We start from the raw sequence: 144,179 nt of genomic DNA, 5'->3' as shown, positions 1-144,179 counted from the left end.
AAAGTTAAACAATGCTCAGCAGTCATTGTACACACACCCCTGAAAGAGCATGCTCAGCACAGTGGTGTGTATCACAAACATGCTGAAACACACTCTGTGAAGACAAACAAAGCTTAGCAGCTAGTATACACCTGCCCTGTTGAGCACAATGGCGTGCCATGCAAACAAGCGCAGCTCTGCTCCAATGAGCTTACAAGTCTACAGATGCACCCCCCCCCTTTGATGTCAGCTACCTCTTTTGTGGACACTGACTTGGTTCTCTGCCTACATGGAAGGGATATGTGGACACGGATACCCATTTGTGCTTTTTGGTAACCCCAACTCATTTCTATAGGGGTCTGTACACATAATCTGGGAACCACACAGTTCCAGCCCCTACCTTGTTAGCAACAGCACCATTCCACCATTGTAGATATTCCATGCAGGGTCCTATACTACATTTCTGTTACATCCTATGAAATTAGTTTTTTCCACTATTTTTATTTTTTAATTTTTTCATAACTGTATGTTTGCACACTGCAGTGCAATGAGTAAACATAACCAGATCATTAAAAAATATAAAATTATTTTAACTTATTTCCCTTACATTTTTGGACAAATGTCTGTGTCTGCTATGCTATTTCTGTCCCGCTAACTATACTTTTACAGCCCCTGTTGACCGTTTAATATTCTGTACACGGAATTTTTCCATGTACATTACAGGCACCAACACGGGGTCTGCAGGACTGCCTCTCTGCTTGCTGGATCACTCTACCTCCCTCATTTGCATGAAATTCACCTACTTATAAGGTGATTTGCATGCCATGGATACTTCTCCGCTCGTGCATGCGTGCGTGCCACCCAGCTCTGTTTACTGAATCCCAAACCTGCTTACTTTTGTGGAAGCAGCATTCCACAATGCTAACACAGTAAATAAGACCATGTAGGCTTTATTAAATTCCCTATGAGTTCCATTTTCTAGTAAATGCTTTTTATGGCAACCAATAGTATTAAACTTAGTAATGTGTTACTGTGTTTAGGCAATTCAGATCCTATATCCCAGCTCAAAATAATAATTTATTTAGTCACAACCATTTGCTACTCCAACATTTCTGACAATGTCCTGTGTAGGAAGTTTTTGGAGTCTAACAACTTGTTGCATTCCCAAACAACATGTTCTCAATTACCTCTCTCTGCACCATTATACCTCCAGCACTTGCTCTCCATCTGAGAAAAAAGACTCTTAAGTATGCTTGCGGTATAAAATAGCTATATGTACACTTCCAAGGAAAAATCTTAAACCTTCTGGATTTTTGCTGCATGCTTATAAGCCATACAGATGCCTGCCATTGCTCCTTTTATATTGTTTTTCTGTGATCTATTCACAGTCTTTTCTAATCTCTTCAAATTCTTATAGCTATGTTCTTAATACCCCTATTTTAACTACAACATCTGTTCTAGACTCTATAGACTCAGTTTAAAAACTCTGCCAAAGCCAGACTTTCAGTTAGCTCTATACCTTTGTCTTTGGCCCTATTCTTTTTGCTTTGCCTATACTCTGCTGTCAGTCTCTTAGGGAAGGCAGTCTCTAACCTGCTGTCCAAACGTTCACTTGGTAATCTTATCTATTACTTTTCCCTTCTTTATGATTTTCTCCCAATATCTTGATTTATTTGCGCATTTTATTTAATAAATTCCATCTCCCCTTTTAATACTCTACTTGCAGTTATCCCCATTGGCAAAGTGCCTTTTCTACAGTTCTAAATGTTTTTCAAACTCTGCTAAAGCTCCATTTCTGAATAACATAGACTGTCTATAAAACTATTTATTCTTAAGTTACTTTTCCCCATCTAATGCAAAATTTGGTTGCATGCAAAAAAATCAACCAAGTTTAATGATAGAAAATAATTCCAGGTTAATTCTAGATTTAAATCCAGTACTACAATGTACTGTAATTATAGTGTACTACAATGTGGACTAGCCCTGCCTTCTTTCTTTTGTAACCATCCATTCATCTGAGATATTGTTATAATAATTAGTTCCCAGCACATTGCCTTGGAATGCCACTTCCTCAGCAGCATTTGGCAATTTTGAAGAACTGTTAAGAAAAGTCTTCACTGGAGTGGAAGATATTAGCATGATATCTGTACATGTGATCAACTTTGTTTTATGTTAATATTTAGCATCCTACTGCTTGAAATATAAATACATTTTAATTAGCTGTTTAACCACATACTGTATGTTACTTTGAAATTCAGGTCCAAATTGTATGCTAAATATGATGTTTTACACAGTGCCTAAATTCCTTTATACTGAACAGGTCATGACATGAAAATTAATCTAACCTATTTTATGGAAATTTATGAATGTCAATACCACTAAGTCATTTGGGTTGAGTCTGAGGAACTGCAATCTTCTTTTTTCTGCAAAACGCTGGATAGAAATCACTGCACAGGGACCTACTTGTATTATTTTTCCATCTTTTGTCTTTTCATAGTGGCATTTTTGAGTTTCATATTTTAAGAAATCATCTAATGTTGATAAAACCAGTGTATGCAGTTACCTATGCAAATAATTAGCTAGGTGATATTTAGTTAATTCAGTACCAAAATGTTGAATAATAGCATAGATGAGAATACTACACTAAATTAAACAATCAAACAGTTTTTAAAACAAGTAGTTTTGTATCATCATGATACAGCATGGCAATGTTTAGGATATAGGGTATTTATACACCTCACATTAAGTTACACAACTGCACCTTGATAAAAATTCTTGAAACATAACTCAAAGACCACCACATGTGACATGTGGTTGTATTTGCTTTTTAGATTACCAGTCTGATGGTGGAGGCAATGACAGCTTAAAGTAAGGCAAGCATCCCACGTTCTGCCTTAAAATTGATAGACAACATGCCACACTGCTTCTCCAGGGATGGCCTGCATATGTCCCTCTAGGGTTTTGATTATTGGAAAAATATGTTGTCAAACCTGTGATGAAAGGAGATACTGCCACCACAGCAAGCTGGAATTTTGTAAATAATTATATGTCATTGGTGAATATCAAAATGATTTGTGCAAGATGCTTGTATTACAAATATATTAGAACTGTATGTCATGTGTATATCAAACTGCTTGTACAGACGTGTGTGTTGAAAAAGTATTTGCAAAGGGCTGTTTGAAATGTAACCACAGTGTGTCCTACTGTAAGAGAACAGAAATGTGCATGCACTATTGTAACTGTTTAAATGTATACAGTTTAATAGTGGAAACTGGAATACAGGAGGTTAACTTCAGTCCAGCAAACTTTAGAAAAATAGCTGAAATAAAATTACTTTATAGGGACACAATAAAGAGGCTCGCTCTCAATTTTTCAATGCAGCTAGAGACACAAGGTCTATACTATGAAGCTTTCGCTAGTGCCCTTGTAGTGAACTAATTGCTACTTTTGATGCCTGAAGGAATGCAATTGTTTTATAACTTCCAGCATCTGACAAAGATCTGAGTAAAAGCCCTTGTCTGTATATTTTTACAGGTAGATGCTAAATGCTACCAGCTTCTAGCAATGGGGGTTTTGGCCTGGGAACTAGAAGTCAGATGACTGGAAATTATTTCATTCTGCAAGCTACCCCAGTAATAATATTTTATATATTAATTTGAGAAGTCTCTTAGTGAGAAAGAGCATTCTGTATTCGGCCTTGGACCTCACAAGAAACATTCACCACAACATCTGCCTTGCTCTAATGAAGTAAGTTTCTAGGGAACAGTATAATTGTTGCAGATACAGTCAACAATACAGTGAAGCTTAGTTTAGACATTTTTCTTTATTTATTTGAGACTGTCTTGCAATGGTGTTTTAAATATTTCCTGTGGTTCTGAATTCTGATGTCACTGTGAATATAGATTTAGAATTGCCTTTTTCCTTTATTATTTATTATTAAATATATTTAAACATTTTGTTGTGGCTGATCTGTGTAAAGGTATTTAAGTTTTGAGAGTACTTGCATATTTATTTGGTGACACTGTGTGAACCACTCCTAATAGCCCTGCTCTTGGACAAACTTCCATTTGTCTTAATATTAATATTAATATTACACAGTAAAATTGGACACCCTTTGTTAAGGGCCTTAAAGTGGCTGATAAGGGGTTCTGTTGGCAGTAGTAACTATCTTTTAGTCTGGGCAGAAGAGGGCAGAGCTAGTAAACCTGTGCCAGCCTAAGAGTGTGTATGTCAACTGCTTGGGCAGGGACACAAAGCACTGGATGGACAGAGGAAGTGTTGGAGAGGACTTGGCTTGGAATCCTGGCTATGGACTCAACTCTATAGTTGTGCCAGTGGAGAGTCTTATTGGGGATTTGGAGAAAGATGGAGAAACCAGCCCTGGACTTACTGTGGTCTCTGTGTACTCTTAAGGGAAACTGCACTTCATGCAGAGAGTTGCATCTGGAAATACTATGTGTGTACCTGTTATCCTCCCAGTCAACATTCCCCACTGTTGCCAGTGGTAAGGATTGAGACTTCCTAATTACTGGTACAGTGGAGAGTCATCACAAACCCTATAATGCCTTTTTTAGGCAATGCAGGTGGTGCAGCGGTAGCATTGCTGCCTCACAGCAAGAGGTTCTCCCGTTTGATTCTCGGATGGAGTGCGGGGAGTGCCTTCTGTGTGGAGTCTGCATGTTTCCCCCACGGTTGAGTGGCATTCCGAAAGACATGAGTGAATGGGCATGCCTTCGTTGAAGGTTGGGTGTCGAGCTGGCAACTCAGCACTGTAAAAATCTACTGCCAATCATTAGCGGACCGAAGTTCCGCTGTGGTGACCCTTAACTGGGAAAAGCCGAAAGACAAACAACAACATTGCTGATAAACTTAACAAAATAATGAAACAAGGAAAGGAAAATATGAAGCTGTTACTGATCAATGCTAGGAGTCTAAACAAGAAAGTCTGCTCCTTACAAGCCCTTCTCACCCTGGAGGACATTGATGTCAGTTTATTGATGGTTTAAAATAGTGGAGAACACTCCTGCTGTGCAGGGCTATAATGCCTTCCACACATTTAGACTGCTTATGTGCAGGAGAGGAAAAAAGGTGGATGTGTTTCAATCTACATCCAATGGAGACTCACATCAAAGCTGGTAAAACAGCATAAGGCACTAGAAATTCTTCATGCACAAATAATCATCAGAAAGATCTCATAACATATATTAGCTATCTATAGAAATCTCTCTATAACACAACAAAGCCTGAACACTTATCTAGAGGAACTAGAATCACTCAGTATTAAATCCAATGCCATTTCCAAGGTGATCTAAACTATCCAACTCCAGATTGGGGAAACCTACACCACCACAACTAGTGCACAAGCACAGAGATTTCTGGACATTGTCAATACAAATTCTCTGGAACAATTAGTCAGATACCAACTAGGGAGAATAATATCTTGGATCTTGTTCTTACTAATATGGGAGCATCTTGCACCATCCCTTGTGTATCTTCATCCCTTGTTAGGTCTGACCATAAAGTAGTCTCTTTCACAATAAAACAGAAAACAAAGATCCCTTCCACCCAAGGTACCCCTAGAAATGTCTTCAAGACAAACTACCTACTCTTACGTGATACATTGTCAAGGTTCAAATCCCTAACAACCCCAGTAAACTCCACTGAATATGGAAAAACATACACCAGCACACTATACCAGCATGTAAACAGCAGCATAGATGCAGCTGTACCCCTGCACTTGTTTCTATGGAGTACAGTTGCATAGATGTTTCTATGGAGTAAAATTGCATAGATGCAGCTATTCCCCTAAGAACAAGAACAGAAAACCCCCCCAGAAACAAACCCACATGGTGGAACTATAACATCAAAAAGCTGTATAATAAAAGAAAAGCAAAATTTACCAAAAATAAGAAGAGTAATTCCTAGAATGTTAGAGCCCTTGTCACTGAAATAAACAAACTACTCAAGAGCTTAATACAATGCACCAAAGCCAAGTTTTGAGTCTAAAATAACTACCCAATCCAAAGACAATCACAAGGCATTTTTAGTTATGTTTGTAATCTCAAAAGCACAATACAGCAATGTGCTGAGCTTACTGTGAATACCTACATTGAGGTTAAAAATATAATGAACCTACTGGCTTATATTAACTCTAACTTAAGCTGTCTTTCCCCTCCATCTATCCCTCATGATATACTTGAAACTGGCTCACCTCCAACTAATACACGAGGAAAAGTCCTACAAATGCTATCAAAAGCTAAACATACTGCATCAATGGGTATTGACAATATCCCTGGATGCAACTTAAATAGCAATGAAGTATTATTTATCTGCAACCCTAATAATATTGTTCAATCTCAGCCTCCATACAGATTTTGTAGGAAGCAAATAGAAAAACAGTCATTCCCCTGATATGGTAGTACCGTCCATATACAGATGTAGCTACAGACCTATAAGTCTGACCAACGTCATATGCAAAACCATGGAAAAACTTATGGAAATAAAAAGAACTGAGTAAAATCACTGTAGAGTTGTATTCTTTAAACCTGCCTAAAATCACTGTAAAGTTGTATTCTTTAAACCTGCATACTCACAGACCCTGGAAATCCTTGTAGCTTGGTATAGCCAATCGAAAGCTTGATCTCCAACCCCATGATGCAAGATTACTTCTAGGACTGCTTCAGCCACCATTTTCAACCTCCTAATGCCTAAGGACACAGTCAGCTGTTTTTCTACACAAACGGTATGCTAGAGCTGGGGGGTTTTTTGTGCTTTTCACTGATTATGTGGTAAAGAAACAACTAAAAAAGCTAAGTGGTGTGCATAGCAATGATTTTTCTAATTCGCCAAATCAGTAGAATGTTTAGAAAAACAAGTGAAATTACCTGTAAAGTTTGCTAGCCAGGAGTGATTTTCTAAGCATATTTATTGACTGCATGTGGTAATTTTAACATTATAAGCTTGGCAACATAGTTTGCTGTGATATACTATTATGCTGTTTCAAGAGTCATGAACAGAAGTGTTTCCTAGCATTTAGCAAGTGGATTTAGCTTAATGCTGTAACTATGGATAGCATAAAACCACATAGGAAAAGCTATGTAAAACTCACTGAACTTGCCTGTGCTGTAAACTACTGCTCTGACAGATAGTTGCAATTGAGTATAGAGAAATGCAGAAGCTGTGGTACTACTAATATTAATAAATGCCCTGCCTGAATGTATAATACTGTTTGCATGCTGTTATGTTAGCTGTGTTCCATATAGAAATCAATGCACTGACTCTATGTACCTTACCAGGTCTTTCCACCCCACTTGTCCTTACGTCAAATGGCTCAATCTGTGCTGAAAAGAAACTATCATCCTGAAAACTAAAAGAAAAGCATTCCTGCACTGTCCCTTGCTAAGGAAAAGGACTGCAAGGTCTATATCTTAAGTGTAACTGTTGTGCTAATAGATTGCTTGGCTGAACTGGGTCTACAGATAGCCTAGGGTCCATAGTAAAAGATAGCTTAACAGTCTTAGACTCCCTAGTCAGGCTGCTGTAATAAGTAATAAAATAAGCATTTTACAGTACAAACAGCCTGTATAACATGTTCCCCATGCTTACTTCATCTCACAGTTGCTAAAGAAATAACAAATAGCTGTACAAAATTCAGGTTAAAAGCTTGCTTACTCCCAGTAGTCAGTAAAATTGTCTGGCTAAACTACAAACTTTGTTTAATACAATATTGAATAAAACACAGCTCACTTTTAAAAGAATTGAGTAAAATTGGATAAATTGCAGATCACTTTTAAAAGAAATGAGTAAAATCACTGTAAAGTTGTATTCTTTAAGCCTGCATACTCACAGACCCTGGAAATTCTTGTAGCTTGGTATAGGGGCACGGAGCGAGCCTAAGCGAAGCTCACTTTAAAAAGAACTGAGTAAAATAACTGTAAAGTTATATTCTTTAAGCTTGCATACTCACAGACCTTGGAAATCCTTGTACCTTGGTATAGCCTTGCTCCGCTTGCCCTCGCTTCACTCTGTGCCCCACCCTGCCCCCAAATCACAATGCCCCCACTAGTGCTAAATTTAAGCCCAATAAACCACTCCCCCTCCTACAACCTATCACAGATAACCCACACATCCATACACCACCCCCATACACCACCCCTTCCTGCCAACAACCCTCTTAATTCTCCACCCACATTCCTTACCAAGTACCACTACTATCAAAATGAGAGCAATTATGTTCCTCTCAGTTATATTGCCTGGGCTTTATCTCCTCACCATCTATGAAAACCAGACCTATCTTGGCTTTCACCACCCCATATCTCATACCATCTCTGCTCCCACCTTGAGTGAATCAGACCAACCACTAGCTCAATACAAACCTATCCTCTTCACTTTTAACAACCACCAACTAACTAGACCATGGTCCATCACCCCCAAAACTAGATATTATCATAAAATAATAAGTAAAGATCTGAAACTCATAATCACTGTACAATTTACTCTGATGAGGGATGGGGAAATCCACTCTAACCCTGGACCCACCCTTCCCACAAGCTCCCAACCCACCACCACCTTCAACATATGGTCAAATTCAAGGTCCCCTAACTCTCTCCTGACCTGTGACCTAAACATCAGGAGTATTAACAACAAGGTCCATAATCTTCATGCCATTCTAGCTACCATCTCACCTGATGTGCTATGTCTCACAGAAACCTGGCTAAAACCAGGAACTAAAAATTATGAGGTTATCCCATCAGGGTACAACATACTTAGACTAGAACGTAGCACCAGGAAAGGTAGATGAGTAGCAGTTATGTTTAAAAACACAATAGATGTCACACTAGCTCCACAACAACCCCCCTTGTTCAATAATGCAGAAGCCCTAGTTAGCAAACTACAGCTTAACAAAAGGTAATTTATATTCATTGCCTGCATTTATATCCCCCAGGCAACAATGCAAATACCCTAGGAGACTTCCTCCAATGGCTCTCCAACACATACCCCTATGAAACTATGGTGTTAGGAGATGTTAATATTGACTGGAACAATTGTTCCTCTGAATCTCCCACCACCATATAAACCTTCGTGGTTATACACAACTTATATCCTCAGCCACCAGAATAAATACATCCAACTACAAAGGCAGTATCCTTGACTGGATTCTTATCAACGATCACCCAGACCTGTATAACACAGGTACCCTCCCAGATGATATAAGTGACTACCTACTCACTTACATCATTAAGCATAAAGCAGATAACCACCACCATGTTCTATATAAATCTATTAGAAACAACAAGAACTTTTAACTCCACTGACTTTCAGAATGAACTCAGAGCATGCAATTGGGCCATACTTAAAGAACTTCCACTAGATGATGCTGTAGCCTACTTTAATTCTGAATTCCTCTCCATTCTAGCTTCCCACACTCCTATTGGCACCCTCAGAGCCACAACTAAGACTGCCCCTGGCTCTCTAAAGTAAACAAAACCAAACTCATAGCAAGAAATAAAGCATGGGACAAATGGCGCACCTCCAAAGACCCACTTGACCATATTAAATTCCGACAACTAAGAAATGATACCAAGAAAGCCACACTGTTAGACAAAAAAACTTCTATCAACACCTTCAGCAAAAACACCAGAACAAACCTCAAAAATTTTGGGCAGACATAAACAAACTGCTCCACCCTGGCCAAACCTCCACCCCCACTAACATCATTAGCAATTTTTTTTACCAAAACCATCCAATCACTAGCTAGCCAATTACTCCCCACCAGCTCCTTTCAAAACTCCTCCACAACCACCCTTTCACCTTCCAACCTGTATCTACATCCACCATCCGATCTCTAATTAACAAACTGAAGCCCACTACCCTGGCAGCTGATCTCCTCCCACCAGAATATTTACAAAAAGGGGCAGATGCAATTGCATACCCAGTCTCGATCATAATAAACCACACCTTGACTGAAGCCACTATCCCCTCTACCTGGAAGGTTTCTCATGTCATTCCCCTTCATAAAGGAGGGAATTCTTTAGACCTCTCAAACTTCCGACCAATAGCCAGACTATCACCATTGGTCAAGATTGGAAAAGTGCATCCACAACCAATTAATGCACTATCTCTCCCAAAATAAACTACTGACCAACTCACAGCATGGTTTTAGACCACAACACAGCACCACATCAGCCCTCCTATCCTTCTCTAACTCTATCAACATCAAACGAAACAACAACAAACTTACCACTGCTCTCTTCTTAGATCTCTCTAAGGCCTTTGATATGGTCAATCACCAACTGTTTCTCCATACCCTGAAGGAACTGTCACTGAATAGTAGCTCTATTAATTGTAATAATGGTAATAATCTTACCTGTCCGATAGACAACAAGCAGTTTTATGGCAGAATACCCTATCCACACGTCTACCCATTACTCTAGGAGTCTCCCAAGGCTCCCATTCTAAGACCACTACTCTTCTCAGTCTTTATCAATGACCTACCCATCATCACTCCCAAGGCCACCTGCATCCAATACATGGATGACTCTACTTTAATATGTACCGCCACCTTCTCCTCAACTGAGCTTATGGCCCTAACCCAGAATACTTTCAATGATGTAGAAAAATGGTTCACAAACTGTCAGCTTCTATTAAACCCCAACAAAACTAAACTGCTCATCTTTTCCCCCACCTGCAAATCCTCCTCACCATACTTTACTATAAGTTCCAACAATGGCACAATTATATCCCCAGATACTCACACAAAACTCCTGGGCATCACAGTCAATAATGCCCTAAAATATGATATCCATGTCAATCAAACCATCAAATCTGTCAACAAAAAACTGGGCTCCCTATACAGGATCAAACCCTTCCTCACTCCTTTTGCAAGAACCACTATCGCTTGGTCCCATCTACTTTCTACCCTCCTCTATGCCTCCCCCTCTTCACTAACCTCAACCAAGCTACCCTTACCAAACTTGCTAGTTGTTACAACCATATTGCTAGATTTGCTACAGGTGCTACCTCTAGGACCCACCATTGTATCAAGCAAACTCAGCTAGAATGGGTGGAGTGCTCCAGTCTTCTTCGATACAACCAACTTGTAATAACCCACAAAATACTATATCAACCCGAAAAAACACCAGCACTAAATAAGATCATCAAACCATACAGCAACTTAAGGTCACTACGCTCTGCTGACAAACTGCTGGTACAAATAACTAAGAGCATAAATGTGGCTGGGGACTCTCTATTCACCAGCTCAGTAGGCAAAACCTAGAATATGCTACCTTCTGAACTTACTCACCAATCCTCCTTTACCCAGTTAAACAAAAAGCCTCAAACTACACTTCCAACAGCATTGGCAATGTCCCTGCTTAAACCCCGACTAAGCACCACCCGCTGTTCCTGCAAACTCTCCCTAAGCATTTCAGTCATATACTCTAATAAGTGTATGCATTCTTGATGGGACTTAGCCCATAACTGCGTGTATTATAGTCTGAAGCTGAAGCCGCATGATTTTGATGTTGTCTACTATGTTTTATCTAAGTTTGTAACCCTACTAAAAACTGCATATTATACTTATCTCTAAATGTTTCTATTGTTCCTAATGCATTTGTACTCTGCTTTCTGGAGCTTTTCTCCCCGGGCCTCCTCTGAAAATGGACATATATCCAGTCAGACTTTCCCGGTAAACACATTTAAAATAAATAAATAATCAATCAGGACATAGGAAACCTCCAAACACTGGACCTGTCTTAGTTTGGATTTGTCAAGGGTGGGTCATGCTACTCAACCTGGTGGATTTTAAGTTCTGCAAAGCAATGGATGAAGGCAAAATGGTATGCAGTACATACCTCTACCTGACCAAATATTTTGATGCAATTCCCCACTCAGGCATAGTAGAAGAGCTAAATGAACTGGGAATAAACTCTTATGTCATCCACTGGATTGTCAACTGGCACACAGATAGGACACAAGAAATTAAAATAGGGGAAGTTACCTCCAAGAAAAGGCCAGTCACCAGTAGAGTACCCCAGGGTTTTGTGCTGGGATCTCCCCTGTTTGACATCTACTTTCCTGAAGTAAAAGCCAGTACCAAAGGGCTCTGACTAACTATGTTTGCAGATGACTTAGCCATCCTGCAGAAAGGTTTGTCCCAGATAAATAACTGATTCTAAAATCATTGACTAAAACTAAATGCCAAAAAGGCATTATTCTATCCTTTGGGAAGTCATCTACCCTAGGGAACTACCACATTTAAAATATGCCCCTATGATTTGGGGGTTGGTGTAATGGTTAAGCGGTTTGACTCATAGTCACGAGATACTGTGTTAGACTCTCACCTTTGGGAGGGAAATTGGCTAGCCTTAAAATGGCCTGTTAAGAAAGCAAACCTGGTAATTTGCTATGAGGTTATGAAACCATGAATCTAATTGAAAATGACAATTTTGTCTGGCAGAGGGTTAAGGCTATGAGCTATTCTTCCTGTGGTATAGAGTTTGATTCCCTCAGCCCTCATTTGTCTAATTTGTGACCTTGAGCAAGTTACCTAACCAAACACTGCTTCTGGGTCACCTGTGAAAAGAGAATGTATCTAGTTGGCCTATCTGAATAACAAATGGGTGTTGCTGTTGTCATTATCCCTAACTCTGGAGGTAAAAAAATCAGAGCTATGCATACACACATGATATGAATGCTACTTCTCCCTCTAGGGTTACAGATCAGTGAATGAAAAGATTAACGCTATAGTCCCAGGCATATAAACTAAGTTCTACCTGGTCAGCAAACCACAATAACAGATTGTTGTCTTTGTCGAGGCAGGAATAGAATGAAAAGGAAAAAGAAGGAAACTATCCACAGTCTTATTAGACAAAGGGAAATGTCATCCATGTCATAGCTTGCTGTGTCTCCCCTTTGATTTCAAAAGATACCTCTAAAGCATATCACAATTTTGAGCTCTAGCCAAAGCAAGCCATTGTATTAAAAAATCTTTCTGCAATTAAAATGATTTTTCAGATACTACATTACCAAGACTACGAAAGGGCAATATGATAGTGGGTATAATAAAGATAAACTTCTCAACATGTGCTAAGTGTTCCCACTTCCTTGCTGTGTCATGATTTGCCAGATATGTGTTTGGAAGTTCTTCTAGTTCTCATTATAAGATGGACCCACACACACACACACATACACTTACATTGCCACTCTCATGTAGGCCACTAGATAAAAAAATTCACATTCTTACATTACAAAAATACATAAAGAAAAGATATCCAACCATTAAACTTTTTTCCCAAGTGTAACATAAGTTAAATTAAATAAGAAATAATCCTGTAAATGAGCACTGCTAACAGCAGCTTTCAGTAATGAGGTTTATAAAATGTTCTCTGCATGCCATGATTAAAGCCTTGAATTAAGTTTTCAACTTGTGTTAAGTGATATATATTTCTACGTTAAGAGATCACTTTAACTTATCGTTTCTAATACTGCATTTTTATTCAAAGCCATCAGTGACAAGCACATGATCAGGCAGTCAGGTGTGGTTGGGGGGGTTACTGTCTGAGGTTGTGTAATCTAGGTATGGATTTTATAGTAAACTACAAAACAGTCTTGGAAACAACTACTTAATCATTGCTACCTTCTCTGTCCTGCTTGCCTAGAGTCTCCCTTATTTCTGTGGCAGGAACATTGCTCTCTCTCTCTTCCTCTCTCTCTCTCTCTTATGTGTTTTATAATTGAGAAGGAATGGGATGCTGTGAATCTGATAGAGAAAGGTGTGACATTTACCCTGTACAACAAAAAGATACAAAAGAAACAAAAAAAAAATTCTTGAATTTAAGTACAACCCAGAAAATTACAAGTTTACTGCAACTAAACCCAGTATTTTATATATAAATAATATAGTTACCAAGCTCTGCCCTTCACTAAATTTAACCTAAGACAGCCTTTCCCATTTTTGTCAGTGCAGAGCTCAGTGACTGAGGCAATACAGTCTAAGCCTTCTTTCTATTCTTATTTGCCACTGATGCCATCTTTCTAAGCAGCAGATCAAAAGGAGAAAATTAATGATACCAAATAACTACATACTCAGACAGAGCTCATTGCTTATATTATATATGAAGTCACTATCGAATTATTTGAAAATCCTGTAAGAAATCATGGTAAGTGAACTTTTATATTCATTTTTTATCCAATAGAACAATGAATAATGAAAGGCTATTACACTTCATAAAAACACTGAGAGTTTATTTGTATTTCAATATATTTTCTGAGTTACTCTGCATGAATCAAGTGAAAAAATAGAGTTCACTCACAGTACAATACTACTTGTGTTTAAAACACATTCATTATTTAATCTACTAATTCTCAACTCCTGCACTCAACAATAGTAGCTCGTGTGGTTCCTCCTGATGGTTAATAGTGTTAATGCAATGATACCAATTAATTATACTCACAAAAACAGATTTTTTGCAGATTATTTAATTTACTTAGGTCAAGAATGACTTAAAGGCTGACAATAGTGCTATTGTACAAGCCTGCATAGGTCTTAATTTCAGGGCTGTTAACAGCTAAATGGAAACAAAAAATAGTACCTTTTCCTGAATGTGTTTCTGCCTGCATACACCTTCTCATCCAAAAAATAAATGTTTAATGAGTGTAAGCCATAATCGGTGGTATTTCCCAGCTTGCAACAATACGTCTCATACTGTACTGATGTACTGTCAAATTATAGCAACATTATTCAACGATACTGAGCATACTAACATAGAATTTGAACATTCGCTATCACAAATAGTTTATATAAATTGTCTTGTCTTTTGTGAATAAGCAAAGCAATTCCTCACAGACAGAATACACCAAAATGAATGGAAGTCACCGAGTACAATTCATAAATGTAGGGCATACTGAAGGAGACTAATGCTCTGTCTAAATGTCGTATGAAAAAGCTACAGAGTTCACAAATAGTCAATGATGCATGGGTGTGACAGCATTTGCAACATGTATGCAAAAGAACTGCATGTAGCTAGCATTACACCCTGAATGTAAACGATAAATAACATGATATCTAGACATCAAGGACTACAGCTATGTATGAATATATAACACAAAGCAAAATGCACTCTGACTAGAGTCATGGGGGTTGATCTACCCATTATTGTTAACTTGTTAGCAGACTGCCCATAGTACATTCAGCTATGTATTTTATATAACACCCTCAGCAGGATGGGGCAAGAGGAATGTAACTAGACAGATGGACACACCCTCATGCTAACTTGTGTCAAGGTATAAAGTTGCAGGGTGCTAAAGAACATATGCTTCACCTGCGAAAGGGGGTCATAGCAATTCAGACACTAGCACTGCTCAGAAGTATACTAGAAATTTAGGTACTGTATCCTTGGTTACAACAAGGTAGGGGGCTGCACCCACAACCTCCCCAACTATCAATACCAGCTCTGAGATTGCACTACAGTGGGGAAAAGGGCAAATTTATAAAAGGTTTTGTTTAGTTTATGTTATGCAGCGGGGTATCTCCTTGTTGTTGGCCAACTATTACAGTTCAATTATTTTCCTTACAATGATTTGACTGTTGGATAAAACAGACATTCGATGCTTAGTGTTTGTTGAGGAGCCGTTCGATGAACTTTATGTTTGATGGGTAAACATAGACTCATTAAACTCAGCCTGTTCCCTGCAGTTATTAAATAACTCCTCGAACCAACCTTGTTTGTTTTTCTTCCTGGCTTTCCAACATTCATCTAATATTCAACTGCAAAAAAAAAAAAAAAAAAAAGATTTTTTGTACACAGACAAAAAAGCTACCCTTAGTCCTATGATATCTCTGCATTGCTTTCAACAACAATGAAATAAATAAATCAATAGGACTCTTTTAGAAAATCGGTATATGGCTTGATCAGAGACTAAATTTCTTGTTATATTAAAGAAATAAAAGTAAATATAAAAAGTTTACTTTCCTGGTCCTATAAATCATCATACTTTTTCAAAAGAAGGGACAGCAGCTGTAGGTAAAGGGAATTCTTTTACCTGAGGTAGAATAGGGCTTTTCCCCTATAGCTGCTGCATATTAAAAATCATCAACATTTCAAATAATGAATAATCTTATTTCTCTTTTTACGGCTCTTGCCTAATTGAGGCTCTTGAGCTAATAAAGAGATGATTTTTTCCTAGGCTTCCTAATCTACAAATTTCTCAAATTATAATCATTTCCCTTCCTCTTCAACAAACATACCCTTAGACAGTCCTACTATAACCTAAGGCCCTTTTTTTCCAAAGCATTATCTCTTCACCACCACCACCCTCCAGTATACACCTACAATAAGTGGTTATCGCTTTTGAAAGCTAGCTTATTAACTTATGTGAAGGACTACTTACCAATATTTGACCTTCGTGATATGCAGTGGATATAAAAAGTGTACACACCCCTGTTAAAATGTCAGGTTTTTGTGATATAAAAAATGAGACCACAATAAATAATTTCAAAACTTTTCCCACCTTTAATGTGACCTATATCCTGTACAATTCAATTGAAAAACAAACAAATCTGTTAGGGAAAAAATATAACAAATAAAAATGTACAATAAGCTGGTTACATAAGTGTGCACACCCTTAAACTAATACTTTGTTGAAACACCTTTTGATTTAACTACAACATTCAGTCTTCTTGGGTAGGAGTCTATCAGCATGGTGCATCTTGACTTGACAATATTAACCTACTCTTCCTTGCAAAAGCGCTCCAAATCTGTCAGATTGTGGGGGTATCTCTTGTCCACAGCCCTCTTTAGGTCATCCCACAGATTTTCTATTGCATTTAAGTCTGGGGTCTGTCTGGGCCATTCCAAAACTTTAATTTTCTTCTGGTGAAGCCATTCCTTTCTTGATTTGGATGTATGCTTAGTGTCTTTTTCACGTTGAAAGGTGAAATTCCTCTTCATCTTCAGCTATTCTAGCAGACTCCTGAAGGTTTTGGGCCAAAACTGACTGGTATTTGGAACTGTTTGTAATTCCCTCCAGCTTGACTAAAGCCCCAGTTCCTGCTGAAGAAAAGCAATCCCAAAGCATGATATTGCCACCACCATGCTTCACCATGGGAATTTTTTTTTGGTGATGCAAAGTTTTGTTTTTTTGTGCAAAACGTACCTTTTGGAATTGTGGCCAAAAAGTTCAACCTTGGTCCCCTCAGACCATAACACGTTTTCCCACATGCTTTTTGGAGACTTGATGTGTTGTTTTGCAAATTTTAGCTGGGCCTGGATGTTTTTATGTATAAGAAAAGGATTCCATCTTGCAAACCTACCCCATAGTTCAGACATATGGAGAATACGGAAGATTTTTTTCACATGTAGTACACAACCAGCACTTGCCAGAAATTCCTGCAGCTCCTTCAGTGTTGCTTTAGGTCTCATGGCAGCCTCCCTGACCAGTTTTCATCTTGTCTTTTCATTAATTTTGGAGGGATGTCCAGTTCTTTGCAACGTCACTGTTGTCCCATATTTTCTCCACTTTTTGATGATTGTCTTCACTGTGTTCCATGGTATATCCAATGCTGTGGAAATTTTTTTGTACCCTTCCCCTGACGAATACCTTTCAACAACGACATCCCTTTGATGCTTTGTAAGCTCTCTGTGAACCATGGCTTCTGCTGTAGCAGGAGACTAAGTAAATGTCAGGAAAATCCTACTAGGACAGCTGAACTTTATTTGGGGTTAATCACAGTCTCTTTAATTGATGGCAGGTGTGTAAAAAAAGGAAGAATGGGAAAAAACTAATTTAGCAAATTTAACATTTCTTTCTATTTGGTCTGAGTTTACCTAACCTTATCATTAGTGCATTTAGGAATCATGGTGCTGGGTGAAATCTCTGCATCATAAAACTTTGTGGCTGTATATATATATATATATATATATATATATATATATATATATATATATATATATATATATATATATATATATATATATACATATATATATATATATATATATATATATATATATATATATATATGTGTGTGTGTGTGTGTATATTTATTTATTTATTTATTTATTTTTGATGTTATTCTATTGCATGGTTGGAGCTTTCTGTATTTTATTTACTTTTCACAAGGTAAGAAGTAAACATGACCCACAGAATGATTAAAGAACTGTAAATTAAATAAACAATCAAACAGATGAGCAAACAAGGAATTAAGTAAACAAATATAGTATCTAAGTATGTCATAATATATTAAGTCTGTACATCATCAAATCACAAATAATAGACATTTAAGCAAAACTCTCTTTCAAGACCTACTATGTGTCCTATAGGGGAGAAAATCCTACTTTCCAAGAGTTGCAGACAGACTATAACATACATAGAGTAGAGTTCTGTAAGTATTTATAGGTATGACATTTATTTATCTCAGAACATTGGGACTGGCACTCTGATTCTGGCCTTAACTTATTTGTCAAGGTAATACAGGGAAAAGTATCTGCCAAGAAGTGGATCTTCAGTTTTGTGAATGTTCCATGTGAAGCCTTCACAGCAAAACACACTATGCTTGGATCCAGTGGGATGATGCATAGGGCAAATCACTAAGGAGAGTAGAGAAAACAAAGTTGTTACAGATTTTCTAACTTAAATTTGATTTTCAGTACCAGTAGGTACATAATTGGAAAGTCTTTCAAACATTTCTCTGACTCCATAGCAGTAGGTTCACATTCATCATGGTACTCTACGAAACCACAAACTTTAACTTAAAGATAATCCGCTTAGGCCACCGCTTTTCCACTCCCTTTATTAAAATGAAAGTTAAAAGTTAACAAATTTAAATAACGCTTTTCCTCCAACTCTGTGGTTGGACTTCTTCAGACAAACTGACAAACATCCAAACAGTAGTAGAGCCTTATTTAAATAGCTCCATTTCCTTGATTTTTGCGCCATGATTGCAAACCATGACGTAATTTCTTAAAGTGAGACTGCTACTATTGCTACTACAATTTAAAATACTAACAATAGTCCTACGATTTATTGTCACTATTAAACAACTCCATTTATTTATTAAAAAATTAAAAAACTACTTATGTTATATTGTAATGTTATAACCACATTATTAAAAAATAAGTAAAACATTCATAACCTTGAAAAATTCTCATTAAATTGATTTTAATAAATTAATTAGTTTATTTATACCTAGAGAGCGTTCCATGTTAAATAAATTAATAGTGATGTGCAGAAATCTAAAATATAAAACCTATTATAATAAAATTATATAATAGAATGTTAAAATTTAAAATGATTCTTTCAATAGACTTTTATTAATTTTCTATTATTACTAACATTGTTGTTCTATGATTTATTGTCACTATTACACAACTCCACCTACGATTTATTGTCACTATTAAACAACTCCACCTACGATTTATTGTCTCTATTAAACAACTCCACCTACAACAGAGGCAAGGAGAGCAGAGACAATTTACGTCTCATGCTGTTGAACAAACAGAACAAGTCAATATCACACCAGGTCAACGGACAGCTCAAATAAGTGCAGCTCAACATACTGGTGTGGCTATTTCACCGGAATAAGGACAAGTTATAAATAGAACTGAAACAGCTTCTAATAACAACAATCCGGATGAACACCTGATTGTGGAAGATAGAAATGAGTCCATAATTCTTAATAGACGTTCAAGTGGGATCCAACATAATGAGATGCCCATTTCAAATAGATCAGCAATAAATTTACAAGACTGGCTGTTGGCATCTATAGGTTTGTAGGAAGATAGCAGCATGAATAACAATATGGTTCAAGAGAACAATTTGGAGAAAACACTTGCTGAATTATTATCTCTTTTAGATTCCAAAATGCTAAAACATAAAAAATTCAATTTGGAAATTGAATATTTTCAGGAGTGTCTTAAACAAGAAATTGTTCCAAGGGGCCTTAGGACCTGGAGATACCCTACAGGATTGATACCTGGATCCGTGTATCATCAGGATTTGATCAAATTGTTTAATCAGCATGGGTTGCAACTGTTACAATTAATGATTAAACATTATGCAACAATGATGCGAGATTTGCAATCTGATATTGAAATGATAGATAAACAAATCAATGATCACACTGATTTTATAAGATATAAGTATGATTATCAACGCTGTTTTCAGAGTATCGAACAGCATCTGCATAAAATAAAAATAACAAAAATTAAGAAATTACAGCATGATCAAGCGCAATATAAAGCTGGGACAGCATACCCCATGCCATCAAAAATCCAGTCCAATATCCAGGCTTCTAACCACAGAGAAATTTTGCAAGCAACTGAAATAACTGATGTAGCTGCAACATCAGTTAATTCACAACAATCTGCATCATATAGCAACAATAATGAAAATGATATACAAGAAGACAATTTAAGGAGGAGTGATAGAATAAAAGAATGAAATAATAATAATAATAGTAATAATGGAAATAATTATGAACGAGGAAGTAACCAACAGGCATCGACTTCTTATGGGGGACAGGGTTTTCAATGACGGAATCAGAGAAAACATGGAACAAGAGAAAGAATCACAACCACAAGGGATAACATATTATAGTGAATCAAACTCATTGACACTAGTCAAAAATACAGAACAACATTTTTTAATTTACAACATTTCTTCCTTTATTGTTACAGAAGAAATGGCTAACATTTTAGCAAAAGGTTTAACTTTTGTACCAACTTACAAGATGAATTTAGCACAAACAATCTGTGACAAAGTTCTTTGTAAGAAAATTAAATCTTAGACAACTACTGGGAGAATCCAATTCGATGGATAACTCTTTGAGAGTGACCAGTTGCTATAATCCTCCCTTGCATTTCACACTTCACACATTTGAAAAAATGTGTGAAATTGATTTACGACAACTGGACCAACAAAGGAAGAATTATATATATATATATATATATATATATAATTTATCTAGAGATGAAAGGGATAATATTCAGCTTTTAACATCAGCTAATGTTAGAATCATGAACCCGGACAAGGGAGGCGGTTTAGTAATCATGGATAGATTTGATTATAATAATAAAATTATAGACATTTTAAATACGGATTCGTATGAACAATCATCACTCAATGAATACAATAGCTCTAATCAATTTATTAAGAGCTATTTGAATGAATTACTCATCGAGGCAAGGATTGACTCACAAGAGTTTAATTATCTTTTGATGGAAGCCCCTAAAGTACCAACAATTTTCGGAGTCCCTAAAATCCATAAAGACATCAATAATCCACCGTTCAGACCAATAGTGGATGGGAGAAGATCCCCCACATATGCTTCTGCTAAATATGTGGATGGGATCCTAAAGAAATATGTTTCACTAGACGAGTGGATATTAAAAGATTCATGGGACTTCTTGGAAAAAATAAATAATATCACTTATCAGCAAAATAATAATTTCATGACAGGGGATGTGAAAGATCTCTATTCCAGTATACCTCATTAACAAGGTATAGATTGGGTATTGGAAAACATGCACCAAAAAATGCAGAACCAAATGAAATAGCTTTGGTAGGAGAATTATTGGACATAATTTTGTCTTATAACATCCTCCTCTTTGAAAATCAATTTTACAAACAAAAGAAGGGGGTGGCGATGGGCTCCCTGTGTGGATCTAGCTATGCGAACTTTGTAATGTCTTATTGGGAGAAAAATTATGTATTTAACAATGATTTCTTTAAAGGCATAATAAAATTTTATGCTAGATTCATAGATGACATCATAATTATATTTCTAGGGGTGAGAAACAGGCAGCTGAAATTGTAGAAATGTTTAACAACAGCACCAAATTTTTACGATTCACTTATACATTCAATAAAGAATTTATATCATATTTGGATGTAAAGTTGACCAAGAATAGATCACAAGAGGTTTATGAAGCAGATATATTCAGAAAATTGACCTATTCTAATAAATTTTTGCATTTTCATAGTGCACATCCTTTACACCAGAAAAAATCTGTGGTCAAAGGACAGCTCGTTCGAGCTGCACGAATGATTACTAAAGACGAGAATTTTGACTTGGAATATTTGAAGCTTAAACAAATGTTTCTCAATAGACAATACCCCATCCAATTTTTAGACCCCATAATGGAAGAAGTTAATATAAAAAGATCAAATGGTTACTTCAAACCTATATTAAGGAAAGAATATCATAATTGTTTTTCATCAGAGGGGACTCATCTCCAATTTACAACAATGGAACGATCACATACTGTAAATTATAATTTGGTCTGTATAATATGATTCTCTCTGGACTTTGCTAGCATTAAAGAAATTATTCTGAAGAACTGGAATATACTTAATGAAGATCAATCATTAATCTAAGCTAGGTGCAGAACCTAAAATTATATGGAAGAAAGGTTTTAATTTTAAAGACATTTTTCAAAGAAACAATCAAGCCAATTTGACGACCTTCTTGAGAGGAATGGGAGAATGTGGCAATTGTTCATACTGCCATTATATGATTGCAGGAACAACAGTATGCATAAATGGAACTAAAATTTAAACTAAGGGGAAACATAATTGCAACTCAAAAAGGTTTTTTTATGTAGCAATCTGTCAGGCCTGCCCATCCTTTTATATAGGTAAGACGGAGCGAAGGCTGAGAGATAGAGTTTATGAACATCTAAGAAGCATCAATTTGCATAAGGAGGATAACGCCATAGCAAGACATATTATGGATCATCCTGAACATAACTTTTATTTCAAAGTAATCCATCAAATTAAGCAAGACATTCGAGGGGGACCTTTTAATCTCTTGCTGGAAAAAAGCTAATTATTATGGCAGATTCGGCTTAATGCCTTTATGCACCCTGGCTTAAACAAGAAATGTTCATTAATGTGTCTTTTAAAATTAAGAAGTTTAGAGAGATAATCTACATTAAAATCAAAATAAAATAAAATAAAAATAGAAATAAAAACAAATATAATACAAATGATGCATATAGAGTATAGAATAATTAACTAGTATCATTTTTATTTCACTATTATTAGTTGACTAATTCTTATCACCAACTTTATAACAACAACGTTAGTAATAATAGAAAATTAATAAAAGTCTATTGAAAGAATCATTTTAAATTTTAACATTCTATTATATAATTTTATTATAATAGGTTTTATATTTTAGATTTCTGCACATCACTATTCATTTATTTAACATGGAACGCTCTCTAGGTATAAATAAACTAATTAATTTATTAAAATCAATTTAATGAGAATTTTTCAAGGTTATTAATGTTTTACTTATTTTTTAATAATGTGGTTATGACATTACAATATAACATAAGTATTTTTTTAATGTTTTAATAAATAAATGGAGTTGTTTAATAGTGACAATAAATCGTAGGAATAGATTTTTAATGAACATCTACGACACTATTGTTAGTATTTTAAATTGTAGTAGCAATAGTAGCAGTCTCACTTTAAGAAATTACATCATGGTTTGCAATCATGGCAGGAAAATCAAGGAAATGGAGCTATTTAAATAAGACTACCACTGTTCGGATGTTTGTCAGTTTGTCTGAAGAAGTCCAACCATTGAGTTGGACGAAAAGCGTTATTTAAATTTGTTAACATCATGGTACTCTGCCAAGGTGCTGGAGATGAGAAGAAGAGATCTGTGGATCTTGTGAGCTTCACTTTTTATGCCAATCCCAAACTTGAATTCTTGTAAGGTTAGTTAAGCTGATGACTTAGTTATGGGTATCCACATTTCATCTGAAAGGAAGTTTGTGATGTGTAGGATCAATTGTCCTGAAAAGGGATACACTGAGGTTACATTTTATGACTATTGATGGTCAGAAATATATTTTATTTATAGAGAAGTCAACAGAATCTCCCAGAATGTGAAATGGATTATCAGAATGAAGAACAAATTAACTGATAACCTAGTGTTTTGCTAAAGTAAGGGGTGCTTTTTCAGCTTTAAAGTTGTGAAATGGTCAAGTAAGAGTTTGCAACCATTGAAAAGATCAATATATGATGTGTTATATTTCTTCTCATCTTTAATGTTTTCATATTGTGGATATTTCATATATTCTTCACACATTTATTGAATATTAAGTTAGTTAACTGTATAAGCTAAAGGATGGAAAAGCACCCAGGAGGTGGTAAACTATTTATCTGCAGTTACCTAATACCCTGGCAGGGGAAGAGAGGATTTGTGGGAGATATTTCCTGACATAATTACAAAATTGTTTCCTTTCACAGCATTGAGGTAATAGCATCTACATGCATACATGATGATGTTATAATTTTTCAGAACTATATCAATATATATTTTGTTTATGCTGATATTGATATAAATTATGTTATATTTGACACTTTATATTCCATGGTCTTACCTAACTATTTATAATTACATTCATTGATGACTGAAACTGAAATAGTATGTTTAAGAATGTGTAAAATATATGCCATTGTTTGTAGATTGCCCTATCATCATGTATGTGAAATATGATTTAAAAAAAAACATGTTGAAAAAATAGAAGTGGAAGTGAACTGTTCTACTCAGATAATAATATAATCCCCGGGATTCAATAAAGCTTAGTGCAGCTGCACCTGCACAGAATATGGCCACCGAGTGATCAGGTAAACAAGTTTCAGAACAAAAAATCCCTGGCACTCACGGTTGTAGGCAACAAAAGCATAAATCCAGTAAATCCAATGATAGTCTGAAGAAGCGGTGCTTGAACAGCGAAAGCGCTTACTATTAAACTTTTTCTCTATAACTGTGTTACTTGACTTATCATTGGATTTACTGGATTTATGCTTTTGCTGCCTACAACCGTGACTGCCTGGGATTTTTTTGTTCTGAAACTTCATTTTATTTTTCCTGGTCACTTTTTTCCTTGTGTTTGGAGTTTTGACTGTGATCCAGTAAACAAACTTGGGGATGTGCACAAGCCTGGCAGCACTATTCCCACATGGACACAACTGAATAATGCTAATTACCTCATTTGCTGGTGCAAACCATGCAAATGAGGTGAATTAGTGATTCAGTAAGCAGGCAGGCATCTTTGTGGGAATAGTGTGAGGTGCAGAAATGTATTCGACTACTAGCCAAATACATTTCTGCAAAAATCAAAACGGAGGCATGACAGCTCAAACTAAAGCATGTATTATACTCCTTAGGCATGACAATGGCCAAATATATGGCCATTGGCATGTAAAACTGTTGCAAAATTATAAAAATAAATGTTTATTTGTTTTTGGCCGATTTTGGCCATTTAAGCATTGGGCAGCAGCGTGCAAACGGGATTGTGCCGAAAATAAAAAAAATGTGAAAAGGCAATTTTAAATGAAATCTGCATTTTGCCATTATAGTCTATGGCATAAAGAATCAAAACAATAACAGATAACACTGGTTGCTAAGGAGGAAGGCTGTGGTTTAATGGTATAACCAGGGAGTAAGGCAGTGAGGTATGCAAATGAGCAAATTTTACTGAACCACTAAATGGGAGACCATTCTTTAGCTGCACCTAATTGTGTAGGCACTATAAGGCAATGATGTAAATAGGAGAAGCAGCTGACATGAAAAGGGGGTGTGTCATGCTTGGTAAGCAGATTGGTGCTCCACGCATCCTATTTGAGGTTAGCTAAACACAGCTAAGCAAGGGTGTTTGTCTGAGGCTGTATTGACTTATTCCATGAAATGATGAGCATGTTTGTGTCCAAGGGAGGGCCATTTCTCATTGCTTACCTTAGCTAAATGGGTTTGTGTGGAGTGCATCGGGTCTCAAACAAACAAAAAAAAATGGAAATAGCAGGACTGTTTACATTTGGGCACTGGGTTTGCGTGGTGCATCTCGGGGCTTAAAGGGGGGAGATGGGAAAGGAAAAAAGAAAAAAAGGCAAATAGCAGACTAAAAGCAATCAAGTACTAATAAGATGGCAAGCAGGTGGAATGTATCATAGCCAGCCAATCATACAGGTAGCATCTGTAGCACAACAATATAAACTATGAAAACACCTTTCAGTCTGGTTTTCCCACAAACCTTGCACCATTGGTGTACACATGCAGGGGAATTTTAAACAAAAAAAAATGTTAGGGGCTGCTGTTGCTTTGATCTATCAGTATGTGCTAGAGTCTGAGGGCAGTGAGGAGGAAATGCTGACAACTGCCCCTGACTGAGGTGGAGGAGAAGAGTGTTCAAACCCAGGGTAACCTACCAGGGGCTAAATGATCTGGAGATAGTAGAGTGCTACAGGGTGGACAGAGACATACTTCAGCAAATCATCGAGCTGTGCCGGCCTCAACTCAGACCCAGAGCTAACAGAAGGGAACCTATCCTAGTGGATACCAAGGTATGTGTAGCCTTAAGAATACTAGCTACAGGTACTTTCCAAAGACCTACTGGGGACATGATGGGGATCTCACAGGCATCTGCATCCTGGGTACTCCACCAGTTCCTGGATGCCATGTTACCACATGCCAGTGAGCACATTTACTTCCCCAACACCCATGAGGAGAGGACCAGCAATATGCGTCTCTTCCACCATGTAGCAGAATACCCGGAGGTACTGGGTGCGATAGACTGCACGCACATCCACATCAAAGCACTACCTGGTAAACAGGGTAGTGTCTACATAAACCGCAAGGCCTTCCCCTCCATCAGCTGCCAGGTTATGTGCAATGCCCAGGGGATTATCATGAATGCGAGTGCTGGCAGCCCTGGAAGCTAACACAACTCCCACATCTGGCATTTGTCACAGCTGTATCAGGCATTTGCCAGTGGAAGCATCGTGTATGGCCATCTGGTGGATGATGCTGGCTATGCTCTGGAGCCATGGATGAAGACACCTATCAGAAATGCACGCATACCCAATCAAGAACGCCTTAATGAGACACACGCACAAACCAGGATCATTACAGAGCATGTGTTTGGGATGCTCAAGTCACGGTTCTGCTGCCTTGACATATCTAGTGGAGCCTTGCAGTACTTTCCAGCCACATGTGCACACATGTTCATAGTATGTGCCATGCTACACAATATGATCCTTTGAACAGCTGCAGCAAGAACAGCACAGGGAAGGGCCACACAGCCGCCCACCATTGCCATGGTCCCCACAGGCACAAAGGGACTCGGAGGAGGAAGCCCCTGAGCCTGCTCCTGTAGGCAGCCAGAGGCATGCCCAGTATGCCCAGGCCTTGGCAAAGAGGCAATGCATAGCACACACACTGACACTGTAGTGACCCAGGGACTGACACCTCTCTCTAACTCACACACACAGTAAAATGGATGCCACACACACATCACACTACCTGTAGCTTACCCTGTATAGGCAGTGTACTACGTGTATCCAGAAGAGTAAACCCTCACCCACTGTCCTCACAAATGCCACAGGCACAAGGTAAGTCAGTATTCTAAACAATAAATGAATGGAGTAGTATGTTCTGGTAGCATATCTATGATATCACTGCATGCATGCAAGGGAATGGGGTGGCCTACTGGGGTAGCAGCAGACAATTGCCAGCCATGTGGGATACCAGGAAATGTCAGCCCAGCACTGGCTTCCCCACACTATGCAGTATTATCCAAGGAGAAAACTCCCACTGCAGCATACACGGGGGGCCAACTAAGGGGGGGGGGTCATAGGTCACATGCATGGATGTTAATGTGGGATCCCATACTTACCCCTCAGATTCACTCAGCTAGTCAGCTGTAGAAAACCATAAAGGAATGTCTGGCAAAGGCCCACAAATGGCGACAAGGCCGGAATACTCCATACAGACTTACACAGTGATATCACAGCAGGCCTTCCAGTTGCAGTAAGGCTCTGAAGGGTAAGAAGTCTGAAACTCAATTGTATGCCATTACAATCTAACCTGTGGCCTCTAGTAATATGCCTCTATTCTCCAAGATAGGGAGCAATCCTATGCTAAATGGAACCAAAATGTAAAGCCAATATCAGCACAGTATGTGCAAAGGTGTACCATTGACAGGTGTGCTCCCCACACCTATATTCCCATAGAAATGCAGTAACATGTAGGGTTGTAGGGCAATAGCAGCAGAACACACATTGCTAGTGCTGTCCCAAGCAACATGATAACTTGTTGCATGTCCACAATATGTAGGGGTCAATGATCTATGTATATGGGTGGGAAATACTGTCAGGATGTGGCCAGCACTTACTCCTGGCTGTTGTGTCTTAGTAATCTAGGTGCAGTACTATGGTAGACAGGGCCATGTTCCAAGAATGACAGTGCCAACTATTTTGCATGTCAGCTACACCTACGGTGGGAGTTGCACACACTGTCTAGATGTCAACATCCATTACTACCAGTAAGCTGGACAGGTCATGGACAGGGCACCACACATATGAACAGTACACAGGTCAGAGTAACCTACACAGTGCCTACCATACCTCCCAACTGTACAGACCTTTTGCAGAATGTACAGAGGTTTGCATCATATTTGTGGTGTCTCTGAAATAGTGGTTGTGTGGCAAATCATTGGCAAACCATGAAAGTCTAAAGTCAGAAAATAATGACAGATTATAGTGTCTCAGACCTCACACCCTATAGAAAATGCATGCTAATGCAAAATCTGTTATTGTACCACTCTTCTAGGTTTGTAAGGCCAGTAGTTAAAATGGTCCCTATATTTAGGCCTTTGTCACCCAATTACTTATGGCTTTGTCTAGATGTCTGGCTCTCATACATAGAGAGGTATGGTACCTAGTAGCACAGCAGGTACCTGAAGGTCAGTGTACTGGCAGGTCATAAAAGGCTGTCACCTACTGTGTCAGCACTGACAACATATCACTGGCCAACAGCCATATCCCTGGAATGGCAGGTTGCCACAGAAGGAGCACAAGTATGCCTTGTATATCTGTTCTGCATGTCCTAACATTGCATTTGCCTGCAACATAATTGCAAAACAAGAAAAAGTCATGTCAAAACATCAGTGGCAGACAGTGGAGAAGCAGATGTTGCACCCATAACAGAAAGCAAGCAAGTATCAAACTGGTCCCCCAACTGTCTATGTATGGCAGAACAGTATCAGCACCTTGTCCCCATGTGTGGGCCTTTGTCTGACTGTCATATGTGGGCCTGTCCAGATGTCAGACTTGTTAACAGTTTGACAGCTAGGCCAACATGTAGCCACATAATAGCATAGTAATACAAACTGTCTGAGGATCCCAGCAGATGTAGGGGTGCAATGATGGTCAACCTGCCAAATAATTATCTTCAAGAGGTGTGTAGTCCATGACCTTGTGTGTGATGTTATGGCATTTACCATGCTCACACCAGAATTACAAATACATACCATCAGCCACTATGGGCAAAGCCTGTCACTGGACTACAGAAGGATAGAGACACACAGAGGGGGGAGGGAACCACTGGCCAGACAAATGGAGAATGTGCACACCAGAGGACATTTTGCAGTAACACAGGTGTCCTGCTGTATATGGAATCAGTAAGCATCACCTGTAAATACACAACACACTCCCACATAAGTGGAGGTCCACAACAAATCAAACCCCAAGTAAAGGACAGGTCTGTATTATAATCTCAAAGGTTTAAAACTTCGAATCACTTAAGATCTAACTTTAGTGATCAAAGTCCATCGAAACCAAAAAAAAAAAAAATTCTAAATTAAAAAAAAAAAAACGAAATAGTGTATAGGCAAAGGTCATGCCCCCCTGCACCCACCACATGGGGGGCTGCCGCCCCCACACCCCCCTACTTAAATATGCCAACTCCGAAAATGCACTATATTGAAGTAAATGGAAATCTCCCCTACAGAGATTTTCCATTTAAATGTCCGATGTAGTACACTTTCGGTATTCTCTTGTCGACAATATCGTATTCAATATTGTCAGACTTCGAGATTTTAATATAGACCCATAAAGGACACCTCAGAGGCAAAAACACTTAAGAACTTCCCAAAACTACACACCACACAGACGATGCCTACACCACACACCAGGCTCCTGCAAACACTAAGGCCTTACCATAGACACAACATATTACTCATAGAACACTCCACTGAGACACACAGATGTGCCACAGACCAGGCAGGATAAGGAGAAAGTCACAATTACTTGTCTGGCAGGTGCCATAAACTGCCATATCACACATGCACTCAAGTCACCCCACAACAGGTACAGGTATCACACTAGCCTGGTCCATGGCAGTGTGAATGATGTTAGAAGTACCTCAAGGACTATAGAAAGACAGACATGATGCAGCATGCTGAATATGTGTCCCATGCAGGTATGTCCCTAGCCATAAGCAGCATCCTGCTGTCACCCAGAGTGATGGATCAATATGAACAGAAAGTGATTGTCAGTAACACCTGACTCGCTTACCATTGTCACTCCAGGAGGATCCACTGCCTGGCAGCCTGGGAACATATAAGTGACTAAACTCACTGCCTTGCTACAGATGGCCTGCATCAGTCTCACATAGCCTACATGCCTTTGGCAAAGGCCCATGCCTCACCCATAGTGCCATTGTAGGGAATGTCATGGGGTCAATACTACCAACATAACACAATCAACAAAATGCAAATGAAAGGCCATGCTGCTAAATGCTAGTAGCATACCTCTCAACTTCATAGAGCAAGACATCTGGGCAAAGCCATACATAATGGTGGGATAAAGGCCCAGATATAGGGACACTTTTGAAATAATGCTCTCATAATGTTAAAAAGGTGATAGAATAACAGTGGGGGTGTGTAGTAGCATGGATGTCATGAAGGGTGTGAAGTCTGAAACTCTAATGTTCAGTCATTATTCCCTGGCTGCAACCCTGAGTGATTTGCAACAAACTTGCTATAAAACCACAATGCTAAGGGAAAATGACCAGATATATGAGGCATAAATCTGGATAATCTATGAGAATCTGTACAGTTGAGCTGTATGGCCACACCAGAATATGACCTTTCAGGTAAGACGAATTCTGCACAACCAGGAGATCCCCAGCCAGTATATCACCAAGGTGCTAGACCTTTTACACAGCTTCATCAGTCAATCAGCTGTAGCCACACCTCCCAACTGACTGGATTGTGCAAGAATGTCTAGCCTTTGCCTCATAATATTGGTCTGTGCATCATCCATCTTGTTTTCTCTGGTAAATAACTGTGATGATCCGATGATATTTGTCAGTAGGTAATGACACAATACATTACAGTGTCAAAAATGACATAAGTCAGAAAATGTCTGCTAGAACAAACCCTGCAACTCAAGCAACTCATACATTAATAACAGCAATAGTTACTGTATCCCCCTATGTTTGGGCCATTGTTTCCCCATATTGGCAGCCTATCTCCAGATATTCTGCACAAACAGGTTGCAAGTTATGGCTGTAGCATACAACACCCCGGACTGGAGTTACAACTATTCCTGGAATGGATTCCCACACTTACTTTAGAAGGTCATACTGGGCATGCTCCTACACTTAAGGCCCATGTCTGAAACCACAACAGATTATATGTATATATCTGTATTGTGCAGATGTCTTTGCATATACACAGCTATGTACACCTGTCTCCATACACACCCATCAGACAGGATTACCCACAGCCAGCTGTAGGTGGCCTATATGTGATATATCTGCATCTGCTGCATGTGATACACATGTGCACATATATATATATATATATATATATATATATATATATATATATATATATATATATATATATATATATATATATATATAGGCAACATATTACAATATGTCAAGCATACACACCCACAGACATGGTGAAGAGACAGACAGACAGTGAAAGAGTGAGACACACAGGGTGACACACATACACAGAGTCAGTCTTACACAGGGATACCCTGAATGGCAGAGAGTGATGTCCTGGTGCAGACAGTTGCATACCAGTTGTAACCAGTGGTATGTGCCAGCATGAAATGAGACTCATAGTCTGATGGTACTGAGGTGGGGGGTTGTAATATCACATCACCTATCTTTGTGTGTGTGTGTGTGTGTGTGTGTGTGTGTGTGTGTGTGTGTGTGTGTGTGTGTGTGTGTGTGTGTGTGTGTGTGTGTGTGTCTAAAGGTCTCACAATTATGATGCCTTACCCACCTAGTACACTTCCCATTGCCCTACTTTACAAGATCTGCTGATGTCATTCACCTTAGAAGTACCTTTGGAGTGGCTTCAGTCTTGTAAGCTCTATAGCGTGTGTGATAACTGTGTAACACTGTAATACAAATAACTAGATAGTTAGTGGTTCTAATCACAGTCCCTGCATATGATAGCATGGTTGTGTGGAATGTGTGTGTGAGTAGGAATAAGTGTTTTAGTCCTTTCATACTGAGTACACTTCCCTTTGCCCTACTTCACAAGATCTGCTGATGTCATTCACTGTAGAAGTACCTTTGGAGTGGCCTTAGCCCTATAAGCTCTGTGGTGTGTGCGATAACTGCATAACACTACAGTATAAATAACTAGTTAGGTAGAGGTTTTAATCTCAGTCTTAGTAAATGTAAAAGTGTGTGTTTGTAGGTTAAAGTTTTTGAGTCCATTCACACCCAGTACACTTCTCATTGCCCTACTTTAGCAGTCCTGCTGATGTCGGTCACTGTAGACGTACCTGCAGGCAGTCTTTAGCCCTGTAAGCTCTGTGGTGCATGTGATAACTGCATAACACTGTAGTGCAAATATCTAGTTAGGTAGGGGTTCTAAACTCACTCCTGGCAAATGTGAGTATTTTTGTAAGGGCGTATATCTGTAGGTTAAAGTATTTTGTGGCCTTTCTCACCTAATACATTTCCCATTGCCATACTTTACAAGTGCTGGTGATGTTCCTCACCCTAGCAGTACCTTGGGACACCCTACACCCTGTAAGCTCTATGGCAAGTGTGATAAATGCGTAACAATGTAGTAGCAATAACTAGGTAGGTAGGGGTTCTAAACTCAGTCCTGGCAAGTGTGTGTGTGTGTGTGTGTGTGTGTGTGTGTGTGTGTGTGTGTGTGTGTGTGTGTGTGTGTGTGTGTGTGTGTGTGTGTGTGTGTGTGTGTGTGTGCGTGTGTGTGCGTGTGTGTGTGTGAACCATATCCATTGGGGGTAGGTTTTGCAATTTTTTGTTGTGGTCCATCCAGTACAAGTCCCAATGTCCACTTTACAAGTCCCACTGTTGTTATCCACTGTAGAGGTAGCTGTAGACACTCTACAGCCCTATAAGCTCTGTGCCATGTGAAATAACTATGTAACAGTATGGAATAAATAACAAGATAGATGGGCCTTCTAATCTTTTGATACAATTCCCCACTCAGGAATCATAGACAAACACACTCAACTAGGCATAAACTCTTATATCACTAGGTGGGTTGCAAACTGGCTCACAGATAGAACCCACAGTGTGAAAGAAGCAGACTCCATGTCAGACTGCCGACCAGTCATGAGTGGAGTACCACAGGCTCTGGTCCTGGGTCCCCTCATGTTCGGTATCTATGCCACTGAAGTCCACTCCAGCATGAAGGGACTTTGGCTGACAATGTTTGCAGATGACTGCAAGTTGGGTGATATTATTACCTCCCCAAATGATGTTGACATCCTGCAGAAAGGCCTCTATGATTATTACCTCCCCAAGTGATGTTAACATCCTGCAGAAAGGCCTCTACGACTGTTGTCAGATCCCTGGACTTGAGCTCAATGCCAGCAAATGTGTTGCCATCTCCTTTGGGAACAACTTGTTTCCCATGAATCACCACATCGATGATAGTCTACTGAACACAGAAGTCATTATAAGAGAACTGGGAACACAGGTTGACAGCAACCTCTCTGTTGACCACCACAGTGCCACTGTGGTTAGAAAGTCTTCTATGTGGCACATCTCATTACTAAGGGTGTTGCATCCAGGAAGAAAGAGGCCATTGTCTCCCTCTACTATTCCCTCATTAAGCCAATCATTGAGTACAGTGGCCCATTCAGCATGCACCTCACTAGACACCTGCAACACCCAGAGAGGCTGCAAAAGTACCTCACAAAGAGGATCCTAGGCCTTAAACACATGTCCTATGTGGACAGACTCAAATAACTCCAACTATTCTCTGCCTCATATAGGTTACTTAGAGGCAATCTCTGCTTGACTTACAAAGCCATGTCTGACCCAGCTCTGTTACACGTTACATCTAAAGAAACCCAATCCATCCACACAACGTGCCCCAGAGATCTCAACCTCATTTCCACAATCAACAGAACATGCTGGAGGGACAGGTTCATAACCCAGAGATTGGCCATGCTGTGGAATAGACTTCACATGCATGTCAAGCAGAGCACCTCACTGGCCCTCTGCAAGAGAAATCTGGATGGGTGGATGGGGAATTTAAATATCACCTTGGAGATTACTCCAGTGGCTATACTCGATAGATACATTGGAGAGTAATGTCAGGTGGCATGATGCCAGGGTAATCCTATGGTCTAGGCTTGTAAAGGCTCCATGGCCATTCGCCTAGTACACACCTATGAACCTATGGATCTCAGTACTGGCATGTGTGTGTGTGTGTGTGTGTGTGTGTGTGTGTGTGTGTGTGTGTGTGTGCATAAGTGCATATAAAAGTGTTTGTGATTGTGTAAACATGTAGCTGAAAGTAGTTTGAAGCCCTTCTTACCCACAGCACCTCCCATTACCATACATTACAAGGGCTGGTGATGTTATTCACTTTACAGGTACCTTGGGACACTCTTGACCCTACAAGCCCTGTGGTGTGTGCAGTACATGCATAACACTCTAGTACCAATAATTATAGAGATAGGGGGCTTTAATCTGAGTCATGGCAAATGTGAGTATGTGCCTGTGTGTAATTGTTTGTAAATGTGTATATTTGTAGGATACAGCATAACACTGTAGTAGCAATAACTAGATAAGTAGGGGTACTAACCTCAGTTCTGGCGAATGTATGTATGTGTGTGTCTGTGAGAACTATATCCTGTGTATGTGTTTGAGTGAGAACTATATCCATTGGAGGGGGTGGGTTTTATATTTTTAGGCCATGGTACTCCCAGTACATGCCCCGAGGTCCACTTTACAAGACCTGCTGTCTTCATCAACTGTAGAGATATCTGTTGACACTCTTCAGCCCAATAAACCCTGTGCCGCATGCAGGAACTATGTAGCAGTATGGACTGACTAACAAGATATGCGGGGCTCCTAATCTCGGTCCTGGCAAATGTGTGCATGAGTGTATTTGTGTTTTTAAGTGTGTAACTGTAGCTTTAAGTATTTTGAGTCCATTCTCACCCAGTAGACTTCCCATTGTCATACTTTACAAGGCCTGGTGATGTTATACACCTTAGAATTACCTTGTGACACTCTTCATCCTTTAAGCTTCATGGCGTGTGCAATAAATGCATAAGATTGTAGTAGCAATAACTAGATAGGTAGGTGTTCTAATCTCAGTCCTGGAAAGTGTGTGTGTGTGTGTGTGTGTATGTGTGTGTGTGTGTGTGTGTGTGTGTGTGTGTGTGTGTGTGTGTGTGTGTGTGTGTGTGTGTGTGTGTGTGTGTGTGTTTGTGTGTGAGAACAATATCCTGTGTGTGTTTGAGTAAGAACTATATCCATTATGTGGCTGTGGTGTACAAATTTAGGCCATAGTACTCCCAGTGCATGTTCCAAGGTCCACTTTATGAAGCTTGCTGTTCACATGTACCATAGATGTATCTTTAAACACTCTTCAGCCCAGTAAGCCCTGTGCTGCATGCAGCAGCTATGTAACAGTATGGAATGAGTAACATGATAGGCAGGGCTGCTAATGTCAGTACTGGCAAATGTGTACAGCAGTGTTTGTGAGTGTGTAGACTCATAGGTGACAGTATTATGAGTTCTTTCCCACCTGGTACACCTACCATTGCCATACCTCAAAGGGCATGTGATGTTATTCACTTTACAGGTACCTTGGAACACTCATCACACTATTAGTTCTGTGCCACCCGTGATAACCACATAACACTGTACTACCACTAACTAGATGGGTAGGGGTTCCAAACCCAACACTGGCAACTGTAATCCTGGGCATGTGTGTGCATATGTGTGTGTGTGTGTGTGTGTGTGTGTGTGTGTGTGTGTGTGTGTGTGTGTGTGTGTGTGTGTGTGTGTGTGTGTGTGCGTGAGACTCTGTGTGTGGAAACAATATTCTCTGTGTGTTTGGTTGATACAATATCCTCTGGGGGGTGTGGGTTTTACCAATCTAAGGTGTGTTCCAACCACTACACTTACCACTGACCACTGTACAAGAGCTGCTGATGTCAACCACCATAGACCTAACTGTATACACCTCTTAGCCCTATAAGCTTTACTGCACATGCAAAAAATGTTACACAGACCTGGTAAATGTGTACATATACAGCTGTACCTCAGCTATGACACAGTCAATGTGTTACCACTCTGCCATACTATCACCGGCAATGTCTGCAGGGCCACATCCTGCTGACACATAGACACCTAGAACACAAACAGAATGCAGCATGTGAAACTACATTCAGTCAGCATTACTAACACCAATTATGCATCATGGCTGAAAAGGTACACACACTCTGCAGTATACCCATTACAAATGCCATCTGCCAGCACCTTACACAGCATTACATAGCTAAACTGTACTTAATTCACCCTGTGCATCAGAACCACATTAGCATGTCCCTGCATTGGTGGTATGGATGACAGGGATGTGGCACAGGTATCATCATATGCACAGGGTGTTGTGTGAGTTTGCCAGAGGCCTAGGCTGGGCTATACAGTTGACATCATGTGTGTGTATTTGGATGGGTGTTCTATGAATGGGCCACACAGGGGTAGTGTGTGTGTGTCTGTAGGTAACCTGGCAGTGATGGTGATGTGTACGTGTTTTTATGCACACAGTCATGCCATGTGGCTGCCCTACACAAGGATATGTTGGACAACTGTGGACCATACATGGCAGGGTGTACAATTCATCATCTCCAACCATGGACACGTGAACTGGTCCTGCCAAGGGTCTGACTGGCACCACCAGGCCCAAAGCCAGATGCAGAACTACTCCCTGATGGTGACTGCTGTCTGCTGGATCCATGTCCCTGACGGGACTAGCCAGGCCATATGCCCATGGCCTGCTGTGTTGTGGTGTGGACAGCAACCCCCCCTTCGGTAATGCTGGTGGTACTGCCACTACAGGAGTGTGAAGGTGCATGGCCACGCAGACCCTCAGCTGATCATGCTGCTGACCTATGTCCACATGGCTGCTACCTATCTCCAACCACACGCTCCAGCACAGACATTGCATGGTTGAGGAGTGCCACGGTCTTTACCCACTGTATAATCATGACCTCAGTACTCTCATGTGTGGCCTCACCAAGGTCATGTAGGTCTCCACAGACACCAGGAAGATGTACATCCAAGACCCTGAGTATTTGTCTGGTGTTGTGGTCAGTACGTGCCTGTGCCTCCGTGATGGCCCATGACACCTGCTGTGGCACTTGCGACAGAGGCTGGAAAAGCAGCAGTTCTCCTGTGAGCACCCCTGTCCATCTGCCTGTGTGGGACCTCATCTACACTCTGGCTAAGGCAAGTGTCTACACTCACACTTGCCATAGTCACCACACTAAACTGTTCCATGCCACCACCCACCAACTGTCCATTATCCGTGGCCACTGGGGACGGGATATGTGTGGGAATTGTGACTGTGTGTGGGAATGTTGTTGACAGCAGTGGGATGTCAACTGATGGCACAAATTCAGCCCCTTATAACCCCATCTGTGCCTCACTATGACTATCATCATTGTCAGAGTCCGTAGAGACACTGACGTCAGGTTCCATGTTGGAGGGAACACGACCCCCATCACCACCTGTGAGGGGAAGACAACATATGTAAATTAATACCTGCACTATAAGGTTGACTAGTACACACACACACACACACACACACACACACACACACACACACACACACACACACACAGGTAAGGTGGCACAAAGGCATTACATATACCTCACGATACCTAAATGGTGACATGCATGACACACAGACCACAACATACACACTTTGGACAGGTCCTCAACATCATGCAGTGCAGCCATTTTCACTCCATATCACAAACAATATACACTTCTGGGACATGTGAGTAGTGTCAGTAGGTGACGGCCCTTCACCTAGCACACACTGTACCCATGTACACATTATTGCTGTTCACCTGTATAGCACAGTGTCAACACCTACTGAACATACCTCACAACCATATGAATCTTCACAGAATGTGCAGATGTCTGGCTCATATGTTTGCTCTGTTCCTCATAACCCCTGCGTTTGTCTGACACATTACTGGGATGATCTGAGGATTGAGGTTACTAATTAATGACATACATTTGAGTGTCAGACCCCAAAACCTGCATTAAATGTATGTTAAAACCAATCCTGTTACACCTGCAACTTTCTAAACTTACAGTGGATATGATAAGTGTACACCCCCCTGTTAACATACCAGGTTCTTGTAATATATAAAATGAGACTGCAATAATTAATTTCAAAACATTGGCCACCTTTAATGTGACATATCACCTGTGCAATCTAATTGGTAAAAAAACAAATGTGTTAGGTGTAAAATATAATAAATGGAATACATACAATAGGGTGATTGCATAAGTGTGCACACCCTTAAACTGATACTTTGTTGAAGCACCTTTTGATTTAATTACAGCATGCAGTCTTCTTGGGAAGGAGTCTATCAGCATGGCACATCTTGACTTGGCATTATGTGTCCACTCTTCCTTGCTAAAGCCCTCCAAATCTGTCAGATTGTAAGGGCATCTCATGTGCACAGCCCTCATCAGGTCACACCTCAGATTTTCTATCGAAGGTTGGGATGGGCTCTGGCAGGGACAATCCATAACCTTGATTGTGTTCTGGTGGAGCCATTCCTAGGTTGATTTGGATGTATGCTTCGGGTCATTGTCATATGGAAAGGTGAAACCCCTCTTTATCTTCAGTTTTCTGGCAGACACCCGGTGGTTTTGGGCCAAATGTGAGTGCTATTTGTTAATGTTCATAATTCCCTCCACCTTGACTAAAGCCCCAGTTCCAGCTTACGAACAGCACCCCCAAAGCAGGACACCATTGCCATCATGCCTGACTGTAGGGATGGTGGTCATTGGGTGATGTGAAGTGTTGTTTGTGCACCAGATGTACCTTTTGTAATTGTGGCTGAAAAGTTGAACCTTGGTGTCATTACACCTAACACATTTTCACACATGCTCTTGGGAGACTTGATGTAATGTTTTGCAAGTTGTAGCCCGGCCTGTATGTTTCTCGGTGTGGGAAAATGCTTCCATCTTCCAACTCTACCCCATAGATCAGTCTTATGGAGAATACAAAAGGTTTTGTCACATGTTGTACACAACCAGTAATTGCCAGATATTCCTGCAACTCCTTCGGTGTTGCTGTATGTTTCCTGGCAGCCTCCCTGACCAGTTTTTGCCATGTCTTTTCATCAGTTTTCGGTGATTCATTGCAACGTCACTGTTGTCCCATAGCTACTCCATATTTGGATGACTGTCTTCACTGTGTTCCATGGTATATGCAATGCTGTGGTAATGTTTTTCTACCCTAATCCTGACTGATAACTTTCAACGCTGAGATCCCTTTGATGCTTTGTAAGCTCTTTGAGAACCAAGGCTTTTGCTGTAGCAGGCACCTGAATAAATGTCAGTAATATGCTACTAGGACAGCAGACCATTATTTGGTGTTACTCAGAGTCTCTTTACTTGATGGCAGGTGTGTACCCAAGCAGTCGGAATGCTGCAATTAAATCACAAGCTGCTCCAACAAAGTATTAGTTGACGGGTGTGCACACGTATGCATCCAGCTTATTGTAGGTTTTGTAGCCTTCATATTTGGTCCACTGACAGATTTGTTTGTTTTTTGAGTGAATTGTTTAGGTTAGAAGGTCACATTAAAGGTGTGAAAAGGTGTGGAATGAAATATTGTGGTCTCATTTTTATATATCACAAACACCTGGCATCTCAATAGGGGGTGTATATACATTTTATATCCACTGTATATGAGTAATATTACAAATATGTCCCTATTTTAGGGCCTTTATCCCCCCATTCTGTCAGTCTCTGTCCAGATGTCATGCACTGACAGGTTGTGAAGTATGCTATGGAAATGTTACAACTTTTGCATATAGGTCCCTGTGGTGACCACTGTGATACAATGCAGTTAACCCCACCACAAGTGAACATCCACATTACACAATATGGCTAGGAGTGACAGTTGTGTGCATGGTAAAATGCATGCCTTTAACATGCCTTGGATATTGGCGAACCACAACAGGGCAATTCCATACTCACCAGCTTCAGGGTGCTGTCCCACATCCAGAACAGAGGGACCTATGTAGTTGTGGGAGGGAGGTATTGTCAGCAGACTCAAATGTGGCATCGGTACAAGACAAATGCAGCTTTTCTGCACATTTATGGTACAAACTCCTATACTACACAATTTGCTGTCCTTCACCATAGATGTGCACATCTGTGCATTACAAAACCCAACCACAGCTGCATTCTGACCTGACATATGCATCTATCTACTCTACAGATGTCAGTATGGCTGCTACACTAGTCTGTTGATCCTCACTGGGGCCTTACCTGCACGGTCCTCACCTGTTATCTGGGTGCCACCCACCTCCACATTGTGGGTGTTTGGATTCTGGTGATGGGGTGGGATGGGTGCCCCAAGGTTGGCAAAGAACATGGCAGGACCCCCCACCTGTGGCTGTGCGGTCCCTGGCCATGGCAGCAGCCCTTCGCCAGGCATGATATATCAGGTCAGTCGCACAATGCCGGACTAACCTGCATGTTCGTGCGTGCAGGCCGACATCGTTTACACTGTGAAGCAGGCTATCCCACAGGGCGGTCCACTCCCACAGATGCTGTTGGCTTCAGCTGAACATTACACTGCACTGCACTGCTGGATGATGTGGTTGGTTATTACTGCCATTTCAGCCTCTGTGTAAGCAGTATTTCAGGCATGATGCATTGCACCTGGAAGACATAAACAGGGACACACATCACAGGACCTCATACATTTGTCAACGATATTTACAGAACCTGCACATCAGCATTGACTAGCAGTAGCCACCACTCACAACCACATCACACCCCTGTCAGCTATCAGCACAGTATCAGCTTGCATTGCACTCCTGGTCCTTATGTGCCATGTTCCCCCAGTAAGGGCCAGTAAATTTCATAATCTTATTCACTTCTGTGTGGAGGCATGACAGTGGCCATCTTTCATTTGGATGGGGTGTGGATGGTGCTTAGGCTTTGTTTGACTACAGTGTGTAATGGAGCTGGGAGCACATGCCTGAGTTCATGTAGGATGCAGACATGGATGTTATGAGGTCCCATGGAGACTTAATTTTGTTGTCTTTCAGTAGGCATTATGAACCTGCTGCCTGATGATGAGGGGAGGGGGTGCGTGTGCCATGCATATACACCTATACTGATGGGGGGACAGGGGGGGTGATGATTCCACTTAACCTGTCTGCAGCAGGTTGGCATTAGTTATGGCATGTGTGTATGTGGTATGATTGACCTTAAGTATAGGGTGGGTTGGGTTGTTCCTCTGAGACTGAAGACATATGTGAGGACGGCCTTGTGATTGTCTTTGGTGGAGTGGATATATCCAATTTGTACTCATAGTTAGCCTTACCATGATTCACCTGTGACCTTATATGCTTGTTCAGACAAAGGTGGACATGCTTCCAATTTGGTGCCTGCACCTATTTGACCCTGTACAGCCAATATAACAACCAATTACATGGTTTGTGTATTGCTGCTGTCCAACAAAGGGGATTGCCCTATCTTGGTGGAGGCGGGTTTTACGAATCAAGTATTGCTGAGACCATACAGCTATGTAGGTGCTCCTATAGCTGTCTGTAGTAGGCATGGACATGAGGTCCTAACACAGTTGGACATTTTTCCAATTTCAGCCTGATAATCATGCTTATTGTAGTACCCATTTCTGTGTCAGGGCAATGCGACAACCAGTAGCTGTAGACATATATGTCTGTTGGACGAGATAACACTCATATTATACATGTGTACAACATGTACAGATTATTTACCTGACTGCTCACAACTCATGTGTCAAAGAAAATACTTGAAAAGACCAAAAGCATAAGGTTCAGTTCAGGTATCTTTATTCTTGCGCAAGGAGACAAAAAATGCAGTTACAGAGTTTATCTGACTAAAATCAGGAAGTGTTACAATTATTATACCTTTCTTTCAAGGCATTGCCCACTACGGCTGATGTAGCAGACCACCAGTTCACAATTCTGTTACTTTACAAATGTTTCTCACATTTCTAGCTGACTCTTCAAAGTTTAAAAAAGATTTTTCAGTAACAGGATGGCCTTGACGACCACCGGTCAATTATAACTTTCTTGCTATGTGATGTTACAAGTCTCGGTACTATGGCTAATTCGAGCACAATGCAAGTACAGATTTCTGAAGCAGTTCATTGTTTATAGTATCTAACTTTCTTGCAGCTTGTGCACATTTTCATTAGCACGAACAGAGCTTATTGTTCATAAATCTACAGAAATTATTATTATTCTCCATTTAATTTCCTGACCTAGCAGAAAATCACCTGCTTTCCAGTACATTTCCAAAGCATAAACATGTATTTTACTGTGCTAGCAAACTAGGTCAGAGTGCATCTTGCAGTGTCAGAAAGCACAATTTCAGAAAAGCATGTTTTCAGTTTCAAATAGAACTAATGCATATAGAATTAAAACGTGTTAATCTTCCCTTATTTAAAATAAGCACTACACACATATGTTATTACATATTTTTCTAACATTTCCCCCTGTTAATACTTTTTATTCTATTTCAAAAGCATAAACAGTTTATTTCTTCTCCTAACCTCTTCCTTTGAGGATTTGCAGCTAAGAGAGTCATTCAGTTTAAACTTATGAAAGTGTTTCCTTTTTCAACAATTCTTCAATTTCAGTACTTTGATACAAAGTCTCAGAAACTGACATGTCTATAAAATCTTTGATTAATTTTTTCATGCAGGGAATACCACAGCAAATACATGCTCCTAACAAAAGTAATCCCACACAAATGGCAATCAGGATGTTCATTAGGATGGAACCCCACCCCCGAAACAAATTCTGGAAAAAGTCCGTCAGTGGGTTCGGGCCTGGCCTGGTCATGTCTGACACTTGCTGAATCACTTCCAAATGATTGTTGATCTCGTGTTTATTGTCGGGAATGAACAAACAACACTCGTCTTTGATTAAGGCGCACGTACCACCTCTCACCGCTTGGGTGAAGTCAAGAGCCATGCGGTTTTGAAGCACCACAGTTCTCATTGCATTCAGTTCATCAGTCATTAATTCAAGAGCGAAAAAAGTTGCGTTGCTCATAACCTCGAGAAGTTTGGATAGCTTTCTCAGTTCCCAAATTGATTTAACTGCACCATATACCGGGGCTATACCAGCCCAGGATATGATAGTGTCACTCAAGTCCATGTGTGCTAGTTTACTCTTGTCTTTCACGGAGTTATGGTTTCTCCAGCCTGCTACGATCTGTCCCATCATATTTTCAGGTTTATTGATTGGATTTTCAGGTTTCCTTGCAATGGCTCTGACGTTTCAAATTCTCCCATGAGGCAAAGCTGTAGTGTGTCATATGGCCGGGACCAGGTAACCCAAAAAACAACTGCCGGACCAATTCTCAGGCAACCATTTGTATGCCTTTTTTCCACATATGAAATAACAGTTTTCTACCTTAGTATTGATATACACCTTCCCTGCATGAAACATTTTCTTATCTATAATAGATAGTTGCTTTAAAAGAACAGGATTATGTTGTATATCACTGACAGTTTTATGCAAGGACTCAAAGTATGAATCATAATCTGCATCACAAATTGTTTCTGTATTTTTAGCATTTTTAGGTTTAATATAACATTTATAAGAAACAGTTACATTACATTTGCTCCAACCTACTTGAATTGTGTCATTCTTAAAAAAGCATACATTTCCTGTTTGTGTAACAGGTAGGAATAATGCAATTTTTTCTCTAGATTTTACAGGTGCAGTCTCAAAAATCAAGTTTTCCCAGGTCTCATTGATGGGGGACAGCAGCCATCAATAATCCCCCATATGCTGATGGTATAGCTGTGCAAATCCAACAATTCGAAATATTAAAAGTCTCAGCATACACATATTTGATTGCTTGGTAAGTGTTAAAGTTCGGATGCCAGTCTATGAGTGTTGAATCATGTTTGTTCAGTCTAGCTGGTGTGGCTGAAGAAAAGAAAGGCCACAGCAAAAATAACATTGTCACTAATGCAGTTATTAAGATGATTATGCAACACTGCTGAAGTCGTTCAGCATTTCTATTATCTCTAGGTCTTGTCATTCTACTGCTGCTGTGTGTTAGCAAGAGTTTTATCAAGTTCAAAGTTTTTGACTAGTTTACAGTGTGTCAAATGAATCCAAGATGAACGTTCTGCAATTTTGACTGCTGTGGGCATGCTCAGCAGTACTTGATATGGACCTTCCCACTTTGGTGTCATCCAATTCTTCTTTTTGATTGCCTTCACCCAGACCCAAGTGCCTGCGGCTACTGCCACTTCGGATGGTTTGGTTTGGTCTTTATCTGAAACAGAATTAAACTGTAAAATATGTTTGTTATTCAGCATACTCCTCATATACTCTGCAAGTGTCCAATCTGCTTCCTGGTCGGCAGGCATGAGAAGTTTCCACTGAGGTATATAATAAGCTCTTCCAAAAATCTTTTTGAAAGGTGTCAATCCTTTTGCATTCAGAACAGTTCTCATGCTCAACAGTGCCAGGGGCAAACAGTACACCCAGTTCTTCTGTGTATCTACCATGAATTTTTTAAGCTTATTCTTTAAAACTCCATTGTGCCTCTCTACTAACCCTGCAGATTGAGGGTGATATGCACAGTGATGTTTTAAAGAAATCCCAAAATACCGGCTCAACTGCTGTATAGTTTGGTTAACGAAATGTGTACCATTGTCACTGTAGATCCTTTCCGGTATGCCAAATCTAGGAATAATTTCTTTAACTACAGTCTTTGCAACAGTGGCTGCATCTGGTTTACTAGTCAGAAAGGCCTCCACCCATTTGGAGAACATATCCACAATGACAAGGCAGTACTTTTTATTTTCACATTTGCTCAATTCTATGAAATCCATACAGATAGTATGAAATGGATACAGTGGTGTAGGGAAACTCCCTTGCTTGGGCTTTAATGCCCCTTGTGCATGATGTTTATTACAAGTGTGACATGACAGGCAAATTTTTTTAGTGTAGTTTATAAACCCATACGTAGCGAATACCCGATTCACTAACTGTACCATCTCCCCTGTTGAGACATGGCTCTGCCCATGGCTCAACAAAGCTGCATATCTAAATAAATTAGATGGTAGTATCGGTTTTCCCTCTTTGGAGATGTACAGCCCTTGGTTTATTATGGCTTATATTTACTATTTAAGCACACTGTGAATTATAGGATTTTGTCTTCTGAGGAAGTTTGCTGCAATTTTAGCGACGAAAAGTGTATGTGTTGTTTCACACTTCAGGACTATTGTAAATAAAGTGGCTTGTTCATCGGAGCATACTTCTGCTGTTTGGCTCATTTTTCACTGGTTCGTGTATCCTGGTTTTTGCTGACAGTTTTTTTGATGGAACCGAACACAGGGAGTGCTTCAACATCCACTTTAGAAAGGAATGAGGGTGACGGGAATCTTACAGCCCTCATAGAACTGCTTACACAGAAAGTCCACCGACTTTCTCAACGTATGGATGATGTCAACCGGCTTCCTCAATCGGGAGCACCAATAGGTAGCCGGTTGAATGAAGGAAGTATTGGTCGGATTTGTTCAACGAATAATTCTGGAACTAACGGCAATACGAATGGAAGTGGAACACAAGGAGAACTATTACATGGCCGTGAAGGGGTAATGGCAGGTAACCAACGTGAAGGGGTAATGGCAGGCAACAAAAGGATTACGGAACGTGAACCATTTGCCACATGGGCGCACAGGACTTTTACTTTTGCTAGCTCACAGCCGAATGGTACCACTCGGACAGAACCAGAGGTAAATAATGATATTAATGAGAAATTAAATTTATTTGACAATAAACTGTTTAAAACCCGTAAACTGCAATTAGAAATTGCGTATTTTCGTGAGTGCATAAGACTAAAGATAGTACCTAAAGGTCTGAGGCACTGGCAATTTCCTTCGGGTTTAATTGAAGGTACTCACTTTCATAATGCACTTATATCATTATTTGATAGACATGGTCTGGAACTACTAGAACTGTTTTGTATTCACTACCAGGAAATGGTGGACATTTTATTGAATGAATTAGAATTACTTGACAACTCGATTAAAGCTGACATGAATTTTACCAGGTATCAATTTGAATATGACCGATGTTTTTTAAGTATTGATGACCATTTGACAAAGATGAATAGTACTAAAACAAAGAAAATTAATAGGGACTTAAAAGACTATGGAGAAGGGAAAGCTTACCCTCACCCTCCCCGTCCTGCTAATATGATGTTAAATGAACAAGATATTGTGCTAGATACTGAGACTCATTCTGGGCAAGGAGTAAGTCCTGATGTACAACAACCTCAAACTGACTTACCGCCTCGACATGAATCAACTCCTAACACAGACAGTGACGTTAGGAGGAGCGAAAGGCTGGCCCAACAAAGAAATACCACAAATGGAAATAATTTTAGAGACTGTGGTAATTCGGACAGACCAAATCAATACAATAACAACCAAACAAGGCCGGGGAACCAAAATTTTCGGAGTCCAGCCTCGAGTTCCAATTTTCAGAACAAGAGGAACCTGAGGAACAAGAGGAGGAAATGGTAGTAAATGATGTTACTACCACGACACTTGGCTATCACCAACAAAAGTGTACAGTTATAACAAATGTAGAAGCGGACTTTAAAATATATAATTATACTAGTTTGACTATATGTAATGAAATTGTGGACTTACTGAGTAAGGGTTATACTTTTGTACCCAGTACTACATTTAATATTGCGCACACTTTAATAGACCTGAAACTTTTTACAAGGAAATTGAATCTATTATTCTTGATGGGTGAGAATTTTAGTGAAAGATCTGACTTCTTTGTTTCAAGTGTGTACAACCCTCCCCTCCACCCTTCATTATTACTATTTGAAAAAATCATGGAAGCAGACCTATTGAACTTGAAGGAAACTAAAAATAGGTACAAGTATAATTTGACGAAAGAAGAAAGAGATTTATTAAATCTATTAAAGCAGGCACCTATCCGCATCATGAAACCTGACAAGGGAGGGGGGTTAGTTATAATGTTTAGTAGTGATTACGAGAATAGAATGACAGTGATACTTGAAAGTAACACCTACTCGAAATCGTCTTTGAATGAAATGAATTTAGCGGCTAACAGAATTAAATCACTGTACGAAGAATTATTAATTGAAAGGAGGATAGACAATGACTTATATAATTATTTACAACAAGCACAGATTAGACACCTGTACTATTTGGGATCCCCAAGGTACATAAAAATCTGGAAGACCCACCCATGAGGCCATTGGTGGATGGGAGAGGTAGTATGACTTACACCTGGGCGAAAGTGATTGATAAAATTCTTCATAAGTATATAAAGTTAGAAAAACAGATTTCAAAAGATTCATGGTCGTTCCTTAAATCTATTAATGACTTGCAATTTTCAAATACAGGATTGTTTGTCACAGTCGATGTCAAAGACCTTTATTCATATATCCCCCATGACAAGGCAATAGAATGGGTCAGTGATATGTTGAGGCTACTGGGGTCACCTACTGATGAAATTCAGCTTATAGGAGAATTAATTGATACAGTCCTCTCTTATAATTTCATTTTGTTTAATAAAGACATTTATCACCAAAAGATCGGTGTCGCTATGGGGTCCCCATGTGGTGCCAGTATTGCAAATCTGGTAATGGCACGTTGGGAAAGGTCCACCGTACTCGAGAATGAAATGTTTAAAGATAAAATCACCTTCTACACAAGATTTCTTGACGATATCTTTATGATATATGATGACCAAACAGAGGGTATAGATGAACTTATATCTATCTTTAATGATAGTACTGACTTCCTAGAATTTACATCCAAATATAGTAAGGACAATATCAATTATTTGGATGTCAACCTAAGGAAAGATTATGTGAATGGAAGGTTCAGAGCTACTATTTATAGGAAGGAGACTTATTCTAATACATTTCTCCATTTCTCGAGTAGCCACCCACTTTCCCAGAAGAAAGCGGTCGTCAAAGGCCAATTAGTCAGGGCGGCAAGGATGACAACAAATGACACTGCCTTTATAGACGAATGTCAACTCCTTGAGAAATTTTTCCTCCAGAGAGGATACCCTAGTGAATTTATTGACAACATAGTCACTGAAGTCAAGAATAAGAGATGGGAAGGGATATATTCACCAATATTAGGTACATTGCCATTAGAAAATAATGTGTCAGCTCAAATGGTAGGAAAAGAAGTAAGGTCAACATTCACTTGTAGTCTTATTACTTGTTTTAATTTGAATGCATTCAACATCAAGAACATTCTTAATAAGAATTGGCACCTTTTAGTATCGGATAGTAGTTTCAGGGACTTATTACCTGAGAAACCAAAAATAGTATATAGGAGAAGCCAGAATTTCAAAGAAATCTTACAGTCTAAGAGTTTTAACACTAGACTCAATGGAGGTATGTTCAAATGCAATATGTGCAACTATTGCAAATATATTGAAGAAGGCCACACTTTTAAAATAAAAAATCACACTTACAGAATAAGAGAAAAATTTAATTGTAGTAGTCGTCAGGTGGTTTATATGGCAAAGTGTGTAAAGTGTGCAGCCTTCTATATAGGGAAAACCGACAGAAAATTACAGGAGAGAATATATGAACATATATATAGTATTAATAGAATGAAATTAGACAATGTCTTAGCTAGGCATTGCCACTTAAATGAAGGGCATTCTTTTAAATTTAAAATTATTGACCAAGTGACAGTAGACCCAAGGTGTTCTTATGAACCATTGAAATTAGAACGGAAGGAATTAATTTGGCAACTTACAACAAATGCCAATCAATTCCCTGGTATCAATGAGATGTCATCCATCAAATGCATTCTAAGATTAAAAAATTTAGAAAGGTAACATTAATAATATACATACAATCCTCTAATTGAATATTTGGCTAGTTCATAAAATTTGGAACTTGTTGATAGACTATTCAAAATATTTTTATTTTTTACATACTTCAAATGGTTTAGGTTAAAACATTTTATAAACATTTTATAAATGTCCCATTTTTAAATGTCCTAATTCAACCCACCATGTATTGGTGATGAGTTGAGAGATAGTGATACTTTAACCATTACCTTCACGACCATTATACTTTATTTATTTATTTATTTATTTATTTATTTATATTAATCTTTAAAATTGAGCATTTATATATATATACACATTTATTCTTTGAAACCGGTGCCGGATTTCAGTAAGATAACTGAACACATATACCCAAATGGACGGATGTTTCCCGCCGTCCGAAAACACAAGCATCTTAAATGCGAGTGTTTCAAATATCAGTGTTGTAAATTTAAGGCATCTTAGTATAACTGGTTATTGATATAGTGATGGCAACAACTGCGGCCAGTTTTCCTTGCGTGTTTGAAATGCAATACGGAGGGAATGTGCTTTTTCTTTTTTAATGTGTAATTAGTAACAATTTGATTAGTTTCCCTTGTGGGTCTGCAGTGAAATAAAGAGGACAATGTGTGCTGCTGTTCTTTGAGGTCCTCTTCTAATGTATTTGTCCTTTTAATTATTTTAAATATTTTATGTTTTTCTACGTATTACACAAACTTGTTTTTATTAAGGACCGGTCTGCACTTTTAATTTCAATTTTGCTAAGCAGTGACGAGAATTGGTTTACCTAGCCTTTTCTTAATTAACCAAATTAAGGAGTTAATTGGTTTATTATGGCTTATATTTACTATTTAAGCACACTGTGAATTATAGGATTTTGTCTTCTGAGGAAGTTTGCTGCAATTTTAGCGACGAAAAGTGTATGTGTTGTTTCACACTTCAGGACTATTGTAAATAAAGTGGCTTGTTCATCGGAGCATACTTCTGCTGTTTGGCTCATTTTTCGATGTACAGCCCTTCCTTGAAAATTGCTCGTCGTTTTTTCCATTTTTGTTTTTCAGCTTGTGTAGTAAGTGTCTGCATTATTTTCAACATTTCTAAGTCTAAAATCTCAGAAGGTTGTAATTCCTCATTCAAAAGAAATGCTTCTGAGGCTGCTTGCTTTGCAGCTGTGTCAGCTCTTGCATTGCCTTTTGAAATCCTATCTTGTTGTTTTGTATGAGCTATGCATTTACAAATAGCTACTTTCTGAGGCAACTGAATAGAATCTAACAAATCTAAAATAAACTGTGCATGGTTAATCAGTTTGCCAGTAGATGTCACCATTCCTCGATTCTTCCACTGTTGTGCAAAAACATATACAGTAGAAAAAGCATACTGGCTGTCTCTAAAAATGTTTACGCTTTTACCCTTTGCTAAGGTACATGCCCGTGTCAAGGTGATCAACTCTGCTGCTTGTGCAGATAAGCTATGTGGTAGAGGTTTCGCTTCTACAATCTCAGTATCAGAAACTACTGCATAACCTGTTAGGTTCTGTCCTGTAGGACTCCTTTTGCATGAGCCATCCACGTAATATGTCACCTCGGCATCATCCAAGGGAACATCCGTGAGGTCTTTTCTAGGCAGTGTCTTTTGCTCAATTACCTGCAGGCAGTTATGGGGTGTGCCATCCACAGGAGTTGGGAGCAAGGTAGATGGATTCAAAGTAGTACATCGTTCAATTGTCATGTGAGGTTGGCTCAGCAATATAGTCATACAAGAAAGATGCCTAGCAGGGGAAATATATGCTACTTTTTCTTGCAGTAAAATGATTGCAACTGCATGAGGCACTCTCAATGTGAGAGGGTGGAATAACACTACTGAGGCAGAAGCCTGCACTGCCATTGCAGCTGCAACTACTGCTTGTACACAGTGGGGTAGAGACCACACCACTGGTCCAGTTGTGATGAATAATAAGCAATGGGGCGTTGTTTGTCCCCATGCTGTTGAGTCATACTGATGTCATATAAACTTGCTTGCAATCTACAGTTTGAAAAAAAATTTGTGATAATTTGGTAATCCTAAAACTAATGATGATGCTATCAATTGTTTCAGTTTGCAGAAAGTTAATTCTGCTTCTGGTGTCCACTGTATTAAATCTTGTGCTGCCATAGGCTTCTTAAAAATCAAGTCGGTTCAAGGTGCAGATTCCAAAGCATAGTTTGGGATCCAGCTTCGACAAAAATTAGTCGTACCCAGGAAGGACATCATTTCCTTCTTGGTTGTGGGTTTTGGTGCTTGTAAGATTGCTACTTTTCTGTCCTCATCTAATGTTTTGCCATCTTTGGATATTACACATCCAAGGTATTTCATTTGTTTTCTCCAAAGCTGCAATTTATTTTTGCTTACTTTGTGTCCTTCAACTGCTAGGAATTTTAATAATGCTATAGTATCTTCCTTACAATCTCGCTGGGTAGGGACAGCCAGCAGGATGTCATCAACATAAAGTAAAATTTGACTACCTCTCGGTGGGATAAATCCCGCTAAATTTCTTGCCATCTCTTGTGAGAATATCATTGGGCTTTCACTATAACCCTGTGGTAGTCGCGTATATGTATACCGCTTCCCCTGAAATGTAAATGCAAACCAATACTGGCTGTCAGGGTGTATCGGTATCGAAAAGAAAGCATTGCTGATATCTACCACAGAAAAATACTTCTGTTGAGGTTTTAAATCATTCAACAAGGTATGTGGATCTGGCACCGTAGGTGGTAGTCGCGTATTATGTATACCGCTTCCCCTGAAATGTAAATGCAAACCAATACTGGCTGTCAGGGTGTATCAGTATTGAAAAGAAAGTGTTGCTGATATCTACCACAGAAAAATACTTCTGTTGAGGTTTTAAATCATTCAACAAGGTATGTGGATCTGGCACCGTAGGTGCTCTTGGTATTACTGCGTCATTTACAGCTTGTAAATCTTGGACCATACGCCATTCTCCGTTTGCTTTTTTAACTGGGAATAAGGGTGTGTTACATGGTGAATCAGGAGATTCCACCAGTATTTCCTTCTTAAGTAAAGCTGCTATGATTGGTTTAATACCTGCCTCTGCATCTTTTCTCAAGGGGTACTGTCTCTTTTGTGGTCTAAATGCTGATTTTGGCATGATAGTAACTGGTCCTGCTGTGCGAATAAGTCCTACGTCTGACTTTTCTGTTGACCAGAGATTTTCTGGTATGTCTAACAAAGCTTTCTCTTCCTCTTCTAATAAGAGGGCTTCTCAGCTGTCTTTGCTGGACTGCAAGTGTACAGCTGGATGTGTTTGTGTTATCCAGTTCTGTTTCTGTCTTTGTATTCCCTGTTCTGACAGTTCTGATTCTGTCTGTTTTTCCCATTTTGTGATTTTTTTCTCCTAGGTTTACCCATTTTAAATCTTCCTCTTTAGTTAAACTAACATGTGGTATTAGATTCGATTTGTAAAGTGAAAAGAACTCCTGGGGTAATGAACAGTTAACTACACTGTTCCCTTTCATGTCCCAGTACAAATTACACAGTACTAATCTGTTTGCATGATTTCTAAACAATTCTTGTTCATATTCTTTGTCAGGTCCTGGTGTATTACAATAATACAGAGTACAGTGCAACAGGTGTTGTATGTCAATACAAAGGGAGGGGAACTTACTGATAGCTACATTCATTAACTCTTCAGTTACTGCTCCAGGGCCAGTCATAACTAAGTCCTGGCTGTACCAGTAAAATGTCTCACCTTCCGTTTGCACTGCAAAAGTATTAGTTTGTTGCTGTGCTTCCATACCCTGCATGGTTGGAACTACTGCTATGCCTAATAGTTGCATAAGATCTCTGCCCAAAAGGTTCACTGGGCATTTTGCAGAAACAACAATTTTGCTTTTCTGGGTTAATCCTGAAATTGGATCTGTTATTGTAATGTTATGGGAGAGAGGCTCCCGATACAACTGTCCATTAGCTGCTTTTACTGGTATAAAGTCATGTGATTCTGAATTTTCTGGTAGTTTGGAGGGGTGTACCAGGGTTCGTGATGCCCCTGAATCGCACAAAAATTTGACTTCCCTCCCTTCTACCAGCAGTGTCACTTCTGGTTTTGTGTCAGCTAGATAGAGCTCTAAGCTCAGTAAGGCTAGGTCTAATATTTTGTTTTCTTCACTATCGGTAGCTTCCTGCACTTCTTTTATTATCACATTCTCTGCTCCTTCTATCACATTCTCATTTGTCCTTTCTCTATTATTCCTATCTAGTGATTCCTAACTTTCATATAGTCAGTCCTCACCTTCATCGTTTTTGTCTTCCACTGCTGCCTTCTTATTTTTCTTGCAATCGCTTGCCAAGTGTCCCTTTTTCCCACATTTGAAGCACTTACCTCTTTTCTTTCTCCCTTCAAAGTCCTCTGATCGCTGATCAGATTGTTTGTTTCCCTGGGCATTCTTTTTGCCCTTTTGTCCGGACTGTACTAAATAAACTTCTCCATCTTCCACAGCAAATACTTGGGCTTTCTTTTTCTTTTTGTTATTAAAATGCCTTTCGGCATGTCTAGCATATTCAAGCAGTGATTGTAATCTGCTTGTACGATGGTCTACCATATGTTTAGTAATGAAACTACTTATGTGTGCAATACAGCCTTTCAAAAATGCATTCTTTAACTGCTGCTTATATGGGGAATCTTGTGTCTGGTCTTCAGGTACCTGCATTCCACAGTGATTGTTAAAACATTCTAATAATCTGGCAAAATATCTATCAACAGTTTCACTTTCTTGTTAGATGCATTGATTAATGCAAGTCCAGTCTGCCCAAGGCTTCCATTTCTCAGAAATTCGGTCTGTCAGACCTTTCACTCTGTTATCTAGTTCTGCGCTGCTATGTGGGAGGGGCCTAAGTGCAGCGTCACGGGGATTCCAGTTGCCACTGATCATGTGCCAATCTGGACCTACTATTTGTCTGACTATGTTTTCTACTTCCTCTCTGTTTAAGTGATAACTTAATCTCATGCCCTGTAAGTCTTCTAAGAACTTTCTAAAATTAACTTTTGGATGGGGAATTCCCTCTGTGGCTTTCCGGATGTCTTTTGGTGTCCACGGTCTGTATACTAAGAGAGTTGGGTCCTGCCCTTCTTGTCCTGCCTGAGGATTTGGTACTTCTATGAGTGGGCATATCTCTTCTTCACTCATAGCCCGTGAATTTCCATTCATTTGATATAATTCAATATCCCCTTTTAAATTACGTGTTCGTGACCTAGTCTCGATAGGATCTCTAACAAACGGTAGTGGTTTTATAGGAATAACTGGATATTGTGGAGGTGGGCCAGTTTGTTGTTTTGCTTCATATTCTGGTAAGGGAGCTGGTAAGGGACCCGGAACCAGAGGGGGCAGAGGGGCCGATGCTATAACTAAGTTATTATCCTCTTTGTCTAGAAACATTGCTTTTGAATTTTTATTCTTTTGTTCTCTTCGGTTTACTTCCTCAATCCACCTGTGTGCCTGAGGAACTCCTAATTTACACTGTTTTTTAACCCGACCTTTAGAATCGTTTTTTAACTGTCTAATAAGTTTGATAAGCGAGGATCTTTCTAGTTTCCCATCAAATTCATGTTTATTAGCCCATTTAGTATAATATCTAATGTTGTCTGCGCGTTGTGATTGCATATATTTTGCGTCTTCGGTTAACGGTGGGCTTTGGGGTCTTTTCGTTTTTGTGCACGTATTACCCACTTTGTTCTAACCTTTTAAATGTTAAATAACCCTTTTATTTTTAATGTGGTACCACCAAGTTTTTACAGTCCCTTCAGACTACCTGCCTACTTATTCTGTTTCCCTGATCTATGACAAGATAGCAATATTTCTGTCCCTGAATTTTAACAAAATTCTCACAGAACAAATACAATCAAGTCCCTGATCTAAAACAGAAAAAAGTAGATTCACCCTACCTGAGCCTCAACGATTGGTCACTCACTATTCAAATGGAACCCGCCTTCAGTCGTAGATCAGAAAAGTGGCTGGCCTCTTTTGCACGACAATACAGTCGGAGGTCTTTCAATGAAGAAGATCCGATGTGGTATCTTCCCTGCACAGTTTCATGTCACCTGGCCCATCGGATCCCAGGCTAAACGAGGGTTTCCGGCTCCAAAGGACCAAAATAAATGTCAAAGAAAATACTTCAAAAGACCAAAAGCATAAGGTGCAGTTCAGGTATCTTCATTCTTGCACAAGAAGACAAAAAATGCAGTTACAGAGTTTGTCTGACTAAAATCAGGAAGTGTCACAGTTATTATATCTTTCTTTCAAAGCATTGCCCACTACGGCTGACGTAGCAGACCACCATTTCACAATTCTGTTACTTTACAGATGTTTCTCACATTTCTAGCTGACTCTTCAAAGTTTAAAAAAGATTTTTCAGTAAACAGGATGGCCTTGACGACCACCGGTCAATTATAACTTTCTTGCTATGTGATGTTACAAGTCTAGATACTACGGCTAATTCAAGCACAATCAAGTACAGATTTCTGAAGCAGTTCATTGTTTATAGTATCTAACTTTCTTGCAGCTTGTGCACTTTTTCATTAAAATGAACAGAACTTATTGTTCATAATGAATGGATCTACAGAAATTATTATTATTCTCCATTTAATTTCCTGACCTAGCAGAAAATCACCTGCTTTCCAGTACATTTCCAAAGCATAAACATGTATTTTGCTGTGCTAGCAAATTAGGTCAGAGTGCATCTTGCAGTGTCAGAAAGCACAATTTCAGGAAAGCATGTTTTCAGTTACAAATAGACCTAATGCTGCATATAGAATAAAAACATGTTAATCTTCCCTTATTTAAAATAAGCATTACACACATATGTTATTACATATTTTTCTAACATCATGTCTGTTGTTTTCTGGCTTCCAGCTAAACCTACTCATACATACATGTGCACATGTAATACCTGATATACATTTCTGTTCTATGTCAGTATGTCACACTGTATTTACACTCTTGCTGCTCAGTCATACTTCTCAACCTGTTAGAGCAGGACATCTGGATGACGGCACACATAAATGGGGGGCAAAGGCGAAATATTGGCACTCTATTACTATTGCTGTGACATGCATAAGTCAGTTGGTAGCACAGTAGGCTTTGCACTCTCAGAAATACCCTGGAGTATGTCTGACATTCATAAGTATGCTATTATGTTTTGATGTCAGTGTTCACAGATTTGTCAGTGGTTTGCCAGACACAACACACTTCTATATGTAAATGACTATAGATATTAGGTACAGTTGAATTGTATGAACTCAGTATATCACATGCAGTTCAACACACACTTCTGCGACAGTAGTTTCCTATGCACATACCCTGTATAGGTCTCTTAGATATGCAACACCAACATGTATCATATTCATATTCACAAGTAACATATGGATATGTACAACATCCCAGTAGCTGGCCTAGCAGTGTCACAGTCAGTATTGTTTGACAGATACTCCAGTAGTAGTCATATGTGAGCTGTCCTTTCCTGGGGTGACTCAAAGGCCTGAGCTGTGATCTATGTCACTACAGACAGAGCTGGATGCTATGGCCATAGGTGCTGTTTAGCAATGCATCAGTACAGCAAGTTTTGTTGACACATATTTGTTTAACTTCATTTCCCATTATTACATACCCCCTACTGCATTCCATTACATTCTGACTTGTTTCACATATCTGCTTTTTTCCCAAGTAGTCCTAAATACTCATTTTTTTGTTTTGTTCAGTTTATTTTGTGGTCTTTCTTTCTTTTTTTCTTTCTTACTTTCTTTCTTTCCCTCTCTCTCTCTGTCTACTTATGTAGAGCTTTGCACGTGTTTTGCATAGGCAACAGCTTGCCTTTTGTAAGTAATGGTCATAAGCAGGTGATGGCCTGTGCAACAACTGGTGTTCCCCACTTGTTAATTGCATGCAGAGCAGCTGTGTTGTTATTCCAATAGCCAATGGCATGGCAACACATTCCTATAATTGAGTACTTCATGTGTGTGTTTCCCATTTTCTTTGCCTGCAAGGAGAACATCCTGGAGGTGTGTGAGCTACAGCATCACAGAGGGTAGGAGGGAATACTTCTTACAACAAGACTTGTGGAGACAGCCCAACTAATTGGGGGAGAAGGTTCCAGACTTAGGGACAGAATAGTAAGTATTGTTGTTATACAGTTGGAATAATGCTAGTTTAACAGGGTTTGTCTGGACATGCTTTTTCAGCATGACTTCAAGTCTGACAGTGTTATGTGGATGCCATAATGCTCAACTGCAGGGCTATGTGCAAAATGGCCAGTGGTTTGCCTGTTAAGTTTGATCTGTTCCCCAGACAGCTTTTGTCCTTGGAAAATCAGTAGGATACTCTGGGGATTGCAGTCAATAAATGCTAACATCCATTTGTATTTCTGACTTCATATCTCTCATAAAAGATATGTTACAACAAACCCTGTAACACCAGCAAGTTTCTCAGTTTATGACAGCAATACTTCCAATATGCCTTTGTGTTTGGGCCTCTGTCCCCAATTATGTCAGGCTTTGTCGAGATGTCATGCACTAAAATGTTCAGAGGTATGGGACATCATTATTTAGTGCCTTCACTCCTGCTATCACCCCAGTGATGTAGCAGACTCCCAGACATGTTACGAGGAAGAGGCCATAGATATGAGGCCAACGCCTGGACATTATGTGGGAATCTGAGATGTCTGTGCATATTTGGCCATTGTTAACAGACTGTCAAAATTGTGAGCAGTGTAGTGTGTAAATGTTAGTAGGGCTGTGTAGGGAGGGGGGTATATGTGTGTGTCATGGGCCCTTTCTATCTGACTGTGCATGCTGCTCCAGTTTCTGGTGGTCTATCAGCTGTATATGTTTGTATGGGCAGATTGTGATGGTTCCCTATTTTATGATCGAGGACGCATTATTTCAAATGTGTCTTGATCGAACTTGAAAGCACAAAATGGCAAAATACTGAAATGGGATATAAGTGAATTCTTTCCCCGGGAAATTGCTTGGCCATCTTCATTATTTTGCCATTTTAGTAGTGCAATCTCAGAGTTGGTATATTTAAATAGGGGGGTGTGGGGGTGCACAGTCCCCTATGTCGGGGGTGTTGGGGGCAAAGCCCCCCACTTTATGTAATGTCTTAAAGTTTTTTTCTTTTCTTTTTTGGAACAGCGATTTTTTTCCCTGGGAAAAATATTGCTGTTCTAAGTTTTCGGGATTGTAAGCTTTTGCTTACATGGGGTCGATAAATCCATGTTCGCTTTCTTAAGCGTTTGCTGATTTAATATAGACCTGACTGTGACATGTCACATAACACCTCAGGATTCTCACTATGCTGTGACTTGGGGCAGTGCATGTATGGGTAGTGTGTGAGTGGCAAACAGGATATTTTTGTTCACACAGTCATTATACTGTAGTGTTGTTTTACCGGTAAGTCACTGTGACTGTGGTGCAATTGTTTGTGGGTATGCACTGTCACACCAGTGCCTGTTTTTCACTACTGTTACATCCCTGTAGTGCCTCTTATATTTGCTAATGGATGTGTAAGTCCACAGAGCTGGGAGCGATGTTGTGTTGGTCTGACCTAGTTTGGACGGTGCTTGGTGACATGTTTGGCAGCTTAATGTAGTTTCCCTAATGTTATGTTATGTCCAGATATTCGTAGGATGTCCTGTTGTGTGGCTCATATCTTTTGCCTAGTCCCCAAAACTGTTGTGCATTTCTGACAAATCAGTGGGATGATGTGAAGATTGAGGGCACTAACTTATGAGAAGCAATTGAGTGCCGGTCTTGTGATATTTCAGGCAATATACCTTAGAAATGACAGTGTTACTGCAGCAACTTTCTCAGATTATCTACTAACATATTTCACAAGTGTCCCTATTATCATGCCTTTGTCCCCCCACTTTGTCAGGCTTGGTCCGGATCCATTGCACTAAGGGGTTCTGAGCATACCTGCCAACTGACAGGCATTCCACCGGATGTCCAGATGTTTGGCTCATATTTTTGGTCTGTTCCACTAATTATTTGTATATGTCTGATAAATCACTGTGATGATCTGAGGTGTTATGTCAGTAAATAATGACATATACATTTCTGTTTCAGACCTCATATCCTTCAGAAGATGTATGCTGAAACAAGCCCTGTTACTGTAGCATTGTTATAAGTTTATAAGGGTGATATTTAAAATATGTCCCTATTTGTGGCCCATTGTCACCCCATTTTGACAGACTTTGTCCAGATTTCCTGTACTAAGAGGTTGGGAGTTATGATATCTATATATTTATATATATATATATATATATATATATATATATATATATATATATATATATATATATATATATATATATATATATATATATACACATATACACACACATATATATGGGTCTAATTCATTTAATCGAAAACCAGTATTCAAGGCAAAAAACTGGGATTTGTCCCCCTCCCCAATGTCGTGCAATGCTGGAGTTGGTATATATAGTTAGGGGGGTGTGGGGGGCGCACCTAGTTTCCTTTAAAAGAAGAAAATAAAACAAAAAGTACACATTTTAAACTAAAATAGGTGGGAGGGGCTTCGCCCCCCACACCCCCTAAATATATATACCAACTCCAGGTTCGCACGACATTGGGGAGGGGGACAAATCCCAGTTTTATGCCTTGAATACTGGTTTTCGACCAAATGAAATTTTGATCAAATGTGTTTTGATCAAATGGTCTGTCAATCAAATGAAGTAGACCCATATATATATATATATATATATATATATATATATATATATATATATATATGTGTGTGTGTGTGTGTGTGTGTGTGTGTGTGTGTGTATATATATGTATTTATATATACACAACATGACTGATTCCACAGAACTTTTTCCCTAATCTTGAATGCCTTTATTGCATGATATGTTTGAAAAACCAACATAAATTCCTGCATCTCAAATGGTGTGGTGGTACATTGGTCTGACTATAGTGTACAGAGTCCTGGGTTTTAGACTTGCCACAGCCATCTATTTTGTTGCTGGACAGAACAGAGGCTGATGGAGAGACAGAGATTAAAGCAGCTTTAAGTGGGTTTTGCATGATATTAAGCGATGCCAAACACGCACGCTCTGTTTTGGCTTCAATTAGCAGTGATTATTCCCACTTACATTCTGCTAATTTCTTTAAAAGAAAAGAAAAAGGGGTGATAGGAAAGTCGCGAGAAAGGGGCATGCAGAGGGAAAAACAATATGAAAGGTAGTTAGGGATGTGCAGGACGGGTTTAGGGAAGGTGCATAGTTGTCCATTTCTTATACAGCAACAGCTGTGCATTATTACAGAATTTGGACACTCAAACCCCAAAAAGAGGGAAGAGGACAGCAGAAATGTGTTGTCAAGCCAATTGGACTGGATTACATGTGTCCAGTGGACATGTGTGTGAAATGGACAGCTATGTATTGGGTGATATTTTTTTGGGACAGATGCCCTTTTTTTTAAAGGTGAGAGTGGGATGTTGGGGAATGATTGTAGGTATGTCTGGGGAGGTAGGTTGGGTATGGAGACAGACAAAACAGACAAGACAGCAGACAAGGGTGGTATATGACACATGTGGGGGGTAAACACCTTTGATGGGGAGGGTGGTTGTGAATCTGAAGCCCATGAGCCCCCAAATGGGTACAGTGGGACTGAGGTCCCCACCCATTGGCAGTCACCACTGCACCTTCATGGCCCTGAAGGTGGCTGTGCTGGGGGCTGGATAGGAGGCACAGCCTGACCCTTGAGTTGCAGCCCTCCATCTGGCACAGCTGCCCACCCAACTCAGAGCAGATGACTCTGTGCACCATACCCCAGAACATTTTGTGGGTGACAGGTTCCTCTCTGCACTCTTGCCTGGGGGGATGGGCCCCATCCCCTGAGGTGGTTCCACCCAAAGGTGGTGCAGGACCAGCGGAGGATGATGTTCTGGTTTGGATCCCAGATGTGCTGAGGCCTGGTGCCACACCCAGATGAGGCAGGACAAGTGGATCCACCGGGTTTTGCCTACCCAAATGTGTTATGGTGTTGAGGCTTTACAAAATATATTGGTTAGTCATGAACAAGAGATTTCAAAGTTAGTTATAACAGCATGCATGGGTGTTCCAATTAACCCCATAAAAAAGATTTGAAACAGTTGCATAGCGAACAGACCACATGCATAAATGGAACAACAGTATGCATCATAACAGCATGCCTGTAACATTGACGGCAACAGGCCACCAACAATGGTATTTAAACAAGGTATGTTAACATGCAACCAAATATATAAACAATAATAGAACACAAGTCCCAACATTAGGTTTGGAGAACAACATACCCATATATATGAGTAATAATTATCGATGCAGATGTCTGGTGGGGGAGAGACAAAAAGTCCATTAACAACTGTTTATGCTTCTACTTTCCACAATAGTACTGCTCAATACTCAGTGTGTCTGCCCTCACTTTATATTTACTTATGGCCCATAGCTTCTGTAGCACAAACATACCTATTAAACTGTCAGCCTGGAATGGTATGGAGCAAACTGTGAGTACTCTGCGTACATGACCAGAGGGGACTCTTGCATGTCAGGGTTACATATCTGGCACAGAAGGGCTACCCTGAACTGCTGTTATGTCAGTGTGCTACTGGCATACTTCAAACTGGTTTCTTATCTGTGTCATAGAGTCATAGGGTCATAGATTATTACTAGGCTAACTGCCCTCATGGACCATTTTAAGCCTAGCCAATTATCCCCTGTGAGAATCAAACCCTGCACCTTGTGTATTGAAGGTAAACACCTTAACCATTATGCCACCCTCCCACCCTGTCCAGGGTTATTGGCAGCAATGACCACTAGCTGTGACAGCGTGACACTTGAGAGACATGTATCGGGAAGTGTGCATGTTGTACATACCTATCCGCGTCTATATCACACTGTCAAACTTTTAAAAGTTCGAACATCATATGGTTGACACCATATGATCGAACTTTTAAAAGTTCAAACATTTCAACAGAGATCTCTGTACAATGCGGAATGGGAAGGTTTCCCTTTCTGTACTGTAGTACAGTCTCGTAGTTGGTATATTTAAAGAGTGGAGAGTGTGAGGGACGCAGCCCCCTATGTGGGGTGCAGGGGGGCTTGCCCCCCTGCTTAAACCATTCAGGTAGGTTTTTTGTTTGGTTTATTTTTTTTATTAAATTTTTGAACTTTTAAAAGTTCAGTCATATGTTGTCGACCATATGACATTCAAACTTTTAAAAGTTTGATTATGTAATATAGACGCACCTATCCTACTGTCATTTGCAGGCATGTGATGAACAGATGTACACAATTTATTAGTATACCCTTCATACAGCTACTACCAACATTTCCTTACCTGTAAAACCTGTGGAGAAAATATCTGTTAACACTACCTGACTATTTTTACATATATTGCTGATTTCTTGTGTGTAGATATGCACACATCTTACTACCACTCCCTGGATTTAAACCGTATCTGGGTGTGCAAAATAGTAACTAAGCTATTTCTTATCACACTTAGCTACTAGGAAACTGCTGTTTCCTTTTCACTGGTTTCTGCCTATTACTCTCTTGGTTAGACAGTCTGAACTTGTAATCCTGTGATGCATGCATGACAGATAGTTAGTGTACTGTGCATTAATCCTTTGAATTACTACAATCTGGAAAGCAAAGATTTACACAGGACATTCATATCTTGTTTTACAGCTCCATTCTAAGATGACAACATACCAGAGTAAACACAACAGTTCATGTTATAGATGTTTATTTGAAATCAATATTAGTCAGGCAAACTTTATTTATTCAGTTAACACAGTAACAGTATACCTACTAACAGTACACAATGTACACCTTCTTAGTTATTTGCACAATATACTGAAAAATAGATTTTTACTCACCAGGCTGTCGGTGCAGCCTCAGCAGTCTGTCAGCATGGGCTTTAATGTTACTAGCCCTCTCTGCTGCAGCTGTAGGGGAGAGAAGCAAACATTGTGCATACCTGTCTATCACATCCTCAGGCTAGAATTTGGTACACCTATATCTGTGATACTCACAAAATGCTGAAGTACGGCTGTCCCTGGCATCTTGGCTCCACTGGTCCAAGAGCACTCCCTTCCTCTGCTTTAGGTCAGCATAGTGGTGCTGGACCTGCTCACCAGTTCGGAGGATGCAAATAGCACTGGTGAGATCATGGACGAGACGGTTCCAAGACTCCACTATATATTGTGATCCCTGGTACTGGCCCTGCAGAAGTTTCTCATCATGGTCACTAACAAGGAGTCCAAGCATGACCCCAGACTCCATGATGCACCAGCACTGTGCCCTAAAGCATGAACCCTCACCTACACCAGTCGTGGTGCCTGCACAGGTTGAACTATAAGAGGCGCTGGCTGTGTTCCCACCTGTGCAGTTTAAACAAGACCATACTCCCACCCTTTGCCATCACTGGTCAATTTTGCAAATGTTGAGCACAGCTTAGTGGTGTACAAACCCGGTAAGCCAATTTTAGCAATGCTTAAAGAGGACATTGTTGAGCATTGCTTAACAGTGTGCATATCTGCTTAGCTGAGCTGACTGTTGCTTAGCATTCATGTCTAAGCATAGCTTACACCAGCTAAGCATAGCTGTGAACTGCTAATCATTGCTCACTTTAAATTTTTAAATATATTAGAATAATTACTTCCATTTAGTAAGTGTATATGATTTAATTTACATGACATCCCTCTATGTGCTTTCATTACATTACCATGGGGTGTGACTATAGTGTATGGGACACTTGTGTATACATGGGTGGTTTCACATGTTATATGCACTCACACTTCCATTTTAGACCAGCTACACTACCCTGGTTGACAAATATCACTTACTACATTTGCAAAAAAAAAAAAAAAGATTTAAAAGATTTTAACACTGCTTTCCTATGTAAAAATTAAGTGCCTGTCTTGGTGCTTGAACTGTAAACACTTGCACACAAAACCAGGACTCTAACCACTATGCTATCCTTCCATGAGAATTTCAGCTGTTTATTTTTATTTATCTTCTCTGGGGTGTTTCAGCGATGCTGGGCAGAGGGCCATAACGCACGCACCCACTCAGCTATGCTTAAACATACCTTAGTATGGAAAAAAATTATTTTTTTATTTATTTATTGCCTTGTACAGCTTTGTTACTCTAGGAGGTTGACGTCTTTGTTAGGCAGGCATCTGGACAGTCTGCAGACACCTGTACAGTTGAGGGCTTTGCCCATACAGCACTTTCAGATGGCAGACATTTGTGTTTCTGTCTTCATACCCTTCACGAGGTCCGTGCTACTGCAAACATTTTGTTCAGTCAGCTTTCGGGTTTATCAGTGCAATATTTAAAATGTGTCCCTAGTTTTGTGGCTTTGTCCCCCCATTATTTATGGCTTTGTCCTGCTTTTTTGCTCTAGGAGTGTAAGAAGTATGTGTGGCAGGCATCTGGGCATTATGCAGAAACCTGTACAGTTAATGGTTATGGCCATATGGCACTTTCACATGGCAGACATTTCTGTTTCAGTCTTCATACCCTGCAGGAAGTCCATGCTACTGCAAACCTTTTATTCTATCAGCTTTCAGGTTTGTCAGTGCAATATTTAAAATGTGTCCCTATTTTTTTGGCTTTGCCCCACATTATTTATGGCTTTGTACTGCTTTATTACTTTGGGAGGGTGAGATGTATGCAAGGCAGGCATCTGGGCATTCTGTAGAAACCTGTAAAGTTGACGGCTATGGCTGTACAGCACTTTTACAATGCACACCACACACCCCCTGCATTGTTTCTTGCTCTCCTAGCTATTTCAGTGTCCACGGACACTGAAATGCTCATTGTTTTTTCATTTCAGTGTCTGCGGACACTGAAATACTTTTAAATATGCTGTACTGCACTTTCTGAGTGCACGCCCCCTGCACTCAGAAAGTGCTGTACTGCACTTTCTGAATGCACGGGGCATGTTGGATGTGCATGCCCTGCTTAGACACACCACTTGCACTCATTCACTGTTCATGTCTGTTTAGCCTTAACAGCAGTGCACTTTCATGAATATGCAAGGCGCGCTGCTGTTAAAGCTAAGGCTACATGGACATGAACCACTCAGTGCAGGAATAGTACTATTCCTGCAAGGTGTTTACTGAATCCAGGGGATAGTGATACTGTGATCTTAATTTTTGATTTTTTTATCCTACTGTTATTTTTTCCTAAAGCTGTCACATGCCTCTTTATAGTGGTCACATAGCTGTTGTGTTACAGTTTGTACATAAGGTGCTTTACCTGGATATCAGTAGTAGTGTAGTGCCATTAACACAAAATAATTTTATAGTAAGGATTTTTAAATGTTGCGTTGCTCAGTGAGACAGGTTAGTATTACCACACAGTAATGTCATACTTTGAATAAAAATATTTAAAACCCATGCATTGGTCCCCTCAAATTATCTATGGCACAATCCAAGTTGTTATCATTATGGGGTAGTATGCAATTATTGTACATGGGATAGGTAAGGTCAATCTCTAAACAAATGGGATAAGTTAATTAGAGCATAAAAAGGGAAACTGGCTAGGCTTAAAGTGATCTGCAAGGGCAGCTGGCCTAGTAATTAACCCGTGAACCCATGAACCATGGTATGCCATTTTTCAGATGGCTAATTTTGACATTATTTGCTTTAATTTTAGTTGGCTTTTTGTCTGCTCATTTATCCAAACTTTCCATAATAATGTTATATATCCTACTTTCAAAGTTATGCGAATATTCAGTTGTGAGTAATTATGAGATACACAAATCAAATTATTTTCAGAACTTTTACATTGTCTTTCATAAGCAAATTAAACTAGTAGTCTCATAAAAGTACCTTGAAATGCACCACTGGTAAGCATCCAGTATTCTGAGGATTCTGAGCAGAACTAATTTGCATTGACTGGTTAGTTCTATTGCCAGCCTTTATTTTATCTGGGGAAGTTTCATAGTCAGTTACTGGATATGTTGTCAAGGAGACCATTGAGAAACATAGCCCAATTTCCCATTGTCCCACTGCACTGTCTGCTTAAGCAACTTGTGTATGTATGTGTGTGTGCGTATACTGTATTTGTGAGGGAGGGAATTTTACCACAGAGCCATACTGCATCAATGTCATGGAATACATCTGTTTGTCTTATTTAGGTGGTGCCTTGTGAAATTTCTTTTAAACATCTATATATCATGTGTAGCACTTGTCTAGAATTGGAATACATTGCAGTTTTGGTCTTATAAGTTATTTACATAAAGTTAATATGATTTTCTTGATGTAGAACCAATCTGAATTCACTTGTATATATGGTTATTTTAAGATAATATAAAATACAGTCAGAGGCTTTAAAAAGATATAAGAAATATGCATTTCTAATATATGCACTTTTAAGGAAAAAGCTGAAAGAAGCAAGATAAAAATGTTAAAAAGATTATGTCAGCCAACAAGGAGCTATCCTTTAGGAGAAACATAGAAGAGAGCAAGTGGTCACAATTTCAAAAGCGAAAATGCGTGCTTCTGGTAAGCATGAAAAAACAGAATTTTTTCATATAATTGTCTGTAGTTGTATTAAAATGTAGATATAGTGACTATTTTTTTTCTCAGAAAGGTATAAGGTCAGGATAAATTATGCAGTATAAGAAAGCACCTATATCTATAAGTGTATGGAAGAATTAAACAGTCAGATAATAATGTCTTCAGATGAAAGCACAAAATATAGAATGATAAAGAGTAACATAGATTTTCTATGGCAGAACGTTCTCTGGTTCTATGAACTACTTGATTTGTTTAGTAGCATCATTTCTTTATCCCAAGTCTTGTTTTAAGAACTTTCTTTACCACTGTATCATTTATTAAATAGCTAGCAGGCATGTAAGTATCCTTTATAATGACATAAATTTGACATAGGTAAGCCATACTTTTAATACTACCTGACTTACAAAAAGTGTATTGCAGAATGTATTCATGAAACATATGGCCTGTGGTAGCTTAGCACAGTCTAAATTCATATAATGTTCTCATTGCTTAGTGTAATCTGGAGTTATTAACATTACTTCTTTCATAAATACCCTTCTAGGTTTATTCTGTAGTGTGAAAAACAGTGGCAGACTTGATTTTCAAGGATATTACAATATTTATATTCAGAGTCCATTAAAGCGTCTGCTCTAGCATTGACCATATTTTATAGCAAAACTTCATTATGCAGTAAAATTAAATTAAAACAAAATAAAGAAGCCATAAACTACAGACTTTTTCCAGTGTATAGTATTCTTTAGATTGCAGGAGAACTACTCAATGTTGATATAGATTGATGGTCAGAAATCCTAATTTCCTCATTCATTAGTTATATCACAAAAACCTGTGGGCCAATTACTTTACATGGCAATGTTATTAAGTCCATCCACTCATGAAATGGAATCTGTTGAAATGCTGGCCATATATAGAACTGTCACTGTCAAGGACAACACTGAAAATATATGTAAGACAGAACAGTACCTGTGAGAGTTGGATGCTAAGAAGCATAGCCTTGTTCTTTTATGAATGGCAAGGTTGAAAATTTTAGACTCATGTTTTTCCAGCTGGAATTTTGCCTTATTTGTGATCACATAAGTATTAAATATAACAGATAATAGTTAAATGATGGTATTCTGGGGTCTATATTATATGCACAAAAGCTCAGAAGAGCGAATACGTGTTCCCCAACACATACAGAGCAAGCAAACAAAATAGCGAAATGCAAATATGTCGAGAATCAGAAGATCGAAAAGTCATGGTTGGCCACCACCGCATTCCTGGTGTGCTGAAACTAAAGTCAAAACGGCTCAGTCCTGAGCCTAAATTCACTATCATATGTGTGCTGCAACTAAAGTCAAAATGGCTCAGTCCTGAGCCTAAAGTCACTACCATAGGTTCATACTAAGCTAACTGCCCTAGCGAGCCATTTTAAGCCTAGCCAATTATCCCTTGTGAGACTCAAACCATGCACCTTGTGTTTGTAAGGCAAACACTTTAACCATTAGGCCACCCTCCCAACCCAGATGTGCTTGAAAATGGAAACTAGTGTTCCATTAGCACAGACAAATGTAACGGCCCTCAAATGGAATTATGCCATCACTTTCCAATGGACAAATATAAGATGAATCAAGTATTCCTTACACTTTCTACAGAAACATAAACCTGCACACCCATAAGATGAATCTAGTATTCCTTACACTTTCTACAAAAACATAAACCTGTACACCTGATGGTGTCACAATCAGAGGGAACTTAACATCATATACCATATATTATTAAATGGACTGACAATTAAGAAATGGAAATGTGCTTTTGATGCATTTACCAACTTTTCTCAAGTATATTTTGTAAACAATGTTGTCACTCAACAGCCTTTCTTTTCTTAGGTGATGGGGGACACACTGACATAAGTTGCAACTGCAACTCATCAACCCAATTTTGTTCCCTAGCCAATACTGCAATGACGGCAGGAATGTCAGAGATCCGTCTGCCAAGTAGACACCTAACCTGCCTATGCCAGCCCTCAACATAGTTCTGAGTATGAGGCAAACCCTTGTCATTGAGTGCTGAAATATTCCAGAAGGTCACAGGATACATAGATGGAAAGCGTGGAGTTGTTATATTCCCGGTGACTTGTCTACGGGCACAGCCAAAGACATACACATCTGCAAAATAGTTTAACAGCTCACTGCCTTCAGCAGGAAAACACTTAGACAACTCACGAAATGCCAGAACCACTTCACTTTCTGACACAAATGATAAAGCTATCAATTGCTTTACAGAGTGTTGAAATTCAACTGATGTGCCATACTGCTGGGATAAATGTAATGTTTGCACCTTCCGCCACACATTCTGAGCAAAATGAAAGAAACATCCTTTGCTGCATACATCTAAGAAGTTGGCTGCAATACTTCATATAGCAGCCAGCTCATAGTCACACAATAGGTATTCAACTGTTGGTGTTAACTCTAATTTACCTAATAAAGTGAACACACATTCCCACATATAGTTATACGATTTGAATAACTTTTTAGTCATCAAACAGTATAACAAAGGCACATATTTCTGTTTACTGCTATAAGACATTATTCCATGCACACTATAAAGTTGTCTGCAGAATCTTCCTTTCGTCAGGAAGACACCATCCATAAACCAGATATGTGACTTGCAAAGATGTACTAGATTTTCCTCAGTACTGAATACCAACACATGTAGGTTTGAATGGATGTCCACTTTCCGTTCTTGTAGAAATGTGGACTGCTTCAGTTTATAGTCAGTTAAGCATACTGTACTAAGCACTATGGATGGTGGAGCACTTGTGAGCAACCGCATACGCCTCACTCTATTCACCTGCTGTAACAGTGATCTCCTTGTGGGTAGAATCACAGTAGTTTCCATTGAAGTAGTTGCTAGTACATCATCAACAACTAATGCCGGAGTGTTCCTACAACAGCTAGCCAACTCTTTTAATCTATGACAGACTTGGTATTTTTCCACTTCAGTCAGGTCAGAAGCATGCCCATGAGATGTGGATTTGAGGAGGATTTCCTCACCACCATCTGCTGTAGACCCTACCTCTACATCCCTGACTGTTCTTTAGCCTACAGCACAGGTACTTCTTACTTTTTAACACCTTCTCAAGATTATACAGATAACCTTCTACTACTAACATCTCTTTATTTTTCTGCGACTTCACTGTAATATAATGGTTACCTATCACACCAGGACCCAACGGCGTATCTGCAGCCATTAGTGCACACATACGATTACATACGCATAACCTACTTCTGATTACCAGCCCTTTAAAATACACTTACTTCCGATTATCAGCCCTTTACAATATGTGCTACATGCACAATCTTTTAATGATGCACAGGATTATTTCTTATTTGATTAAACTATTCAGCAAATATCTGTGTGCTTAATTAATGGAACTTTGTCTGGGTAGTACAATTGCATTCTGTGATGTTGTTTAAGCTTTGCATACTGTTAGTTTAAGGTGTATATGCAAGTTTTTGACGTAACTATGGCACACTTTACTGGAATTCTGTTTGAGCCAACTATGACATTTAGACCTGCTTTCTTTCGCTGAATATGCATTTCGCTATTTGCGAGTTCACTCTGTATGTATCGGGGAACCTGTATTCACTCTTCTGAGCTTTCATGCATATAATATAGACCCATTATTCTGTTATCTGTAAATGAAGTTGTTTTACTGAGCTTGTATAAAGATACTACAACTAGCATCTGGCCTTTGTCACAAACAATGCTGTTCTACCCAATATGGCAAAATAAGAATTTCCAAAAAATACCACTAAGTATGTGAAGAATATTTATGCAGGCAATCTTGAATATGTACAAATACCTCAGCAAGAACACACACTGAGTGTAATAAAGACAATTTGTATGACAGGCAATATGACAGATTTGAAATGCTGTAAAAACTGTTTACCTACTGTATGGCAATTCCTATGCACAGTCAAGTTTTTAAAAATGTCTCATTCTGAACAAAGTTACATGATTGGATTTGGAGCATTCAGGATTTGCAGACTAAAACTGACATTTTGCTGAAGGAGGTTGTGAAATTAATCTTGAGGCAATAGTAATCTTTGGAACAATCACTAGTTCGTTCTGACTCCCCCTCCCTCCTTTTCTCTGTCTGTGTCTTCTCTCACTTTCTATTCAGTTTAGTTGCAAGATCCTTCTCTTTCAAAAATCATACACTGCATATTAGATTCATACATGCTGTTGCAAAAGAATGCATTATACATCCTGCCTTTTTTACAACTAACTAGGCTGTAAATTTGCATGAACTATAACTGTGTGAACAAGAGTGTCCAAAGAAAACTACTCTCAGTAACACTCATTACAGCATTGTTCTTAAATAAAATAGTGCATATACATGTATGTATATGCATCTGTCTATCTATCTATCTATCTATCTATCTATCTATTTACTGGAATACTTACATCGACAAACCCGAATGTTGACAGTCATAACATAAACCACAAAAGGTAAAAAAATAATAATAAATAAAAAATGAATGTCAATACACTGCCACACATGTGCCGAGAAATAACCGTATGGCATGCAACTGTTCACAAAAAAAAAATAATAATAATAATAATAATTGCTTTTTTGTAGGACAAACTATCTCTATACCCTGCTAACCCCTGCTTTTTACATATACTAACTATGAGATCACACAAACACCAGAGAAAGGGAAAATTCCCATACCCGGGGATTGTTCATCTCATACACCTGCCGACCACCTGTATATGTTGAAGAAATGGGCCCAATTAAACAAATATCAAGCATCAAGCATTTTGATGAAATACCCAAGTCACACTCACACACACACACACACACACCCCCACACACACACACACACACATATATATATATATATATATATATGTGTGTGTGTGTGTGTGTGTATATATATATATATATATATATATATATATATATATATATATGTGTGTGTGTATACATATATATATATATAGAGAGAGAGAGAGAGACAGAGAGAAAACATTTTTTGACAGTAAGACAGTTAAACAGAAATGTCTCTATTATATATGAGTTAACTCTTATTGAAAAGTGACAAGTCTACATGAAATTCTGGAATATATAAATCGGGAGTTAGGGGGTACCTAAGGCATTTTCTTACATACTTAGTAAGAACTACTATTTAGACATAGGTAAGCAGTATGTGTGAAGTAGGATACTGAACAAGTAAAATGAATGCAGAACTTGAGAAAAATGTAATTACTAGCTAGCAAGCTAGAGAGACATGATGCATACTTATTCACAGTCAAATATGTATTAAGGCTAAAGCAGATATTTTCAAATGACAGAATGTAAGTTACTACAGATATTGCTGAACTGTTTACCTGTGTGATTGTCTGTCTTGTTTCTTAGGGTGAGCTGAGCTCAGCACTGTTATTAGTGATAAGTGACTGCTCATGTACAAATACTTATTTTCATTATCATGCCTTCTCCAGGGAATGGTTGATTGGAACAGGCTTGGGCATCTTCTCATACCTGGTCAGGCATAGCACAAGCAGAAAACTATAATTCAAAGTGGAAAGGGATGATATTGAAACAGGAGGGAAGCTCAAGAAACAAGGAGAGACTTGGATTTTGGATTCAGGCCTTTCAGGAGAATAACAATAATCATCCAGAATATTATATACATAAAGTAGCAGAAAATATTCTAAAAACTAAGCCAACACAGGAAAGGAGAAAGGATATTCTGCTGATAGGGAAGACTGCATTTAGGGATCTAGACAAAAGGCAAGAGGGGCTTTGGAATTTATTGGAGAAAACTGGCGAAGGAACCGAGGTATTTGGGAGAAAATAACTTGAGACGGAAAGATGATAGAATGGGGAGATGCCAAGAATTTATTTGGGCTGCAGGTTAGAGTTTGCCTTCCCTATCAAAGATTGATATCAGAGTATAGGCAAAAAGAAAAAAAAATAGGGGGTTCCGAAATGAATGACCAGCGCTGGTAGAGTTTTTAGCAGAATCTAGAACAGAATCTGCCATTAAAAAAAGGATAATTAGTAGATCATATTAAATATTGCATGATAACTATAAGAATCACTCAGAGGAGGTTAGAAAGGCTTGAAAAGAGAGACTGGATAAGCAATTCACAAAGAAATAATGGGAGGATATATGTATGTCCCCCAAATATGCAACAAAATCTAGAAGATTTAGGATTTTTGCTTGGGAATGTTTAAATAGATATTTTTATACCCCAAGTAGACTCCAGAGAAGTTTTCCTCAGGTAGATAGCAAATCCCGGAGTAGTGATAGGGAAGAAGGAGATAATTGGGATCATATTTTCTGGGAATGCAGTGAATTGGTGGACTTTAAGGATTCCCTGCAGGATGTCAGAGATGCTGGATGGGCAGATTGGTGTAATGAGTGAGATGATTCTTCTGCGCTATGATATAGAATCAGAATTGCCTAGACATGCTAAGGCCAAAAAAGCAATTACTAGAAAATGGAAATCAAAATCTAAAGCAGCTATATTAGAAGTAGTGAATATAGTAACAGAGATAAAACAACTGGAATTGATATCTTTAGAAAAAGGTTAGAGCAAACTACATGGGAACAATAGGAATTGTAGGAACAATACATAATGAGGTTTAAAAGAAGCAAGGCTTAAATGAGCTATGTAATGCTTGACTGAATATGACTGGGTAGATTATAAGTGATGTATAATGTTTGCAACTAGGATTGTGTCAGTGTGGTTTGTTTTCATTTATATAAATGAGTGATTACTTATGTCGTAAGTGATGGTTTAATAAAGATGTTTCTTGTTTAAAAACGGGGGAAGGAGTTGAATAATTCATGTAATATTGCTTAGGTTATATGATAAATAGTAATATTTATTACTGTATTTATTTATTTAACATTTATTTAACATTTGTTATCCAGAATAGTCTGACTGGACAGCAAGTGTCCGTTTTCAGCAGAGTCCTAGGGAGAAAAGCTTCAAAACAAAGTAGAAAAAGAAGCATACAAATTACATTAACATAGGATACAAAGTTACAAATTGCATATAGATGAGTGAAAATAATAAGACAGAGCACAGATAAAAAAATTACAGGTGGATGTCACAGTATAATGATATTTCAGTAACAGCAATTTGTATTCCATTATTGGATAGAAGATGACATTTTTATATAGAGTGAACATAACAGTTTGCAGCATTCACATTGGTGGCTGGATGAGCAGATGACTTTTTTCTACAAATATTTACAATATTTACAGTATATATAGTGAGCGCTAAGAGGCAGTCAAATGGGTATTATACAGCCTGAACAGCATATAATAAATTTACATAGCAACCCTGACAGAGCATGTGCAGTACCTGTGTTGTTAAAGGGTATCCCTGTATATAATAATATATGTGAAGTATAATGTTTGTTTATTTTAACTTGTTAATAAAGTTTGATTACTTTTATATAAATATAAATGTGCCTATGTCACAAGTGATAATTCAATAAAGGTGTTAAAAAAAGAAAATAAACAAAAACAAGAAAGACTGACCCTTGGAGTATAGGGTAGAAGTGGTCATGAGATGGATATGCCAAAGGGAACTGTAAGCAGGACTGTGTAAAGCAGAAATATGTTAGTCAATGACCCATTCCTAATTATCTTTCAAATAATAAACAGTATGTGAGTTGCAATGGAAAAATAAAATTTGAATCCTATAAAAGCAATGAAAGGCATATCCATTTTGCCAGATAATTTAGGACACTGGGAATATAAAGACAGGGAAGGAGATAATGTGAAAATGTAGGATGTCATTAAAGAAAAATGTTCACTGAAAAATACAGAGTGCAGTAGAGATTCATTAATGGGTACAGTAAGTGTACACTAACCCCAGGATTCACAAAGCTTGCGCCAGGCGCAGGAGTAGCGTCGGTGTTCCAACACCATATATGGCCACCGAGCGATGCAGGTACGGGCTGTTTTCATGTGCACTACCTGCGTACGCTATGCTGGCATAGCTCTCAGCTCCTGTATGCTAATCACCCCATTTGCAGCAGTGTAGCATGCAAATGAGGGTAGTTAGCGATCCAGGAAGTGGTGCAGGCATAGTGTAAGCATGCAGAAATGTAAACCGTAAAAAACGGTTTACATTACCGCAAACATAAAATCGGAGACATGTCAGCTGGCCAAACGCATGTATTATATTGTTAATATATGCCAATGGCTAAATATATAGCCATTGGCATAAAAAAATGTACAAAATGTAAAATTAACATTATTATTTGTTCCCGCGCTATCGCGAAGTTTAAAGCGTAGGGCAACGGCTCGCAAACGGGATCATAAGAAAAACAGAAAAAAAGAAAATAAAACTGCAATGTAACACATAGCATGATTTCCCTATAACAGTCATTGGCAGGCATGTTACACCACACCATGGCACAAGGGTTGCTAAGGGGCTGTTAGTGTTATGAGCAGTTTCTAGGAATTAGTAAGCAATCTAATGCAAATGAGAGGAGTTATACTGAATCACAAATTCCCCCCTGGTGTAAGGATGCAGCTCATGGTGTAGTGTTATAACACTGAGGTGTGAACATGAGATGAAGATGACAACAAGAGAGGGGTGTGTCACCTTTGCTGTAAGCACATTGGAGCAATGCCAATCCGGTTTGCCCATAGCTAAGCAAAGCTAAAGGAGATGGGGGTGTTTAACTGGCTGTAGCTTTGGCTAGCCGAGAGCACACAAGGTAACTGAGTATGCATGTGAACGGAGATTAAAATGTGCTTAAACCCAGTAAATGAGTATGCGTGGCACGGACCAGAGCTGGAACAGGAAGGATATATGAAAAAAATAAGTAAATGCTGCAGCAGGGACATTGGAGTACAAATGAGCAAGTAACACCTAGGAACCTACAGAGGGCCATTGATAACAGCTAACAATGCTGCTAGCAGCTACCCACAGAACAGGAAAGGGGAGGGGCTGTACTGCAAAGAAAACAGTAAAGTGTCACAGCAGAACAAAGTAGAATTGCATTATATCAGGTACATAACACACTTTGCAACACACGACTGGGTAGGGAAAGTACAAGACAATAAAGCTGGCAGGTGGATGCATGCCTGACAATGGGAGGGGATCTAGGTTTAAAAGGGAATTAAAGGGCAACAGATGAATCAAGCCAGGCAAGCATAACTCCACACTGCAGCCCCCACACTTGCAGTAAGCAATGTAAAACCCAGGGAAGTAAACAGTGTGGGAAGAAATAGCCTGGAAATTGTTATGGCTAGGCTTGTATAGGCCCTAGTGCCGATAGCCTAGTACCAACCTATGAACCTAAATGTAAGCTACCTTGCAGCTGGAACTGCTCACACACAGCCAATTACATCAACAGCATCTATAGCACAATATTATAAAGTGTAAGCACCTCACACACATTTGTGTTTCCCATACACACTGCTCCATTGGTGTATACAAATGGGGAAGTTTTAACATGTACATGTTAGAGGTTGCCATTGCTTTGATCCACCAGCATGTGATGGAGACTGAAGGTGGTGAGGAGGATGATGCTGACAACCATTGCAGGCACCAGAGGAGGAGAAGGGTGTTCAGACCCAGGGTAACCTACCAGGGGCTACATGATCTGGAGATAGTAGAGCATTACAGGGTGGACAGGGACACCCTACAGCAACTTGTGGAGCTGTGCCGGCCACAGCTCAGAGCCAGAATAAACAGAGGGGGAACCCATCTCAGTGGCTACCAAGGTATGTGTAAGCCTGAGAATACTAGCCACATGTACCTTTCAAAGGCCAACTGGGGATATCATGGGGATCTCACAGGAATCAGCATCCAGCTTACTCCACCAGTTCCTGGATGCCATGTTACCACATGCTAGTGAGCACATATACTTCCCCCAAATGCAGGAGGAGTTGGCCAGCAATATGTGTGCCCAGTATGCCCATGCCTTGGCAAAGAGGGAACGTATAGCACACACACTGACAGTGTAGGCACCTAGAGACTGACATCTTCCTCCACCTGCACACACAGTAAAAATGGATGCCACACACACAAGACTACCTGTAAATTGTCATGTATAGGCAGTCTACTGTGTGCATCCAACATAGGCAGCCCACAACTATTGCACACACAACTGATACTGGCACAAGGTAAGTCAACACCTGAAGAATAAATTAAGCTATCAGCATGTACTGCTACTGTATGTATAGGTTCATAGGTAGGTACCAGGCTAACTGCCCGAGGACATTCATATGCCTAGCCAGAATGTGTCAGCTTTTGCCACCCCATTGATTAATTAACTATCCCTCTGTCAAGCAGAGCCAATGGTGGGATCCCTGGGGTGTATCTACCATTCCCCATTCACTCTTCAAGGTTTCTCTTGAAGAGTGTCAGTGAGTGGTATACCTAATGTAGTTAGGAATTTTACTTTATATTCTCCCCTTTCATTTCTTATGTTATTATTACAAGAGTATGTGAAGCTCAGTGGGTTTGCATGCCACTGCCCTTTGCTTAGCCTAGCTTACACATAGAAATCATCTAAATTAAAAAAAAATAGGCAGAAGCCCTGCTAATGTCAATAGTGTAATGGTTAGAGCATTTGCATAGTATCTATGCATTTGTGGTTCAAATCCCAATAACGTCAGAGATGTTTTTATGCTAAAAAGTATCCCTTAATCACAGTTTGCATATTTAGGTAGTAATCTCTAGTTTAATAAACATTTGAAACACCCATATAAACTCATGTGTGCCCAAGAGTAAAGTCAACAGAGATTGTAATGTTATGTAAGCAAATAGTGAGATGCTACCACACTTATGTGACATGTTTGTGCACACAGGTTATATGCTTTTAAATTTTGTTTAACCGTGTTTAACTGCCGCCTTATAGGTTCATAGGTTCATAGGTTGATACAAGGCTATCTGCCCTAGGGCATTTATAAGCCTAGCCAGAGTATGTTTGGCTTTCGCCACCCTTTTAGATTAGTTGACTGTGCCTCTGTATTGTAGGTCACAGAAGGTAGCCTTTTTAAGGTTTGTTTACTGTACCTCTGTCAAGCAGTGACACAGAAGAGATCCCAGGGGTAAACTTACAATCTCCCATCCATTCGTCAAGATTTTTCTTGAAGAGGGTCAGTGAGGGGCTCTGCCTGACATGGATTGGGATTTTGTTCCAGAGTGAGGGGAGCCTCTGGGATATGAATCTGTCCCTCCAGCATGTCCTATTTATTTCTGTGCTGAGGTTCAGGTCCCTGAAGCGTGTAGCTCTAAGGGATTTAGATTTCCTGAGGTGAAGCATGTCCATTAATTCTGGGTTGGACATGGCTTTATACGTCAGACACAGATCGCCTCTGAGTAGGCGGTATGCAACTGAGTAGAGCTGGAGTTTCTTTAGCCGAACTGCATAGGGCATCTGTTTGAACCCCTTGATCCTCTTGGTGAGATACTTTTGGGGTCTTTCCAGTTGCTGAAGGTGTCGGGTAAGGTACATCCCAAACAGGGCATTGTACTCAATTATGGGCCTGATAAGTGATGAGTAGAGGGGCACAATGACCTCTCTTGATCTAGATGTGAACCCTTTCATGATAAGGTGGGCTATATAGAAGGTCTTTCTAACCACTTTGGCAACATGATTGTCAAAGGAGAGATTGCTATCTACTTGGGTCCCCAAGTCCCTAATTACTTCTTCTGTTCTTAATGGATTACCACCTATGTGGTAATTTGTGGGCACTTTGTTTTTTCCAAAGGGGATGACTATGCACTTTTTGGCATTTAGCTTTAGGCCATGGCTCTGGCACCAGTTATCCATCTCTGTGAGACCCTTTTGGAGGATGCTTGTGTCAGTCGGAGAGTCGATTATAGCACCCAGTTGGCAGTCATCTGCGAACTTGGTCAACCATAGTCCACCCGTGTTAGCCTGTACCTCGGAGAAATATATACCGAACAAGAGAGGTCCCAGGACTGAGCCTTGTGGGACACCACTTGTAACTGGTTTAGAGTCTGACATGGCACCTGCTATTCTGACCATGTGGGTTCTATCCCTGAGCCAGTTTGCAACCCATCTTGTGACATAGGGGTTGATATTTAAGCTGGTGAGCTTATTTATGATGCCTGAGTGGGGTATTGTGTCAAAGGCCTTTGTGAGGTCCAGGTAGGCTGTGTGGACTACCTTCCCTTCATCTATGGCTTTGTTTCAAAGAAGTCAACCAGGTTCAAGAGGCAAGATCTGCCCTTAACAAAGCCGAATTGGGTAGGTTCCAGTGTCTGGAGGTTCCCAATGTCTTTGTTTATGATTTCCATGATGATGATATGTTCAATAGCTTTGCAGACCAGGCTAGTCAGGCTTATAGGCGATAGTTTCTGGTGTCTGTTGTGGCACCACCTTTGTGGAGTGGGACCACTGTTGCTGTACGCCATTCCTTGAGAAGATATCCTGTAGTAAGGCTGAGATTGAACAGTGACTTTATATGAGGGTTTAGTTCTTCTTGGAGCTCGTATAAGATGCAGCCCGGGACACCGTCTGGTCCCATTGATGCTGTGTTTTTAGCTTTGGAGAGGGCAGCTCTCACCTGTGCATCTGTGATCACAGGAAGGCTACACTCTGTTGGGATAGACATTTGCTCTTTTTTTTTGGGGGGGGGTGGTTGCACTGAACCTTTCTGCCAGGATGTTGGCAATGTCTGTAGGTTCAGTGAATTTTTTGTCATTTTGCAGTTACTCAGAGCATATTTGGGAGTTGCCTCCCAGGTTTCTGATATAACTAAAGAAGGCCTTGTGATTATCTTTAGTGTCTTGTGCAATTTTTCTTTCAAAGCTGGCCTTAGAAGATTTTATGAGGGATCGTAGTTTCTTGCTAGTACTGATCAGTGACGTCTCCTTTTTTGGGATTTTGCTCTGTCATGTAGTAGCTTTCTCCTTCTGTTGTATAGCTTATTTATGGCCGGGGTCCACCAGACAGGTCTCCTGCCTTTGGAGGAGTGAGTCTTGGTTTTATTTGGGATAGCATGTTCCATGCATTCCTGTAGGTGTCCATAGAATGCTTTTGTAAAGGATTCTGCATTTTGGGCTGCATTGTCCACTGGCCCGGGGGCTTTGAAGGATTCCACCTCAGTTTTGGGAAGTGTGAAGTTTGCTTTTGAGAAGTTCTTCACTGTGGTTTCCTTGGCTAGGGGTGTGGATGGAATATGGATGTCCAGTGAGATTTGTTTATGGTCTGATCTTACCAATGAGGCGTATACCTCTGGTGTGGAACATAGAGACCCCATGTTGGTGATGACCAGGTCCAGTATGTTTTCCCCTCTTGTGGGAGTGGTGACCAGTTGTTCCATAACATTTGAGTTTATAAATTCTAGGAACCGTTGGGCGAGGGTGTCTGGGCTTGAGTAGTTTTCCCAATCGATGTTTGGGTAGTTGAAGTCACCCAATATAATAGTGTTTGGAGAGACCTTCATATTCTCCAGTGTTCTCAGGAAAGCTGAGTGAGGTTCCTGTGTTTGGGAGGGTGGTCTGTAGCAGGCTACAAACTGAAAGGCAGTTTTGCCCACTGTTAGTTGCACATGGATGGTCTCTGAAGCTCCGTGCAGTGCCACTAGCCTGGGGTTCTCTCGGGAGCCTTGAACCAGGTTTCTGTTACTGCACAGATATCGATATTCTCCATACTGAGGAGAGTCTCAAGTGCGTGCATCTTGAGGTTTAGACTTCTGGCGTTGAGCAGCATTACCCTTAGTTTTTTTTTCTTTGTGTTGTCTATGGGGGTGGGTTTGCCTTTTGCCTAAAAAAGGCACTATGGGGGAGGCAAGAGCCTTAGCCAGTATTCGAAAATGCAGGGGTGACAGGTGCAAGCTGTCCCTAGTGAAGCAACGTTGCTTGTCGAGCATGTCATCCCAGGATGACAGACACTGGATCCCCTTTGAATGACACCAATACTTTAGCCAATTGTTAAAATTGATCATTTTGTCTTTATACTGTGGCATTATTCTTGGTGAGGGTAAGATGCTACTCAAGGTCAGGCTCATACCGGCCTGGGCTACATGATCAAAGAGCTCCTGTACGTCTTTTTTCATGTAGCCCAGGGAGGTACGTCTCAGGTCATTCATACCAGCATGGACAATGTCGGAGTCATACTTGTACTTGCTTTGGAGTGACCTGAGTGCTTGTGTTATGTGGCGGATCCTCGCACCTGACAGGCAGCTTACAGTGACCTTCTCCTTGTTCAGCCTGGTGAGTCGGACATCAGTGTGTCTGACAATAGAGTCACCTATTACAAGTGTATTAGGTGTGTTGTTTAGCCTTAAGGGCTGTGACTGTGTGGCACACTGACTTTGTGAGCTATGTGCTACATGGATATTGTTTCGTCGTAGGTGTTGCTTGGATGTCTGCTTTGGAGGTGTCTGCTGCTTAGGCAGATTTTTATTTAGAGCCTCTGAGTATGTTTTTGTGTGTTTATGTGTTTGGTTTGCTGATGTGATAGATCTATGTGAGACTGGATTTCTGGTGTGTGTGGTTACCTTCTCCTCCTGACAGGCTGTGCCAGTACTGGGTTGAGAGAGCTTAGCCTCCAGTTTGGCTATATAGTTGCATCTCTCACATATATTTCAGCTTGTTGGGAGGAGGAGAGGGTGGTCTGTATACATAAGGCAGTTGTAACATTGCCTCAGGATTCCCAGATTCACCAGCTGGACTGGAGAGTAAACTTGAAACTGACCTTTGGACATGCCTGAATAATATAGGGAACTACTTATTGACTGATCAGAAAGAACCAATAGGGAGCAAGTGCTTTGAAGGAGTATAAGAGGATGTAGTGCTTTAGTTTGTGTTTACCTATGAGATTACTTATACGAGCAAGTGCAGGGCATTAGAATGAGAGTAGAGTGCTTAATTTGAGATTTAGAGCAGTTCTAAGGGAAAAAGTGAAGAGTAGTCTTTGTGGAGCCGGGAATAGTTTAAGCTTGTTTAAGCGGTGCTGCCCGACGCTGCTCTGTGCGCAAGACCGCGCTAAAAGAGGGTTGCAGGGTTTTAAGAGATAGAGATCAAGGAGTTTAGAATTGACCCAAAATGGCCAATAAAACTACAGCTTCTAGGCAGTAACCACTCCTACAGGGGCAGGCAGGCGTTCAGTGTTAACCACTGCCACTGGTGAACACAGAGACTTCCCTTTAGTCCAAGCAAGCACTGGCCTCCAATCAAGCACTGGCCTCCAAGAAACTTACAAATAGTTCAGAACAGCAAATCTGTAACTGAACTTTCTTAAATTTCAGAAAGTGGGAAAAAAGCAAGATTTTTTTTTCTTTTTTGTTTTAGTTTAAAGGTAGCAGAGATACACAACTAGCAAAATAATCACAACAGTGCAATAATTGACCCCACACTTGAGTGCTAGGCCAAAGTCAGGTAAAATGCAGTTTTAAGAGAAAAAAACGATTTTAAATTAAGTGCAACACATGAAATGCATTAAACATTCTCTAGATCTGTTCTAAATACTGTTTCTAATACAGATATAAACTTTAGCAAGCTGGAAAATGCCGAAAAGTAGGCGGCAAAGCAGTAATTCTTAACAAAAAAGCAGAAGAAAATACTTAAAATCTCAAAAGTGGCTCCTTTCTCCTCTCAGCGTTTTCTCCCCTTGGTAGGTGCTTCAGCAACAACTAACAAGCCTGGAAGTGTTGCACATTCATTTTTAAACATGCTTACAACTGCTTACAAGAGCCATATTCTGGCCTAATAAAAGTTAAATCATCACAGATCTTGAACACTGGACCATGCACACCATAGTCACTGGACTTACCACTATGAGCTGTATACATGTTTCATGGGTTTTAGAATACACCTTTTACTACAGCCATTCAACAGTACTGACAACAAATGGGACAGTCACTTTGTGTACATATGTACAGTACATTGTAATGTACTGCAGTTTGTGAATCAACATATACAAGTCTACATATGTATAACTGTTAAAAACTAATACTATATATATATATATATATATATATATATATATATATATATATATATATATATATATATATATATATATATATATGTACATGTCAGTGATGTGTGCATATAGATATGAATATATATCTATCTATATATATATTATATATATATATATATATATATATATATATATATATATATATATATATATATATATATATATATATATATATATATAGACACATCTATAGCCATATATATAAACATCTATGAACACACTTTGTGACACAGAAGCAATCCAAAGGAATTGAAGTGTACACAAAACACATGCAGCTCTGGTATTATAAAAATTAAGTGACGATTGTTGTGTATGTGGAGTTTGCGGTGGGGGAGGAATGATGGGTAATGTTATTATGCATCAAGGAGAGCCTGGGTTGGATGTTCAATAAGTGAACTGGAGGGGTATACATGGAGTATGGGGGCAATAAAAAAGGACACAAAACCAGAACCATGCGCATCCCTAATATACCCTGTCAGGTCAAATTGCAACACATAATTCCACAAACATATGAACTTTAACATGTACTATACATATGTACACCAACTGACTTTTGTTTTCAGTATTGAGGAATGTTTGTAGTAAAAGGTATATTCTAAAACCCATAACACTTGTACATATCTCAGATGCCTTAGTGGTAAAGTCAGTGACTGTGGTGTTCATGGTCCCTGGTTCAAGAGCTGTTTAATTTTATGAGGGCCAGAATAAGGGCCATTGGATGCAGGTTGATTATGGCACTTTTAAGCAGTTTTAAGCGTGTTTGCATGGTTATGCATGATGGTAAGTGGCACTTAAACATGGTTAAATGGATAAGCGCTTTACAGGTGTAACCTTCACTTACTGCCACGCAGAACACAGGCAAACTAGCTTATAACTGCTTAAATGTGCGTTAATCACCCTTTCCCTAGCAGTGCCTGCTCTGAGAAGTAAAATAATAACCACTTCAAGAATTAGAACCCACAACCATGTACACCATTCTCAGAGTAACCTACCACTAGGCTACCTGAGATGTACCCATGTCAATTGTGTTTTCAGACAGGTTAGAATACAAAAGGGAAGATTGTGTGGAAATAGGACAAACTGCCATGTACCCAATGAAAGGTGTATGCTCTCTCTCTCTCTCTCTCTCTATATATATATATATATATATATATTATATATATATAGATGTACACATATATGTAGATAGATAGATAGATAGATACATGTTGATATATAGAGATATACATATAAATATAGATATATAGATAGGCTAAAAACATCTACACATCTATGGAGGTTCATATAAACATATGCAATAATATATATTACCGGTACATGAAGCTGTATAGCGATATCTATAGATATATATATATATATATATATATATATATATATATATATATATATATATATATATATATATATACATGTGTGTATACAGCATCTGAAGTATTCAAATCGGAGTATAACATGGACCATAGCAATCACACATCCTGCCCCCCCCAAACAATATGAACATAACATATGAAGAGTATATGCCAATACACTATTACAAATATGTCATACGGACATGAGCCAAATAGGGTTAGTCACCAACACAACTACAATGACTGCAAATATCCATGACAGAAATACACAGACATCCTCCATTTACCAAACCTTTATTACATTCCGATGTATGGCCAAAAGGATTCAAGGACTAAAATTACCTGCATGCAATACAGGAAGCATTTAACAGTGCCTTAATGAATCAGTCAGCAATTACGATAGTATTAGTCCACTAAGGGGAAAGAACCCCCACACACATATAGAATAAGTATAAAAGCAGTGTCTACACACCTGCATCTGCTATGTACACCCACCAACATCTCCCCCACACCCAAACTAATTACACCAATACATACTGTAATGCTATTACCAATTATTCACCCACTATGTGACATCTGCTGAAACTGTGACATACCTGGACAGAGTCACACTAACATGGCCCTATGTGAAATAGTTGCTGTTATACAATGGAACAGCTGCTGATGTGACAGGGTTTGTTTGAAAGAATCATGTTTCAGAGGGTTGAAAAGTAATTACACCAGGATGTGTTACCAATGAATGATTATCAGCACAGTATGATACACATTAACACCAAACTAAAGATGTCTGGTGAGCACACTGTAAAGCCCCTAACATGATATGCATAGCCATACAGTCTTGAGCTGGTCAAATAACCTGGCCAGGCTGAAACGTATGCAGAAGTATTAGGTACAGACAAACACTGCACAAGTAGCAATGTTCAGAAATATAACAGCAGTACTCACATGTAGACCAAAACCTCTAGATATTACACACAATATAGTTGAGTTTGTCTCTATACAGCTGTTGCAATAGATTTCAGACCACACTTCCAGGCTGTCTTCCTCACAAGTAAGGCAAAGGGACAATGCCCAATCGGAGTATTCAATTATACTCCACTGTTGCCATGGTATTGGCTAATGGAGTAGCTACACCGCTGATGTGCATGTAATTAACTACTTTGGAACACCAATTGGTGATCAGGATAGCACATGGTAGTGATCTCTAACTATAAAAGGATGGCATGTCACACATTCAAACCATCTGTATATACTTGCAGAACATTACAAAACACCCCAAAAAGAAATAAAACAAAGACCAAAATAAACAAAATACCACTCAATAACACCTCCAATTACCAATAAGGTATGTATACATTGTAGTACGTCTCTGTATGTAGTACCTGTTCTGTAATAAATACAGTGTAATCAATGCATATAGTGGAAATAGCTATCTTCTAGTAATGTATTGTTGAGCAGTAGTTATGCCTGTAGTATTCTATGTGTGTACTGCTGTAGGTCACAAGGCAAACTCCTCATACACCACAAGGGATGATATATTTGGGCTTGGAATTCATTAATTCTTTTCCAGCCACTGTCTGTGTCACGGTTGGTCCAACAAGTATGTGCTATTACAGGGATAGTATATGTTGATATACTGTAACAGTAGACATATGTATGGGTGTATTAGTGAGATGAACATGTCAAAGGTGGGCTTACTTTGCAAATATGATTTGCATTGTGGGATAATGTGCCAATAACTGTGTAATGTACAGTATCCTAGGCAGATCTGTCCCATCTGTATTCCATCGTACATAGCATTTGTGTTATGTTATGCAAACATTAGTTATGTCTGTTGGCAATTACAATACTCAGTAACAGGATACATATGAATTGTATTCATCTGACAGTTTAGCAGCATGATAGCAAAGACAATTGGAAGAGTTAGGTAACTGTCCATGCATATAAGACATATACTATCTACCTCTCTAGTATCATTTGCAAGCAATAACAACTGTGCATGTGTACATGTTATGCAAATGTGTTGTGACACTTGTTACAGTGCTTGGACAAATGACTATGTGCACACCTACATAGAGTGGATATTGAGAGTAGAGACCCACTGGTTGAACATTCATGTTTGTGGTAGCCTAACCTCTCATTGCCAACCTAACAGCTGCTTTCAAATACTGTATGTAAGGTTGTGCATAGTACTGCTAATGAAACAAGCTGCATATCATCTTTAACTCCAGTGTAACATCTGCAGTAGGAGTGTAGGAAGTAGGAGACTGCTGCTCGTGTGTATTAGCTGCTTCATAGGTGATGACTTACACTATCTGATTATATCCTGCTCATATTGATAATGGCAGCAGAGTCTATTGATACTTGGCTCTGTTTGGGGAGTGGCTGTCCGTGCCCAACAGACCTCATGGTTCTGGTGGATATGGGTGTATATACCCAGAAAAGGATACAGACCTGTTAACACTTGCATCATCTGTAATCAACTATCAGGATGTAATGTTCTCCTCAGATGAGGATTGCTGCTAAAGTTAGATACTATGTTTCTGTAATAGCCAGTATTTACACATCCATAACTCAAATATGTACTTGTGAGTATCACCGTCTAAAACATCTTCATAAGCAATAAGTAAACTAAATACAGTACTTGGTACTTGTAGTAATGAATGCTTATACAGTCATGTCTACTAGTCAGCTACTGGTGTTTAGTAATGTCAACTTTGTGTATGTGGCCATCCTGGGGGAATGTAATCTCTATGCCTTGTACACTGCCAAACCCACTTAACACCACACCCACACATTGTCTGGGATGCAGCTACAGAGGAAAGCTGAAAGGCAGTCCAGTCTACAGCCATGACTGGACTGGACAGTCATGTGGTGTAGGTTAACACATGCATCTCATCACCACACACAACACATACCCTTACCAGAACACAGTAAGGAAACCCACACATACCACCAGAAAGCACACACATTCACAGAGGCTTCCAAGTATCTGGCCAAGCAAGGGAACTCCCAAGCTGGAATAGTCAGACAACAAAGTACACAAACTGTATGACACAGGTTGCAAAATTGTGCCACTCCTCAGAACACATGGCCAGAAACATGCCCAACAGTGCTCATATGTGAATGCAAAGTCCAGCACTATGTCACACACCAAGCTGTACGAGGGCAGACATACTGTCAGCTGTCTGTCTGTTATGATTAGCCACATACCCATACACTCAGACCACCTTTAAAACTGTACACATGTCTCTGGCATATTCCATGTTGTTGTGCAGAACCTAGGATGCCGTAGCCTGGACTGCATGGAAGCACACATTTAGGAACTGTCAGGTCTTGTAGCCCATGCAGGTATGTCCCAAGGCCTGGGTAGCAGTCTGCCATTGCCCAGAATGATACTGCAGTACAGGAACAAAAGGATTGTATTCCCCAATTGTTTAATGTACTGGTGTAATCCAAAGGGTATCCAGTATCTCTCTGCCTGTGATAACATGGTTGACAGACCATGATGCTTTGCCAGACAGGGCCTACACCTGTCACCCCTAGGAATCTGGATACTGGCTAGGGCTCACGCTTCTCCTATAGTGCCTTCATCATGCAAGGTTCAAGTGACAATTCCACTGTTGTAACAGGGACAGCCAAGCAATAAACTGCATGTCCAGCTACTCAATGATACATTTTGGAAACTCATTATGGACTCACGTATATCAATCCTTAACATGGATAACATATATGTGCAGTGACTGAGATATGGTTCAAGGCTCCAGAGAGCACCCATGCATGACCATGTTATGACACATACCTCACCTCTTGGCCATTATCCTTTAGTGGAATACACAGGCCACATATGTGTCCATATTCCTGAAGGATATGTACACCCCCAGACTAGTTGCACTTGCATAACTGCAGATGCATTATGCTGAGCAACTACCTCTGTGCCAAATTGGAAGCTAAATTGCACCTTGCCACAGATCACCCACATTGCCTCTGAATTACCAACCGTCATATTGTGCTGTAATGGGGAATAATAGGTTTGGGACAGAAAATCATAATAATGGCTACTCTCAACTATCCCACAATTAACTGGGAAGACTCCTCATGTACCAATGCCTGTGCTCAATGCATGTTTGATTTCATCACCACAATGACCTGGATCACCATAGTCACACAAACAGGGCTAACAGTATGCTACACATAGTTAGTCTCCAAAGCCAATGTTATGCTTCTTACGGAACGTGCTGGAGGGATAGATTTCTGTCCCAGAGACTTCCCATACTCCGGAACAAACTATCTATCTATATCAAACAAAGCTCCTCATTAGCACTCTTCAAGAAAAATCTTGATGATTGGATGGGAGATATGAAATTCTCCCCGGGGATCACTTATGTGGGTCTGCTTGACAGGGGCACAGTAAAATAATTTTCTTGGGTGGTAAAAGCCAGGGTACTGTTTGGCTAGGTTTATATAGGCCCTAGGGCCAATAGCCTAGTACCTACCTATGAATCTATGAACCTATAATTCAGAAGTAGTGAATGTCATGGCACCCATGCAGATGGACAATGCATGTGCAAATGCTGCCTGTGTGAATAAGGTGTCAGGCACATGGATGTAGCCCAGCTACACCAACTGCTGAAAGTGTCTGTGAACATGCTATGTCACATGCCCACTCCCATAGTGGCAGTAGCAGCAGCAGTGCAGCTGGTGCTGTGCTGTCCACACCAGGACACAGCAGGCCATGTGCATGTGGTCCTGGATGGTTCCAACAGGGGCACAGTTCCGGTGGACATGTGTCATTAGACAGTACCCAATCTGGACCTCTGCCTGGTAGTGGCCGTGCAACCCCTGGAAGGTGCAGGTCACGTGGCCATGGACAGACACTGTGAACTGTCAATAATACCCCTGTGTAGGCCAGCCACATGCCAGGCCAGTGTGCATACATACACACACACACACACACACACACACACACACACACACACACACATACACACACACCAGAAACAAATGTAGGGCATCTTAACACACACACGCATAACATCCACACATGCCCAATGAGATAAAAGGCCTTAACACACACACATGATGTCATCCAATGGTGCAGCCCAGGCCTCTGGCAGACATTATCACCCTGTGCCGCATCCCTGTCATCCATACCATTAGTGCAGGGACATGGTCATATGGTCTGATTCACAGGGTGAGCATACTAGGAAGACAATTGTAGATTACCATTGCTGAGTAGTGTTGACAGGCAGCAGGCATACCATGTAATAGAGTTTTAGAATGCATTTTGTACTGTTGACAGTATGTATCATATGTAGCACCAGTAACTGCATGTTGATCTTGATGTTCTGCCTTCCTCTTACAGGTGTTATTGCATGTGCCAAATGTGTGCATACAGACTACAAGGGGGATGTCAATGTTTTCAGTTAGTGTCTCATATGTAACGTTAGATTACTCACAGGTCTGTATGACAATACCTGCATGCAGTTTGTAGCTTCCACATCACAGTTATAATCTCACAATTTTCAAACATGTTTACTGATATAATGGTCCAAGAGCATGATAGCTGTGTAGTAAGCTACTGTGGCCAGAGCCTCACATCCATGGGTGTCTTCACAGGCATAGTTACCCGGAGCGGGGAGGAGGTGAAAGAGTGGTTCAGCAGATGACAAGGGTAAAGGCCAGTTGAAAAGGTGGTTTCTCTTTGGAAAGCAGTTATACCCGCTCTCATGACAGGATGCAAACACACATACACACTCACAAATTCACACTCTGACACACACACACACACACACACACACACACACACACACACACACAGTTGCCAGTGTTGGGATTAGAACCCCTCCTCATGTATAAATCATTATTATAGTACAACACAGTTACCAGATGTGCCACAGAGATTGCACATTCACAGGCAGTCAGAATGGCCTTCTACAATTGAGGACATACACAGGGATACTAGATTGTGGTGAGTGCATGTGGGGAAGGGGTATATCAGTAGACTATGGTAAAATAAGCCTCACCCCAGGGCTTACACATTTACAGGCAGTTAGAATGCCCTTCTAAGACTGATGAATTCAACAGGGATACTAGATTGCAGTGAGTGGATGTGGACAGGGGGTTTTATCTTTGGAGTATGGAAAAATACAGCCTCACTTCAGGGATCAGACAGCCATACACACACACACACACACACACACACACACACACACACACACACACACACACACACGCACACACGCACACACACACACATACACACTGTGGCATTCACAAAGATATACACCTAAGTCACACAAATACAGACACTTGACATGTGTGAGATTCACACCCCAGCCTATGTCTTGCTTTCTATACTTCACTCTGTACAGATGTCTACAACAGTGTACAGGAGAGTAAAAGACATTTGGGATGTATTCCTCACCATACGTGACATATATGGACACACACACCCCCACACTTGCCAGTACTGGGAATCAAACACCTGCCTATCTCACGATAGGTATTACAGAGTAACAGCACTATCGCACACGCTACACAGCTTATTGCCTTTTACCTTTGCCAACTGTGCTGACATATGCATATTATATGCACAGGGGAGGTGTTTCTGTTACAGGTGTCAAGAGGTTTGCCTTCAGTGTCACCCTTACTGCATTTTACTGTGTGTGTCTTCCCCTTCAATCAACAACACCAGAGCTTAGCAGTTACATAGGTTATTGTATGAATGGTTGTAACACACCTGTGAGCTGTCTTCAGTAACCATTCATCTACAAAGTAGTCCCACCACTTAGTAGTTATGTCCAAACATCTGTCCATACATAAAGTACAGCTTACTGTACTTTGAGCATATCACCAAATACACTAGGCAATATTGAGGCTGCATTGCAACTGCATGCTGTACTAAGACAGCAGTCACCTTCAAACATCAGACACTCCACACACATGGAATCTAAACACACATCAATACATGTACACATATGCAGTCTCCATCAGTAAGTGGACTATCAGGTCAAGAGGATACATTCCACACCTTCCCCACACCATGTGTGCAACCTAGCTGAGCATTACACCATATTGGATGTTCTATTCATGTACCGGTAGGACACACAACCACCTTCACTGAGTAGCTAAGTGGACATTTACGCCAATAGCACATATCATCAAGCAACACACACAGCAATATTCCATGTCATGATGCCACAAACTGTTAGTTAACAGTTCCACTGTGTTGCCAGGGCACTGTAATGGGCAACAGTGAGCACATCATATTTGCCACACACACCTCATATTTGCCACACACACCTCATGATTACTGAAAGAGTGCCAGCAATGTGCTCTGTTTGAGCTAGGCATTACACTTGTTCAAGCATGTGTGAGGTCTGTGGCTTATGAACATCTCACTCCAGCACATTTTGGCTATTGTGTTAATAAGGTGCATGTCTAGACAGCACACAGCATGCATGGCTTGCAATTGTTGACATGGGGTATATGTTGGAGCTGTGGGTCACACATGGCTGTACATGTCATGGACATATCACCTGTTACTACTCAGGAACATACAAGGCATGGCTGTATTTCCCTGAGTCTGTCAATACAGGTCATGTGTGTAAGGCCTACAGTCCTGTTATTTGTGTATCTTTGCATGCATTGCATTTGGTGGACATGTCTAATGACATACATGCCACATGGAATGTTGTATGATACGATAGGTGTCATGGGTGACCAGTAGAGAGGGATTATTACCTCTGTCAACATAGATATCAAACCTTATGTACTGTTAGCATTCAGCAGCCATGGATCTTCCATGTGCATGTGTGTAATGAATGTAGCCACCTGTATGTACAAAGGACAACAACATCTATGGCATTTACATGTATGGTGTATGAATGTGGGATGTACATATCCAGGGCATGTACGTCTAGGTCATATCTGACCATGAGGGTGTTGTTTACTGGTGTATAGCAACAGTTGACTGTGTTACTGCTGACAACAGTTAGAAACAGTGGTATTGTTGAATTGCATAACACATTATGCAACTGTGTCAGAACATGGGTACTTTGCACAGTTGATGTTGGGCTAGGCACAGTCCACCAGTCAAAGGTTATTTGCTGTTGCACCATACTATTTCATACCATATTTATGGATGTGTGTTGGTAGTCTGAGGACAGGGTGGGGGATGTATATGAGGATACAAGCTAGAATGCAGCTTTTGCCACTGTGACCTGTACCTGACCCATCTGTGATGAATTATGTTGAAGTAGTGGTCTTTACTTGTGAGTAGCCTGTATGAATATGGGGACACCACCACCTGGAGTGGTCCGTACGAGTGTTATGGCCCGCATGTTTAGATCTGTGTTATATGGTGGTAGTGCTATTGTGCACTACAGAGCCTTCAGCCAGGTGTTCCTCACTGCATAGATGCCAGTATTCCCCATTGTAAGTTGTACATCGAACAAGTGGATTATGAAACCACATATCTAGCACTGGTTAGCATAAGCATCCAATGCAATTGTCTTGTAGGTGTCAGGGTGTTACTTCTGTGTTTAGGACATTTGCCTTGGAATGGCACTATATGGGTAAATGCAACCTAGATATTATCCACACTCCCTTGAATAATGGTTGCATGTGATATGTCACAAAGGCTTGTCTTCTTTCTCTCATGTCATCCCAGAATGACAGACACTGGACAACCTCATAGTTACAGCAGGACATTGGCTCATTGTATTGGTGAAGCAGTTGCCACTCATACCATGACATCACTGCGAGTGGCAGTATTTTGCTTGATATCACATGCTACGTCTAAGGTGACGGACAGCAGCAGACATTGTGTAGATGACCATTGTGAGATATACTTAATGGAACAGTCCTGCTAATAATGACAACTACTAACACAGGCGGCCGAAGTCATCTTGACACCTGCACCTCAGTACCATTAGACAATGGGGCTCACATATTATGTTTTTACATCCCACTGTTCCAACTATGATGCCACTGTTCACAACCTGATATCAATGTATGCCTTTCAGGGCAGCTATGTATGTGACACATGCTGTACTTTGCATCCACCTGTGTGTCCCAGTTAACCAATTGTCTGTCACTTCCACACATGCATGCTTGTGCATGCTTCACATATATATGGCAGTACTTCATATACATGTATGCATGTGTATCACACAGCACAGACACATATATATATATATAATTTATGGGCCACATACAGGTATCTGTTAGTAAACCTGTATGATGTGCATATATACTGACAGTTAAGATGTACATAGCTGTAAACCTGTGTGTTTACAATAGGAGTCCATTACAATGTGTTCTGTACACATCAGTGTACAAGCATGCCCACTGTGGCCTTCTGTAGTTAGAATCAGAGTGCATCCAAAACAGCCCTGTGCTACTAAGTGTATGAGCATGCCCACTGTCACCTTGTGTAATTGGAGTCAATGCATCAAAGCAAGTCCTGTGATTCTAAGTGTATGAGCATCCTACTATAACCCTGTATAGTGATAGTGGTAGTCCATTCTACAGATTGACATACTCCAGTACAGGGCTTGTTGCGCTACAAATACACCTCTCAGGCCTACCTATGTCTTACCTGCAGATGATGTGTCTTGTTTGTGCATACAGGTTGTAATGGACTCCTACTTTAAACACACAGGTTTACAGCTATGTACATCTTAACTGTCAGTATCCCTGTTGATGTCCTCAATCTTAGAAGGGCATTCTGACTGCTTAGAAATGTGTAATCTCTGTGGCGTGTCTTGTAACTGCGTAGTATTGTAATAGTGATCTGTAGCTAGGCAGGAGTTCTAATCCCACCACTGGGAACTGTGTGTGTTTGTGTGTGTGTGTGTGTGTGTGTGTGTGTGTGTGTGTGTGTGTGTGTGTGTGTGTGTGTGTGTGTGTGTGTGTGTGTGTATATTTGTGTCTGCATCCTGTCATGAGAGTGGGTTTTACTGCTTTCCAAAGAGAAACCGCCTTTTGCACTGGCCTTTATCCTCATCTGCTAAACTCCCCTGCCCATTACAAGTAATCATTCCTGTGATGTCACCCAGCTCAGACGCAGAATCAGATTAACTGTAATTGTATGGGTTCTGTGCCACATCCCCCAACTGCTTACCTTTACATAGGCAAGACCTGTAAGCACAATACTGGCAAGTGTTTGTGTGTTTGTAAGTGTGTGACTACCCTGTAGCCAGGCATACACATGTGTTATGTCTTTTAACATGCTGCACACCATGGTAGTCATCTGTGGTGAGTGGAGTCTACAGAATATTACATAGGTAGGAATAGAAAAGAATAGACAGTCAAGAATGACTACTATTGGGTATGTTATTTTCCTGTGCCACTGTTGCACAGTGACACAGAAGTGATCCCCGGGGTGTATTTCCTTACCCATCACCCCCCTAAACTCCTCAATCCCCGGGGTGTATTTCCTTACCCATCAGTCCCCACCCCAAACTCCACATACACAACAACCATCCCTTCTCTGGTGTACTAATTAAAATTAGAATGTGATAATACAAGAGCTGCCTGTGCTTTGTGTACACTTCATTTCCTTCAAAATCCTTCTATGTCACAAAGGGTGTTCAGAGATGTTTATATGTATGTGTCTGTGTGTATATATATATATATATATATATATATATATATATATATATATATATACATACATGTGTGTGCACATCACAGAAAGGCATAAATATATATATATATATATATATATATATATATATATATATATATATATATATATATACTTAGTATGTATTTAAAACAGTTGTACATATGTAGGCTTGTCTATGTTGTTTCACAAAGTACAGTACATTAAAAGGTACTGTACATATGTACACAAAGTGACTGTCCCATGTGTTTTCAGTACTGTGGAATACCTGTAGTAAATGGTGTATTCTAAAACCATGAAACATGTATATAACTCAGATGGCTTAGTGGTAAGTCCAGTGACTATGGTGTGCATGGTCCAGTGTTCAAGACCTGCAAGGGTTGTTAATAACTTTGTTTAGGCCAGAATGAGGTGGGTGTAAATGTGTTTTCATGACAGTAAGCAGCAGGTAAACATGTTTAAAAGTAATGTAAAACTAGCAGTACACTTGCAATGCCCTTCTTTGGTAATCCTGCTGATGTCATTCATTGTGAAATACACCTTTGGGGAAGAGGTACTTCAGTAATGTCTGTGGCTCGTACTATGACTGCGTACTGCTGTAGTGTAATAAACTAGTTAGGTAGGGGTTCGAATACCACAGATGACAGGTGTGTATGTGTGACTTGTATCTTCTGTAGTAGTGGTTGTAAGCGTGTGACACCTGTGGGCAATGTGGAGGGGGTTTTGCATATTCTGTATGTTGGCCGTACTCTAAATCACAATGTCAACCATACAGGGATAACAGATGTACATTAGCTGTGCGGCTGGGATGCAAAGCCATACCAATACAAGTGACATCAAGGCCAGCCAATCACAGTTAGCAAGCTCACTATTACCCAGAGCACACACTCAACCAATGTGCATACGCACACACATGCCTAGGCAACATCCAATATGTGGGTAGTACACTGCATATTGGCCACTGATAGTAACTATGCAGTGATAGCAGTGGGCTACTGGGGCATGTCACCCTGGCCATCTGTCCATTATGCACATACATGACACAGTGCACCTCCACCATATTCCCCAAAGGACACCTGCACCACCCATGGTGCCTTCACATGTGACTCACGATGAACATACCATTCCTGACAACATGCTTACAACTGCTTTACAGTGCCTTAATCACTCTGTATCCATCAACCCTTATTCTGCCTAGCAACAAAATAAACAACCTCTGGTAGGCTTGAACCAAGGACCATGCACACCTTAGCCAAAGTGATTTACCTCTAAGCCACCTCAGATATACATACCTCTGCTGTATTCACAAACATATCATCCGGCCTAGTCATTCAACAGTACAGAGAATGTATTCCAACATGTAGATGTATGTGTGTATGAGTATGTGTGAGCAGATATTTATATCTATATAGGTATATACGGACATACATCTGTAGATAATGTGGGAACATAGCAGAAACATATATGTCCACATGTACCGTGAATGGGGTTGACAGGCACAAACAACATACATCATGCACAAATAGGTACCCCCCCACAGCAAAACATGTCTGCCCTGCAATACACTACCACTTGTTGCAGATCCCATAACCAGGACCTTACACAACAAGGCCACAAGATGTTGACAGCACCTCATCCCACCTGTATGATGTCAGGTTGGTAGCAGTAACATATCATGCAGTACAGTCAGGCTCATAATGTCTCCCATTTTGCAGTCATCTGTTACCTTTGTTAGCCAGAGTCCCATACTATTGGCCTGTACTACAGAGATGTAGATTTGAAACAACAGTGGTCCCAGGACTGAACCCTGAGGTACTCCACCTGCCACCTGTCTGGGAATGGCTTTGGAGATGGTTACACCTACAGTTTGGGTCCTGTCAGTAAGCCATGTGGCACACCATCGAGTGTTATAGGGATGTATGGCCAAATTAGTATGTTAATCTATACTTCCAGATTGGTGTATGGTACTGAAGGGCTTGTTGAGGTCCACATAGGCGTTGTGCACTGCCTTACCCTCTTCAACAGCTATGTAAACTGAATCAAAGCAGACAATTGGTTTCAGGAGGCAAGAGTGGCCTTCCATGAGCCCAATCTGTGTAAGGTCCAGTGTTTGAGGGTTGCCAATGTCTGTGTTCCAAACCTCCCTATTAATGCATTCCATGGCTATGCTGATCAGGCTCGTCATACTGATGTGACAGTAGTTCTAGGGATCCAAGGTTGATCTCCCCTTGTGGAGTGGGATAACTGCAGCTGTGCACCACTCAATGGGCACGAGGCCTGATGTGAGGTTATGATTACACATGACAGTCTGGTCCCATGGATGATGTATTCTTAGCTGTGTATAGTGCGGTTTCTGCCTGTGTGGCCGTGATTACTGGCCAGTGGAACTCTGTTCATATTGCCATGGTCCCTTTTGGGGGTGAGAGGGACTGTGGCACTAAACAAATTCACCAAAATATTATCACAATCCGTGGAAGCAGTCTGTGTAATGCCATTCTGTCATAGCTTAGAGCACTTCTCAGCATTGCCAGTTAGATTCTGGACATAACTATAGAATGCTGTGGATTGTCTAGGGACTCTGTGGTGATTTTAGTTACATATCCAGCTTTGGAGCTTTTGGAGGATTCCATGAGGGATCTCATCATCCTACTGTGGCTGGTAAGGGAGTTGTTTGTATCCCTGGAGTATCCATTTTGCTTCAACAGTGTCTACCTTCTGTTGCATACTCTGTTAATGGCAGGATACCACCAGACTGGCTTGCTTATTTGGGAGGTGAGCGTTGTGGTTCCATGTGGGATGTCAGGAATCATGCACAAGTGGATGTGCTCATACATTACCTTCGTGCAGGATTCATCAGTAGAACCAACAGCTCCTGTCTCCATGGGTGTCACAAACATTGTCACTTCTGCCTTGAGTAGCATGGAGTTGGCATTGGAGAGGCCTTTTATGGACAACTGTATATACATTCCTTTCACATGTTCACTTTGATTAGCCTATGGTGGGATTACTGTGGTGAAACCTCAGTCTCATGTACTGTTGTGATGGCTTAGTTGTTAGTTACTGTGACTATGATGTACAGGGTCCTGGGTGCATGACCTGCAAAGGTGGATTATTTTGGTCCGGCCAGGATAGCAGTTAATGCATACAGACTAATTGTGGCAATTTAGGTTAGTCACACTCAATACAATTCAAATGCCCTACATTGGCAATCCTGCTGATGTCAATCACTGGGGAGTGCACCTTTGGGGAAACGAGTACTCCAGCCATCTCTGTGGTGCATGCTATAACCGTGTAATGCTGCAGTGTGATATAGAACTCTGGTAGGGTTTCTAGTCCCACACATATGAGTTGGTGATGCTTTTGTGTCTGTTCCTATTCCTGTGTGGAGAGCACTGCATGTTTGGCTAGTCACACTCACAACAATTAATTGGCCCTACTTTGGCAATCCTGCTGATATCACCCACCTAGATATACACCTCTGGGGATGCTGTAACCCAGTAATCTCTGTAGTGTGTCCTGTAACTGCGTACTGCTGTAGTGTGGTAAAGTAGTTAGTTAGGGGTTCTAATCCCAGACCTGGCAACTGTGTGTGTTCATCCGTCTGTCTCTGCCTGAGAACAGAACAATGCTTTTTAGAGTAGTCACATTCCATACAATTCACATACCCAACATTGCCAAGGCATTCAGGATTAGGCTGCTGATGTCACCCACCTGGAAATACACATCTGGGAACCATGTAGCCCAGTAATCTTTACAGCGCATGCTATAACTGCGTAATGCTGCAGTGTGATGAACTAGTTAGGTAGGAGTTCTATTCCAAGAGATAGCAGGTGTGTGTGTGTTTGTGTGTCTTTCCCAATCATATCCTGTGTGGAGGTGGCTGTGAGTGTCTCACAACTGGACTTGTTGAGGAGTGGGTCTTGTACTTTTACTATATGGTGGCCATATTATATGTCACAATGTCCACCTGACGAAGATTATAGATATCAATCAGCCAAGAGACTGGGTTGGCAAGCGATAACCCTACATCTGATAAAAGGCCGGGTGAACAAAGTAAGCAACCCTAATATTTCCCGGAATACAGTCTGAACCCATGTCTCATACAGAAACACACTTGCCTAGATGACTGCCGCTACATTCCTGGTACTCTGCATATTGTTGACAGATAGTAAGCATGGTGTGATTGCAGTGGGCTGCAGAGGGCATTGCATCCTGTCCACTGGTACAATAGGCACATAATTGCGGACAATGCACCATCACTATGTTCCCCACTGGATGCCTGCAACATATGTGGTGCCATCAAATTTGATCCACAAAGGACATGCAATGCCTTACACACATGCCCTGTATGGACAGATGCCACTGACACCAGGGAATACCTGTATCATGCTATCAATGCAGGTGGCACTGAGCACCAGCACATTTGTAGAAGACATGGGCAGGTATGGACCTCCCCTACACCTTTCCTGCACATCCCTAGCTATCGTTCCTACTGTCTTTCCCTCTTTGAGGCCCTTTTCACCACCTTCCTGCTATAAGCGTGTCTACGCCTGTTTGCGCAGGGGTAAGCGGGAGTAAGCACTTTTAAGCAGCAGTAGGCGGGCTTCAGCCTGTTTGCATGGGGGATAGCACTGCCTACACAGGTTAAGTAATTTAGAAGCTAACTGAGTGTGAGAAACTGTAACCAGCTGTTAGCACTGCATCCAGATGCACAAACATGCTAACTAGTAATTACATATGCTTACTACTGCTTATATATGCTTATACCTGCTTACTAGTGCCATATTCATTATGACACTAACAGTTCACATTTAATTTTTATTATGCAGGTTATACAGCAGACGGATGTCAAAATATGTTCATATATGGATTTCCAATAGAAAATGGTATGTGCTGCAGTGGGATTCAAACCAGGAATGTCTGTTCATTAAGCAGATGCTTTAACCACTATACCATTGCTGTGCTACTTCATTTGCATATATACCCATATGCCCATGGATCCTAGTTCCCCAAACACCCACCTCAACACTTCACTGACACAGCAGTCATCCATTCTCCAGTTGGATACATGGTGTATCCACACCACTACACATTGGCCACTTCCTACTCCTGTTGACTCACTCCACGTATCCTCAGACATCCCAACCTTTTAGTCCACAAACATTGGTGAAATGAGTGACCAATAGGACACTATTCCCAATTTTTGGGTTGTCTCACCTGGGACACACATGTCTTTATTTCAAGATTAGACTCTATACTTCATTACTTTGTTACTCCCATTAACAAGACACTACAATAAATTAATAACTATGACTATGTGATAACGCACACATTGCACATGAAAACTAATAATGTACAAGTTTGGTGAAATTATATTAGAAATAAGACCTGTTTAGTGATTGGCATTGACATAACCGGCAAATCACAGGAATGATTCCATTATTTCATAGTGAGAAAGTCCTCACATTTTATTTTTTTGAGAACAGCAGTGACTTTAAACAAAATACACACTTTTGCATTTTTGCAGATCCGTCCCTTCCCTGTATCTTCCCGTAACTCTAATACTATAGTACTGCAATATACAACAGAAACAAAACAACATCTTATTTTGCCTTGGAATTGTATATCCCAGCAAAATCGTGCCAAATGCCGCAAAGAAATGAGAATAAGCATTTCATGACAGTCTAAGTAAGGCCTGCACTGCTACAAAGGCCATGCATTTTGCATGTTATTGAGTCGGGATATATAAGCCACAGTGCAGAGAATAAGGTCACCGTATTTTCTGTAATGCACTATACATAAATGTTTATTTATTTAACATCTGTTAACCAAGTATGCAGACTGTTCCAACAAGTCAGGACTCCATTCAGTCATGTCTTGAGCCTTAGAGGCCAAACAACACAACTAAACATACACAAGAATCATACATCTCAACTTCTTAATGTAAGAAGTCTAGCCAAAGCCAAATATAATTGGGAGGGGCAAAGATTGGAACATACTGGGATCAATTCAATAGCTCTGCTTGACGGGGGCTCAGTAAATCAATCAATGGGGTGGTGTATGCCGACATACCTTGGCTAGGCTTATACATGCCCTTGGGCAGATAACCTAGTACCTACCTATGAACCTATTACATTTATGGTTATGCACAAACTATTATTCTATCGACTGTCAAGGTTTGTAAGGGCACTTTCATGTTATTTACGTCTGCAAAAGGAATGAATGTGGTACAGGGAATGTACTTCTATATATAGATGTATGTATGTGTGTATGCATATATACTTATAATGAACTCGCTGACCTCCACGAGGCAGTCCAATTAGAACCGAGCTATCCAACCCTGACACGATTGGATCCATAATTTCATACCCTGGTTCCTCCACCTCACCCAAGATCAACATACACACAAACCATCCATTCTCCAGTTGCTATCACAGCCATAACACACCTCCACACATTGCCCTCTCCCCTACATTAGGGACCCTATGTGTATGTTGTCTCAACCCATGTATCATCAGGCTCTCCCACCATTTAGTCCTTGAACATACATGCCCTGGCTTGTGTAATAGTCGGAAGTCCAAACATCCTAGCAATTTTTGGATAGTCCCACCAGGGACTACCCTGTAATTGTTTGTAAAGTATACTTAGCAGATTGACAATGCTACTCCCACTGGTAGCATTCTGTCTGTGGTTTGAGTAACAGTGATTTGCTCACCCCTGCCCAGCTTGATATGACATAAGATGACAGCACTAAATAATACAAGAGTTGCTGCTGTTTTCCTTCTCATTCTTTTTGTATGCTTTATTGTCACAACGTTCGTTCTTCATATAAATATACACATATATATATATATATATATATATATATATATATATATATATATATATATATATATATATATATATATATATATATATATATATATATATATATAATATCTGTGCATACACATGCACATACATCTACATAATTATATACATTTCCTATGCTGTTGTATGACTGTGCTGGATGATATGTTTGTGATAGCATCAGATTTATGTATATCTGCCATGGCTTAGTGGTAAATCACACTGGCTGTGGTGTGCAGGGTCCTGGGTTTGACCTTTGCATAGGCCATTTATTTTGTTGCTGGGCAGAGCACGGGCCATTGGATACAGAGTGATTAAAGCACTTTTAAGCAGTTGTGAGTGGTTGTGTGCGGGTTGCACGATGGTAAGCAGTGCTAACTTCCGATTACAGTTTCTTAAATTCATTTAGCTTCTACTATGCTTAGTGTGTGTAGGCACTGCTTACACCCACACAAACACACTTAAACATGTTTACTAGTACTTATATATGTTTACTACTGCTTATTTGTGCTTACACCTGCTTACTAGTGCCTTATTCATTACGACATTACCACTTTAATTAAATGAAATTAAACATTTAATGCAGTACTCCAGTTCACATTTGCATGTTATTATGTAGGTTATACAGCAAAAATATGTAAAAATATGTTCATATACACATTCCACATGGAAAAATGATATATGCTGCAGTGGGACTCAAATCATGAATGCCTGTTCATCAGATGGATGCTCTAACCACTACTGTTGACGTTAACGTTGATTCTGCATGTTTTTTTCTATTTGGATGATTTTGACATGTAAGCTACATTAAGCAAAGGGCAGTGACACACAAACACGCTGCGCTTCACTTACACTTTCAGTAATGAAGCAATACAAATGTAAAATAGGGACACAGGGAATTTAAATGTAATAGTTCTAGGGACAGGGGCTCAACATTCCACTACTTGCTTGTGTGTTTACTACTTTGATTTTATTTCAGTGCTCATGGACACTCTTGTATGTTTTGTATACATTTCAGTATCCATGGACACTGAATTAATTGCTTACTATTAGAGGCAGGCTCTAATAGTAAGCATTGTAGGTTGTGCAACTGTGGGGGGCATTTTTAAGCCTCAGTGCCACGCTTAAACACGCCCCCTGCACTCACACACGTTTCCTCTGCACATAGAGGGTGCAGCAGCGTGCCCTCATAAATATTCATATGGTGCTGCTGCACCATCTCTAAGGAGGATGCTCGGTGCAAGGCTAAAACCGTCCTTGCGTCGAGCTTCATGAATCCCAGTGTAAGTGTATACAGTCTGGGTTCAAAAACATCCCTTCTGCATTTTTGTGCTTTCTGGTCACTCAGAAAGATTATACTAAGTGTACATGTAGTCTACACTTTGAGGTAACCTTTATGAATCTGCCTCAGTATTTAAAACTTCAAGAAAATCAGTAGGAAAACTAAAATTAGGAGGAAGAAGGTGTATGCTTATGCTTGTGTTGTCTGTTTACTCAGAATGGCGTAAATTTATTGTAGATGTTATTGAATCCCACCATGTGGTGGTCAGAGTTTCTGGCAGAAGGAGTTTCTAGGCAATATCAGATACAATTGCAAAACACCATATATTGACTGTTAAAAAAAAAGAAATTAAAGAACTGCATACGCGTGACATCCAAGGAACCCTCCGATTTGTCAGCAGATGTAGGGCTTTTCTTCTAGCTGTGAATAAATAAATGTTAATTGATGAATATCAATATATCTGTCAATTTGTTTACATCCAAGTAATCCTCTTATTTCTGCATTATATTTAAGTATTAGCCAGAAAAACAAAATATATACAAAGGCAAACACAAGTGTTTGTTAATATATTGTATAGAGGAGACCTAGAGAGTTATACACTGAAGTCATTTTAAAATAAAGTACATTTATCTCAAAATACCTAACAGAGAGAGTTGTTCAAAACAACCAAGCATTAGTCAGTGTGAAATGTTACTGGTACTGGAGCCTTTTCTAACCTATCATGTTCTTTTTGCATTCTTGTTCTCAGCACCTGCTTCAGACAGCATCATAGTACATATACAGATGAAATTCACTCCTACAGCTTAAGGCAGTCTACTCATTTGTACAAATCAGGCTTTACATGCCCTATATAGATCACTACAAACATGCCAAACCAAATATACATCATTCTACTAACAATGTTTCCTTACCCCGTGATGCTACACAGACATTGTTATACAAGTCAGTAGTCAGCCTTGACACATTTTGATTAACTGTGATAATTCTGCTGAGTCTGCTGAATAAAGGGTAAATTGAAAGGGATGATCCCTCCATCCACCTACAACACCTTTTTGCTATTTTGCACATGGGGTTGGGGTGTAATTTCAACTGTGGCAATCACCTAGAGCCAATGTTCATGCCATGGATGACTAAACCTTCTGTGATTCTTCTTTCGTGCCATTCCTAAATACACACACTCACACCTATGGGAAATTTATAGTGTCTAATCCACCTACTTCATGTCCTTGGAATGTGGGAGGAAACTGGAGCTCCTGGAGAAAACCCACATGAACATATGGAGGACATGCAGACTCCTTGTCGAAGGCACCCCATTTGAGAATTGAACATCAGAATGTCTTGCTGTAATGTGACAACACTATCTGCTGCACTAAAAGGCCCACAATATGAGGCTCTAGAAAACATTATTTTTATGTTGGCTTTCATACATAAGCAAGTAAACAGTATTTCACTGATCAGAGAAATGTTTCTACAGGTCTGGCCATATAAAAACAAGCCACTATAAACATAAGGAAAGACCGGGGCAAATAAGAATGCAAATAAATAAAAGTGAAAACCATTTGCTAGTAATAAGGTCATTACACCATTAATATTAGGGAGGTGGTACCTTTTGCAATGAGACTGAAACTAAAACCACCATCACTGCATTCTTTACTATCTAATCTAAGACACAATCCTGTATACATCTTTTCTGAGATAAGTAGTAGTATGTTGCTTCTTTGTGAGCTCAGTAAAAGCAGGTTCCCCATCCCCCATCTGTGTGTATTTTTCTGTGCACACAACAGCATTAGTATACAAGTGTGAATGGATGGGTGGATGGAGTGACATACATATAGACAGATAGATAGATAGATAGATAGATAGATAGATAGATAGATAGATAGATAGATAGATAGATAGATAGATAGATAGATAGATAATGTATAATTTATACTTAGTGCACCTGGCACCTGTGTCTTACTAAAAATGAAATCAACTGAGTAAAGATGTAAGAACTCATTTAAGCACACTAAAACACATTGCTGGGGCCCAAATCCACTGATCGCCATCACTCAGTACCCTGTCTCATTCATAACAGTCACTGTTATCTGAACAACACAGATACTGAGTTTGTCTTTAATAGCTGTTTATCTGATATGGAGTGTTTCCTATTTGATAGATGTGGTTACTTTGCCAATTAAACAGCTTTGCTTTAGCAGTTTTATGGTATTGGATGAGATTTATTTAGAAATGCTGGCAACACTAGGTAATGCTGAGATGTCATGGTTATCATGTGTTTTTATTGCTATATGGAAGGCTGCAGCACCTCTGGACTTATACAGAATTACCTTCCTTAGGTTCTTTGGTAATGCATATGCATGGGTGATGAAAATAAACTACTTATTAGTCAACCCTTAAGAGGAGCCACACAGATTTTGTCCTGCCTGCAGAACTCTGGAAGAAGTCTTCATCCTTGCAATGTTATTGGAAATGTCATCTGTTTTTGGACTTAGTAAATGCATTTGATTGTGTACTTAAGAATGTTTTATGGGAAGTTTTGTAAGAGTACATGATCCTATGGCTACAGGTATATGCCATACAGTCTTTTGCCTAGAAGTGGAAGACATGACCCTACATTCTTCAAACTGGGCATTTATTTTCAAGATTAGTGTAATACTTCTCCACTGGTATGTCTTGTCTTCCAACCTATCTCTGATTTTTATACACAGCATATCAGGGGACAACCAAGGTCTGGGTAGTGTCCAGTTAGGGCTTGTGAGGGTTTCAGTTTTGTTGTTTTCAACTGATGCTGTCCTATTATAGTATGGTATGGTATGGTCGTCCTGAAGAAAGGAGTCATAAAATGAAGCTTTCAGTGCTATCAGTTTGTCATGTAGACTTTGTCCACATTTGTACTTATGAACTTTGAGTAGTGGCCAAGAGGACTAGATCACTGATACAAGGGGCAGAAATAAGATTCCTTAATAGTTGTTTTCACTCTCTGTAGTAGACTAAAGATTTTGGTAGTTAGTGAGTATGTGGATGTATAGCCACTGATCTTCAGTGTTGAGAGGACTCATTTTAAGTGGTTTGGGCACCTCATAGGGATATCTGCTTGAAAAACTCATGGCAAATGACCAGGCTCAGTGGATTACAGGATTGACAACAGTAACTTTGGTGGGAATACATATATATATATATATATATATATATATATATATATATATATATATATATATATATATATATATATATATATATATATATATATATATATATATATATATATATATAAATGTCTGTGTGTGTCTGTCAGTTTAGTTGTAAATATTTTTTTATTATATAGAATGAACCTGAGACAATAGGTGGTGATGGGGAACTTTGGTCTACACTGTATAGCTTGCTATCCTCATGATCATCATTATGGGAAGCAGTTTAGAAAACGGGATGTATTTTGAAATCACGCTGCCCATATAAACGATGTTCATTTACGTGAGACGAAAATAGCAAAAGATGAAATACCCGAATGACGAAATTTTCCCAGGGTAAGTAAACACTTGCCCAAATGTAAATGAAACATAAACTGTAGTAAGAAAAACCCACCTAGGTGGGGAGCTATTCCCCCCTTACTCCCCTAACTATATATACCAACTCCAGGATTGCTCTACAATCTAGAAAAGGGCATGTTGGGCAAGTGTTTACTTACCTTGGGAAAATTTTGCTGTTTGGGTATTTCATCATTTGCTATTTTCATCTCACATAAATGAATGTCCATTATATGGCTGTTGGGATTTTGAGGTAGACCTAGAAAATGACATATACATGGAGTCAGGAAATAATTGAACAGTTACTCAGCATACAGTAAACAGATACACCAGTTTATTAGACTTAATATATGCAAGTTCATTGAAGTAACTAAAATACAAACTACACATTTAAAAAAAAAGCCCACTTTACAAGACGATAGCATAATTGTAACAAAATGAAATTGTTAAAAACCCGTTGCACTTGATCTTTAACATGTTTTATAGAAACCACTAGAATTTATTAGAGGCAGACACATTTATATTTGCAGACACAGAGTATGCACATGAATAAATAAAATGCATTTGCAGTAAAATACATGCATATAGCTATCACCAGATGGAGATATGGTATATTTCATGCATCTATAAATTGTTGTAGATTTTGTATGACTATCTAATGTCCACTAGTTTCAGTCATTTCCTTAATTTAACACCCACAGTATTCCGTGACAGTGCATCTTGGTTTATTTCATCTGTACATCTTCTGGCTAGGTTTTATGAGTGACTGCCAGTCGAATATAACAGAAAAATGATATAATGACATTATTTTTTTCATCTTCTCTCTCAAAATGCTGATAATATCTCAGTGCACAGTCTTAATGAATCATCTTACCACCTCACAATTATTTTGCCATTTTCTGGATTATAAGCTTTGTATTTTGTGCTTATATTATACAAGAAGATTATGCTTATTTTCAAAGTAATGATCACAGCATCATTTGTATTCACAGTGATGCCACACTATTCATTTTTGCTACTGTCATTATTAAGCACTAAGGGGAAAACAAGCAAGAACAATGCATACAAACATTTATTTCTTCTAAGTGCGACTTTAATTAATCATTTGAGTAAGTAATATGACAGGGTGATACACAGTGATATCCGTATGTTGTCATAGCCTTGGGATGTAACAGCTGCATGTTACTCTAAACAATTCCGCCTGTTACAAACTGTTGTTTGTTTAGTAAGAGCTTCAGTTAAGTTGCACTGTTCTTGTATTGGTGACATGTTAAATATACACATCTGAGAAAATACTTACACTGCACATTAACGCAGAGCTTTGAATAAATACATAGTTTTGTCCTATAGCAGTCTACATATTTTAATGGCAGAAAATAAGGCATAGGTAGTGTAATTTATTTTAAATTAGTTATCAAGGGTATGTACATTTCCAGTAGACTTTTGTAATTACTGTAGCTCATTAGAAATATGTTGGGGTTAGACAATAATACCAGCTCACTGCATTTGTCTGTACTGAGGTACAGAGTCAAAGAAAGAGGCAATGTTATCACTCTTCCAAAGGGAATAGCTGGGCAAGTGTCTCGGACTATCTTCCAGTATTTGTATTTCTAACAGAAAATGAAGAGGAAAGTATGTGGTCATTACTCGTAGGTTTTAAACCCTCATATCATGTTGAGTGCGCACTCTTTCTGCCACGTTATCTTTGGCAAATAGTCTGGTGCAGAAAATTGCAAAGGCAGTGTGTAAGGTATATGTGGGGATGAGACCAGAATCACTTGTTTTGAAATTCAGCAGCACATAACACTCCATCCAGATGAGAACACAGCATGTGTGTTTCATGGGGTAAATCTAGTCAGATTTGTGCAGTAGTAAGAAAGAATGCTCCATTATGACAATTAAGAGCACCATGGGCATTTTACACCCTGAGTCTAAACAATGGTGCTGTAGGGGAATTAGAATACATTATGAACTGATGCAGCCAATATATCTAGAAGCAGACCTGAATAAATGGCTAACTTTTATCAACTTAATGCTTATTTTTTATATGCTAAAAGCTGCATCCATCAGACTAAGACAGACATGGCCAAATAGCAAAATAGACCTTTGCTCTTGGCTGGCAAATTTGCTGAAATCAATTTATGACAGTTCCCAATACATTTACTTTTGGCATTTCCTGTAATAATTCATCCAAAGTGAGATGCCAAACTACAGTGCTTAATTAATTACATCAAAGACTTTCTGAATCCATAAAATTTGTAGCACACATTAGAAAACCAAAATGTCTATGAGCTAATGGTTGTTGAAACAGACCTAGAGTGAAACTGAATGATAAAGAGTATACAACAAAAAGTCATTGCTCTGGGAAAAGCCATACCGTTTTCATCTATTAATTTAGAAACTCACTGTAAGCATCAATCACAAGATGGTATCTCAGTGCACACTGAAGAGAAATGAGAACATATCTTTCTATTTGCTCAAAATACTAAGGTAACGTGAATATTTTGTGGTGTGCAGTTCAAAACAAAGAGTAGGTACAGCCCTTCCAACAGCTGCAGTAGAAGATCCTGACCACTTTGTGTATGTACCAAGATCCCTGATGTTCCCATTGGTAGATCCTGACCACTGTGTGTATGCACCAAGATCCCTGATGTTCCCATTGGTGGATCCTGACCACTGTGTGTATGCACCAAGATCCCTGATGTTCCCATTGGTAGATTCTGACCACTGTGTGCACATACCAAGACACCTGATGTTCCATTTGGTAGATCCTGACCACTGTGTGTATGCACCAAGATCCCTGATGTTTCCATTGGTAGATCCTGACCAATGTACATATGTACCAGTATCCCTGACATTCCCATTGGTAACATGATATTACACTAATATGACTTAACTGGTAATGTTAACCAATTTGTGATCATATTGTACATAATGTATGGGGAAATCACTTTTTGCCAGCTGTATATGTATGTATGTATGTAAATATAGGAAAACCCTATACATACTTATGCACATATCAGATATACTAATTTGTAACAGAAGCATGGACAAATAGCAAAGTTATTACCCTAGAAATCCAATTTTGCTTTACCCCACATTATTTTTGTATCACCATTCTTCATGTCCCTGCTCTGTAGTGACATAAGCCCAACCACATTGTGATATTTTGCACATTACTGATATCGCCTTCAGATCCCTAGTGATTATTGTTAACTAAATGGCAGCCATGCGCAACAATTATAAATATGGCATTTAAATGAGCCTTTTTGTGTCTGAAATGTGCACACACTGCAGAGCATCACTTCTGAAAACACTGATGAGAAAACTATGTTTTCTCCAGTAGCACAAGTATAAGCATCTTTTATGATGTCACACCTAGCAGTTAGTATATCTGAGTATATATTGGATGCATGCAAAATGCAAGAAACAGTCATATTATATGAAGTTTTAAAAAAAAATTGTTTACAAAGGAGCAGCATTACAAATGCATTCACTATATTCACAGTCATTTGAAATCTGATGGTAACATGGCTATATAACTAACTATAAATGTGTGTGTGTGTGTGTGTGTGTGTGTGTGTGTGTGTGTGTGTGTGTGTGTGTGTGTATGTGTGTTAGACCATTGTTGGGACATAACATTTTGGTATGAAAACTATACAGTCTAAATGTATTGTTGCAGGATATTTACTGGGTGTTGAATTTGACCCTAATCACATAACACTACCATACCTCATACACTATAATGACCTTGATATTGCCCCCCCCCAGGGACCTCTTATAATTCTTAACTTTTGCCACTCTGTTTATCAATGCACAGTAATCCAGACAGGAATACAACTGATGTATTAGAACTAGTCCTAATACACAACATCATTGTTTCCCTATTATCAGTGATGTTTCCTAGCCTTTCCTGGAATAAGGTCTACACTATACTACACTATACTATATTATACTATATTATACTACACTAGAATGTATACAATGTCTTTGATCATGGGCACATTGCTTATATGTTGTTTGCCAACTATCTTCACACATTTCTAGACAGTATATCCTGAATTAGTTATATAACTTACAATAAGTGTAATCTTTAATAACAATTCTTCACACTACATTTTGTGCCCTATTAACAGTTAGCAGTGCTGTCTGCTTCACCATTTGTCCTTGGAGGTATTTTGAGTAGCAGTCCTATGCACAGCTAGTATGTTCTGCAAACAAAGGTCATGAATATGATTCAGCCTCTAAATCACAAGCAAAGCACACTGTGCAGTGTACAGCCCCTTAGGGGCACCTATTTGGGTACCTGTTTTCCATTTCTAAATACTACTAGCAAATTTAAAGTTAAAGATTCGATATAGTTTATTGTTTCTGAAGTATTTCAATTTCTCTATATCAGACATAACTGTGTGAAGTACGATGACCCATCTGTTCCTAGAAAAATTATGTTATGAATTTATCCATGGATGCTATGCCAAAATAAAACAATAAATCAATAATTCTTACACATTTTATTCACTCATTCATTCATTTATTTAAGTTGATATTCAAATTGATCTGGTGGAAATGGCATTCATCATTCTCTTCTAATATAAGCTTAAGTCTGGTCAGAAATTATTGAAAGAGAGAAAAAAATAACATCTATGTGCCTAATGAACTAGAGAGGAAAGAAGATTCTGTGCACTAATATCTTTCATAAGATGAATTACTTAAATAAATAAATAAATGAATATAAATAAATAACTTTCTTTGAGATATAAAAGAGTATTGTGAAGATGAAAGCTGCAAACAATTTATTTAATGGAGCATACCAGAAACATGGTACATCATTTCTGAAGATACCATAGAATTCAAGGCAGCAAGAAGATTGAAAAAGGCATGCATTAGATATTAAACTATTCCAGAAGTTGGTGGGAAGAATTAGGAGGATATTTACTATGATTGGGGTAAGTGTTGTCAGCCAATGAGACAAAGGGACATGGTGGTTAATTGATCATATTTACAATTAAATATTATATATTATGCTCTGTTATAAACAGAGAATCTTTGCCAAAATCTTTGAGTTTGCGTGCTTAATTAAAATTAATTTTGTAAATTTTTACCAGACAGTAAAAATGCATTGCATTGTTTTTAAGATAGCATTCTGGAGAATGAAAAGATATGTCAGTTTTTAAGAAAAAATAGACTGATGTCAGAAGACAGTCCCCGCGTTTCATTAAACCCTACAGTGAGTGTAGGAATAGTGCAGAGCTGCTGCACAGAATATGGCCACCGAGTGATTCAGCAAACAGCTGATGTTATGTGCACGAGCTTAGAAGCACTATTCCTGCACGGACACCACTGCCTAATGCTAATTACCTCATTTGCTGGTGAAAACCATGCAAATGAGATGAATTAGCAATTCAGGAAGCAGGCAGGTGACTGGGCAGAAATAGTGTAAAAGAAGCAAAAATGTGTTCAGTTTCTAGCTGAACACATTTCTGCAAATTAGAAAACAGAGGCATGACAGCTCATAATAAAGCATGTATTATATCTAGTAGGCATGCCAATGGCTAAATATATGGCCGTTAGCATGATAAACAGTTTCAATTTTGTAAAAATAAAACTTTTTTTGGGCCAATCTCAGCCATTTAAGCATAGGGCAGTGGTGCGCAAATGGGATCGTGCCGAAATTAAAAGAAAAAAAGGGGGAAAAAATCAATTTTTACAGAAATCTGCATTTTGTCATTATAGTCAATGGCATGCAGAATGAAAACAATACCAAAGAATAGTGGTTGCTAAGGGGAAAGGCCCAGTCTAAGTGTGGTAACTATTGAGTAAAGCAGTGGTGTATGCAAATGAGGGGATTTATACTGAATCACAAATTTCTTCTAAGTGTCAGACTGCACCTAACCGTTTAGGTGCTCTAACAACACTGTGTAGACAGGAGGAGCAGCTAACATGAAAAGGGGGTGTGTCATGCTTGCTGTAAGCACATTGGAGCTCAGTTGCCCATGTTTGCCCTTAGCTAAGCACAGCTAAAGAGAGGTGTGTCTGAGGCTGTATTTTCTTATTCCATGAAATGCAGAGTGTGTTCGCATCCTGAGAGGGCCAGTTCTGCTTAAAACTGTTTACTTTAGCTAAACAGGTGTGTGCAGCACATGCTAGTTCTAAAACAAAAACAAAAAACAACAGAAATAGCAAAATTGTTTACAACTGAGCACCGGGTATGCGCGGCGTGCATCTAGGCTTAAATGGGGAGGAAATGGGAAGGGGAAACAGCAGAAGGAAGGCAATCAAGAACTACCATAGCTGGCAGGTGGAATGTATCAGAATCAGACAATTACACAGGCAGCAGCCCAGCCTAGCCCAGAACACTACTATAAACTATGCAAACACCTTTCAGTCTGTTTTTTCCCACAAACTCTACACCACTGGTGTACACATCTGGGGGAATTTTAAACTGACAAAACTAAAAAACATGTTAGGGGCTGCTGTTGCTCTGATCTGTCAGTATGTGCTAGAGACTGAGGATGGTTAGAAGGATAATGCTGACAACTAACTCAGACCGAGGAGGAAGAGAAGAGTGTTGAGATCCAGGGTAACCTACCAGGGGCTACATGACCTGGAGATAGTAGAGTGCTACAGGGTGGACAGGTACATACTTCAGCAACTTGTTGAGCTGTGCCGGCCTCGCCTCAGATCCAGAACCAACAGAGGGGAACCCATCCCAGTGGATACCAAGGTATGTGTAGCCTTAAGAATTCTAGCTACAGGTACTTTCCAAAGACCAAATGGGGATATCATGGGGTTCTCAAAGGCTTCTGCATCCAGGATACTCCACGACTTCCTTGATGCCATGCGCCCGCATGCCACTGAGCACATTTACTTCCCCAGCACCCATGAGGAAAGGACCAGCAATATGCGTCTCTTCCACCATGTAGCAGAATACCCGGAGGTACTGGGTGCCATAGACACACACATCCACATCAAAGCACCACCCAGTGACCAAGATAGGGTCTACCTAAACCACCAGGGGTTCCACTCCATCAACTGCCAGGTCATGTGTGATGCCCAGGGCATTATCATGAGTGTGTGTGCTGGCAGCTCTGGAAGCTATCATGACTCCCACATCTGGCGTTCATCACAACTGTACCGAGCGTTTGCCAGTGTGGACATCCCATATGGCCATCTGGTGGGGAATGCTGGCTATGCACTGGAGCCATGGATGATGACACCCATCAGAAATGCACACACACCCACACAAGAACACCATAATGAGGCACATGCACAAACCAGGATCATTATAGAGCATGTGTTTGGGATGTCCAAGTCACGGTTCCACTGCCTTGACATATCTGGTGGAGCCTTGCAGTACTCTCTAGCCAAATGTGCACACATGTTCATAGTATGTGCCATGCTGCACAATATGATCATTGGAAACAGCTGCATCAGGAACAAAACAGGGAAGGGCCACCCAGCCCCCCACCATTGTCAAGGTCTTCATAGGCACAGAGGGACTTGGAGGAGGAACATCCTGAGCCTGCCCCTGTAGGCAAACAGAGGCATGCCCAGTATGCCCTGTCCTTGGCAAAGAGGCAATGCATATCACATACACTGACACTGTAGAACCCGAAGGACTGATCTCTCTCTCTCTCTCTCTCTCTCTCTGACTCGCACACACAGTAAAATGAATGCCAAACATCACACCACCTATACCTTACCATGTATAAACAGTGTACTGTGTGCATCTGACATAGTCAGCCCTCAAGCACCATCCTCACAACAGCCTCAGGCATAAGTTAAGTCAGTCTCCTTTTCAAAATAAATGAATGGAGTGGAATGCTCTGATAGCATATCTATGGTATTGATTCAAGCATGCAAGTGAATGGGGTGGCTTACTGGGACAGCAGCAGACAACTGACAGCTCTGTGTGACAGCAGGAAGTCTATTCACAGTACTGGCCTACCCACACCATGCAGTACCACCCTACTTGACAAATACCACTGCAGTATACGTGGTGAGCAAAATAACTGGGGGGGGGTCATAGGTCACATGCATGGATGTCAAGGTGGGAGTCCCATACCCAGCCCCACCCTCACCCAGCAGATCAGCTGTAGAAAACCATACAGAAACTGGCAAAGCCCCCCACATGGCGACATCCATGAAATCCCCACCTACAGACTTTTACACAGTGATACCACAATAGGTTCTGGCAGTGGCAGTATGGCTTTGAAAGGTAAGAAGTCTGAAACTGCAAATGTTTATGCCAGAACAATCTGACCTGTGGTTGATACTGTTATGCCTGTGATCTCAAAGATAGGGCACACCACTATGTTAAATGGGACCAAAATGTTAGGCAAATATCAGCACATTCTCTGCAAATGTGTATTGTATACAGCTGTGTCCCCCTGCCATAGTCCCATAGAAATGCAGTAACATGTCCCCAGCCTTAAGCAGCATCCAGCCATCAACCAGAGTGATGGCTCAACATGAACAGAAAGCAAATTGTCAGTAACACCCACAGTCAACTTACTGGTACCATTCCAGGGTTGTCCACTGCCGGCAGCCTGGGAACATATGATCATCAGAATGCACTGCCTTGCTACAGATGGCCTGCATCTGTCACACCTGGCCTACAGACCTGTGACAAATGCTCCTGCCTCACCCACAGTGCCCTGTTAGGGAGTGTCATGGGGTCCATAACACCAACATAACTCAGTCTACAAAATACAAAGAAAGGCCATGCTACTAACTGCTAGGAGAAAACCTGCCAGTATCAGAGATCCAGAAATCTGGACAAAGCCATGAATAATGGGATGGAAAAGGTCCAAAGAGAAGGACACCTTTGTAATACTGCTCTAATAATGTTATAAATTTGATGGAATGATTGTAGCAGCATGGAACATCTGATGGGTACGAAATCTGAAACTGCAATATCAACTGTCAGTAATATCTGACTCCAACCCTGAGTGACTTGCAAAACCCTTTTCCCTGAAAACCACACTTGTTTGGGTAACCAACAAGATATATGAGCCTGTTTCCTACCTTTCCTGTAACTAGTGTTCCAGATACAGATTTGCTGTATCCAGGACTGTTTGTAAGCTTCTGAGCCCCCCAAACCTTTCTGTGTTGGAAGGAAGCCTTCTAGCTTATCAGTGGGAGTGGTAAGCATTAGGTAACCTGTCTACCACATAAGGAGTGGTTCTGACCCAGAATTTGTAATTATTGGCCGTTTGGGCAATCTTCCATCACTCTCAACTTTCTGATTTGAAAGCCTGCATTTGCACTTGTTTCTGTCCTGTAACTCGTCTAGTGCAGATACAGATTCTTAGTTTTAGCACTTAAATTTGCTTATTCATACTCAGCACTTGTTCAGAACTTGTAAGCACTAAATAAGTTACTAATTACTATAGCACTCAGTCTTCCTCATTACCTAAAGGAAAACAGTTTTTGTACTTCTCTCACTGGCATTGAGAAAAACAGCTCTTGTACTCACTTTCCTCACTTATCTAGAGGAAAATAGTTTTTTATTCAGGCATGTCCAAGGGTCAGCTGCCAGTGTTCTCCCCTGTCTATCTGATGAATCTGGGCATCTTGAGGTAATGTAGAAATTGCCTCATGTACAAAGACAACCCTCTCCTCCTACCACCCAACACTACAACCTGTGAGAGATGCACTTATCTAGCCAAACTGGAGGTAAAGCTCTCACCAACCAAGACTGAACCTGACAGTCATGAGGAGAAGGTAAACATTTGCACCACACCACACTCATCACATAGTCTCACTACGTCTACACCACCAAAATCCACACATAGAAACTCAAAAACATTCGCGGAGGCTCTCAATAATAATCTGCCTAAGCAACAGAGACCTCCAAAGCAGAAACACAAGCAACCTCCATCCCCCAACACAACCCAAATGACACATAGCCCACAAATTCAGTGTGCCACTCAAACACAGCCAATATGGCAAAACAACATACCCAACACACTAGTCATATGTGACTCTATAGTCAGGCACACTGATGTCCCACTCACCAGGCTAAACAAGGAGAAGGTTACTGTCAGCTGCCTGTCGGGTGCCAGGATCTGCCACATAACCCACGCACTCAGGTCACTCCACAACAAGTACAAATATGACTCTGTCATTGTCCATGTTGGTGTACCTCACTGGACTACATGAAAAGAGACATGGAAGAGCTCTGCGATCTTGTAGCCCAGGCAGGTATGACCCTAGCCCTGAGTAGAATTCTGCCATCACCCAGAATGATACCGCAGTACAAGAACAAAATGATTGATTTCAACAATTGGCTAAGCTTCTGGTGTCATTCAAAGGGGATCCAGTATCTGTCTGCTTGGGATGACATGGTCGACAGGCCACGATGCTTTGCCACAGATGGCCTGCACCTGTCACCCCTAGGATTCCAGATACTGGCTAAGGCTCTTGCTGCCCCTACAGCGCCTTTTTTAGGCAGGGTTCAAGTAACAAATTCACCACCATAACAGGAACAGGTAAGCAAAAACTGAGGGTAATGCTACTCAATGCTAGAAGTCTAAATGTCAAAATGCACTCACTCGAGGCACTCCTTAAAATGGAGAACATCGATATCTGTGCAGTGACTGAGACCTGGTTCAAGGCTCCAGAGAGCACCCCTGCACTACCAGGCTATAACTCATACCACACTTTTCGGCCATCTAACCTGGACCGAAACACCAAAGGTGGGGGTGTGTCCATATTCATTAAGGATATCCACACCTCCAGGCTAGTTGCTCAGCATGATGCATCCGAGGTTATCCAAGTGCAACTAACTCCTGGCAAAACTGCAATCCAAATTGTAGCTTGTACAGATCCCCCACCATGCCCCAGGATTCCCACTCCTCTTTTTTTCTTGATGTACTGGAAAATATTAGGGTTCAACCAAACACCCTAATAATGGGCGACTTCAACTACCCCACCAATAACTGGGAAAACTACTCATGTACTAACTACTTAGTGCAACGCTTTCTGGAATTCATAAAATCCAATGCCCTAGATCAACTTATCCACACCCCACCAGGGGCAACAATATCCTAGACCAAGTCATTACCAACATTAGTGACTGGTGTTCCACACCTGAAGTCAACTCCTCGTTGGTCCGATCCGACCATAATCTAATCACAACTGATATCCACATCCCACACCCACCCCACATTAAGGAAACCACAGTAAGAAATTTCTCCAAAGCCAACTTCATGCTTCTTAAGACAGAAGTAGTGAACTTCATGACACCCATGCAGATGGACAATGCAGTTACAACTTCTGAATCCTACACAAATACACTCTATAAGCACCTACATGAGTGCATGGATCATGCTATCCCAAACAGAACCAAGACGCTATCCTCCAAAAAAAGGAAGCCGATCTGGTGGTCCCTGCCATAAACAAACTGTACAACAGAAGGAAGAAACTGTTGCAAAAGAGAGTAAAATCCCATGAGTGGAGGAGCTCCCTGGTCAGCCTCAGTAAGAAGCTGAGATCCCTTATAAGATTCTCCAAATCTAGCTACGAAAATAAAATTGCCACTAATTCCAAGGACAACCACAAAGCATTATATAGCTATGTCAAGAATCTCAATGGCAACACCCAGATCTGCACTGAGTTATAGAACAAAGGCATGAAAATTACAGAACCAACTGATATTGCCAACATCCTGGCAGATAGCTTCAGTGCTAACTTTACCCCCCCCCCTAAAGGAAGAATGCAGAGTCCCTGTAATCACAACTATGCAGGTGAAAGCTGCACTCTCTAAAGCCAAAAACACAGCATCCATTGCACCGGAAAACATCCCAGGCTGCGTTTTACATGAACTTCAGAATGAACTGGCTCCCCACTTAAGCACCATGTTCAATAATAGCCTCACATCAGGCTTTGTGCCCACTGAATGACGCACAGCAACAGTTATCCCACTCCACAAAGGGGGAGCCACCACTGATCCCGGGAACTATAGACTTATTAGCCTGATGAGCCTAGTCTGCAAAGCCATGGAACGTATCATCATGGAACTCATAAACAAAGACATTGGTAACCTCCAAACTCTGGATCCCACCCAGTTCAGGTTTGTGAAAGGCAGATCATGCCTCCTGAACCTGATTGATTTCTTTGAGGCAGTCACCAAAGCCGTAGATGAGGGTAAAGTGGTTCACACAGCCTATCTTGACCTCGCCAAGGCTTTCAACACCATCCCCCATTCTGGAATTATAGCTAAACTCAATAAACTAGGCATAAATCCCTACATCACAAGATGGGTTTCCAAATGGCTCACTGACAGAACCCACACTGTAAAAGTTGCAGACTCCAAATCTGACCTCAAACCAGTGACAAGTGGAGTACCACAGGGTTCTGTCCTGGGACCGCTCCTGTTTGGTATCTACTTCTCTGAAGTACAGGCTAACACAGAAGGCCTCTGGCTAATGAAGTTCGCAGATGACTGCAAACTAGGAGCCATAGTCAAGTTCCCAAATGATGTGAACATCCTACAGAAGGGCCTCTCTGAGACAGATGCCTGGTGTCAGAGCCATGGCCTCAAGCTCAATGCCAAAGAGTGCAGTGTCATCCCCTTTGGAAAAAACTCTGTACCCATGAACTACCACATAGGCAGCAATCTACTTAACACCGAATGCGTGATAAGAGACCTTGGGACCCAGGTGGACAGTAGTCTCTCCTTTGATAGTCACATCACCACAGTAGTCAGGAAGTCCTTCTACGTGGCACACCTCATCATAAAAGGGTTCTCGTCCAGGAAAAAAGAAATCATCATTACCCTCTACTCATCACTCATTAGACCCATTATAGAGTACAACACCCCTTTTGGAATGTACCTCACAAAACATCTGCAGCAGCTGGAAAGGCCACAGAAGTACCTCACAAAGAGGATTACTGGACTCAAACGAATGCCCTACACTGACCGCCTCAAAAAACTCCAGCTTTACACCGTAGCATATCGCCTACTCAAAGGTGATCTCTACCTAACATATAAAGCTATGTCAAACCCAGAGCTGTTGGACATGCTACACTTAAAGAAATCCCAATCCCTCCAAGCTACACGCTCTAGGAACCTAAACCTTGTCACCACAATAAACAGGACATGCTGGAGGGATAGATTCCTATCCCAGAGACTTCCCATACTCTGGAACAAGCTTCCCATCTATGTCAGGCAAAGTTCTTCATTAGCACTCTTCAAGAAAAATCTTGATGAGTGGATGGGAAATAGGAAATACACCCCAGGGATCACTTCTGTGTCTCTGCTCATCAGTGGCACAGGAAAATAACTTTCTTTGGTGGCGTAATCCAGGGAACCTTGTTGGCTAGGCTTGCATAGGCCCTTGGGCCGATAGCCTAGTACCTACCTATGAACCTATGAACCTATGTGGACATTTTTTAATACTCTGTATGGTTGACTGGCAGGACTAGGAGTCTAAACATGGGAATGCACTCATTGCAGGCAGTCCTAACCCTGGAAGATGGTGACATGTCTGCACCCACAGAACCCTGGCCCACAGTCACTCATCCTGTGCAACATCCTTACCCCAAAATGTGGCCTTCCAAGCAAAATGAGGTGAGTCATACATATATGTGAGACAAACACACACCTCCAGGTTGGTCAAACAGTCTGACCACACACAAGACCCTCCAAGTGTAGTCAACCTTTGAGAAGACCCCTATACAAAGTACTGATAGCTATAGGCAAGCATATCTGACCCAGGACACCCCCCGACATATCGTATTCCCTACAAATCTATCCAGAGTCTGCCTGTCACCCTGATCATGTCTGACTTATATTACCCAACCGTGGACTGAAAATCAGACCAGGCCAGAACAGAAATGCACAGAGATTCCACCATTGTAATATATCACCAAGGTGCTGGACTGTTTACACAGCACCAGCAGTCAATTGCTTGTAGGCACACCTCTCAACAGGCTGGATTGTGCAAGAATGCATAGCATTTGGCCCATAATCCTGGTATGTGCATCATCCATCCTGTATTCTTCTGGTAAATCACTGTGATGATCTGCGGAGGTATGTCACGAGGTACTGAAACAATACATGACAGTGTCAAATGGCATATATGTCAGATGTCTGCTAAAACAAGCCCTGTAACCCTAGCAACCCATACATTACTGAGAGAAATAGCTACAATCACCATATGGCCCATTGTCTCCCCATTTTGATAGGCTATCTCCAGACATCCTGCATCAACAGGTTGAGAGGTATGGCTGTAGCACAAAACAAACTGGAATGGATTACAACAATCCCTGGAATGGAGTCTCACATGTACTATAGAAGGCCACACTGGGCATCTTCATACACTTAGAGAATGTCAGTAGTATCTAGGAATGAACCTTCCTTCCCCACGTAGTGCACTTCCCGTTGCCCTACTTTAGCAGTCCTGAAGATGTCTGTCACCATAGAAGTCCCTTTCATCAGGCCTCAGCCTCATAACCTCTGTGGCTCATGCGATAACTGTGTAACACTATAGTCCAAATAAGTAGTTAGGTAGGAGTTCTAATCTCAGTCCTAGCAAATGTAAAAGTATGTCTGTGTGTGTCTTTACAATTTTAAGCTTTTGGGTTCATTCAAACCCAGTACTCTTCCCCTTTCCCTACGTTAGCAGTCCTGCAGATATCAGTCACCTTAGAAGTCCTTTCATTAGGCTTAAGCCCCCAACCTCTGTGGCATGTGTGATAACTGTGTAACACTATAAAACAAGTAACTAGTTAGTTGGGTTGTTGTGTTTGTGTGAGAACTGTATCCACTGGGGAGTGGGTTTTGCTACTTTTTGCTGTTGCCCACCCAGTACATGTCCCAGTGTTCACATTACAAGGCCCACAGTTGTCATCCACTGTAGAGGGACCTGTAGACACTCTGCAGCCCTATAAGCATTGTGCCATGTGCAATAACTATGTGACAGTATGGAATAGATAAAAATGTAGGCTGCCCATCTAATCCTTGGATATCACTCCCTAATGAGGAATTATACACAAACGCAGTCAGGTAGGCAGCCATACCTACATCAGTAGGGGGCCTACAAACTGGCTCACAGATAGAACCCACAGTGTGAAAGTAGCAGACTCCATGTGAGACTGCTTAACAGTCATGAGTGGAGTCCCACAGGTTGTGGATCTGGGTCTCCTCATGTGTGGGATCCACACCTCTGAGGACCAGCCCAATACAAAGGCACCCTGGCTGATAATGTTTGCAGATGACTACAGGGTGGGTGCTATTATTACCCCCCCCCACATGTGGTTGACATCCTTCACATAGGCCTCTCTGAGACCTATGACTGTTATCAGAACCCTGGACATAAGCTCAATGCCAGATGATGTGCCACCATCCCCTTTGGTTATGACATGGTTCCCATAAAGTAATACATTGATGGTAGTCCACTGAACACTGATGTTGGTATAACGGAACTGAGAATACAGGTTGACAGTGAGCTGTATGGTGACCACCACAGTGCCACTATCTTCCAAAAGTTCTTCCATGTGTCACTTCTCCTGACTCAGAGTGTTGAATCTGGGAAGTAAAAGGACATTGATTCCCTGTACACTCTCAGTAGGCCAATTGATGTGTACTATGGCCCATTTGCCATGTACCCCACTGGACACCAGCAGCAACAGTAGAGGCTGCAAATGTACCTCACAAAGAGGATCTTAGGTACTACACACTTGCCCTATATGGACAGACTACAACTGCAATGAATCTCTGTCTCATATTGGCTACTTAGGTGCGATCTCTGCCTGACATACACAGCCATGTCTGACCCACCCCTGTCAGGAATGCTACATCTGAGGAAACCAATCTGTCCACACAATGTACCTCAGATACCCCAACACTGTCCTCACAATCAACAGGACATGCTGGAGAGACAGCTTCACAACCCAGACAGTGGCCAAGCCTTGGAATAGATGCCACATACATGTCAAGTCAAGCACATCACTGGCCCTCTTCAAGAGAAATCAGGAGAAGTGGATAGGGAATAGAATACCAACCCTGGGATCACTCCAGCGACTATACTTAGTAGATACACTGGGGAGTACTGCCAGGTGGAATGATGCCAATGTATTCCCATGGGCTAACTTTGTAAAGCCTCCATGGCCATTTGTCACGTACACACCTATGTCTCTTTGAACCTATGGATCTCAGTACTGTCAAATGTGTGTGTGTGCGTTAGTGTGTCTGAAAGTGTTTGAGAGTGTATAAACATGTGGGTGAAAGTAGTTAGTGGCCCGTCTCACCCAGTACAATTACCATTGCCATACCTTACAAGTGCAGTAGATGTTATTCCATTTATAGTTACCTTGGGACACTCCATAACCTATAAGCTCTGTGGTGTGTGCGGTAATTGCATAATACTATAATACCAATAACCACATACCTAGTGGCTCTACTCCCAGTCCTGGCAAATGTGTGTGAGAGAAGAGTATCTTGTGTGTTTGTGTGCGAATGACAGCCATTGGATGGGCATGGATTCATATGTTATGCCATGGTACACACAGTACACATTCCTAAGTCTACTGTATGAGGTTCGCTGTTCACATCAACATTAGTGGTATCTGTAGACACTCTTCAGCCCTATAAGCCCTGTGCAACAGTATGGACTAGTATGGTATGAATAACAAGATAAGTTGGTCTGCTAATGTCAGTACTGGCAAGTGTGTGTGCACTGGTGTGTATAGCAGTGGTTGTGAGTGTATAGACTTGTATGCAACACTATTATGAGTACTCACACACCCAGTACAGCCACCATCACCATACCCCACAAGGCCACGTGATGTTATTCACCTTACAGGATCCTTGTAACACTCATCACACTAGTAGTCCTGCGCCACCTGCAATAACCGCATAACAGTATGGTACCACAACTTGATGGGTAGAGGTTCCAAACACAACACAGACAACTGAAATCATTATAACAATAAGAAGTAAAAAAAATGAAAAAGGGCCATTGGAGGAATATATTCTCTGAGGAAATCAACTAATTCATTTTCTAAAGGACTTGTGAAAATGTCTTTACATTTAAAGAAAAAAGATACAAATGTATCAATATTAGGTCATTTTTAGAATTTTGCATGTAAATGAAAAGTTAAAACAAGAGTGTATGTAAGCTTGGGAGAGAGAGAAAGAGAGAGTGTGTGTGTGTGTGTGTGTGTGTGTGTGTGTGTGTGTGTGTGTGTGTGTGTGTGTGTGTGTGTGTGTGTGTGTGTGTGTGTGTGTGTGTGTGTGTGTGTGTGTGTGTGTGTGAACAGTATTCTCTGTATGTTTGGTCAACACAATATCCTCTGTGGTTGAGGGCGTTAGCAACCTGAGGTGTATTCCACCCACCACACTTTCCTTTGTCCACTATACTAGAGCTGTCAACCACCATAGATACCTGATTTGCTGGTGTTAAAGTACAGGGGAATTATTTGGTTGCATTACTGAACAAGCTATAAAGGCTCAGGATGAAATGTCATTTGGGTTAATGTTATATTGGACAAGATTTTAAGGGATTAATTGGAAGTTTAATCTGCTTGTATACATGATGTGTTCAGCTTTTGCTATATTGAATTTGGGAGAGAGGATTTCACTCATTCTGGCTGCGTTGGTGGGCCATTGGATTTAGTGAGGGAGAATTAAAAAAATATGTTGGCCATTCTTATATTTATTGGGCTGAAGGGGGGCTGCAGTTATGCTGGGCAGCACATAATTGGGCTTGCATTGTTACAGGAGGCATTGCAGCCCCTTACAGTCTTTGTGGAACATTTGCAAGGTTGTGATGTGGGCATAATTCTGGATTTACAATTCAAGGATAACAGAGGATTGGTGATTTAAAGAGGTTATTTCAAAGTAAGGGTGTGTGGCCTATTGTGGTTATTTTGGCTTTGGGGAGGGTCATCAGTTAAGTCAGCTGTTTAGACAACTGTATGCTTTGGTGAATTTTATGTTAGGCCTCTGGGAGGTTGATGACAAGGATACAGTCAGCTTAGAGGATACGGCATACACCAAATGACTTTGGTTTGACATTAGATATGGTTAGATTTGTCTTAGAAGTTTTATTGGAAATTTGGAATGACAGCTGGTCAGGCTGGTGGGTGGAGAAGAGGGACCGGCTTTTCCCTCTTCTGTTCCCCCTCTGGTATTGGAGGTTTATTTCAAGAGTTGGGAAATGCAAGTGTGCAGTTGGACTCTGTTTGACAAATTTAAATAAGCAAGTGGAGGTGAGAATGCTGCTTATTTGGTCGGATGGTTATTTCAATGAGTTGGGAAATTTGAATGAGCAGTTGACTGCTGCTTGATAAATAAAGTAAGCGAGTGGAGGTAAGGATGCTGCTTACTTGGTCAGGATGAGCGGAGGCATGCTGCCCTATCTTAACTGAAATATGAATGTTGGGTCAAGTGAGCAGTGGGCCGCTGCTTGAATAGTAAAAGTAAGCAAGCAGAGGTAAGGATGCTGCTTACTTGGTCAGGGTGAGCGGAGTCATGCTCCCTAAGTTAACTGTTATATGGATGTTTATGCTGTGATCTAGATGAAAATATTAGTTGGTCAATGAAGTTATGTTTATGGAATTTTAATAAAGGTCATCAAATGTAATTTGGTGTGATGTATTTATTTGAACGGATACCTGGACAAATGAGATTTGGTAACAGACCAGTTTGTCCAAGGACATCTTCAGATGGGGTTTTAGAATTATTAATCAGTGGGTAGGAGGATAAGGGAAGAAGCTATATGGAGGGAGGAGAGAGTCAAATAGGAAAGTAGGATGATTAGGAGGAAGTGTGGTAAGTGTAGGGAGGTGTTTAATAAGTTTAGTGAGAGTGTAACTGGTAAGGTATCACATTTTGGTGTGAACTTGCTACCAGCCCTCCCTCCCTGTTTGGAACATTGGGATGGTATGGTGTATTTTGGGAGGCATAGAAGAGGGACAGACATTTCCCTCTTCTGTTCTCCCTCTGGTGTTGGAGGTTCATTTCAATGTGTTGGGAAATGCAAGTAAATGGCTGGACACTGCTTGACAAATATAAATACGCAAGCAGAGGTGAGGATGCTGCTTATTTGGTTGGATGGTTATTTCAATGAGCTGGGAAATTCAAGTGAGTGGTTAGATGCTGCTTGATAAGTAAAGTAAGCAAGTGGAGGTAAGGATGCTGCTTACTTGGTCAGGGTGACCAGGGGCATGCTGCCCTAACTTAACTGATATATGGATGTTGGATCAAGTGAGCGGCAGGATGCTGCTTGATAAGTAAAAGTAAGTGAGCAGAGGTATGGATGTTGCTTACTTGGTCAGGGTGAGAGGAGTTGTGCTGCCTAAGTTAACTGTTATATGTATGTTCATGCCGTGATCTAGATGAAAATATTAGTTGATCAATGACGTTATGTTTATAGAATTTTAATAAAGGTCATCAAATGTCATTTCATGTGATGTGTTTATTTGAAGGAGACCTGGACAATTAGAAGACAGCTGATGTATCTGAATGTTTAAGTAAAAAAAAATAGTTATTAACTATGGAATGTCTACTGTGGAATCAATATTTTACTGCGCTATATCAGTAGCAACTGAAATCATGGAATGACCATTCTTTCTCACATTGTCAAATGTACTTCTTTCTCAAGTTGTCAAATGTACTGCTTATCAGTTTAGTATTTACGCTGGGTTTAACAACCGTAAGTGTTCAAAGCAATGTCGTTGGCATACATTTCTAGAGCTGTGTATCACAAAATGGAGTTAGCACAAAATTCTAGTTTTGTGCAATTACAGATGTTAGAGATTTTCTAAATATATAAAGTTCTTTGTGGGTTTTATAAATGTCAAATAAAATTATTTCTGGTGTGCATCTAAACTTCATGAAAGACTAATAACTATGCCTTGAAAGTACTGTTGGAAAGTAAAATACTATTCAAAATTATTTCTGGTGTGCATCAAATAGCACTGATGAAGGCTTTATGCTGAAACCGGTATGCTTCATCACCCTTTGGGTGTCAGTTTTTTGTATATTCATACATGGGTAATCTTGCCCATACATTTTTGCATTAAAAGTTCTTTTGGTGGAATCTAGTGTTGGTCTGTGTGTTTTTTTGGATTTACATACTTTAGTTTGGCCATGCACATTGCCGTACATGCGTGGGACTTGTTGTTCCTGTTTCCAACATGGGTAGTTAAAGTCACCTACAATCAGGGTAGAGGGTTGAATCTTGATGGATTCAAGTAAGTTCAGGTAGGTGGAGTGGGTGTCCAGAGTCATGGTTGGGGGTCTACAGCTAGCTGTGATTTGAATAGGTGCTTTGTTAACAGTTAACTGCATTTTGAGTGTCTCTTATGCGTCATACCATATGACCAGCCTGGAGGTGTGTATGTCCTTGATAAATATTGAAACTTCACCTCCTTTGGCTTTGTAGCCCTCCATTTGGGGTCTGAAAGTATGGTAGGATGAATAACCTGGTAAGGATGGGGTGCTCTCTGCAGCTTTAAGCCAGGTTTTATTGACTACACAAATATCAGCTTCCTCCAGGGCAAGAAATGCTTGCAATGAGTGCAGTTTCATGGTAAGACTCCCAGAATTTAGCAGCATGACCTTTAAATTTCGTTTAGAAGAATTTCTCATGTTGGCAATTTTGTGCTCATGACTTTGCCTAAAAAATGCACTATGGGGGAGGCAACAGCCTTTGCCACAAGCCTGAAATCCAGGGGAGACAGATGAAGGCCATCTCTGCAAAACATAATGGTCTGTCAATCATGTCCTCCCAGGCTGTCAGGTACTGGATCCCCTTGGAATAACACCAGAAACTAAGCCAATTGTTAAAGTCAAAAATGTTCTGCTTGTATTGAAGCATAATTCCGGGTGATGGTAGGATGCTGCTTAAGGCTAGGGACATACCTGCCTGGAACACATGTTCAGCAAGCTCAATCATGTCTGTCTTCATATAGTCCAGAGAGATATGTCTCAAGTCATTCACACCAACATGGACTATGACAGAGTCATAACAGTACCTGTTGTTAAGAGACTTGAGTGCGTGTGTGATATGGTGGATTCTAGCACCTGACAAGCAACTTACTATGACTTTCTCCTTGTCTAGCTTGGTGAGGGACACATCTGTGTGTCTCATGATAGGGTCTCCAATGACTAGTATGTTGCTAACTCTTGTTTCTCTCCACCACTTTGTCTTTCTCTCTCTCCCTTGTGCTATTCCTGCAGTAGTCTCTAGGAACCTACCTATCTGGTAATAAAGGACCCTATCCAAAGACCTGCAGTTTCATCTTGCAGTCTTAATTCCATGCACCCTCTCTCAAGGAAACAAGAAAGTATGTTGTTGTCTAATTCCTGCCAGTAAAGCTTACAGCCATTTTACTACTGCTTCAGGGGTTCTAAAGCATGCTCCGAGCCAGAACAGCCAGCAGCCTCTACCTCCTCTTATCTACCCTGTAAACAACACACCTCTTTTCCTTCATAGTAACTCCTTTTTACTAGCAGTTACTCCTTCCCTAGTTCTAAACCAGCTAGCTCCCTCTCAAAATTACCTGCAATAGCAGATTTGTCCACTAGGTGGCACTCTTATCCCAGTTTTTGCCTCCTGCTTTACTCTCTGTTTTCTTTTTCCATTACTTGACATTTCTTATGTCCTAGACCTGCTCATAATTCTGTCACTTCACCCTTTACTACAACTGTCTACAACCACCTATTTTCTCATAGGCTCCTTACTTATCTCTGCTCTTACCCACTCCTGACTTACCTAACTTACCTTCTGTAGCCAGCATCGCTGATTGTTTCTTCTCAAGCTGCTCCATTACTTGGCTCTACCCAGTCCGTTCGCCCTATGGGCTCACTCCGCTCCCTTACCCTACCCCCAATTCCCACCCACCCCCAGGGGTCCTACTCTTATACTACTTAACCACATCCCTTCCCCTTCCCACCAATCACAGGAAACTTTACCATTGCACGTCAAACTCCTATTCCATCCTTCTCGAACCACTCTTTATTTCTCCACCACACCCTCCACCTCTCCCTATCCACACTTGGTATACTGCCATGCCTACAACAAGACACCCAACAACTAATCCATCCAAATGTATAAACTATCCACTCCAGCCCAATTGCAGCTGTTACTTATAATTATACTTATATTATAAGTTATAATATTATATATATATATATATATTAATTATATTATATTATTATATTATATACTTAATTATACTTACCTAATTATGCTTACCTCCTCTGAACACCCATTATGTCCACACCTTCACTACCCCAATAAGCTAACTACCTCTCCTTCCCTATCTATCTTCACTAACCATGTAAACATAACATCTACACCCAGCTATCTACTGGCAAAATATCATAGAATACTCCACATTAGATATAACACTCTCAATCCCAGAAAATCTCTAAACCTATACAGCACATTCCCACATCCAAGATTTCTAATACAACTCCTCTAATTAAAAGATGGAGACATTCACCCAAACCCAGGCCCAACAACTGCTCCTACCACCCAACTCCACAACCCCAGTCCCTCCACTATTCATTCCCTTACTAAACCACCAAACTCGCTCTTTATAGCTCACCTCAATATACGTAGCATTAATAACAAAGTTGCACAACTCCATGCTCTCTTGGAAGTCTACTCCTCTGACATTCTATGTTTAACAGAAACTTGGTTAAAACCTGTAACTAAAGACAATGAAGTCATCCCACCCAGATATAATATCTTGAGACTTAACAGTGCAGCCAAGAAGGGTGGGAGGATAGCTATCCTATTTAAATCAGGGTTACAGATTACTACCTATGACTATAAACCACCTCAAGATTCTAATGCAGAAATTCTTATTTCCAAACTTCAATGGAACACTTTCAAATCCATTTATATTATCTGTATCTATCTACCTCCTGGTAATAACAATGCCACCATAGAAGATATCCTTTGCTGGCTATCTCAAAACTCGCCCAAGAAACCATAATCCTAGGTGATTTTAACATTGATCAGAAGTGCTGTAGTAGTATCCACCCTACCACCCACATTAACCTATTTATTTTTTTCACACCATTACCTCCCCTACCAGGATAAACAAGCCTAATAAGAAAGAAAGTACCTTAGATTGGATTCTCATAAATAACTATCCTCACATATATGAATCTGGAACCCTCCCTGATGATGTAATTGACCACTCACTTACCTACATCATCAGGCATAAGATCAATGCAGCCAGTCCAACCACTTTCAGGAAAATTAGGACCAAGAAAAACTTTAACCCTGATCTCTTCCAAAGTGAAATAAGAGCATGTGACTGGTCTCCCTTAAAATACCTCTCACTGGAGGAAGCTGTTAAGTACTTTAATTCTAAATTCATAGCCATACTAGACCACCATGCACCAACCCGCTCTATTAGAATTCGAACTAAATCTGCCCCATGGCTTTCAAAAGAAACCAAGCAAAAAATCCATCTCAGAAATAAATACTGGACTAAATGGCAAATGACTAAAAACTCTGTAGACCAATAAAACTTCAGACAGCTGAGAAATTAAACTAAAAAGGTTATACTGTCTGATAAAAGAAACTACTACCTACAATTCCAGCAGACTCAGCATAATAAACCCCGAAAATTCTGGGCAAGTATTAACCAACTCCTACACCCAGGTCAATCCATTATACCAAACCCAAAAGCACAGACCAGGAGAATCCCAAGCATACTGCCAATGACTTTGATACCTTTTTCACTGACACCATTCCAACACTTGCCAGTCAGCTATCACCGAATAGCTTAACTATACCTAACTCTAACACAACCCCACCCCCTCCATTTCTCTTCCAACCAGTCCCAACAACATATATTCTTACCCTTATCCAAAAACTGAAACCATCCTCTCCTACAGCAGACCAACTACCGCTGAATATCTACAGAAATTAGCCAAATCCATTGCCTATCCCATTTCCATTCTAATTAATAGAACCATCAGTGAAGGACACATCCCTACCATCTGGAAAGTCTCCAATATTATCCCCCTTCATAAAGGCAGAAACTTTATTGAATTCTCCAACTACCGTTCCAAAGCCCTATGTTCTCCTTTGGCAAAGATCATGGAAAAATGCATCCATAGGCAATTGCTAGACCACCTAATCCAAAATAACTTACTTTCCAGCTGTCAGCATGGTTTCAGACCTTCCCACAGCACTACTACTGCCCTCCTTTCCATTACTGATTGTATTAACAAAAAATTTAACTACAGTATGCTTTCCTCTGCACTGTTTATCGATCTGTCCAAGGCATTCAATATGTTAAATCACCAAATACTTATAAATATCCTTAAATCCCTGTCATTAGATGCACTCACCATAAAATGATTCCAGTCCTACTTAGATAAAAGACAACAGGCGGTGCTTTGGCACAACATTCTATCCACCCACCTACCCATTAACCTTGGCATCCCTCAAGGGTCCATATTGAGACCACTCCTTTTTTCTATATTTATCAATGACCTTCACCTAGCAATCCCCCAAGCTATGTGCATACATTACGCAGATGATTCCACACTTATATGCTCAGCCACATCTACATCTGAATTTCACTCCCTTACCCAAAAGGTGTTTAATACAGTAGAACAATTGTTTACACAGCGTTGCCTACTCTTGAACCCCAAAAAAACAAAACTCCTCCTTTTTCTCCTACTCATAAGTCCTCTCCAATAGATTTCACAGTTACATCCACTAATTGTAATCTTATATCTCCAGATCCAACTACCCAACTACTAGGTATCACCATAGGCAGCAACCTTAACTTCGACATCCGTATCAGTAATACTATAAAAACTGTTAACAGAAAACTAGACTCTCTCTACAGGATCAAACCCTTCCTTTCACCAGCAGCCAGAATAACTATTGCTCACACTCATCTAATCTCTACACTCATCTGTGCCTCACCTATATATACTAATCTATCTAAGAATAACCCCAACAAAATGTAAAACTCCTACAATAACATTCCCAGATTTGCTACAGGCAACCCATTTAGAACCCACCATTGCTATAATCTAAAGCAGCTAGGATGGCTTGAACTACAGAATCAGCTTAAATTCCACCAACTAACCATTGCCAATAAGACACTTTACCAACCTTCCAATACTCCTATACTATCTACCCTCATCGTCCCCTATAATAATCTGAAGACCATACAATCATCACATAAACATCTTGTAAATACTTGTAAATCTAATAACATGGCTGGGGACTTTCTCTTCCCTAATACTGTCGGAAAATCCTGGAACCTTCTTCCCAGTGAACCTTCCTCACTTTCCTCTATATCACTTTTCAAAAACAAACTGAAACTTTTCCTCAGAACACACTGGTTATGCCCCTGTACTAAACCTGACTAATCAACAATCGCTTCTAACTAGGCTCTGCCTTACCCTATATGTCTCATTAACAAGTTCTAATTTCCTTATTAACTACAAAACTGATTCCTTCTGCATAATGTTACTTACATCATCTGTGGATACTTATTATTGTGACAACTCTTTATTAATATAATTATACAATAAGCTGCCTTCTTTATTATATTATGTATTGTACCTGCATTTTGTATTGTACCTGCATTTTGCACTGTTATGAATTCTGCCCTCTTTGATAATTCTGTGTTAACCTGTAATGTGCATTGTAAATATGAATTTTTTTTTTGTTTTCACTGAGCTTATCTCCCCGGGCCACTACTGAAAATGGGCATATATCCAGTTAGACTAGCCCAGTCAACAAATGTAAAATAAATAAAATAAATAAATAAATTGGATTTGTGGCTGGGCCTTAGAGATTGTGAGATGCAGACATGTGTACTATGTGTGTTTCTTGGTGCTGTGGGTTGTGATGTGTGTGTGTTTTTGCTTTGGTGGTCTCTTTTGTTTAGGTATGTTTTTGTTGAGAACCTCTGCATATGTATGAGTGAGTTGTACAGGTGTGGGTGGTGTTAGAGGTGTGGTGTTCGTAGTGTTTCTGCAGACAACCTTTTCAATGCCAAATATACAGGCTTGTGACTGAGACAGCAAGGATTCTAGGTTCTTAATGTAATTGCATCTCTCACATATTGTTTTCCCAGGTGGTAGTAGTAGATGGTTGTCCATATACATAAGGCAGTTATTACACTGTCTCAGGATGCCCATATCAACCAGACCAGCAGGAGAAACCATAGGAAATTGTCCATCCATGGTTATCAGAATCTGTGGAAGAGAGGTCAGGGATAGTAGAGTGGGTACTATCTGAGGAGACTACCTGTAGGTGTGAGTAGGGCTGGGCTGGATAAACTCAATACAGTAGCTGCAAGCGAGGGCTTCACTTATGCAGGAGTGCTGGTAAGGGAAAAATGCAACTGAGATACCTCACAAAGGGTTAAAATAGCACAGCGGCAGTGCACGATGGGCAAACAAGGACAAACCCATGCAATTGCGGCATTTAAATACTCCAAAAGCAAAATTAAAATAGAAACACTGGAATTGACCAATCAACCCTTGCCCCTGAGCTCTTAGATCAACACCCTATGCCAGACCAGTTCCAGCCAGTTAACTTACTCCAACTAAGTGCAGGCAGACTTTGGCCCACACAAGATGGTGTAGCAGGAAACACAGGAATCACACAAACAGATCTGGATACAGCAAAATCTCTAACCAGACTATGCTAAATATATTTAAACTCTGTTCAGGTTGATTTAACACAGGAGAACAGATAAACACTTAAATATAACAGTAGCAAAGAAAAGTAAACTGATTTAAACAAATTACCCAATGAAAAAGCTCAAAACTGAGCCCTGTTCCAGCAACCTTCAATCAGACAAGTTTTACCTGCTCATTCCTGCCACTAGGGTGCAGGGGAACACTCTTTAAAAAGTTGGTCTGGATTAGTGCTCAAGTTATACAAACAGAGCTATATTTAGCAGGTTTGCATCTAGTCTATGTTATAGCAAACAAGATGCACCAATTTCAGAAAGAAATAGTTCAAATAAGAAGACACAATAAGCCTTCAACCAGCAATTCCCAGCTCAGAAGGGCAGAATGCATCCTCTCCTCCCACAAGCATGTAGACCACAGACCTTCTTAATGTAAAACAACTGACCTGAAGCCCAAGTCCTTAAACCAAAAAGCTTAAAATAACAGTTACAATTGAATCAGTAGCAAGCAGTAATACGTGCAGCAGAATAAATGCAGAAGAATGCTTTTAAGAAAGGTCAGCAAAAGCAAAATAAAGTAATAATGTAGTAAGAAACACAAATGCAGTAAAAGCAGATGAATAAAGTGCATTTTTTAGGTTAAGTTGGAATGGATGAAATGTGATAATTCAAGGTTGAGAAACTAAGGGGGTGGGCCTTCCCAAATGATCTCTCCCTACTCAGTAGAATGAGCTGATGAGATGGAAGTGGGAGGAGTGCCCAAAATGAGATTTATAGTAGGGGTGGGAAAATCAAAAGCCACCAAAATTAAGAACATAATGAGGACTGGGTGGGTGGGAGGACGAAAAATGTAGCCAGAGATGAGTGATACTGAGAGCAATGCAGACCACACAAACACATCAGCTAAATCAGGAGCGGCCCTAGGTCAACTGGTACCCTAGGCAAAAGGGCTCCATGGTGCACCTTAACTCATTACCTGGTGCCCCCATCCTGGTCTACCTACACCAAATAAATACTGGAAAAGTGCCCCTGCTAGACCGGCGCCCTAGGCGGCCTCCTAGTTGGCCTGTGTCTAAGGCTGGCCATGAGCTAAATACAGATATTTCTAAATAAAAGTGCAATGCTGTTTCTCAGCTCCCCCAACTAACTAACTTATGCTATTCACAGTCTGCAAAGGAATTCTTTGGTAACTCTTTTTAACTGACCCTAGCCAAGAACTCTTAAAACTCCAACAGGACAGAAAACATAAAACAAAACAAATGTAATACTAGAATAAGATACAAAATAGAAGTGATCAAACCTTAAATGAAGAGCTTCAAATCAAAATTAAATGTAGCCAGAGATGAGCAATATTCAGGGCAATGCAGACCACACAAACACTTCCTGAATTAGCCTGGATTAAACCCTGAGCCATGCCCCATAAACTACTCTTGTCTAAAGAAATTTGAGGAGAAGTAGATACATGATTGATTTTCTGCTTTTTAATAGAAAAAATGGGACCAACTGTGTCACTAATGGCAGCAGCTGCTTTCCCAGTGATGGGCATAGCATTCTGGAGCAACAGGAAAACCATCCCTGTTCCCTCTCCCAGGAACAACAAGAGAGGTTCTCCCTTGCCCACTGATGGGACTCCAACAGCCACAGAGAATGTGGCTATCCCCCCTAGTCCATAGTGGATGTAGGTTTGATATTAGAGGGATCCAGGTAAAAGATGAGTGCTCTGAGGTAGAACAAATGACCCCATCAGATTCACCTAACTGTGGGAGAGGCTAATCGCTAGCCTGCTGCAGTGGGAAAGCTGTTTGCTTACATTTTCCTTTTTTATGGCTAGAAGAAAGACCAACAATAGGACAAGTAGTCTGTTTCATGGAGAAGCTGGAAATATTGCCTTTTTCCTGAGGAAGACAAGCAACAAATGCTGGTAAAACTACCAGTCTAAAAAATTGCTAATGCTACTGCAGCAGTGATCAATAAGATGAACATAGAAATAAAGAAGCCATGTTTTATGTACTTCCTAAATCATGCTCATGTGGTCATATTATTGAATTATGCTTTAGCACACACACAAAAACAACAGCAAAAAGCACTTTCAAACAATATTCTAGCCCCACCAAGGAAAAATAAACTATATATGCTTTCAGTTAGTTAACACTACTTTTAATCTGACAGAAAAAGAGTGCTCCATTTAAAAGTACATTACAGTCTCCAGACAGTCCATTAAAAGACAACACTCCTACCTTTAAAAGAACTCTGATGAAGATGAAAGTAAAAAAACAACAATAAATTTAAGAAAATAGAAGCTGTTTCCCCTAAAGGGAAATTATTTGACCAGCAAAGGTAAGTACAAACTGACCATTGATCCTCAAAAGCCTAAGAGGAGTGTATTCTTCAGCTGTGTTAAAGCTCTGATGGGCTTTACTCCCAAACGTGTCTTTTAGTCAGCTTTGCTCAAGCTGCTTGACAGTTTTCGGCATGTGGAAGGTGCCCTGAAGCTTTTGACGCTGGACAGCCATTATATTCTTGGCAGGATATAACTTGTATAGTTAAGGTTATTGCAGCAGTGATCAATATGATGAACATAGAAATAAATGAAGTCATATTTTTATGTACTTCTTGAATCATGTATGTATGAATATGAGGAAGGTTATCATCTTGCTTGCCACCTGATAAAAAAAATTGCAAACTTCTGTAGAAATAATAATTCACTGAGCTGTAAACATAATACTTCACTGAGCAGCACTGTCTCATAATATATGAAAGCTGCAATAGTATTCCAAAGGAAAGAGATCAGGATCTTAATAAATGTATGTGAAGGTATTTTTTTTTTCAAATTCCTTTGTCTCGCTTAACACTAGAACATTATGAATGCTAGCACTGTAGTCTGTGTTTTAAAATAGACACAATCATGTAGTTCTTTTGAATTTATTAATAAAACAAACTAGTGAGAATAGTATAAAATATTTATAGGCAGCATAGATTCGTGTGTCATAATAAAACATTTACAAACAAATAATCAATGCTTGAAGATTGCTATCTTTGACTCAATACCTCTCTTTAAAATTACAAAAAATATTTTTTTTAACATTTTAACAAACCAGTGAGCTAGTAAAATTCTCTTGATATAGAATAATTACGTTAATGTCAGAAGTAACCACCTTCATACACCTTTTGTGAGACTAAAACCTAAAGTGACTGAGTTCAGAGATTTAAATTGACAGTGTTTGTAGTTCTAGATATGATGTTTATTAAGATTTTACTCCTCTCAGACTTACTGTTATAGAAAAAACTGGTGTTCATCTTAAGGATGGCAAATAAAGAAAACATTTAAGTACTTGTCCAACCTCCAGATATAATTTTTAATTCATTGGTAAAGGTTAAAAGGGTAGCTCTGAAATATAAAGATTTTGACACTTATCTCAAGGAGTAGGTTAGATCATCTTCATACTTCATAGATAAAAAAACTAATAAAACTTGTAGGCATAGTATCTTACAGATGAAGAAAACAATACAAGAAACTGAACACAATTCAGCCAGCAAGAGAAACATGTCTTAGTCAGCTTGAACAAGTTTTGAAAGATAATCATGCTAGATTCCTCTTTTGTTACTATAAGACAGGTAATTACATATTAGATCACATTTTGATCTGAACCTTGAATCAAACCATGGACTCCATTTTTTATTATTTTTATTAATTTACTATTTGGTAACTGGGAAGGTAGACTGATAGACATTTTAAGCTACAACCCAGCTTCAGAGGCAATAAACAATTCAAGCAAACTTAAGTTAAACACACATCAAATATGACAGATATTTAGATTTACATAATTGAACAACTGTGGATAGTTCATAAAGTTATAATACATTTTTTATAAAGTAGATTGTTATATAGCTTTTTATGCATTTTACAGGTACATAGGTTCATAGGTGTTTACTAAGCTAATGACCACAAGAGCCTTTTTAAGCCTAGCCATGCATTACAAATCTCTGACAAGTTTTTATACCTTTGATAAGTGTAAGCGGGGGATTGGGAGATGAACCATTTACAGGTTACCTGTGTCCATTGGAGACATAGGTGCCAAACCAGTGATGAATTTCCAGTTTCCCATCCAATTGTTCAAGATGCACTTGAATTGGGTTAGGGAGGAACTCTGCTTCACATGGATGGGGAGCCTGCTACATAAATGTGGTAGTCTCTGGGATACATACCTATCTCTCCAGCAGGGCCTATTTATATCACAGGTAAGATTTAAGTCTTTAGAATGTGTAATTCTGGTGGTGTTTGTTTTGTGGATATGTAAGAGGTCCATCAGAATGAGATCTGACAATGACTTGTATGCCAGGCATAGATCTCCACTCAAAAGCCTGTAGGAGACAGAATACAGGGATAGGGCCTTGAGTTGGTCTGTATAGGACATTTTGCTTACACCCTGTACTCCTTTAGTGAGGAATCTCTGTGGACATTCCATTTGTTGGATATGCCTGGTTAGGTATATACTAAAGGGGGCATTGTACTCAATGATAGGTTTGATGAATGCTGAATACAGTGGAACAATGACTTCCTTGAACTTAGATACCATACCTTTGTTTATAAGTTGCACAACATAGAATGATTTATTCACCACTGTAGACACATGATAATCAAAGGCTAAATCACTATCTATGTGTGTCCCTAAATCCCTGACTACTGGGTCATCTCTAAGGGGTGTGTTATCAATATGATAGTTACCAGGAATGGATGACTTCCCAAAGGATACTATTATGCATTTCTTGGCATTTAGTTTTAGTCCATGGTTCTAATACCAGTTATTTATCTGTGTCATCCCCACATGGAGAACATTTGTGTCAGTGTGAGATTCAATGACAGCTCCTAATTTGCAATAATCTGCAAATTTTGTCAGCCAGAGACCACTGACATTAGCCTTGACTTCTGAGAAGTAAATGCCAAAAAAGAGCAGTCCAAGGTCTGATCTCTGATGGACTCCACTTGTGACTGGCCTCATTGTAGAGGTGGACTCCCCAGTTCTAACTTCCTGGGTCCTGTCTGTGAGACAGTTGGCTATCCACCAGCTGATATCTGGGCTTGCACCTAACCTCTTGAGTTTGTCAACAATGCCCCAGTGGGATATTGTGTCAAATGCTTTGGCCAGGTCAAAGTAGGCAGTGTGAACAATTTTGCCCTCATCCATTGCTTTGGTGACCTTCTGAAAGAAGTCCACCAGGTTGAGTAGGCATGATCTGCCTTTGATGAAACCAAACTGGGTTGGGTCCAGTGTATGGAAGTTTATTATAGCTCCATTGATCATCTCCATGATAATTCTTTCCATGATTTTACATGTAAGACTAGTAAGACATATGGGTCTGTAGTTTCCAGCGTCTGTAGATGGCCCATCTTTGTGCAGGGGGATGAGTGTTGCCTTTCTCCATTCATGAGACAGGAAACCTGTTTGGAGGCTACAGTTAAACAGTCATTCCAGAGGCTCTGAGAGATCATATTTAATGCTATTTAGAAGGCATCCTGGAATATTTTGTGGGCCCATTGATGCATTGTTCTTGGTCTTAAAGCGAACATTAAGGACCTGCTCCCTAGTGATAGCAGTGGGAGTTATATTTGATGATATTTCCTGAGAGAAGATTGAGGGGGAGAGAGGGGTAAAGTTGAAGCTGAATTTATCAGCCAGGAGGTTTGCTATGTCTTCTGGCTTAGTATAGGTGGCTCCAGTTTCAATGAGCTCTGCACACAATTGTGTAATGCCTTTGAGGTTACGGACATAGCTAAAGAATGCTTTATGGTTGTCCCTGGCCTGGGAGCCCAAACCTACCTCAAATTTGGCTTTGGTAGTCTTTATTTGTCCTCTGAGTTGTTTGTGTAGTTTGATGAGAGCACTTTTATCCTGCTGGGTGCTGCACCTCCTAAATGTTGCCATAATTTTCTTCCTCCTGTTATACAGCCTATTCATTTTGTGATTCCACCAGGGTGGCTTGTTTTTTAAGTTAGTTCTGTACTTCTTCATGGTGGGTACAGCTGCCTCTCTGCAGATATTAGCATGCTTGTACAGAGTTTCTGTGAACAGTTCTGAATAGGCAGCAGTGTTCTCAGGGTTTATGGGGGCTTGAAATTTTGCCAGAATTTCACTTAATAGTAGGAGGTTAGCCTTAGAATAGTTCCTGAATATTCTAGGTTTAGCTGGGGTTCCAGGTTTTATTTTTACTTCAAAGGAGACCATTTTGTGGTCTGACCTTGCCAGTGAAGGCATTACAGTAGGGGGTATGCAGCACTCTCCCATATTAGTGAGGACCAGATCCATTATGGTTGCACCCCTGGTTGGTGTGTTGACTACTGGGTCCAGGGAGTTTGTGTTTACAAAATCCAGGAATCTCTGTGCATGTACGTTTGGTGTCGTAAAGTATTCCCAGTTAATAGTGGGGTAATTAAAGTCATCCATGAATATGGTACTGGATTGGATGGTTAGTGTTTCTAATAAGTTTAAATACGTGGTATGGGTTTCCGGGTCTATGTTAAATGTTCGAACATCCAAAATTTCGAACATTACATGGTTGAGACCAAATGTTCGACATTTGGATGTCCGATCATAAAAGAAAAAAAGAAAAAAAAAAAAAAAAAAACACTTTAACAGTATAGGCAGGGGGGAAAGCACCCCTGCACCCCCACACCCCCCTACTTAAATATATCAACTCTGAGACCGCACTTCTGTGCAGAAAAGGGAAATTTTCCCTATCTGCACCATACGGTGCTGTTGAAAGTCTATCTTTGAGCACTCACAATTTCAGACGTTTGGTCTCGACCATGTAACAGATACCCCACTTCGAAGATGTGACAGGTACCCAGGTTTCCTGGGACATAGAGGGGGACTTACAGCTTGCAAGGAAGTGATATTGGATTTTGCCTATGGTGATTTGAACATAGAGCCGCTCAAGTGCATTGTCCTATTTGACCAGCCTTGAAGTATATTTATCTTTGATGTAAATAGAGACACCTCCACCTTTAGTCTCTGCTTGTGAAGTAGCTGGCCTAAATGTGTGGAATAAATTATAACCTAGCACTGTTGCTGTGCTCTCTTTGGTTTTAAACCATGTCTCAGTGGCCGCACAGACATCAGCATTCTCTAGGGTAAAGAGAGCTTCTAGGGAGTAGAGTTTTTTGTTTAGACTCATATTATTGATCAGTAATACCTTTAGATTTTCTTTTGTTTTAAATGAAATATTAGGTTTCTATTAGGTTTTATCAATTTATATGACTTGCAAAACAGTTTGGCTGCATGGAATTGTCTTTCAGGGGTTTAAAATTGAACTTCCTGTAAAAGAAAAACTCAAATACAAGTGAGATAAAAATAGAGATTAGAGAGATAATCCTGAAGGCTAAGAAGAGAACATATCATTTAAGAACAGTCAAAAGATAAAGGAAAACAGCTGAGAGACTGTGAGCAATTTTTAGAATTTTAAGCCTTTTAATGAGTTTAATTATTATCCCTAAAGCATTTACAAAAAACTTTTTTGAACGGGATCTCAGAAAATAGTTTCTTAAAATTAGTAAGTGTATCTTGAAACCTAGTTTCACCTGATAGTTTATTCCAAAGTGCAGGGGCTATCTGGTGAGAAGGCTTGCTCACCAATGACTGTTTTAAATGGGGACAATCGATGGTGGATGTTAAGTTAACTTGTGAATTCCTTTGGAAGTAGGATTGTTCCCTGATTGGGAGTTTTGATTTCAGAGGTGTCCAGTAGCCATCATTTAGATTTTTTTTATAGTAAGGTTCATAGAAAATAAGTGGACCTCTTAGTAATGTGTAGCCAACTTAGGTAATTTAGAAGGTTGCAGTGTGTACACAGGTGTCAGCAAGTAGAACAAATGTGTCAGTTTAATTCTGAATGACTTAAGTTTTCAAATGTTATAAGTAAAGTGTAAAGAGAGTACAGGAAGTCAGTATTCTAATTTAGGGAGAAGGACATTCTTGCCCAATGCTTTGTGGACAGTAGGAAGAAGCGTATATGATATCCTATAGCAAAGGTTTAGTTGTGAGAGCACTTTATTAATGAAATTACCAGTGTGGGTTATACAGCTTAATGTACAGTCAAGAGTTAAGCTTAAATATGTTGTATAAAGTTATAAAAGTAATACAATTGTTATATTTTATAGCAAGTACAGGAACTTCAGAGGTTCTGTGAATGGAGGAAAAAAGTATAATACTTTTTTATGGAATTTATTTTGTTCTAACCACTGACAAAGATTAGAGGAGGATTACTGGAGTAGAGATTGCAGGAAAGTGGGGCATCTGTTTGCCTGGACTAATAAAATATCATCTGTGTAGAGGGTAAGGTTAAGTTCAGGTAAGTCACCAGTGATATCATTAATGAATAAAGAAAACAGTAATGAGCCTAGAATAGAACCTTGGGGGGGGGGGGGTGTTTTTAGTGTTCCATTAGTGGGCAGCTGATTGTTACTGTAAATTTGAAAGTGCCTCTTATTAGCATAGCTGTGGAACCAGGAATAACATTTTCGCCAGACTGAATGTAAGTTAGCAAGCACAGTTTTGTGACTGTTTCAAAGGCATGGGGAATATCCACAAAGATACCAGCTGTAAGGAGACTGTCATTTAGGTTACAATAGATAGTGTCAGATGCTGACAGTACAGTGGTAATTGTGCTAAAATCATTTCTGAACCATGTTATCAGATAGAAGTCAGTAGCCAAATATTCGTCCAAACAAGAAAACAAAAAGGTATCAAACATAAAAAAGATCACCAACCAAGAGAAGTAAAGCCACAAGAACATCTGCTTTATAGGCACTTTCATTGCAAACATAAAGCAAATGGAACTTCACTCAGTCACCAGCTTCCATACAGTGCAGAGCTTGGGGTCACTCTGACACAGATACTGCTAAAGTTCTGCCACAAGGTCCAACTTCCAAACATTTACAATAAGAATTTTGTTTTTAAATAATTGCCTGGGGTCACTACATATGACCCATATACTGCTGAAGCTCTGTCACAAGAACCAACTCCTAAACAATTTTCACTGAAAATTTTAGCTTTGTACAATAGCTTGGGGTCACTACATCTGACCCATATACTGCTGAAGATCTGCCACAAGGGTCAACTCTCACACATTTTATTTGAGAAATTGATCTTTGTACAATGTAAGCAAATTTAACTTGAAGAACCTTGCTGTATATTAAATTCATTAAGTCAAATATGTGCCTGCCTTTTCTGGAAATTAGTTTTTAACACCCTCCCCTGACAGAGTTGTCCTTGTACTGTAAGAACCACTTACTAAGTTGGCCACTGTCCTTTCTCTTCACCAATAGATTATATTATATATGCCAATTACTTAGTCTTCCTGGATAAATGGTTTCTGCAAAACCTCTTCTATGCTGTACCTTTCTGCTAATTGTTTTGTATTAGCTATAAACGGATTATTCTCTGTTATAATATGACCTGAGGATGGAAGTCCATTATGCTCTGGCTTGCTCTGTCAATAACTCAACACTCAAAACTGCAACACAGTTCAACTCTTACTTTATATATGACATATCTAACCAAAGGTTTCCCAACATCTAATCCTAACCCTGCCCACCAGCCATGTATTACCATGTCTACTTAAACCTTCAAACCTGTGTCTAGATCCAATATAAAACTACTCTTAAACAAACTCAAACCATGCTCTACTTCAGCTGATGACCTCCCAAGAAAATACCTTAAAGTAGCAGCCAATAGCATTTCCTACCCTGTTTCAATCCTTATAAATAGGTCAGTCTAGGAATGCCACATTCCCTCTCTGTGGGAAAAGTTGCACATTATCCCTCTAATCAGAGGAGGAAATTCAACAGACATTACTAACTTTAGACCTATAGCAATCTTATCTTTCTCTCCAAAATCCTTGAAAAATTTATTTAAAAACAACTGCTAAACCATCTCTTGTAGGAGTAACTCCTATCCCCCACACAACATGGCTTCTGTCCTTACCATAGCACTAACATTGCACTTCTAACCTATATAGATACTGTCAATAAAGCTAGGGATAACAACAAACTAATCTTCTCCTTATTTATAGAATTGTCTAAAGCCTTTAACACAGTTTGTCGCAGCAAGCTTCTACTTCAGATATCCTCATGATGTCTCTCTCAGCCCATCCTTCTGTGCTTCAAAAGCTACCTGTCCAATAGGTATCAGTCAGAAAAATGGTACTGCATTGTCATCACTAGTGTACCACCACAATGCTCTATCCTTGGTCAATTCCTCTTTAACATTCTCATCAACACCCTCCACACATCCACATAATTGGCCTCCCTAATATAGTACACAGGCTTGCCCCCCTGCTTGTCTGTAGTGTAGGATTGCATGTCTGAGTGTGGGGGGGGGGGGGATTGTGTGTATGTGTATGTGTGTGGTGTATTTGTAGTGTAGGTTCGCAATTTTAAATTTCACAGTTATGAGGTTTTGGGATTTCAAGCTTTCGGCTATAGAATTTCGAAATACTGAAATTTGGGATTTCCACACTCATTTGCATATCTGACAATGGCATACCTCAAAAAAATTACTCAGGAAGCTTTATCAGCCACTGAAATATAGCTTTGTAACCCACAACTCAGGCTCAACCCTAAAAAAAAAAAAACTACTTTTTTCCCCACGTCCCTCTTCCATGAAAAAAAAAAACTAAATTTAAAGTCCTCTCTCTTTATAATGCAACCATTTAAGTTATATATCATAGCAAATTATTAGGGATGATAGTGAATTATAACCTTTAATTCAATCTGCTTATAGAAAATTCCATAAGAAAAACTCATGAAAAATGAGGGATGCTTTACAGAACTAAAAATATTCTCACCGACTAAATCTACACTTCCCTCTACTTATCTCCTTGCCACACTTCTTTATGGTGTTCCCATCCTTACTGACCTTCAGGCATCGCAAAAATCAAAAGTTGAACAATGCTGTAACAAAGTTGATAAATTTCCAGCAAATACCCCTTTTAGAACCCACCACTGTATAGCACTAAAAAAACCTAAATTGGTTAGAACTACCCCATCTACTATCACTTAGATGTCTGTGAACTGTAATGGCAAATAAGGTTGAATGCCCATCACTATCCAG

The sequence above is a fragment of the Protopterus annectens genome, chromosome 11.part0, assembly GCF_019279795.1.
Source record: "Protopterus annectens isolate FY-2018-M chromosome 11.part0, PAN1.0, whole genome shotgun sequence".
NCBI lineage: Eukaryota > Metazoa > Chordata > Ceratodontiformes > Protopteridae > Protopterus > Protopterus annectens.
The sequence above is the reverse complement of the archived record's forward strand: the minus strand, read 5'-3'. Positions refer to the sequence as shown.